The sequence below is a fragment of the Leucopleurus acutus genome (genome assembly GCF_964270905.1).
Source record: "Leucopleurus acutus genome assembly, chromosome: 5".
NCBI classification, from domain to species: Eukaryota; Metazoa; Chordata; class Mammalia; order Artiodactyla; family Delphinidae; genus Leucopleurus; species Leucopleurus acutus.
The window spans coordinates 128,762,240-128,906,418 of NC_139147.1; the positions used below are offsets into that span (position 1 = coordinate 128,762,240).

The 144,179-nt window shown below is 40.6% G+C and overlaps 2 protein-coding genes across 4 annotated transcripts; one reads left to right on the forward strand and one right to left on the reverse strand.

Annotated features, from left to right (window-relative positions):
• Nucleotides 1-11,970: 11,970 nt before the first annotated feature.
• On the reverse strand, nucleotides 11,971-84,923 carry CEP63 (centrosomal protein 63). Of its 2 annotated transcripts, XM_082839037.1 has the most exons (15): nucleotides 84,835-84,923; nucleotides 79,716-79,784; nucleotides 78,592-78,769; nucleotides 61,712-61,807; nucleotides 60,742-60,864; nucleotides 55,240-55,353; nucleotides 26,344-26,577; nucleotides 25,936-26,075; nucleotides 25,004-25,141; nucleotides 22,261-22,375; nucleotides 21,187-21,384; nucleotides 19,413-19,499; nucleotides 15,289-15,494; nucleotides 14,216-14,495; nucleotides 11,971-12,438 (listed from the first exon to the last, which is right to left on the reverse strand). In XM_082839037.1, exons 2-15 carry the CDS (start codon nucleotides 79,757-79,759, stop codon nucleotides 12,280-12,282), a joined length of 2,112 nt encoding a protein of 703 aa, XP_082695163.1. In that variant the 5' UTR covers nucleotides 79,760-79,784; nucleotides 84,835-84,923; the 3' UTR covers nucleotides 11,971-12,279. The 2 variants fall into 2 exon arrangements, with proteins under 2 accessions (XP_082695163.1, XP_082695162.1); XM_082839036.1 differs by lacking the exons at nucleotides 14,216-14,495; nucleotides 15,289-15,494; nucleotides 84,835-84,923 and adding an exon at nucleotides 84,194-84,389 and having other exon boundaries at nucleotides 78,613-78,769.
• Nucleotides 84,924-85,488: 565 nt separating this feature from the next.
• Nucleotides 85,489-91,684, forward strand: ANAPC13 (anaphase promoting complex subunit 13). 2 transcript variants are annotated; one of them, XM_082839504.1, is made up of 3 exons: nucleotides 85,489-85,516; nucleotides 86,837-86,962; nucleotides 90,945-91,684. In XM_082839504.1, the coding sequence occupies exons 2-3, from the start codon at nucleotides 86,864-86,866 to the stop codon at nucleotides 91,068-91,070; spliced, it is 225 nt and encodes a 74-aa protein (XP_082695630.1). In that variant the 5' UTR covers nucleotides 85,489-85,516; nucleotides 86,837-86,863; the 3' UTR covers nucleotides 91,071-91,684. The 2 variants fall into 2 exon arrangements, with proteins under 2 accessions (XP_082695630.1, XP_082695631.1); XM_082839505.1 differs by lacking the exon at nucleotides 85,489-85,516 and adding an exon at nucleotides 85,523-85,561.
• Nucleotides 91,685-144,179: the final 52,495 nt, after the last annotated feature.

The following is a 144,179-nucleotide window of genomic DNA, read 5'->3' on the forward strand; positions in this document are numbered from 1 at the left end:
CACTTGCTTCTGGGGATAGAAGAAAGGGCAAGAAATTAGAAAGGATCACAGAAAAGTTTTCGGTAATCTTTGATGCTAGGTAAGTTTTGAAGCATATATGATGAAATGCCGGCATTTGTTAAATCCAGGGGAAAACAAATCACCCAATGCCACCACCTAAGAAAAAGAATCTTTGCCTAACCCAGGATCATGAAGATCTTCTCCTGTTTTCTTCTAGAGGTTTTATAGTTTTAGCTCTAAATGGAAGTCACTCTCTTCTATGAGCTCCGTTCTCCCTGGAGGATGGAAGGAGCACGTGGCAGACAGCCAGCTGCTGTGGCCTCAGTGTCCCTCGGAGCTCTGCAGACAAGGGAAGGTGGCCTGTCCTCCTGCGGCCCTCCCCAACCCCTGTCCTAGAGGCCTTGGCTGTGGTAATGCAGCCTGGCCCCAGGTCATCCTTATCACCTCCATACTGGTGTGGGTAGAGGTTACAAACCTTACTGTTCAGACTGCAGAGTGTTAACCGCAGCCACCATTTAAAAATCAGGAAAATCACATTAAAATCTGACTGGCAACTTTTCCCAAGAAGCCTGTGAACAGCTCCACAGGGAACAGAGTTGCAGCGCTCGCTTTGGACGGGCTGGCTGCCCAGGTCCTCCTACCCCTCTCCCTCTGACCATCTCCCAGACCCTGAAGCCAGGGTCAGCTACCCGCCCCTGAGTGGATACTTTCCTACAACTGCCCCCTTCAGTGACGGATATTACCTGTGAGGCCCCATCAACAGCTTTTTGATTCTCTTCCTTATTCAGCATCTCACCTGGCCTCAGGACAACCTCACTGAGCGAGTATCAGAGTCCACATTCTGCATATGAAGAAACTGCCCAAGGGCGTACAGCTGGTAAGTGGAGACCCAGCTTTGAGGTTTCCCTCTCTGCTCTCAGACTCATTTCACTCGGCCCATCCCGCTGGGCACTAGGGCCTTCTTTAAGCATTGGTGATGCAAATTGCTAAGGGCGCAGGTGTGTTACTAGACCCGTCACGCACACTTGTCAGAGGTTCTGGGAGCTGGGGTCTGTGTCGCTGGCATCTTCAGGGAATCACAGGAGCTCAGGCTTCTAAGATGAGGAGTTTGCTTGGTTAAATATTTGATGAATGAATTAATAAATGGATGAACTGTCACCTGAGTAGCCCACATAGGTTTAACTATTAATCACAACACATTTTAACTGCAGAAATATTTTAGCTCAGGCATAAAAGAAGAGGAAGAAGGGTAGCCTACAATGCACCCATGCCAAACCCTCCCTCGCCACCGAGGCCCCCTTCTCATTTAAGGGAAGACTTCCCATGAAAAGCATAGACAATAATATTTGCACAACCCTCTGGGGTAAACTGGAGAGGATTTAAGGGTGTCTATATGAGACAAAATTCATTACATTTTCTCTGCAATATGTAATTTTGATGATAAAAATAAAATGCAAGTATTAGGAAAGACATTGAATTTATATAAAACTTCCAATATGATCTTTTCAAAATTTTTAATGAAAACCCTGAGCTTTCTTTCATGACCTTAACTTTTTTTATTGCAATATAGTTGATTCACGATATTGTGTTAGTTTCAGGTGTACAGCAAAGTGATTCAGTTACATATATTTTTTTTCAGATTTTTCTCATTATAAGTTAATACAAAATACTGAATATTGTTCCCTGTGTTACACAATAAATTCTTGTTTCTTATCTATTTTATATGTAGTAGTTTGTTTCTGTTAATCCCATACTCCTAATTTATCCCTCCCCCCTCCCTTTTCCCTTTTGGTAACCATAAGTTTGTTTTATATCTGTGAGTCTGTTTCTGTTTTGTAAATAAATTCATTTGTATTATTTTTTAGATTTCACATATAAGTGATATCATATGATATTTGTCTTTTTCTGTCTGACTTAGTAGGATAATCTCTAGGTCCATCCATGTTACTGCAAATGGCATTATTTCATTCTTTTTTATGGCTGAGTAGTATTCCATTGTATATATGTACCACATCTTCTTTATCCATTCCCCTATTGATGGGCACTTAGGTTGCTTCCATGTCTTGGCTATTGTAGATAGTGCTGGCAATGAACATTGAGGTTCACGTATCTTTTGAAATTAGAATTTTTGTCTTTTCCAGGTATATGCCCAGGGGTAGGATTGCTGGATCATATGGTAGCTCTATTTTTAGTTTTTTAAGAAACCTCCACACTGTTCTCCACAGTGGATGCACCAACTTACATTCCCAACAACAGTGTATGAGGGATCCCTTTTCTGCACACCCTCTCCAGCATTTATTTGTATTCTTTTTGATGATGGCCATTCTGACCAATGTGAGGTGATACCTCATTGTGGTTTTGATTTGCATTTCTCTAATAATTAGCAATGTTGAGTATCTTTTCATGTGCCTGTTGGCCATCTGTATGTCTTTGGAGAAATGTCTGTTTAGGTCTTCTGCCCATTTTTTTACTGGGTTGTTTGTTTTTTTTTGATATTGAGTTGTATGAGCTATCTGTATATTTTGGAAGTTAACCCCTTGTTGGTCATATCATTTGCAAGTATTTTCTCCCTTTCTGTAGGTTGTCTATTCATTTATTTGGTTGATGGTTTCCTTTGCTGTGCAAAAGCTTTTAAGTATGATTAATGACCTTAACTTTTTTTATATCAGGATTTATACTGGAAATTGTTACAAACAATTCTTAATAAAGATATTTTTAGCTAACAGTGTCTTTAAATTCCTTCTAGTCCACCTTGATGAGAAACTTTACAAAGTAGTGATAATTTTCTTTACAACATTAATTTGAAAACTACCGCACTACAAAATGTATTTAAAGACTCATTGCAATTCCTCTTCTTTAACTGACACATTTATTGTTGAAGTTTCTAGTAATTTATGGAGAGATTTTGAATCCAATGAAGCATTTTTAAGTCAACTGTTAAGTTATGAGAAACACTAGTTTAGGGAACTTCTGTTTCTCATTGGAGTAGAGTCATCTTGTAGCTGGCTCGGGGTGAGAGGCGAGGGTACACAACAGAGAGCTATGATTATCTGACCATTGCTGGATAAAACATTTGCTTTGTTTGTAGGATTTAATTTTAGGCCAAGGGTCCAAAATGCATGTCCTGAGATTCAGAGACTACTGGATTGTTTTGTGAAGGCAAAGATTCAGGACTGCCATCTAGAGTTGTACCTACAGGAACTCCGACTGGCCTCCCTGTGTTACCAACCAGGGTTCCTGGCCTCCTTAATCAATAGAAATTGATCAGAGGCCAGACAAGAAATTCAGGTAAGGCTTTACTGGGGCCCCTGCTGCAGCAGGAGGGAGCGAGAACAAACAACAGGTTCCCTTCCTCGATCCCCAAGGGGCGGGGGTTCGGTTAGCTGGTTAATTATATGGGGTGAGCGTAGGGTTTGGTCCAAGGGTTGGGCCAGAGGGGTGGCTTAGGTAGTCTGCCCACTCCCTTGGGGGTGCTGTGTGGGTTTTTGGTGTTTTTGTGTTTTGTTGTTCATAATTTGCTCCGACTGCACATGCATGCAGTTATTTTTAGTCCCTTATCATTCTTTGTATTCCGTTGCTCGAGGATAGGCGTGTCCAGGTGCAAGCACTGCAGCAAAGGCTCCCAGGTCCCAGCCTGTCTCACCTGCACCAGCTACCCTCCTCCGGTCCCTTGCCCCACAGTCCCCGGGTGGCCGCCCTTGGGCTACAGAATTCTGCTTGGGTGCACAGAGCCCCAGCTACCCCCGTGTTTCATAGCTCCTTGTCCACAGTGGACGGTGGCACCCTCTGCAGCTCTGTTGGAGGAGACGTCCGAGCGGTCCAGCTTCTCCCTGATCACATGCAGCAAGCCCAAGATGCCACTTGTCACCCACTGGGTTTGTCACCTACAGGGACTGTGGGATGCTTGGCCAAACCTAGCTTTCCTCTGAGGAGCCCTAGGCCAGGAGCTCTGACCATCCCAGGCTTGACCTGGTTGCCCTAAATGCTGAGAACATCCACAGCCCAGGGTCCCCTGTAACTCAGGGGAATGCTCTGAGCTGTCGAGTGCATAACACTAGTTCTCCAAGATGCCCAAAGTCACTCCACGAATAATAAAAAATAAGGTTCCTCTTGCATAAATTGGTTTGTGATCTCATCCGTTTAAAGACTGAGTTCTTAGAATCACAGGTGACACTAAGCACAATTACTGTCCCCACTACACAAGTGAATGTTCACAGAGAACCAGACTGACCAGGGACAAGGTAAAGCATAAATAAGCTCTAAGCCTCTAAATTCTTAACCTGGAGTCCATGGACCCCCTACCAAGGGGTCCAAGGAGAGAATTTAAGCCTCTATGAACTTGAGTGGGAAAACTCAACATCCTTATTCTCAATAAGCTCTAACTGAAATTTAGTTTCCCTTCTATTAGGAATATTGGCTATAAACTACAGCAACACTAGCAGTACCTGGGGCTTTATTCCAAGAGAAATCACAGGTATTTTCACCTCTCACTACAGTTGTTGCAGACACCTCAAAATAGTATCTTCATGCATCATTGCTTCAAAACATAGTGGGCAATAGACCTGTCACTGGGTCTCATTATTTAATGAATTAATAAAGAGGTTCATGTCATACTTTAATCACAAATTTGTTTTTTCTTAGGTTTTGATAACTGAATGTCAATGTAATTGGTTTTCCTTTTAACATTATATATTTCATTTTGTGGACTTAGTCAGTATTCTGAGGGGTTCATAGGCTTCATCCCTCTGCCAAAGAAGTCCCTGGCACACAAAATGTTAAGAACGTCTAAGTGCCTAAGGCCCCCAGCTCCCAGTGATTTGGAAAGCACAGGGGAGACTATCAGGGAGAGGGATGCAGGGGTCGTGGCCAGTGGGAGGAAGAGAGGCAGCTCTCCCAATTCCATCCCCGCTCTGGGTGGATGACATGCAGCCTTTCCCATTCTGCTTTGGTACATTTCAAAGGAGCTCTTATTAAAATTTTGAAAAATTTCAGGTGTCTGGAACACAGTTTGAGAAATGTGGATTTAAGGAATGACTTAACCTGGGGATATATTGGAATTGAGTGGTGTTGCTAAACCATGTGTTACTGTTAAAACTTTTGAAGCAAATTAAAGAGATCAGGGGATGCCTTCATAGTCCACAAGCGGCAGCTCATGCAGGAGGTAGCAGGTTGGACACATCACCTGTCTAGAACCTTCCCCATCCTTTGCTCACGGTCCAACTCTTATTAATAAGAACAGGCTGCTGCCAGCGGTCCACGCTGGGCTGAGGCGCCTGTCAGCCCAGAGGAGAATCACTAGGGAAGCCACAGGGCTCCTGCCTCAGCCACCACTCTGTCGGGTTACACGGGGACCTGCACATTGTAGCACATGCTCCTGCTGGGAGCAAGGGCTGTGCTCAGCCATGGCTGAAGGGACTAACTGGTAGAAAACACTTGTTGCCTTGTTTGTGGCATTTAATTTTAGGCTGAGGATCTGAAATGCATGTCCTAGGTTGCAGAAAGATTCAGACTGGTGAGTTGTTTTAGTCCATATTACACATTAGGGGCAAGACACATCCAAGAGATGGCCCAGCGAGAGGCCCATGCCGCTTCCCCAAGCCAGTGCTTCGGGCCTCAGGACAGCTCCCAGAGCTAGCAGCCAGCTTATCCACACTGGATGCCTCCCAGAGTGTGGCGGGTCCATAACAGCACCGGGCAAAGGGGTGTTGACCAGTGTCCTAGTTGATCTTCTATCCCCTAGCTGAAGAAATGAGCGGGTGTATGGCGTGTACCTGGCTTTTCTTCCTCTGTTTTGCTGTCACGCTTGTAAAGACACTGGGGACTGGCCAAGCAGTCTTAGGGCACAGTCTCGTATTCCCACACTTCCCAGCAGTGGTCTGGAACTCCATCTAAAATGTTCTGTAAACAGCCCTCCTCTAACCACTGAGAGAGCGCCGAGCATTCCCGTAGCCCCTCCAGACAATATACTTGGCCAAGAAGATCTGCCTGGTTGGTGACCACGGACGTTGCTGCCAGGGCCCTCAGTCATCCTGGAAGCTGCCCCACTAGCGGCAGCAGAAGCCTGTGCTCCACTGCGGGGAGAGCAGGAGATCTCGGTGACCCGGATCCCGGCAAAGCCCTTACCCACGGTGTCTCAGTGTGTAATCTTGTCCCCACACAAGCAGTTATTCAGACAGAGCTTGATCACCACCCTCTAAAGAGGGGTGCCACTGTTACTCCCAAGTGTGAAAGTGGAAAATACAAAATTTTAGAATAGCATGTGCTGTATGTGCTGTAATGTTTTCTGAATATAAACTTGACTTTTTTTAGGTGTTGCTGTGCATCAGAGGCTTTTTTTGGAAAGAGCTTCATTAAAATATAATTCACATGCCATATAAGTCATCCATTTGAAGTGTACAGTTCGATGGTTTTCAGTTGTGCTATATTCAGAGTTGTGCAACCATCACCACAATCAAATATTTGAACCTTTTCATAACCCCCAAAGTAACCCTTACCCTTTAGTCTTCACTCCCAATCCTGCCGTACCTCCCAGCCCAAGGCAATCAGCAACTACTTCCTGTCTCTACAGATTTGCACATCATGGACTTTTCAAATAAATGGAATCACACATATGTGTTCTTTTGTGACTGGCTTCTTTCACTTAGCTTAATGCTTTCAGGTTTCATCCATATTGTAGCATCAGTACTTCATTCCTTTTTATTCCCAAACAATATTCCATTGTATAGATATACCATGTTTTGTTTATCCATTCACCAGTTGGTGGACATTTATGTTTTCTCCATTTGGGGGCTATTATGAATAATGTCGCTATGAGCATTCGTGTGCAACCCTTTGGACATATGTTTTCACTGATCTTGGATATATACCTAGGCTCGGTATTGCTGGGTAATATGGTAAATCTAAATTTAACTTTTTGAGGAACTGCCACATTGTTTTCCAAAGTAACAACCATTTTACATTCTCATCGGCAATGTATGAGTATTCCAATTTCTCCACATCCTTGTCAACATTTGTTATTTTCCATCTTTTTTTATTACACGTGGGTGTGAAGGGTTTTGAGTTGCATTTCCCTGAGAGCATCTTTTCATGTGCTTATTAGCCATTTGTATAACTTCTTTAGAGAAATGTTCATTCAGATCTTTTCCCCTCTTTTAAATTGGGTTATTTGTCTTTTTATTATTGAAAAGCTTGAATTTTTCATGACGATTCAACTGCACTTTAAAACTCAGCCCCAATAGGAATTCGTTGGGCTCCTCCAATTTTGTATCTCTCCCCAGGAAATGGAACACCATTCTGGGAGAATTCCAGCCCCTAAAGTTGTGGTTCTTAATCCATTTTTGTCTCACAGATATCTTTGAGCGTCTGGTGGGAACTATGGATCTTCTCCCTGCATTTAGTATCAGGGAATTCCTGGACTTTCCACCATTCAAGCTTTGCCTTGACTAGGTTCCTTCTTTTCATAAGAGGAGTATAAACCTACTTCTGATTGGATTGTCAAATCATTTGAATGTGGCCTTAATAGGCAACATAAGTTTCCCAAATTCTAAGCTCCCACAGAGAGAAAGAGTGAACCGTGTTGTTACTAAAATCGCACTGTGGAGAAATAGCTTTTGTAGAAGATTGCCGTCCATCATTCCTCTAAATGTTCCCCTTTGATCAAGCCAGGCCATGAGAGCTTCACACCATCATGCTGGGGACTTCTGAGAACCGGTTCTTCTGAATTGCACTTCAGCCTTACGCCAGCAGTCCACACTGAAGCCCCCGGTAAGGAAGCTGTACCGATCCTCTTATTAGTCAGTTACAAAAATGCTATGTCCCGCTCCGACGGCTCATACACACACTGAGAAAGAGAGTGCTTCCCTTGAACCCATGGTGTTTTGATTTTGTAATAATTAGTTAATAAACAATAATTTAATTATGTACTTAAGTAATAATGTTTTCTTCTCTACTCTGGCCCTTAAGAAGCTCAGAGCAGCATTGCTGCCTGCCTCTGGCAACTGGACTGGACTAGCTGTTTGTTTGGGACCAGCGTTTATAGCCCTCACCTGTCCTTTGGCCCAACCCCACTGTTAGTTCCTTTTTAAAGCATTTTTGTATACTATTTCAAGCTGTTTCTAGAACAAGTCAACACATTTCTTTTTCTAACCTTGCCATTCTGCACCTCATGTTGGCACTTCATGAAACGCCATGCATGACAGCTGTTTGCTTAATGTACGTTCTCAATGACAGGTAGAGCTTATCTTGTAGTTATTTTTCTCACATGTAATGTTTAGGTTCTGGACTCAAGGATATTTTGCAAACAGACAACCATCACCTATAGTTTACCAGGTGTTACATGTCTGTGTATGAAAAGGAAGGTAGAATTTTTTGCAGCTAAGCAGACATAATAGAAACACATAGCATTGTATTGTTTCTATTCAACAAGATACTTCCATGTTTACTAGGCCAGGCACTGTTCTAAGTGCTTTACAAATACTTACCTTCACAAATCCTATGAGGTAAGTACAATTTTTATTTCCCCCACATTACCGATGAGAAAATGAAGTCATGGAGAGGTTAATTATTTTGCTCAAGGTCGCAGGGCTAATAAGTGGCAGAGCTAGGATTAGGAACAGGGTTGTGTGCCTGCAGAGTCCACACTCTCTATCCCCAAGCGCTGCTAGAAAGAGCTGGGGCTTTGGGACCCTGGGCAAGCCACTTAAATCCTCCCTGTCACATGGGACAATGACACTCACTGCCTCCTAGACTTGTTGAAATCAAATGAGGCTCCATGGGAAGGTCATGTCCATCCCATAGTGGGAACTCATCTGTATCTTCTTCGGCTAAAATCTGTGTAGAAATCCAAACACAACTTCACTAGAATCCAGGCCAAGGAGAATAACTCACCCAACAAAACATCATCCGAAAACCCAAAAGTAGACAACAGCACCCTTATCCTTTCAGCTAATTTGGGCACCCTGACCACCGAGAGGTTTTGTAAAATGTATTGTATATGAAGAAACTAACTCAAATTGAATTTTGACACATTTTAATATTTGGCATATCTTTTTTTTTTTTTTTTTTTTTTTTTTTTTTTTTTTGCGGTACGCCGGCCTCCCACTGCTGCGGCCTCTCCCGTTGCGGAGCACAGGCTCCGGACACGCAGGCTCAGCGGCCATGGCTCACGGGCCCAGCCGCTCCGCGGCATGTGGGATCTTCCCGGACCGGGGCACGAACCCGCGTCCCCTGCATCGGCAGGCGGACTCTCAACCACTGCGCCACCAGGGAAGCCCCTGGCATATCTTTTTGAAGAATGAAGTTGAGAGATGAAATTACAATCAAATGTTCTGACAAATTCAGACAATCATTAACTACTTCAACTTTAAACAACACAGTATAAATTTAAGGAAATACATAGCACCTCATGATTCCTTAAGTGCTTCCAGTGACTACAGAGTCTGCCATTGTTCCTCCTAGTCAACAAGTACTATGAGCATTCCAGAAGCAGGGGTTGTACCCTATATATTCTAAGTGGAAGCTTGGGACAGTCTTAAACTCAGAATCTCCTCACACCAGTCCACACTGGTATAGTATTTTCAGAGTCTGCAAAGCCCTCCCAGAAATACCTTTTCAGTAAATCCTCTCAACCCCATGAAGTGTTATCCCCGTTTTAGAGGTCAGTACAATGAAAGCTAGAATGGTGGTGATCTTCATCCACCTCGTGTTTGCTTAGTATCTATTATGTGTTAGGCAGCCTGCTGACTGAGGATGGCCCCTGCTTTTGAGGAGTTTTCCGTTCAGCGGGAGAGACAGAAATTGTAAGAGGAAGCACAGGGTGCTCAGCGCTTTGAGAGACGCACACACAGGGCGCTGTGAGAAACGAGGAACTCCTCCTGGGATGTACGAAAGCCTTGCCTGTCGAGGTACTAAGGGCACGGGGGGGTGTGGGGGTGTGGGGGTGGAAGCGTGTGGGAAGAGGGGCTGGCTGAAGGGACGGCATGCACAAAGACTCACAGGGAAAATGTGTTGCCTCTGAGGAAGGACATCTATTCACTGCTCTTTGAACTGAGCACCTCCAAGTGCTGGGCTTGTGTGGAGAGATGAGGGCCCCACCAGACTGCCAAGTCCTTCCCCTCAAGGAGCTTAATTCTAAAGGCAGAATAGACAACAAAAACGTAAATCAAGTAACAAAATGACTGCAGAGTGGCGAGTGCTATGAAGGAAATAACCCAGGGCAGGGAGCGAGAGGAGCTGGGAGAAGTGGGTTTTGGAGACAGCAGTCAGGGAGGCTTTGGAGAAAGCACCTATGGCAGGCACGGTGAGAGAAAGGGACACCAGGTAAACGGCAAGTGCAGCAACCCTCACAGGTTACAGCTGGCAGCACTCGAGAGGCAGAAAGGAGGCCAGCGTGGCTGGAGCAGAGGGAAGGACGATGATGCCGCGGGTGACGGAGGCGGGCATGGGGTGCTGAGGGCCTTGTAGGCGATGACAAGCAATTCAGATTTAAACTGAGAGCAGTAAGGAGCCTTTGAGGGCTTGACGGTGTTTAACTTACATTTCTAAAGGATATCTCCGGAGGCGCCGTGGAGAATGAATTAGTGGGGTCAAGAGTAGGAGTCGTCGTACCAATTAGGAGGCTACTGCCAGAACCTAGGTGAGTGACTGGTCGGCAGCCGTGACAAGGAGAGAGATGGTTGGACCTGAGATAGGCGGCAGCATGGAGAGGACCTCCCGATGGCTTGGATACAGACGTGTGGGTAGGAAGGAATTAAGTATAACTCCTAGCAATCGGCACACATGACGCTGTCCTGACACGGAACCTAAGCAAGAGGGAGAATCGAGAGTTCTCTCTTGGAAATGTTCAACCTGAGATGCTTATCAGACATTCAAGTGAAGCTATTCCATAAGCAGTTCAATATGTAAGGCAGCAGCTCTGGGGAGAGGTCAAGATCAGTTCTGAATGCAGGGGTCACTGATCTACAGATGGTACTAAAAGCTTGAAGTTGAATGGAACAGTCTAGGGAAGAGCATGTTGAGTGAGAAAACCCACATGGAAGTCCTGGGTGTGGGGGGGGCGGGGCTTTAGAAGAGGAAAAGCCACAAGAGTAGAATGAGATGGAGTGGCCAGTGGGCAGGAGTGTCAGGTCAAAGAAGCCAGGAGTGGAAGAGGGAGGGGCCAAGTGTGTGAAATGATGCTCAGGACTAAGGAGGTCACTGGCAACCTCTAGAGCAGGAGAGCAGTTTCAGGGAGGGAAGTGGGGATGGAGAGGGTTAGGAAGATGATGGGAACAGTCACTGCAGACAATTCTCACCAGAGGTGTCTGCGTGAAGGGGAGCAAATGTATGCAGCAGTAGATAGGGAGGATATGGAACCGAGATTTTGTTTTGCTTTAAAGAAAGAATAACAGGATGTTTCCGTGCTGACGGGAAAGATCACAGAAGCCCCATCCTTGGTGGCAAGAGCCCTACACCTCACCTCTGGTCTCTAGTCGCACATTCCAGCTCCTCTGCTGGGTCTAATCGCATGATGCTCTTGTGCCGGTGTCCTTCAGGGCGGCCAAGTTCTAAGCTCTGCTCTTCTCTCTCCTTGCCCTCCTCCTCCTCAGCTCTCTGTGGCTTCCAATGCCCCTGCACCTTGAGAGCTCCGTCTCCCCTTTAAACCTCTCCTCAGAAATGCAGATACCAAGATTTCCACCGTGTGTCCCAGGCACCCACACTAACCCAGCCCCAGGCTCCACCCCCACCTCTCTCCTCCCCCTGTGTTTTGAGCAAGAGAAGGCTTCCTGTCAAAGTCCTTCAGCCCCTTTACACACTTCGGCCCAACCTCACACATTACCAGCCCAGCTGGCTAATGAGAAGCAAAACCAGTACACCAACCTGGATCACTCTGAGTCCGAGATCCATGCTTCCACTACATACAATGCTACTGCTCTCAGAGGAAGTTCCTATAGTTACTTTATTTTCAACACGAATCATAAAATCTTTAGTTAGTCTACAGCTATTCACATTTAAGTCAGCATGAGAACGTATCACTTTACGATAATAAATATTAACATGAGAAAAAGTCTAGCAAAGTGGTTTATTTACAGGTTATTGCTGGAAAAAGTCCTTCGAACAAACCAGTGCAGTGAAAACACCTTAGAGCTAATATCAGTTTCTCAGACTCCTCATGGCAGCTTTATTAGTACATCTCATCTTTATGGTGTCTGTATGTTCGGCCTTTCAAAGAGCCGCTACTTCATGATGACAGTAACTCTTCGGTGTTTATTTTTATTTCCAAGTTTGTGATTTTTTAAGAGGCTACTTTAGGGCTGTGAATTGTTTCACTGTCTTTTCACTCTCTCTTTTTAGTTCTTCAATATGCGCATCCAGGCGCTCTAGAATGTGATGAGACCTCAGTTCCTCCTCTTCCAAAAATCTTGTGGCTATTGAACCAAGAGGAGACAGAGGCAAGGGACGCTAGAAGAGAAACACATTTTGACACACATAAGTTGAATAGTATATTTCTAAGACACATTATTCATGATATTTTCTAACTAGCAATATTAAAAGGTGATGTTTTAAAAAATGCTTTCCTCTGAAAGCATTTGTATATCCTTCTATACCCCAGAAGAGAAATATTTAATGCCTATTATTTCAAACACACTTTTAAAATCTGAATGTTACTTTTGTTTTAAAGCATAGAAAAGCTACCTATAATAAATTAGATATCAGTTAAAATCAATACTTTCCTTCTTCCAAATTTTGAGTCCACAGTGCCTTATCTGAAACCACTGGTTTCAGAATTTAGATTTTAGAAAGGTCACATGTACCAAGTTCAGTCAATCCTCATTTGCAGTAGTTATTTTCTATGGAAGTCATCTCAAACACTGAATTAATGAATATTGAAACACTGTTCTTATGGGAAACACACACACACACACTTCACATAGACTATAATCCTAACTCCTAAAAACAACTCATCCAGTAGATTCTATTTTCTTTATTTTACAAAAGAGAAAACATGGTTGAGAGTGTTTAGTGACCTGCCCGAGGCCACCCCCTAAAGGGTGCCAGAGTTGGGGTTCAAACCCTGTTCAACGCCAGCATCCGAGCTTCTTGCACTGCACTGTGCTGTCCCCCAGGGGCTCCATCCTCTGGGTATCTCAACTCAGCATAAGAGCTGAAACAAGAGGGCAAAGTGCCACCTTGACTGACCTCAGCTGGAAACACGCAAGTCCAGTGACTCAAATTTTGTGCACCTCTGCACACGTTCACGAATGACTGTGGAAGTGCTCATGAGTACTGCTCAGGGGTTACAGTTTAGTGAGTAGACGAATTCGCAAATACAGACTCATGAGGGGTCAGAGGTAACTCCCATCATCAAACACATTGATATTTCTGAAGTAAAATGCTAAATGGGATCAATAAAGTCTATACATACTATCACATCAGCTCAGTTCAGGCCAGGTGAGGTTTCAGTGCCAAATAAGTTTTGCTGACAAACTTAGGAAGAAAGTTAGTTGTCAGGACTTTTTTGGATTTCAGAAATACATATATTACATATATTTTGACAACTAAAAGAAAACCTTCCCATGGACTTGCTGGCACATTAAAAAGTCAAAAATACTGAACTTTCTCAGGTATACGACCACGGGAGGTTGATGGGAATGAATGGCCAGAGGCGAGTGCTTCAGCACAGAAGGTAAAGAAAAGATGGGGGAGTGGAGTCCTCACAGCAGCTGTGAGAACAAGGGGCCAGTCCACATGGAAAGGCAGCCTCTGACACCAGGGCCACCACTGTGTGGCACCCAGTCCATGTTCTAGACACGTCAGATGCGACTCCTTCCCCCGCCTCTACCCACCTCTTTCCCTTTCCAACCGTTCCTTTTCTCCTTCCCCACTGTCTATGCCCCAGGACTATCTTGGCAGGCAGGGATATTCCTTGAACCAATCATCCCAACACAAACTTGACCCTCTCTGAAAAAGGCAGCAATGGAATTTCCCATTCAGGCTAAAAAGAATGAATACCTATAACTTATGTTATATTTCTTAAGATGCATTTTGAAAAGTAGTCGTGGACAAGTGTTTTCACAAGCAAAACCTTAAGACAGAAATAATTGAGGAGAACAAAGGATGCTTAAGAGAGAGAACCAGTAAGGGGGGTGGGAGGGGGAATACTGCTCCACCTTAAAATAAAAAATAAAATCAAACTAAATAAACTTAATACACTAGTAAGCTCAGCAAGTCTCCATACCGAATATATAAAGTCTTCTTGGTCATTTATACTTTCAGAGACAGTGTCAGAAAAATTGGTTTCATTTGTATCTAGCACTGAAGGCAAAGAGTGAGTTTTGCACAGAAAGTTAGAAGGCAGAGAGATGGTGGAGCAGCAAGGGCTGATCTGATGACTCGGCGGGGTGAGGCCCCAGGACACAGCCTCTACGCTATCCAACGCTTGTCCTTGCGTAGAATGAAGACCTGCTTTGTAGTGCTCAGCCTCCATCCCATCATGCTTGCGCTGGCCACTGGCTGGCCTGGATAGCAGATGAGAAAATCAAACAGATAAACATTGTAGCAACTTTCCTCTTTTAAAACATACTTGTTGTTGAAGTTCACTTAAACTCACAGGACCAGGCTAAGAAGGCTGTAATTTACCAATGAGCAGCTGGCTCCGACCAGATGGTCCTTCCCTCACTCCGGTCCTTCCCTCACTCCAGCCCCAATCCCCGATCCCCACCGCCAGGCCCCCGCCCCCCACACACTTACAATACAGCAAGGAAGATAAGCAAGCTGCCAGGGTGACCCCGTGTGGTTGGTGCTTAGGATAGAGGGAAGCACTGTGCAGAGAGAAGGCCCTTACCTTCATCTGGGGAAGAGGTGGGAGTGGGGGTGAGGGTGTCAGCAAAGGCTCCCGGTAGGAAAACGTGTAAACCGTACCGTAGGAGCTGAAGCCAGGTGGTTTTCCACTGAATGCTGACTTCTTAGGTAACAGTCTATCATTAGTTGACCAAAAATACAAAAGAAGCTTTTTACAAAAAGCCAACTTCTACTTCTTATGGGGCAAGTGGGGCTGGAGAGGTAGGAGGCGGCATGAGGAGGCTCAGTGGAATAGGCTGCCATTTACACCTACATCCAGAAGCCTCGATGAAAGTGCTTAGAACCCCTGCACCTCTTAACCTAACAGCTTTACTTGTGCACGGTGTACTTCAGGATTAAACAGAGTCCTTTGACGAAGGTTTAATTTCTGTAAATTGGAAATTATTCTCAAAGAAATGAGAATTATATTATAAAGATATATATTTTAAATAAACTATGAAGAAATTTTACTTGAACTCCATGTTCTTGAACTCAGGTACTCTGCTGTGTGTTGGTTTAAAGATCCTGTCCTGGTTTTTTTTGCAAATCTGAGTAGAAATCTCCAGCTGAGCTTTGGTATCCATCACATCTTTCTGTAGTTGTTGATTTTCAGACACTAATTTATTTAATGCCTCAGTATAATTCTCCTGGAGGTCTGCTAGTGAAACCTCTTTTGCCTAATAAAAAAGAATACTAGAGTCACTTACTTTATACAAGAATAACTTGTAATCTGTGATACTGCTGTTGGAAAATTACTTTCAGCTATGACTAGTTAATCTATGGCTTTACTCAGGAAAAAGTGAAGATTTGGTTTTGGTCCCCTAAAAGAGAAACAACGTTCTGTTTCTTTCAGTGAATAGGGGCAGAAAACGAGGAGCACAATGGGCTTCCCTGATGTGCCAAGGAATATCCAAGGAACTGGAGGAAAGCTGGAACTAGGATGGAAGAAAGCTACGGATGAGAATCAAAAACAGGGAAAAAGAAAGAAAACAGCAGCCATGGATTCTTCCTCAAGAAAGAGAACGTTGAGCTCAGTGAAATAAGTCAGAAAGAGAAATCCAGATACTGTATGTTATCACTTAGATGTGGAATCTAAAAAATAAAACCAACAAATGAATATTACAAAACAGAAACAACTAGTGGTTTACCAATGGGGAGAGGGGAGGGGGGGGACCAGATAGGGGTAGGGGTTTAAGAGGTACAAATGCATGTATATGTATAAATAAATAAGCCACAAGAATATATTGTACAGCACAGGGAATAAAGCCATTATTTTACAATAACTCTAAATGGGCTATAATCTATAAAAATACTGAATCATGTTGTACACTTTAATATAATATTATAAGTATACTATACAATTATACAACTACGCTTTAACTTAAAAACAAAGCTACTGATTAAAAAAAAAAAAAGGAAAGAGAAGGTTGAATAGCCCCAGAACACCTGTGGAAGAAAATCAAAAGACCTATTTCAAAGAAAGAAATCTGGACATAAGGCTCTGAAAAGGAATTCTGGCTGGCAGGGACAACTTTTAAATAAACAACTCTCTGGTCTTAAAGAGTTTTACGTAATGTTGGCACCTATTCTGGTATGTGAAATAAATTTGGACATGATAAGGCAGTATTCAAGGATAAGGTAGGTATGACTACTCTGATCTGGTCTGAATTCTGTGATTATTTATTGTTCTTCAATTCTAGGTGTTTCCTGGTAATACAGTACCTAAAAAGACAGAGGTCTGGACCATTTTCTTCTAATGACAAAATATTTTCATTAGCCTTCTGAAAAATTATGGTTATCTTCTTTGGAATTTAATTCGATGTTTAGCTTGGTCTTTTCTATAAAGAACTTTCCGAAAATAAGCTGGTAAACAGTGGTTTGACAAACAGAATGTACCTAGCAAAAAAATAAATCTTAAAGTAAAACCATTTAACTATCTGTTCTAGCAGTGACAGTAAGTTACAAAATGCTAAAATCTCAAAAAAAAATTTGCAGGACATAGGAGTTAAACTATAAACTACTGTCAATTTTTATTTTTACTGTGGTAAATACTTTATCAGAGCTATTGCTTTTACTATTAAGATAATTAGATACTTTTATTAAAACAGTTATTTAGCTAAAATATTCATTGGTAAAAGTAATATCACCTTCCTCCAAGGTAAAATGCAAAACGGCACTTTCTAATAATTGTTCTTAATACGTACACCATGTTTACACTGTGTGTAACTTCAAAACCAGAGGAAGTATAAACTGCTAACAGGATTCTCCCCCGCCAGAGTCTGATTTCTGATGTCATTTAAATATACTTTTTAAAAGAAGATAATGTTTGCTTTTGCCAGGCAGGCATCTTTTAATTTTTTCTCAAATTTATTATTTTACTATCAACAATTACAGATAAATGAATGTGGAAGGTAATATAAAAAGTGCATAGCAAGCACACACCTTGCTGTGTAAAGAAAGGACATTATCACCACTGTTAGATAGAGGTTTCAGGAGAAATTAAGCTGAACAGATTCTCTGGTCATAGTCTGGCTTACGCACCCCTGAGAGTTCCCAACTATTAAATATGAATAGGTAATCACTGCATAAGATAAGATTCTGTCAATCAGCTATTGCCAAATCCTGAGCCTTCTGAAGATTCTGTGGTGCAAATCAGATTGGTTCTAGGTTTTCTCCACCACTAGCTTAGTACTGGGTTAAATCAGGGCATATAAAGTCATTTTCCTCCCTCCTTCTCTTCTTCCCTTCTTCCCTCCCTCCCTCCCTTCCTTCCTTCCTTCCTTCCATCTTCCCCCTTACAAAATGTTTAGCTGTTGTCTCCTCTCCCACTTTTTCCATCCTTGTAGGTTTTTTGCTTTAAAAAAAAAAAAAAAAAATCCTTTCATTATAGTTTTAGAGGGATTTGGGGAGGGAGCAAGATTAGATGTGCACATTCATCTGCCACCTTAAATGATGGCATAATATTTCCTAGTATAGAAAGTCATGATTAACCATCCCTCTATAGATTAACATTTAGTTTTTTTCAAAATTTTGGATATTGCAAACAACACTGAAATGACCATTTTTATGCCTTTGCTCCTACAGGATGGGTTCTTTGGGAATGCAAACTGATACGACCTTTCTGGAAAACAATGATGATCAAAATCAGAAAAGCACATGACTCAGGACTTTATAGGCTACATGTATTTACATACAGTTTAATGGATATTGCTAAATTGCCCTCTACAATAGCTATGTCAATTCACTTTCTCATTAACAGAGCACTGAAGAGCCTGTTCCTCTATATTCCTGCCAACACTGGCTATACTGGATTTAAAAAATCACTGTCAAGCCAATAAACAAAAGAATATTTATTTCTTTTGTTTTGATTATTAGAGGGGTGTAACTGCTTTTCTTCATTACTGGATTTTTGCATTACTTCTATGAATTATCTATTTATGTCCTTTACCCATTTTTCTACTGGATTCCAATCTTTTTATTATCTTTACAGGAAATCCTTATATATTAATATTTTATATTAACCTTTTATCTGTTAATAGATTGTTTTCCTCTAGTCTATTAGTCTTTTTTAATGGGGTCTTTTGTCATCCAGAAATTTTATATTTTTATGTTGTAAAATTCCTTATGTTGTAAAATTCTTTATGGTTTTGTGGCGCTAAGAGAGTCTCACCCTCTCAAAATATTATAAAAATGGTCCCCCGTATTTTCTTTTAGCTGAAATAACGTATTCATGTAGTTTTTTGCATGTTCTGCCACCACAGCCTCCATAATCCATGAGTGTGGAACTAAAACTACTTAGGAGCAAACAGGGGCATTGTGTCACCATGAATCTTTGGAGGCACACACTCTCTGGAAATACAGAAAAAAATAATTTCTACAATCTCTGGGCATTTGACCTACATCAAGAAAAGATGGGTCAGATCAGATGGGTCATTTTGAAAATTACATAGATTTTATAACAAAATAGTTCAAGGAGCATCCACACAGTTTATAACTCACTGTAGCTGATCATGTTCTCTGGTTTCACAGCAGTTTGTTTACATTTCTTATCCTCCCTACTAGATTACCCTCAACCTTGTAAAGGCAAGAATCTTACCTTAATTCATCTTTGTGTCCATTACATTGTCTAGTAAAATACTCTGAACATAAAAGATTCTAGACTATTTGATGAAATGAACTATATCTTGTAGAAATATAACTAAAACCAAACTATTTAAAAGATCATATACTTTATAATGAAAAGATATTGTGAACACAATAATTTCAGTAATAATAGTAACAGCATCAAACATTTATTGTATATTTACTAAATGCCAGACACTATGCTAAGCCCTTTACATACATTCTCCCTATTAAGAACACATTATGTATTTTATCACATACATAATATTTTTTTAAATCTTCCAATTGCTGGAGTGGAGAGTCATATTTTGCTCACTCCCATCACTGTCTTGACTTCTTTTCATTTGAGAAAGTTTTTGCAGAAGGATTGTTTCATAGTTTGATCTTAACTTTCTCTTTACAATATCAGTATTTACAAAGTGATTTCTTTAAAGGCTTGGATAGTAGAAAAACTTAAGTTTCTATTTATGTACCTCATGTAAACCCAATTCCAATTTCATCACCATTTCAGAAAGACGATGATTTTCTAACTTGAGTGACTCCAACTGAGCCAAAATCTCCTGAGAAGGGAAAAGCAAAAAACAAATAAATGTAACAAATAAATCAAGCGCATCTTATAAAATTTTTCCACATGTAATTTTCATTAGGCGAGGTCACATTCTTCATTCATATATACAAATACTTTCTGAAAGGTTGTTGAAAAGGTGTTTCAACATGAATTCATATGCATGCAATTAGAATACTATTCTAAGAAGATGAATCAGGCACTGGTAACCCCCAGCACTCCTCTTACTGGCCTCCACCTCCAGCATCATGTGGACTGCACTCCTTTCACAAGGCAGTAAAACTTATTTTCAGTCCTCATTCTCCTTAGCTTTTCTGCTTAGCCATTCCTACTTGAAAAGATTCCTTCCTTCCCTGCCTTCCTACTTCCTTTGTGAAAACTACCTGATTTCCTTCTTTATTGCTACTTTTCTTTTTAGCTCCATTCCAACACCTTTTTACCCTAAATGAGTAGATTCCTAAGTTTGGTGCAAGTCTCTCCTCTTCATACTCTATGCCTTCTCGCTATAATATCAAAGTCTCTCAGGGTTTCAAATGCCAACTTCATGCAAAGATTTCCACAACTAAATGTCTTACCTTGATTATAATCTTGAACTCCAGGCCTTCTGTGGAATTGACTACTAGATATTTCCATATGGAAGTCCAGCCTTTATCTCAAACCAGTGTCCCAGCTTGCCCATTTTATGTACCCTTTATACAAACTCATTATCCTCCTCAAACCTGCTCCCTATCTTTTCTGTATTTCACTAAAGAGCATCACTTCCTATTCAGTTGCCCAAGCCAGAATCCTGAGTGACATCTTCTCCTAACTCTGTCTAACTCATTCTCCTGGTCCAATCAAATACAAAGCCCAGTCGATTTTCTCCAGAATGCATCCATTTCCCTCTGCCTCCCTGGCGCAGTGCTCGGGCCACAGTCTCGCTGCTGTGACAGCATCCGAGTCTCTTTGCCTCCTCACTTATTCTCCACACGACAACCACAGAGACCTTTTACTCCTGCACAGGGTGGGCAGGCCCTTCAGGAGCAGGTCACTGCTTTCCAGTCTCATCCCTGACCACTCGCCCTGTCTGAACTCTGGTCTGTCACAGCGAACGTGGCACAGCCTTAATACACACCCTACACACCACAGAGAGGGTCTCTTCACTTGTCTCATCTACTCTCACCTCCCACCAATCTCCACTAGACTGCTTGTTAACCAGCCTACCCTTAGCCTGAAGAAGAGGGCTAATAAAAATTTACTAAATTAACTACTATGGAATATACCTTTAATAAATTGAATCTTCAAAAACAAACTTCAGGGGCTTCCCTGGTGGCACAGTTGTTGGGAATCCACCTGCCAATGCAGGGGACATGGGTTCGAGCCCTGGTCCGGGAAGATCTAACATGCCGCAGAGCAACTAAGCCCATGCGCCACAACTACTCAGCCTGAGCTCTAGAGCCCGCAAGCCACAACTACTGAGCCCGCGTGCCACAACTACTGAAGCCCACACGCCTAGAGCCTGTGCTCTGCAACAAGAGAAGCCACTGCAATGAGAAGCCCGCGCACTGCAATGAAGAGTAGCCCCCGCTCACCACAACTAGAGAAAGCCTGCACACAGCAACAAAGACACAATGCAGCCAAAAATAAATAAATAAATTTAAAAAACAAACTTCAAATAAAGAGAATTTTTGTTCTAGTTTCACCTTGTGCTCTACTGCTTTTTCTTCTGCCTTTTGCATCTCTGCTTTGAGTTGCTTCTCCATGTCAGAGGAAGAACTTTTGGTGGAAGCAATAGTGATATCTCGCTGATGTAACTCTCGAGTTAGCTGGGAGATCTCCATCTTCATTCCCTCTAGTACAGAACTGTAACTCTGTTCAGCCTGCAAAATCTGTTCTTTCAACTACAAAGAAATAGAAGGCATTAAAAATTAAGAGAAGACATGTTCGATAGAAAAATATAATAATAAAGTAATTTTTACCTTACCTCAAGACATGAATTTTTCCCTGATTAAATCTGCAGAAAATTAGCAATTTACCAAGCTGCATATCTGTACTGAAGGTCAGGTGGTTATACCCACAATTACCTATTAGATTTCAAAACAGGGAGAGATGCCTTACTCAAATGCTGAGAACCAGTATCAAAGTCGAAGCCACATTGTTTAGAGGACAGCACCTGTCACCTTCATTCTTTTTCTAGTTGCAAATCTAAAAATTTTGCTTATATAGTTTCCTGGTCCACAGAAGACAACAGAAAGGCAAGAGGAAGAAAGGGGCTAGAAGTAATCTCAAAGAAGTAATAAAAAATATGAGTCAACAAACAGGACAGCCAGGGCCCACTAACATAGAGACAAACTCTGCACACTTCAAATGCCAATGAGGATATAACTACCCACAGCACAGAAGAGAATACACATCCATCACCACCTTTGGTCAGTAAGAAAATATTAAATGCCAGCTCATATAATATGTTCATGTGCTTGTGCAAGCAAGAAGGTGCGTAGCTTCTAGAAAACTTTTCATCAAGGCACATTTAAAATAACGTTGTAGAGTTCAAAGGGGCAGGCTTCAACTCTCTTGAAAATACTTACACGGCATCCCTGGGGATGACACAGAAAGACACTCTCCTAAGCACCTTCCAGGTACTCTCTACTCGTGAGCATCAAATGGCCTCTGGGTTACATTTTTCTCTCATTAAAAATAATTCCTGTAACCTCTCAACCCACAGCTCAGTCCATAAACACAAAGGGCTTTGCGATCCCAGGTATGCGGACCTTTACCTTCTTAATCTCTGCCCTGTACTCATTGTTATGCACTTCCATCTTCTTTAGTTCTTCATATTTTTCCATTAGCTCTTGGCTCAGCTGTTTACATGTCGTACTCACAGATTCCAAGCTGTATGACAAAATTAAGGTCACATATTTAAAATAAAACCCTGAAACCCACAAATTGAGTTATCTAACCTTACCTTCTTGATGTCCAAGAAATACCCTTAAACATCACCTCCCACCCCAAAATAAAACTCATTTCTGATTTCCTTATCACTGGAGGCAGCTAAATCCAATTCACACTTCTGGAGATACTTTTGAGTTCTGTGTTTACCTATATTCTTTCTCTCTGCTTAGAATATTACTGGTTACAAAATTCTCAAGATTATAGCAACTTAGGTAGTTTTTTTCTCTCTAGTTGTACAGGAGCTGCCATCATAATCTCAATCTTCACCAACTTAATTACAATCCCATCCTACACACAGCTGCCAAAAGAATCTTCTTCAAAGAGTTTCCAACTTGTCACCCTTACTTAAGAATCAATCACTCATCAGATACAAGAACCTCAGGGGCACCATACCTCTCTTATCTCACAGCTCATATCTACTAATAAAGTCTTTTTGCCGCTAAATTGCTAGGCTTTACTGTCTGCCATGTGCCATTTGCTAAGCCTGACTTCTTGTCTCTTCACACACCATCCCCTTGACCACACAGCACCTTCCCCTCCTACCAGGCAATGGATAGTCAACACCCTTTCAAGAGTCAGATCAACATTTACCTGGATAGAGCCACACTGACCCTCATTCCTTAATTACCTTAAAAACAGTCTATTTTCAATTGTTAGAGCTTGAATGTAGACATTTTCTAGAATTTTCACTTTAAATTGCTCTTAGGTCCTTTAATGTGCATATTATGTTTCTCGAACCACAAATTCTATGATTAAAATAATGTCTTTTACTTCTTACCTCCCTCTAACCTTGCCCACCATACCCTTATGCCCTGCATCATTTGGTTCCAGACTGTTCAATACAGGCTTAATAACTATCTAGGTTGTTTCACCCACACAGCCAACTTACCAGATAAGCTATCGTTCAAAAATACCATCTCTACAATACAACAACACAGAAACAATCACTTAAATTCCTACAGTTCCTGTTTCAGGGAATATTCTGTTCAAACTGAACAACACAAATAAGCTGTCTAAAAGGGTTCATTTTTCTACTTGCCTTTTGATACAGAAAAATAATTTTGAAAGTTTTGTTTTACTACTGAACACTGGTATTTGTATCCATTTATTCCAACTTTACCTATTTCTAAAAATCCTAGAATGCTTATTTATTTGGTACTTAGAATGTGACTACAGTGTGTCAAACATTGAGGTAGAGCGAGAAGAAAATCAGATAATCTTGTCCTATCTACAGATGGGAAAATCGAGGCCTAAAGAGACTAAAGTGTACCAGGTCACAATGCAAGAGGCAGTGTGTCAGAAACAAGAGGCAAGCCTTCAGGGCCTGCTGAGAGCACAGCAAAACATGTAAAAGATCACTAAAAAGTCTATCAATGGAAAATCAGGATAAAAAATGTAAATATTAGTTCTAATGTCAATAAGAATACTAAGCTTTTACTTTATTCAATCTAAAGTATGCAAATATACCTCAGTAATGACAACTAAGAATATCTTAAGTATTCCAAGGTGAGAAAGAAATAAAGCAAAAACTCTGTGTGTGTATGCATGTATATTTAATATGTAAAGAAAATATTTAGTGGTTTGCAAAAACAGAAATAAAAGATATATTACTTAAAGATAGGACAAAAAACTTATTACTGTACTTAAAAGGGTAAAACAGCAATTTTTTGGTTATCTGTTTGCCTAAAGGCTAACAGTTTATTTATTTTATTTTTATCTTCTACACAGCAGAAAATACTACTTTACAAATGACCATGATTTACGTTTAAACAAAATATCAAACTCTTCCCAATCAGCAAGTTCAGCGGGATGATAAAAAAATTCACAGTATGGTGATACAAGTGAGCTGGGCATGGTATAGCATAAGTCAGGATTCAATCAACACACTAGGAAATATCAACAGCATTTCAGCACAGAAGGAAGGAGCACCATGTGTCCAGGGAGATCTTCCCAAGAGCAGCTCCAGTGATGTGGCTGGTAGAGGGGAAAGGCTGCCTAACTGAAGGCCTTCTGCACAGGAGAAATGTGAAGATGTACAGTCAGTCAATAGAGACACCTCTTTTGAAGAATTTGGTTTTACAGGACAGCAGACAAATACAGAAAGAACTTGACAGGGGTATAGAATTAAAGGAGGATTTTCATTTTTTTCCCAAGATGAGGAATATTAAAACACATTTTATACTAGTGGAAATGATTTAGCAGAGATTAAAAACTTGATGATGTAAAAGAGAAAAGGAGAAGCTGTAGAATCAGTATGTAAGTGGAGTCTTAGGAGCACAGACATCATCCACTGATTCATTCACTCTAACAGATTAAGGACACAGACAGATTGCAGGCTGACTGGTAGGTTTGGTGGTAAGAATATTAGGAAGTTCTCCTTTAACTGAGATTTACAGTTCTCCTTTAATCTCAATGAAATAAGAAGTTAGGCCATTTGTGAATGATAGAGAGGAAAAAATTTTTTCACTTGTTATATTAGCTTACTTTATCAATATCAATCAATCAATATGATGATTGAAAATAGTTTCTAACAATTTGAGTGTTTCTGAAATGTATGTAATTACGTACCTGACTTCCAGACGAGTCACTTCTGCCTGCAGAAGTTCTTCACTAGTGTGGGTAAAATCCAGTTGGGAGAGCACATTCTCTAAGTCTCCCTGCCCTTGAGAGGCATACCTCCTTTCTGCCTGAGACTCCTCCAGTGACCTATGGGAAGACACAGAAGGACTGTTAAACGCCTTGTATCTTTGCAAACAAAAGCAACACACAGCCAGTTCATATTTCCCAACTCTTTTTGGTAATGAAACTCTTCAGAACTCTTCAGTTTGTTTCCTGATTTACGAAAAAACAAAACAAAACAAAAAACTGGGCGAGTAAAGAGGCAGAGATGATGCTTCTAAAAAAGTCAGCAACAGTCTACTCCTTTCTCAACTGGGATTTGGCCTGTTTTTCAAGGGAAAAAGACAAAATGGCAAAATTCACCTTGTTGACACTTGATACCTTGAGTCAAAGAAACTGAAAAGTTATAGACAAAAACAGAAATGTGCACCAGACTTAAATTATAAACTTCAGAGCAACAATTCATACATAGAAGCAAAATTAACTTTAGGAATTTTTTAAAGGGCTATCTCAATAGCTGGCTTATTGATGATAAGCAGCTACTAAACATGACCTGTTCTACCAAGGAAGGGAGGCCTCCCAGGAGACGTAGACTATAATTCCTTTCACGTTTGCAGTTTTGGCAAGGGTATGGATTGACAAAAGGGTTCCTCACTTTCTAAACATCAGAGTCTCTTGGTTAGGGGACTCAAACTGTAGGCAGAAAAAACTAATCATACAATACTTTCTAAAGATATAAAAATTTAACTCAGAAATTAACACTGAATAAGAAAATCCATAATATGATCAAACACAAAATTATGACTATGCAATATTAAAAATGGTGCTTAATGCTAAACCACCCCGTGGCTAAGATTAATAATATTTAAGATTAAATATACCTTATGGTCTCTACTGTGTGTTGAGTGTCAGTTGCCTTTAATTTTGCTTGTAGCTTCTCCTTTTGTATTCTTGTCTCACACGTGAAATTTTCTTGAGTCTGAAGAGCTGCCTTCAATTCTCTCTTTTCTTCTTGCAGAACCTGCAAAAATACTCAGAAAAAAAGTCAGATGTTATTAAATTTCTCTATTTCATGAGAAAACGTAGCCAGGGAATCAAACTGTAAGTTATCTAACAGGCACCATATTAATAAGGCCTGTTATTAATATCTGATCCTGTTATTAAATCAATATATATTGGCTACAGAGTAGGGAAGAAACCATAGATTTTGGAACCTAGTTCCAGGTTCATTAGTCTCTCTTAAAACACACATTTCCTCAGTTACAGTATATTACAATTTAAAAACATACCTCTAACAGTTTTTCAGATTCCCTCAATTTTTCTTCTTTTTGCTGCTGGTCTTGCATAATAGTCATATTGGCTCCAACCAAGTCATTGACCCTCATGGTGAGGCGCTCTATTTCCAACTCATTGGCACAGATGGTGTCATTGGCCCGCTCCAGCTTACTGCTCAGGTGCTGAATTTCCGATTGGCTGGACAGCTCCACAGACTCTAATTTTTGTTTCCGATTGGCAAGCTGAGCCTAGAAACACACAAATTAACAACTGGTAAAAGTGAAAAGGTAAAAGAATAATCAATGAATAAGGAAAACTAAAATGAAACTGAGTTTTACTTCCATAAATACATATAGCATTAGCTCATTAAAAATATATAATCCATTCATGATAAAAAAATTTCCATGATAAAAACTAGGAATAGAGGGGAACTTTCTCAATTTGGTAAAGACGATCTACAGAAACCTTACAGCTAACATTATACTTAAAGGGGGGAAACTTGATACTTTCCCACTAAGATCAGGTACAAGGCAAGGATGTCTCCTCACACCACTCCTTTTCAGTGTCACACTGGATATCCTTGTCAATGCAATAAGGCAAGAAAAGGAAATAAAAGGTATACAGATCAGAAAAGAAGTCATAAAACTGTCTTTGTCCACAGATAACATGATCATCTATGTAGAAAATCTGAAAGAATCAACCAGAAAAAAAAAAAATCTCCTGGAGTTAGTAAGCAATTATAGCAAGGTTGCAGGATATAAGGTTAATATATAAAAGTCAATCACTTTCCTATATGTCAACAATAAACATGTGGAATTTAAATTAAAAACACAATACTATGGGCTTCCCTGGTGGCGCAGTGGTTGAAAGTCCACCTGCCGATGCAGGGGACGCGGGTTCGTGCCCCAGTCTGGGAAGATCCCACATGCCGCAGAGCGGCTGGGCCCATGAGCCATGGCCACTGAGCCTGCGCGTCCAGAGCCTGTGCTCCGCAACGGAGAGGTCACAACAGTGATAGGCCCGCATACTGCCAAAAAAAAAAAAACAAAAAAACCCCACAATACTATTTATAGTAACACCTAAATAAATCACAAGTATAAATCTAACAAAATATGTACAAGATCTATATGAGCAAAACTACCAAACTCTGATGAATGAAATTTAAAAAACTAAATAAATGAGATATTCCATGTTCATGGAAAGAATCAATCCTGTCAAGATGTCAGTTCTTCCCAATATTATCTATGAATTCAACACAATCCCAATCAAAACATCAAGTTATTTTATGGATATCAACAAACTACAGTTTACATGCAGAGGCAAAGACTAAGAATAGTCAATACAATATCAAAAGAGAAGAACAAAGTTGGATGACTGATGTTACCTAACTTCAAGATTTACTATAAAGCTACAGTAATCAAGACAGTGTAGTACTGGCAAAAGAACAGACAAATAGATTACTGTAACAGAATACAGAGCCCAGAAATAGACCTTTATAAATATAGTCAACTGATCTTTGATAAAAGAGTAAAGGTGATACAATGGAGCAAAGATAGTCTCTTCAACAAATGGTGCTGGAATAACTGGACATCCACATGCAAAAAAATGAATCCAGACAAAGGCCTTACACTCTCCACAAAAATTAACTAAAATGGATCATAGACATAAATGTAAAATGAAAACTATAAAACTCTTAGAAGACAGCATAGGAGACAACATAGATGACTTTGGGGACAGTAGGAGATAGAGGACCTACTGAGGTAGGAGATAGATGGACCCCCGGGCTGGACAGCTGGTGTCTGCAAGTGAAGTAAAGTTGAAGCTTTGTTCTCACCCAGCCACTCCAAGGACAAAGCTAGTGGCAAAAGCTGAGCTCTGCTGAAGTAAAAAGATGATCAGTCCTGAGGTCAAGGAAAACTTCCCTGTCTGCATATGTGCAGGAAGGCTCCTTGGGGGTCCAAAAGAGAGGGGGCACCACCCCATAATAAGTGTGGACATATCCCCACAGGCCTCTGCAGTGGGATCCATCTTTGCAAAAAGTTGCGCACGCATCTTGGGGAGGGTCCTAGGACCAGTCAGGTGTGAAAAAAGAAACAAGATAACTGGCCAAAGGTAAACAAAGACCTGGAAGAACTGTCCTACATAAAGGATTTAAATCAACTCTTTACTGCACTCCTCCTCATTAGACAGGACGCACATACTCTTTCTCTCTGGGTGTGTATTTATGCCTAACTTCTGACTTACTGCACTCCTCATTCAGGATGACCGCACTCCTCTCCTGGTGTGTATTTCTGCCTTGCTTCTGTCTTAAATAAACTGCTTCTCTGTGTGCTCTCCCACATGATATGCTGTTTCTCTAATAATAAACTTTGTACCTGTTTTTACAGTTTTTGCCTCCTTGAAACATTCTTGCCTTCAATGGGGGTTACAGCCAGGGCACAATGCTTCTAGCCTCTAGTCCCTGGTGGTCTAGCAGCTAGGATTCCTGGTTTTCATCCAGACTACCTAGGTTCAATTCCTGGCCAGGAAACTAAGATCTCTCTTCAGGACCGCTCACCACTATCTCTCCGAGATCAATATCTTTGTAGACACAACACCAAAGACACAATCCCTGAAAGAAATAACTGATAAGCTGAAATTCATTAAAATTGAAAACTTTTACTCTGTGAAAGACAATGTCAAGAGATTGAGAAGAAAAGCCAGGTCTGGGAGAAAATATTTGCAAAAGACACACCTGATAAAAGGACTGTTATATAACATATAAAAAGAACTCTTAAAATTCAACAAGAAAACAAACAACTCCATTAAAAAATAGGCCAAAGACTTGAATACAGATGGCAAACAAATATTATATATGAAAAGATGATCTATATCATATGTCACCAAGGAAACGCAAATTAAAACAACAATTACATATCTATTAGAATGGCCAAAATCTGGAACACTGATAATAGTAAATTCTGGCGAGGATAAGGAACAACAGGAACTCTCATTCATTGCTGGTGAGAATGCAAAATGTTACAGCCATTTTGGAAGACGGTCTGATGTTTTCTTACAAAACATATTACCATATAATCCAGCAATTGTGTTTCTTCGCATTTACCCAAAGAAGTTTGAAAATATATGTCCACACAAAAACCTGAATATGGATGTTTAAAGCAGTTTTATTCGTAATTGCCAAAACTTGGAAGCAACCAAGTACGTGTGGGGATAAGTAAACTATGCTATAACCAGACAATGGAATATTATTCAATGCTAAAAAGAGATAAGCTATCAAGCCATGAAAACACATGAAGGAGTCTTAAACTCATATTACTAAGTGAAAGAAACCAGTCTGAAAAGGCTACATACTGTATGATTCCAACTATACAACATTCTGGAAAAGGGAAAACAATAGAGAAAATAAAAAGATCAGTGATTATGGGGAGGGTAGGCAGGGGAGTGATGAATAGGCAGAGCACAGAGGAAATTTATGGCAGTGAAAATAATCTGTATGATATTATAATGATGGATATGTTTATGGATGGATGGAGAAGAGACGCTGCCTACCTACTGAAAAGACAGCTGCATTATTCTACCTACTTGTACAGAACTATATCCATGACTCATCATATAGGAAAACTGGATTTATCTCTTATTTAAAACATAGGAAAAAGGAACTATAGTGCCTTATTTTATTTCTTACAGAAGTGCAGAAATTAAAATTTTTTAAAAGTCACTAAATCACTTAAATTTCCAGGTCAAATTTTCCTCTCTCCCCACCGCCAAACATGTTTCATGTAGTTAATTATTGTGTTTTAACATTCTTTTCATGAAAATCACACACATTCCAATGATTCAAATTGACCACAAAAATGTTTACCTGTGTGAGGAAAGGAGTGGGGAGAAGAGAATTGTAGAATTTTGTTCCTTCAGGAAAGAGGTGTGTGGAGGGGAGGAAGGATTTGTTCTGTCATCAACTTTTGGACACTCCCTGAGCTAAAAGACTCAACTAAATATAGTGAATCTCAAAGTTTCCTTCTATGCTTTATCTACTGAGTTACATACCAATAAGACCATTTTAGCAACTGTCTCATGGACCTGCAGTACATAGCTCCTAGAACTTGGATGATTTTTTAGGCTATGTATCCCAGCTATACTGTTTTTTAGCTCCCAACTTTCTAGTTTTCAGAAATTTTAATCCAGCATCCTGAAAAGTACTTCATCTTCACACTGAAGATAGGCATAAATCATTTGTGTAAGTAAAACTTCCCTTATTCTAAATATTTTTAAAAGGTAAAGCAGGGCTCCCCTGGTGGCGCACTGGTTGAGAGTCCGCCTGCCGATGCAGGGGACACCGGTTCGTGCCCCGGTCCGGGAGGATCCCACATGCCGCAGAGCGGCTGGGCCCGTGAGCCATGGCCGCTGAGCCTGCGCGTCCGGAGCCTGTGCTCCGCAACGGGAGAGGCCACAACAGTGAGAGGCCCGCGTACCGCAAAAAAAAAGGTAAAGCACACAATTTTATTTTTAGAAATTTAAGTGGAAATGTCTCTGGGAAATCTATCTGCTGTGGATTTAAGGATTTTATTGTGAATAGTACAGGGCCAAAATCCTATATTGTGGGCACATAAAGTAGACGCTCAACAATGCCCATAAGCCAGAAAAAGGGTGGGAGGAGAAAGGCAAAGAGGCAGATAAATAGTGTTTATATAAATTACAGATCCAAGATTCCAGCACAAAGATTCAAAAAAATTTTATCAGATTCCTGCAACAGTGTGAAAAAAGAACATCAAATAGGTTTAAATGCACAAGAATAACTGCCAGGATGCAACTGTCTCCAAACTTTTAAAATACAATATAAACTACCCACCCCCAACAAGGGGAAATCTTACATAGAATTCTGTACAGAATATATAACTGAAGACATTGGATGAGGATGATAAGAAAGAGCCCAACATGCTGAACCTCCCCAACCCTACTTTAAACTGCACAGCAGCCCTGGGGCTTGACAGAACATAGCTAGAAAACCACTGTTCAACTGGACGCTCCGGATGAAAAACAATACATAACTGCAAAACACTAGCATTGTCTTTTTAACACTGTTAACAGCTATTTAACATTATTCAGTTCAGATCTGTGACCTTAAAGTAAACTGGTATTGACGTTATAGTTTAAGCTATAGTTTAACCAGCTAGCCAAGATTTGATACTTAAAAACTAAACAACTAGTTTTGCGGCATCAAGAACATAGCTTTCTTTTTTTTTTTTTAACATCTTTATTGGAGTATAATTGCTTTACAATGGTGTGTTAGTTTCTGCTGTATAATAAAGTGAATCTGCTATATCCACATATACCCTCCCTCTTGCATCTCCTTCCCAACCTCCCTATCCCACCCTCTAAGTGGTCTCAAAGCACCTAGCTGATCTCCCTGTGCTATGCGGCTGCTTCCCATTAGCCATCTATTTTACATTTGGTAGTGTATAGATGTCAATGCCACTCTCTCACTGCGTCACAGCTTACCATTCCCCCTCCCCATGTCAAGTCCATTCTCTATGTCTGTGTCTTTAATTCTGATCTGCCTCTATGTTCTTCAGAACCTTTTTTTTTTTTTTTAGATTCCATATATATGTGTTAGCATTTCTCTTTCTGACTTACTTCAGTCTGTGTGACAGATTCTAGGTCCAACCACCTCACTACAAATAACTCAATTTTGTTTCTTTTTATGGCTGAGTAATATTGCATTGTGTATATGTGCCACATCTTCTTTATCCATTCATCTGTCGATGGACACTGGGGATGCTTCCATGTCCTGGCTACTGTAAATAGTGCTGCAATGAACATTGTGGTACATGACTCTTTTTGAATTATGGATTTTTCAGGGTATATGCCCAGTAGTGGGATTGCTGGGTCATACAGTAGTTCTATTTTTAGTTTTTTAAGGAACCTCCATACTGTTCTCCATAGTGGCTGTATCAATTTACATTCCCACCAACAGTGCAAGAGGGTTCCCTTTTCTCCACACCCTCTCCAGCATTTATTGTTTGTAGACTTTTTGATGATGGCCATTCTGACTGGTGTGACATGATACCTCGTGGTTTGGATTTGCACTTCTCTAATGATTAGTGATGTTGAGCATCCTTTCATGTGTTTGTGGGCAATCTGTATATCTTCTTTGGAGAAATGTCTATTTAGGTCTTCTGCCCATTTTTGGATTGGGTTGTTTGTTTTTTTGTTATTGAGCTGCATGAGCTGCTTGTATATTTTGGAGATTAATCCTTTGTCAGTTGCTTCGTTTGCAAATATTTTCTCCCATTCTGAGGGTAGCCTTTTCGTCTTGTTTATGGTTTCCTTTGCTGTGCAAAAGCTTTTAAGTTTCATTTGGTCCCATTTGTTTATTTTTGGTTTTATTTCCCTTTCTCTAGGAGGTGGGTCAAAAAGGATCTTGCTGTGATTTATGTCACAGAGTGTTCTGCCTATGTTTTCCTCTAAGAGTTTTATAGTGTCTGGCCTTACATTTAGGTCTCTAATCCATTTTGAGTTTATTTTTGTGTATGGTGTTAGGGAATGTTCTAATTTCATTCTTTTACATGTAGCTGTCCAGTTTTCCCAGCACCACTTATTGAAGAGGCTGTCTTTTCTCCATTGTATATTCTTGCTTCCTTTATCAAAGATAAGGTGACCACACGTGAGTGGGTTTATCTCTGGGCTTTCTATCCTGTTCCATTGATCTATATTTCTGTTTTTGTGCCAGTACCATACTGTCTTGATTACTGTAGCTTTGTAGTATAGTCTGAAGTCTGGGAGCCTGATTCCTCCAGCTATGCTTTTCTTTCTCAAGATTGCTTTGGCTATTCGGGGTCTTTAGTGTTTCCATGCAAATTGTGAAATTTTTTGTTCTAGAAGAACATAACATAGGTTTATTTTTTTCTTTATGTTTTTAAAGTGAAGTATAGTTGACATACAATATTATGTTAGTTTCAGGCTTACAACATAGTGATTCTACACATATACATTACATATTGATCTCCATGATAAGCCTAGTAGCCATATATCACTATACAAAGTTATTACAATATTATAGACTATATTCCCTATGCTGCACATTTCATCCCCATGACTTAATTATTTTATAACTGGAAGTCTGTACCTCTTAATTCCCTTAGCCTATTTTGCCCAACTCCCCAACCCCAAACCCATGGCAACTACAGTTGTTCTCTGTATCTATGAGTCTGTCTCTGTTTTGTTGTTTGTTTCGTCTTTTAGATTCCACATGTAAGTGAGGTCATATGGAATTTGTCTTTGTCTTATTTCACTTAGAGTAGTACTCTCTAGGTTCATCCATGTTGTTGCAAATGGTAAAAATTTCATTCTTTTTCATGACTAATATTCCACTGTATACATATACCACATCTTGTTTATCCATTCATCTATCACTGGGCACTTAAGTTGCTTCTATATCTTGGCTACTGTGAATAATGCTGCAATGAATAGAGGGGTGCATATATCTTTTTGATTTTTTGGGGGGGGGAATGCCCAGAAGTGTAATTGCTAGGTCATATGGTAGTTCTATTTTTAATTTTTGAGGAATCTCCATGCTGCTCTCCGTAGTGGCTGCACCAATTTACATTCCCACCAACAGTGCTTGAGGGTTCCCTTTTCTCCACATCCTCACCAACACTTGTTATTTATTACCTTTTTGATAATAGCCAGTCTGACAGGTGTGAGGTGGTATCTCAGTGTGGTTTTAATTTGCATTTCCTTGATGATTAGTGATGCTGAGCATCTTTTCTCATGTCTGTTGGCCATCTGTATGTCTTCTCTGGAAAAACGTCTATTCAGGTCCTCTGCCAATTTTTTACTCAAGTTGTTTTTTGATGTTGAGCTGTTTAAGTTCTTTGTATATTTTGGATATTAACTTCTTATCAAATAAATCATTTGCAAATATGTTCTCCCATTCAGTAGTCTACCTTTTCATTTTGTTGATAGTTTCCTTTGCTCTTCAAAGACATTTTAGTTTGATATAGTCCCACTTGTTTATCTTTGCTGTTGTTTTCCTTGCCTGAGGACACAGATCCAAAAGACTATTGCTAAGAACGATGTCAAAGAACATATTGCCTTTGTTTTCTTCTAGGAGTTTTATGCTTTCAGGTCTCACATTTAAGTCTTTAATCCATTTTGAGTTTATTTTTGTACAGGGTATAAGAAAGTGATCCAGTTTCATTCTTTTGCCTATAGATGTATAGTTTTCCCAACACCATTTACTGAAGAGACTGTCTTTTCCCCATTGTATATTCTTGGCTCCCTTGTCATAAATTAATTGACCATATAAGCGTGGGTTTATTTCTGGACTCTCTATTCTGGTGCATTGATCTATGTGTCTGTTTTTGTGCCAGTACCATATAGTTTTTGTTTTTGTTTTTGTTTTTTGCAGTACACGGGCCTCTCACTATTGTAGCCTCTCCCGTTGCGGAGCACAGGCTCTGGACATGCAGGCTCAGTGGCCATGGCTCACGGGCCCAGCTGCTCCACGGCATGTGGGATCCTCCCAGACCGGGGCACGAACCCGTGTCCCCTGCATCGGCAGGCGGACTATCAACCACTGCACCACCAGGGAAGCCCCACATAGTTTTGATTACTATAGACTTATAGTATAGTTTGAAATCAGGGAATATGACACCTCCAGCTTTACTCTTCTTTCTTAAGATTGCTTTAACTATTTGGGGTTTGGTTTTGTGTGTGTGTGGTTCTATACAAACTTTAGATTTATCTGTTCCAGTTCTGTGAAAAATGTCATTGGAATTTTGATAGGGACTGCACTGAATGTGTAGATTGCTTTAGGTAGTATGGCCATTCTAACAATATTTATTCTTCTAATCCATGAGTATCGTACATCTTTCCATTTATTTGTGTCATCTTCATCTTCAATTTCTTTCATAAACATCTTAATAGTTTTCAAAGTATATGTGTTTCACCTTTTTGGTTAAACTTACTCCTAGGTATTTTATACTTTTTGATGCACTTGTAAATGGGACTGAAGTCTTAATTTATCTTTCTGATAGTTCATCATTAGTATATAAAAAAGCAACAGATTTCTGTATATTGATTTTGTAGCCTCCAACTTTACTGAATTAATTAGTTTTTTAGTTTTTTTTTTTTTTGCGGTACGTGGGCCTCTCACTGTTGTGGCCTCTCCCGTTGCGGAGCACAGGCTCCAGACGTGCAGGCTCAGCGGCCATGGCTCACGGGCCCAGCCACTCCGCGGCATGTGGGATCTTTCCGGACCGGGGCACAAACCCATGTCTCCTGCATCGGCAGGCGGACTCTCAACCACTACGCCACCAGGGAAGCCCTGAATCAATTAGCTTTAATAGTGTTTTTTGGTGGAGGCTTTAGTTTTCTATATATAATAACATACCATCTGCAAATAGTGACAGTTACTTCTTCCTTTCCAATTTGGATGCCTTTCATCTCTTTTCCTTGTCTGACTGCAATGCCTAGGACTTCTAGTATCATGCTGAATAAAAGTAGTGAGAATGGGCATCCTTGTCTTGTTCCTGATCTTAGAAGAAAAGCTTTCAGCTTTTCACAGTTGAGTATTACGCTAGCTGTGGGTTTGTCAAATATGGCCTTTATTATATTGAGGTATGTTCCCTCTACACCGGCTTTCTTGAGAGTTCTTATCATAAATGAATGTTGAATGTTGTCACATGATTTTCCTTCATCTATTGAGATGAACATATGATCTTTTATCATTTTTAAATGTGGTGTATAATACTAATTGATTTGCAGAAATTGACCCATCCTTTTATCCCTGGAATAAGTTCCACTTAATCATAGTATATGATCCTTTTATTGTATTATTGAATTCGGATTAATAATATTTTGTTGAGGACCTTTGCATGTATGTTTATCACGGATATTGGCCTATAATTTTCTGTTTGTTGCATCTCCATCTGGTTTTGTATCAGTGTAATGCTGGCCTTGCAGAATGAGTTTGGAAGTGTAGGAAGACTTTCTCTTCAATTTTTTGGGAACAGTTTGAGAAGGACAGGTATTAACTCTTCTTTAAATGTTTGGCAGAATTTGTGAAGCTGTGGTCCTGGACTTTTTTTTTTTTTTTGAAGTTTTTTTGATTACTGATTCAGTTTCATTACTAGTGATTAGTCTGTTCAGAATTCCTATTTCTTCCTGATTCACCCTTAGAAAATTGAAATCTTCTAGGAATGTATCCATTTCTCCTAGGTTTTCCAAACTGTTGGCATAAAGTTGTTCATAGCAGTCTCTTATGATCCTTTGTATTTCTGTGGTGTCTGTTGTAACCTCTTTTGTTTCTCATTTTATTTATTTGGGCCCTTTCTTCTTTTCTTGATAAATCTGGCTAAAGGTTTATCAAATTGGTTATCTTCTCACAGAACCTTCTCTTAGTATCATTAATCTTTCTATTGTCCTTTTAGTCTCTATTTCATTTATTTCTGCTCTGATCTTTATCATTCCCTCCTTTCTACTAATTTTGGGCTATATTGGTTCTTCTTTTTCTAGTACTATAGGTGCAAGGTTACACTGTTTATTTGAGATTTTCCTTGTCTCATGAGGTAGGCCTGTATCATGATGAATTTTCCTTTTAGAACTGCTTTTCCTGTGTCCCACAGATTTTGGAATGTTGTGTTTACATTTTCATTTCTCTCAAAGTATTTTTTAAATTTCCTCTTTCATTTCTTCATTGATCTACTGGTTGTCAAATAGCATGTTCTTTAGCCACCACGTTTGTGGTTTTTTCCACTTTTCTTCTTGTGCTTGATTTCTAGTTTCATACCATTGTGGTATTAAAATGATGCTTGATACAACTTCAAATTTCTTAAAGTTATTGAGACTTGTTTTGTGACCTAACATGTGATCTACTCTGGAGAATGTTCCATATGGACTTAAAAAGAATCTGCATTCTGCTGCTCTGGGGTGAAATATTCTTTATATATTTATTAAGTCCATCTGGTCTAATGTATCATTTAAGGCCAATGTTGTGTCATTGATTTTCTGTATGGATGACATACGTATTCATGTAAATGAGGTGTTACATCCCCCTACTATTACTGCATTACTGTCAATATCTCCCTTTATGTCTGCTTTATGTATTTAGGTGTTCCTATGTTTGGTGCATATTTACAGGTATTACGTCCTCTTGATGAATTGGTTCCTTAATCATTATGTAATGACCTTCTTTGTCTCTTGTTACAGTCTTTGTTTTAAAGTCTATTCTGAAATTGATAAACCATTAGCCAGACTCATCAAGAAAAAGAGGGAGAGGACTCAAATCATTAAAATTAGAAATGAAAAAGGAGAAGCTACAACAGATACCACAGAAACACAAAGCATCCTAAGAGACTACTATAAGAAACTCTATGCCAATAAAATGGACAACCTGGAAGAAATGCACAAATTCTTAGAAAGTTATAGCCTTCCAAGACTGAACCAGGAAGAAATATAAAATATGAACAGACGAATCACAAGTATTGAAATTGAAACTGTGATTAAAAATCTTCCAACAAACAAAAGTCCAGGACCAGATGGCTTCACAGGTGAATTCTATGAAACATTTAGAGAAGAGCTAACACCCATCCTTCTCAAACTCTTCGAAAAAATTGTGGAGGAAGGAAAACTCCCAAACTCATTCTATGAGGCCACCATCACCCTGATACCAAAACCAAAGATACTACAAAACAAGAAAATTACAGAGCAATATCACTGATGAATATAGATGCAAAAATCCTCAACAAAATACTAGCAAACAGAATCCAACAACACATTAAAAGGATCATACACCATGATCAAGTGGGACTTATCCCAGGGATGCAAGGATTCTTCAATAAATGCAAATCAATCAATGTGATACACCACATTAACAAACTGAAGAATAAAAACCATATGATCATCTCAGTAGATGCAGAAAAAACTTCTGAGAAAATTCAACACCCATTTATGATAAAAACTCTCCAGAAAGTGGGCACAGAGGGAACCTACCTCAACATAATAAAGGCCATATACTACAAACCCACAGCAAACATCATTCTCAATGGTGAAAAACTGAAAGCATTTCCTCTGAGATCAGGAATGAGACAAGGATGTCCACTCTCACCACTATTATTCAACATAGTTTTGGAAGTCCTAGCCACAGCAATAAGAGAAGAAAAAGAAATACAAGGAATACAAATTGGAAAACAAAAGTAAAACTGTCACTGTTTGCAGATGACATGATACTACACATAGAGAACCCTAAAGATGCCACCAGAAAACTACTAGAACTAATCAATGAATTTGGTAAAGTTGCAGGACACAAAATTAATGCACAGAAATCTCTTGCATTCCTATACACTAATGATGAAAAACCTGAACAAGAAATTAAGGAAACACTCCATTTACCACTGCAACAAAAAGAATAAAATACCTAGGAAGATAAAAGACCTGTATGCAGAAAACTATAAGACACTGATGAAAGAAATTAAAGATGATACCAACAGATGGAGAGATATACCATGTTCTTGGATTGGAAGAATCAATATTGTGAAAATTACTATACTACCCAAAGTAATCTACAGATTCAATGCAATCCCTATCAAATTATCAATGGCATATTTTACGGAACTAGAACAAAATATCTTAAAATTTGTATGGAGTCACAAAAGACCCCGAATAGCCAAAGCAGTCTTGAGGGAAAAGAAATGGAGCTGGAGGAATCAGACTCTCTGACTTCAGACTATACTAGAAAGCTACAGTAATCAAGACAATATGGTATTGGCACAAAAACAGAAACATAGATCAATGGAACAAGATAGAAAGCTCAGAGATAAACCCATGCACCTATGGTCAACTAATCTATGACAATGGAGGCAAGGATATACAATGGAGAAAAGACAGTCTCTTCAATAAGTGGTGCTGTGAAAACTGGATAGCTACATGTAAAAGAATGAAATTAGAAAACTCCTTAACACCATACACAAAAATAAACTCAAAATGGATTAGAGACCTAAATGTAAGACCGGACACTATAAATCTCTTAGACGAAAACATAGGAAGAACACTCTTTGATATAAATCACAGCAAGATCTTTTTTGATCCACCTCCTAGAGTAATGGAAATAAAAACAAAAATAAACAAATGGGACCTAATGAAACTTAAAAGCTTTTGCACAGGAAAGGAAACCATAAACAAGATGAAAAAACAACCCTCAGAATGGGAGAAATATTTGCAAACGAATCATCGGACAAAGGATTAATCTCCAAAATATATAAACAGCTCATGCAGCTCAATATTAAAAAAACAAACAACCCAATCCAAAAATAGACAGAAGACCTAAATAGACATTTCTCCAAAGAAGACATACAGATTGCCAAGAAGCACATGAAAAGCTGCCCCACATCACTAATTATTAGAGAAATGCAAATCAAACTACAATGAGGTATCACCTCACACCAGTTAGAATGGGCATCATCAGAAAATCTAGAAACAACAAATGCTGGACAGGGTGTGGAGAAAAGGGAACCCTCTTGCACTGTTGGTGGGAATGTAAATTGATACAGCCACTATGGAGAACAGTATGGAGGTTCCTTAAAAAACTAAAAGTAGAATTACCATATGATCCAGCAATCCCACTACTGGGCATATACCCAGAGAAAACCATAATTCAAAAAGACACATGCACCTCAATGTTCACTGCAGCAGTATTTACAATAGCCAGGTCATGGTAGCAACCTAAACGCCCATCGACAGATCAATCGATAAAGATGTGGTCCATATATACAATGGAATATTACTCAGCCATAAAAAGGAACGAAATTGGGTCACTTGTTGAGACGTGGATGGATCTAGAGACTCATACAGAGTGAAGTAAGTCAGAAAGAGAAAAACAAATATCGTATATTTACACATATATGTGGAACCTAGAAAAATGGTACAGATGAACCGGTTTGCAGGGCAGAAATTGAGACACAGATGCAGAGAACAAACGTATGGTCACGAAAGGCGGAAAGGCGTGGGGGTGGAGGAGGTGAGGGTGTGATGAATTGGGCTACTGGGATTGACATGTATACACTGATGTGCATAAAACTGATGACTAATAAAATAAATTAATAAAATGTACATGCAAATTTTTTAATGGGATTGAGTTAAATCCACCTCTATTATGCCTAATAAACATTAAATTTTTCATTAATGAATAAATAAACCTATTTTAAAAAGTCTATTTTGTATGATATTAGTATTGCTGCTCCAGTTTTCTTTTTGTTTCCATTTGCGTGGAATATATTTTTACATCCCTTCACTTTCAGTCTGTGCAAGACTTTAGATTTGAAGAGAGATCTTGTAGGTGAATCTCTTCCTTTTTTATCCATTCAGCCACCCTCTGTTTTTTGGAACACTTAGTCCGTTTACATTTAAAGTAACTATTGATAGGTATGGACTAATTGCCACTTTGTTAATTCCTGGTTGTTTTGTACTTCTTCTCCATTCCTTTCTTCTTCTCATGGTCTCTTCCCTTGGAATTTGATGACTTTCTTTAGTGTTATGTTTGGATTCCTCTGTCTTTATTTTTTGTGTATCTGTTACAGGTTTTTGGTTTGTGGTTATCACGAGGTTCATATGTTAACAACTTACCTATTTTAACTTAATGGTTGCTTAAATTTGAGTGCATTTAAAAGCACTAAATTTTTACTCCCTATTTTGTTTTTGATGGCATATTTTACATTTATTTTGTGTATCACTTACCTAATTTTATTATTTTATTACTTTTTCAATTTTTTTTAATGAAGATAGTTAATTTACAATGTTGTCTTAGCTTCTGGTGTACAGCAAAGTGATTCGGTTATACATATATATATAAAATATGTATGTATATATATAGTTTCTCATATTCTTTTCCATTATAATTTATTACACAATATTGAATAGAGTTCACTGTGATGTACAGTAGGTCCTTGCTGTTTATTTTATACACAGTAGCTTCCAGATACCAATCCCAAAACCCTAATTTATCCCTCCCCTCACCCCTGCTTTCCCATTTGGTGACCATAAGTTTGTTTTCTATGTCTGTGAGTATGTTTCTGTTTTGTAAATAAGTTCACTTGTATCATATTTTAGATTCCACATATAAGTGATACCATGTGATATTTGTCTTCTTCTGTCTGACTTCACTTAGTATGCTAATCTCTAGGTCCATCCATGTTGCTGCAAATGGCATGCTGCTGCAAATGGCATTATATCATTCCATTGTATATATATACCATATCTTCTTTAGCCGTTCATCTGCCAATGGACACTTAGGTTGCTTCCATGTTTTGGCTGTTGTAAACAGTGCTGCTATGAACATTTGGGGTATGTGTCTTTTTGAATTAGAGTTATCTCCTGATATATGCCCAGGAGTGGGATAGCTGGGTCATATGGTAACTCTATTTTTAGTATTTAAGGAAACCTCCATACTGCTTTCCATAGTGGCTGCACCAATTTACATTCCTGCCAACAGTGTAGGAAGGTCCCTTTTTCTCCACATCCTCTCCAGGATTTATTATTTGTAGACCTTTTAATGATGGCCATTCTGACCAGTGTGAGGTAATACCTCACTGTAGTTTTTATTTGCATTTCTCTAATAATTAGCGGTGTTGAGCATCTTTTCATGTGCTTATTGGCCTCTGGAGAAATGTCTATTTATGTCATCTGTCCATTTTTGGATTATGTTACCTTTTTGTTACTGAGTTTTATGAGCTGTTTCTATATTTTTAAAACTAAGGCCTTGCTGATTACATTGTTTGCAAATATTTTCTCCCCATCTATAGGTTGTCTTTTCGTTTTGTTTATCGTTTCCTTAGCTGTGCAAAAGCTTCTGAGTTTGATTAGGTCCCATTTGATTATTTTTTTATTTTATCTACTGCCTTGGGAGGCTGACCTAAGCAAACACTGCTACGATTTATGTCAGATAATGTTTTGCCTATGTTCTGTTCTAGGCATTTTATGGCGTCATTTTCTTATATTTAAATCTTTAAGCCACTGTGAGTTTACTTTTGTGTATAGTGTGAGGGGGTATTCTAACTTCATTGATTTACCTGCAGCTGCCCAACTTTCCCAACACCAGCTGCTGAAGAGACTGTCTTTTCTCCACTGTATATTCTTGCCTCCTTTAACAAAGATTAACTGACTGTGGGTGTGTGAGGTTTATTTCTGGGTTCTCTATTCTGTTCCATTGATCCATATGTCCTTTTTTGTGCCAATACCACACTTTTTTTTGTTTGTTTTTTGGCGGTACGCGGGCCTCTCACTGCTGTGGCCTCTCCCGTTGCGGAGCGCTCCGGACGCACAGGCTCAGCGGCCATGGCTCACGGTCCCAGCCGCTCTGCAGCACGTGGGACCCTCCTGGACCGGGGCACGAACCCACATCCCCTGCATCAGCAGGCGGACTCTAAACCAACTGTGCCACCAGGGAAGCCCCACACTGTTTTGATTACTGTAGCTTTGTAGTATTGCCTGAAGTCTGGGAGGGTTATGGCTCCAGCTTTGTTCTTTTCCCTCAACATTGCTTTGGCAATTCTGGGTCTTTTATGGTTCCACATATATTTTAGGACTATTTGTTCTAGTTCTGTGAAAAATGTCATGGGTAATTTGATAGAGATAGCATTAAATCTGTAGACTGCTTTGGGTAGTATGGCCATTTTAACAATATTAATTCTTCCAATCCAAGAGCATGGGATACCTTCCCATTTTTTGGATCACCTTCAATTTCCTTTATCAAAGTTTTATAGTTCTCAGAAAATAAGTCGTTCATTTCCTTGGTCAGGTTTATCTGTAAGTATTTTATTTTTTTGGATACAACTTTTAAAGGGATTTTTTTTTTTTTTTTACTTTCCCTTTCTGATATTTCATTGTTAGTGTAAAGAAACGTAGCAATTTTCTGTATGTTAATCTTGTACCCTGCTACCTTGCTGAATTTGTTTATCAGTTCTAGTAGTTTTTGTGTGGAGTCTTTAGGGCTTTCTATATATAGCATTGTGTCATCTGCATATAATGACAATTTTACCTCTTCCCTCCCAATTTGAATACCTTTTATTTCTTTTTCTTGTCTGACTGCTTTGACTATGACTTCCAGTACTATGTTGAATAGAAGTGGTGACAGTGGGCATCCTTATCTTGTTCCAGATTTTGGCAGGAAGGCTTTCAGCTTTTCACCATTGAGTATTATATTGGCTGTGGGTTTGTCATAAATAGCTTTTATTATATAGAAATATGTTCCTTCTATACCCACTTTGGTAAGAGTCCTTATCATGAATGGGTATTGAATTTTATCAAATGCTTTTTCTGCACCTATTGAGATGATCCTGTGGTTTTTGTCTTCTCTTTTGTTGATGTGGTGTATCACATTGATTCATTTGCATAGCTGAACCATCCTTGTGACCCTGGGATGAATCCAACATGACTGTGGTGTATCACCTTTTTTATGTGTTGGTGGATTCGGCTTGCTAATACTTTATTGAGGATATCTGCATCTATAGTCATCAAAGATATTGGCCTGTAATTTTCTTTTTGGTACTGTCTTTGGTTTTGGTATTGGGGTGATAATGGCTTCACAGAATGACTTTGGGAGTGTTGCCTCCTCTATTTTGGATTAGTTTGAGAAAAATCGATATAAGTTCTTCTTTGTCTGGTAGATTCCCCATTGAAGGCATCCAGTCCTGGACTTTTGTTTGCAGGGTGCTTTTGTTTTTGTTTTTTTGCTTATTACAGATTCTATTTCACTTCTAGTGATCGGGGTTTTCAAATTATCTATTTCTTCTTGATTCAGTTTTGGTAGGCTGTATGTTTCTAGAAACTTGTCCATTTCTTCTAGGTGGTCTAATATGTTAGCATATAATTGTTCACAGTATTACCTTATGGGGTTTTATTTGGTATTTCTGCAGTATTGGTTATTTCTCCTCCTTCATTTCTTACATTATATTATTTATTTGGGTCCTCTCTCTTTTCTTCTTGGTGAGCCTAGCAAGAGGTCTATTGATTTTTTTACCCTTTCAGAAAACCAGCTCTTGGTTTTATTATTTTTCTATTGTTTTTTTTAATCTCTATTTTATTTATTTCCTCTCTAATCTTTATTATTTCCTTCCTTTTGACTTTAGGTTTTGTTTGTTCTTCTTTTTCTAATTCTATTAGGTGGTAGGTTAGGTTGTTTGAGATTTTTCTCGTTTTTTGAGGAAGGCCTGTATCACTATGAACTTCCCTCTAAGAACTGCTTTTGCAGCATCCCAAGGATTTCACATGTTTGTGTATTCATTTTCATTTGTCTCAAAGTATTTTTAAATTTCCTCTTTGATTTCATCACTGACCCAGTGTTTTTTTAGTAGCATGTTGTTTAGTCTCCACATAATCGTTTTTTCTTTTTCTCGTTTCTCTTTCTGTGGTTGATTTCTAGTTTCATGCCATTGTGATCAGAAAAGATGCTTGAAATAACTTCTATTCTCTTAAATTTGCTGAGGCTTGTTTTGCATCCTAGTATGTGGTCTATCCTAGAGAATGTTACATGTGCAGTTGAAAAGTTTGTATTTTAAGTCTTTTTTTTTTTTTTTTCTGGATGAAATGTCCTGAAAATGTCAATTAAGTCTAACTGTTCTATTGTGTCAATTAGGATCTCTGTTGCCTTACTGATTTTCTGTCTGGAAGACTTGTCCATTGATATAAGTGGGGTGTTAAAGTCTCCTACTATTATTACATTCCTCCCTTTATGTCTGTTAGTATTTATGTATTTAGGTGCTCCTATATTGGGTGCATATATGTTAACGAGTGTAATAACTTCTTCTTGTATTTATTTTTTTACTATTATATAGTACCTTATGACCTTTAAATTTTGTCTGAGTATTGTTACCTCTGCTTTCTTGTCATTCTGTTTGCATGAAATATCTTCTTCCATCCTCTCACTTTCAACCTATGTGCGTCCTTCACCCTAAAGTGGGTCTTTTGTAGGCAGCATACTGTAGGCTCTTGTTTTATTATCCAGTCTGACACTCTGTCTTTTGACTGGAATATTTAGTTCACTAACATTTAAAGTAATTATTGATTGATATGTATTTACTGCCATCTTAAAACTTATTTTCCAGTTGATTTTGTATTTCTTCTTTGTTCCTCTCTTTTTGTTTTTCCTTTTGTGGTTTGATGGTTTTCTTTTGTATTATACTTGAGTTCTCTTCTGTTTGGTTTTTATGAGTCTACTGTATGCTTGTTATTTGTTGTTACCCGTTTTTCAAGTATGTTAACCCACTACCATATATACTTGCTTTAGACTGATAATCATATAGGCTTAAACACATTCTTGAAAAAAAAAATCTACATTTTCTTACTCCCCTCCCTGACACCTTATGATTCTGATGTCCTCTCTTATATCTTCATGTTTATCCTTCTGCTGTTCATTGTAGTTATCATCACTTTCACACACACTAAAAATTTTTAATCTATGTACTGGCTTATTTAAGTGATTTGCTTTCCAATTATGATTTTCTCTTCCCTATAGATTCTTGCTTCTTTTCTATTTGGAAAGTTTTCAGCCATAATTTTTTCAAATAAACTTTCGATCCCTTTTTCTCTTTCTTCTCCTTCTGGGATCTGTATTATGCACTTGTCGGGATGCTTTATATTACCCCATTGGTCTCATACATTGTTTTCATTTTTCTTTGTCTTTCTGTCTGCTGTTCTGATTGGGTGATTTCCATTATTCTATCTTTCAGATCACTTATTCATTTTTCTGCATTATTTAGTTTGCTATTTATTGCCTTTAGTTCAGCTCTCATCTTGGCAAATGAGTTTTCTAATTTTAATTGGCTCCTCTTTATAGTTTCTAGTACCTTGTTACAGTGATTTACATTTCTATTGATAGCCTTTCTTAATTCCTTCAGTATTTTTATTACCTCCTTTTTGAACTTTGGGGTCTGGTAGATTGGAGAGATCTGTTTCATTGTTTATTCTTTCAGGGGATTTCTCTTGTTCTTTTAATTGGGAGTGGTTCCTCTGCTTCTCCATTATCCTTATATTTCTCTGACTCTATAAATTTAGGAGAAATAAGTTATCTACTGTGGTCTTGAAGGGCTGTTTTTATGAGAGCATCCCTGTGTGGCCTGTGTGAGTCTAATGTTTTTGGTGCAAGGGCTTTTTTTTAGTATGGGTGCCTGCCATGTCTTTCCTCAGGGTGTGCTGGCTGTTATCCCCTTGATACAGGGTGTGATTGGTGTTGTAGTGACCAGAGCCTGCACTGGATGTTGAGCGGGGCCACCTCCTCTTTGCTCTGTGGTTGTCAAAGCCCTGTCAGGAACAGGGTCTCTCCCCAGTTGTTGGAGTAGAAGCCCCCAGATCTATTTGTGAGCTTCAGTGTGGGGTAGGTGGGACTGGAGAACTTCCACTGGGAGAGGAGTCACAGAGCATTCCTCCACAGGAGCTGTCCATCAGGAAGTATGCTCTGTGGTGTTGTCCATCACCCATTGTGCATGCTCACAAAGTACACTGTTGTTGACACTGCCTGCAGGCCCACCTCAGCTGTGGGAATGTAGGACCAGGTGTCCTCAGGCACTGTGCTCACAAAGTCACCAGCACAGATCCACTGGCACAGATCTACTTATATCAGGCACTGGGACCCACCACAGTCACGAGTAGTTGTGCACCTGGACCCACCATGGGAGCTACAGTATCAGTGCAGACCCTGGCCCTGGCTCCACGAGTGCCTGCCCACAAAGCCCACAGCTGCTAACTCCAGACCCACCCCAACCACAGGAGCACCAGTAATCTGCTCTGATGTCCTGATAACAATGAGCTTACAAAGGCACCTCAGTGTAAATCCACTTAAGTTGCAAAGCCGTCAGACATGGCTCAGATTTCAGCCCTGCTTCCAAAGTCATGTGGCCCCTGGGGATCTGCTCAAATTCCAGCCCCGCTTCCATGTGTGGGCTTCCGTGTGTGGGCAACCCTCCCGCAACTGCACACTCCCAGAGCTCATAGAAGCAGAGCCATACCCACTGCAAGCACGCTGAAAATGAGGCTCCCATCATGGGGCCCCACGTATCCCTTTGCATGCATCTTAACCATGGAGCTTCTAAAGTGGACCTGGGCTCTGTCCTGCATACACTCCCAGTTGTGGCCTGGCCAACGCTCCAGCCCCTTCAGGCTATCTCCATGCAGCCTACCCCAGTCCTCTCCCCAGGTCTGTCCTCTGAAGCCCAAGTTTCAGCACCCAGCCCCCATGTGCACCATCAGATACATGTCTCCAGCTGGGGAGTAGTGAGGTGGCCAGGATTGTCTGTGTTGCTCTCTCTCTGTTCTGCCTGCCACAAGCCAGCTGCTGTACTCTCCTCTGAGCCTTCGAAGCTCTAACCTTGCCAGTTAAGAGTACCCTTGGTTGTTAAGTTTTTTTCTTTCAGCACTTTGAATATATCATGCCAGTCCCTTCTGGTCTGTAAAGTTTCTGCTTAAAAATCAGCTGACAACCTGTGGGGGATTCCTTTTTACGTAACTAGCTCCTGTGTGTGTGTGCACACGTGTCGATGCTTTTAAGATTCTCTTTATTTTTAACTTTTAACATCTAATTATATTGTGTTTTTATGTGAGCCTCTTTGGATTCATCTTGTTTGGAACTCCTGGGCTTCCTGGACTTTCATGCCTGTTTCCTTCACCAGGTTACGGAAGTTTTCAGTCATTATTTCTTCAAATAGGCTTTCTGACCCTTTCTCTCTCTCTTCTCCTTCCAGGACCCCTATAATGCCAATGATAGTATGCTTGATGTTATCTCAGGGATCCCTTAAACTATCCTCATTTTTTAAAATCCTTTGTTCTTTTTGCTGTTTTGATTGGATAATTTCTACTACCCTGTCTTCCAGATTGCTGATCCATTCTTTTACATTCTCTAATCTGCTTTTGATCCCCTCTAGTGCATTTTTCATTTCAGTTATTGTATTCTTCAGTTCTGACTGGATCTTTATATTTTCTATCACTTTGAGCTCTTACTGAGTTCATCTACTCTCGTCCCAAGTTTGGAGACTCTTTATGACTATTACTTTGAACTCTTTATCTGGTAAATTGCTTATCTCTACTTCATATAGTTTTCTTTCCCTGAGATTTGGTCTTAGCTTTCATTTGGAAGATATTCCTTTGTCTCCTCTGTGTTTGCCTAACTCTATGTTTGTTTCTATGTATGAGGTATATCAGCTACATCTTCAGCCAAGTGCTCCAGGGGTATCCCCTGTGTGGGTGTGCCCTCCTGTTACGTTGGACCACAATTACTGCAGGCATACTGGTAGGTGGGATTGGTCCCCAGGCCAGCTGACTGTAAAGCCTGGCCATGACTGCTGTGGGCAGGCATAGCCTATCTTTAATTATTCAATATTTCAATCACATACAAATACACCATTCTTAAGCATAGTGAAAATCACATAATTATTGCAAGAACAAATTCTAAATTTTCATTAACTAGAATGAATACACTAGGCCAATACAGCAGTCACTAGCCACACGTAGCCACTGAGCACCTGCATCGTGGCTAGTCCAAATTGAGATGTACTCAAAGCATGAAGTACACACTGAATATCAAAGACCCAATTTTTTAAAAACGTGAATGTAATAATATTTTTGACAAACTCAGATAAACAGAATATATTAATTTTGTTTCTTTTTACTTTTTTAATGTGACTGCTAGAAAATTTTATACATAGGTGACTCATATTTCTATTGGACAAAGCTACACTACAATATCTCAAGACTACCTCTTTCCAATATGAAGAGAGTCAGAAATAAAAATATAAACATTATAAAATAATGATTATTTCTCTTAAATATCTGGTGTTAGAGGTATCTTAAGGCTAATATATTTTTAAACCTTTTTTTTCCCACTAACCACTGCCACTAATTTTTTGAACCAGAAACCAGCGTTTCCTCTTATTAATATAATATATAGCATCCTAACTATTCTAGTGGAGTGGGTAGAATTATTTCAACAACATAAATCACAACAGAGGTGGTTAAAAGTAAAGAAATAATTAAGAAAGCAATTTATGTCACGGAGATAAAAACAAAAACCGAGGGTGGGCAGTGAAAGTGTGAAAATAGTTTGGAAGGGCTGGGGATTGGGGGTTGAACACAAATCCCCCCCCCTGGCTTTGTGGTATGTAATCCTGGGACTTCAAGAAAATAACTTTTCCATATAGTGAGATTACTGAGAAGAATATGATACAAAGCAACAGGGTTTTTTATTTTCCAAAGGATCTCAACATGACGTTATGGCCACTGCAGGCATCAATTTTTACGAAGCTCCCCATCAGAGTCAACTCCAAATGTGTCAGTGCAGGCCACAGCTCTGCAGTATTTCCACTAAGTAGCAGCTTGAAGAGCCAGCCCATTAACAGTACAGCTCCCAGTAAGACCTTCTTATCACTGTTGTGTCTCTGTCACCATAAACTTTTAAACAGTAGGTCTGAGCCAATTCAATTAACTCTGTGATAATTCTACCAAGACAACAGATTAACATTTGAGTTAGGATCATCTTTTCCTCATAAGGAAAATGGTGCTTTTAAAAATATAACATATATTCAAACCTATAAATATACATATATAATTGAACAGAGGATCTAAAACTAACTCGAACAATATCACATAGCTCATCTAAATATTTCAAAAGGAAAACATATACAATGCAGCCTTTACTTTTCTCACATACTATGAATAAGCTAAATATTTTACACTCTGTATTGGCTTAATACTTTTTTTTTTTTTTCCAAATGTTCTTATGTTCTCTAAGATTTCCCTGAATGTTTCCTTTTCACTCTTATATTATTTGAGCAGGAGGGAAAGGAGCAAGTGATTCTTTGACCTCTAAACAGAAAAGACCTTATGTTTTAGTGACTATACTGATATTTTCCTATGCTTATAATAACCATCATTCTGTCTTTGCATATAATAATTGTCATGTTGTTTAACAACTATACTTTTAAATTTAATACATTTTAATATTTGATAAAAGAAACATCATCTTTACTCTTCTTTTTAAAAATGTTGCCTAGTACCATTCATTTATCCTTCCATATGAATTTTAGAATCATTCTGTAAAGTTCTCAAAATGTAACAGTCAACAAATTATGTGGATAACCATTTGGAAAAAGACAAATATAGATTCCTACCAAATTCCTTATACCAAAATAATTTTCAGATCAAATATATTAAGAAGAAATTATAAAGCATTAGAAGAAATCTTGGCTTAGTAAGGATTTACAGTATGACAACCAAGATAAAAACCTTAAAAAACTAATAGAATTAAGCCATTCTAAACAATTGTTTATAAAACAATTGTATTTCCATAAAAATTACTAAGCAGAATTAAGGTAAACTGGGAAAACACACACAATTGCAATGAAACAGCAAAGAGTTAATATATTTAATGTAGGAAGAGCTCTTTCAAAATAGTAAAATATAAATATCCTTAAAAAAATGAGCAAAGAATTTAAATGAAGTTGTGGCCACCTCTGTTGGAGGACAGGGCTCTAAGTTGATTGTGTAATAGATAATGCACTTTCTCAATGGCTCTACAGTCATTATTAACATGTCTTCCTTCCTCCCCACAAGGACATAAGGTCATTTCTGTCCTTCAAGTTTGAACAGTTAATAAATCAGAGAATCCAAGGGGTATGTTCTATTTCCCAGGAATGATTGACACTTTGGTGCTGGGGTTTTATGGGGGGAGGGGGTAGTTTTTGTTTAGCTTGTGTGGGATTGTGTGGGAGGGGAAGTTTTGATTGTTTTTTTTTTCTTTTCTTCTGTGAGCTGTTGACGCCTGAAGTAGAACAAGTACGTCTTCAGGTAAAGAGAGGGATTTCTCAACCCACTTTCTGTGATGTCAGACTATTGGAGAAACCCTTTCAGCTGCTTTCCAGATGTACCTAAATTCAGTCAGATATTTTGGATTAAGAAACCTGAAGTCCTGACAGATCATATACTCCAAGGAAATACATCAGGGACAGATAATTGGCTGAAAACACTGATGCTTCAATGTGACACATTTTTATAGAACATTTCTACCAAGGGGTACTGACTTGATTTCTCCTACAAGGACCACACTGCCTTTGTGTTTAATGTAATGCAATCTGTGTACCTTCTAATCATATATCTGCAAAATTTTCTCATTTTTATAAAAAATCATGCCAGTAAGCTAGATGTTGAATGTATGTAAGCAGCATTTGGTAACTGTGCTAAGAGGCTACACAAGTGCATTACTGGTTTAAATTTTTTTTTTTTAGTTCTGATTTGGTTGGATAAGGTTTCATTATGACCTCTTCTGGGTCTCAGGCTCTAATGCTTGATTGAAATAGAAGAAAATATATTGGTTTTTGAAAATCAGTGTATTGTGGCTTGAACTGCTATACATTCTTCCACACAATATGTCAGAGTGATTAGTGCTTTGTACATTTAGACATTTTTATTTTACTGTTCTGAAAGAAAAAATATACTGAGTTTATAGAAAGTATTCTCCTAATTAACAAAGTTTAAAATATTATCTCTACTGATTAAAATTACAACAGATTTTGATAAATAAAATAACCAGAAAAAAGAGCAAAGAAAAGAACATAAATAATTTACAAAAGAATGGAAATAGCCATAAGTAGATTAAAAAAATGCTCAATCTCATTCATAATTAAAGAAATACAAATTAAAACAAATAATCAGATACCATTTTTTCCACCTATCAGATTGACAAAGACAAGCCTAAAAGTAGGAGAAATTTTAAAAAATAATAAAATAAATAATAGTGCCCAATACTGAGAGTGGGAGGAAATGGACAATATTGAGAAAGTGTGAGGAAATGGACATTCCCAAACACTGCTGGTGAAAGTGTGTATCAATGCACCTTTGAAGAGTACTTTGACAATATATATTAAAATCTTTAAGAATGTATGACTACTCTGATGCAGCAATCTCACTTCTAGGGTCATTTCCTAAGAAAATAAATGGACATATACTCCTAAATATTTAAATAAGGATGTTCACCCATGCACTATTTATAAGAGTGAAAAAATTAAAAAACTGTATGTTCCACAACAAAAGATTGGTTATATAAACGAAGACATTTAATGGTAGATTGAACTTCTATACAATCATTATGACTCACATTTGTTGACATGTATTTAAAAAGGAAAATTTTTAACTTGTGAAAATTAAATAAAATATTGCATTATAAAGTGCTTATTAGCATACTGCCTGTCACATTGTAAGCATATAATTTACATTTTCACATTATGTTTTATGGAAAATTTCAAATGTATACAATATGGAAAGAGTAAGATGATGAACCCCTATAGATTCATCACCTAGCTTCAACAATTATCAACATTTTGCCATTCTTAGTAATTTTTTAAGTTTGCAACTATTCCTCTCTTCCCATACACACACATACAGTGTTTTTCCTACCAAATGTACATGAATGCAATGTGCACAGCGTACAAGCACAGAAAAAGTCAGAAGAAACTTACATGCAAATGTTAACCATGGTAAATCTCTAAAGGATGGAATTATGAGTGATTTTATTTAATTCTCATTTCATCTACATTTTCTCATTTTTCTAAAATGAACATGTATTATGTCATTTTAATAGCTGACTAAAAGAAAAAAATCAAGCAAATATATGACTCAAACAGTGAGAAGTTATTCTGAACTCCACTTTTTTTTTTTTTTTGGTTATGTGGCTTGAGGGATCTTAGTTGCCCAACCAGGGACTGAACCTGGGCCCACAGCAGTGAAATCACTCAGTCCTAAACACTGGACCGTCAGGGAATTCCCTGAACTCCACTTTTAGATGTTAAAAAATACAGAAGAAAAAACTTTACATCAATTTTTTTTTTAAATTGAGGGGAAGTGTGGATGTTGATATCCATTTATCCAATCTGCAAGACTTTCTACCTTTATTGTTCAATGGTGATTCACATATCAACAAAATGCAATGTTTCAACCTTAACTGGAGTCCAAGACATTATTTCACACAACTCAGGAAATTTGAACAGACTAGATATTAAATTATTTAAGAAGTTAGTCTGTTAATGTGACTCTGGTATGTCTATTTTTTTTAAGTCCTATCTGTTGGGAAATAAGACAATGTCTGTGATTTGCTCTGTAATATTCCAGCCAAAAGTAAAAAGTAGGGAAGGATGAAACAAAATTGGCAAAATGAGTTGTTGCTCAAAGAGTCTTAGTCTTGCAAGCTGAAAAAGTTCTAGAGATTTGTTACACAACAAGGGGCATATAGTTAACACTACTGTACTCTTTAAAATGGTTAAGATGGTAAGTTTTAATGCTTTTTACCACAATTTTTTAAAAGATTGGCAAAATGATAACTATTATTGCTGGGTAATGAGTATACAGAAATTCATTTTTTAAAAAAAATTTAAATGAGGACCACAAGAGAGAAAGAAATATAAGTAACATTTTTTACTTAATCCGAGCAGTTTTAGTTTAAAGAAAACTATCAGAAGAATAATTCAAATACCTTTAAGTAGGGAAAACAAACGTTGGCTTTTTAAAGGCATCTTACTCTAGCCCCAGCTAAATTATGGTAAATAAAAATCTCATTTTTACTAACAATGAAGCTTTAATTATGCTGAGTAATCACAATAGTAATTTGAAAAAAAGGATCTACAATCAACAATAAGCATACTACATAGATGAATAATTGAGAACTTAAAAACCAGGACTCAATTTTCTATTTTGCCAATCTGAGGCCTACAATATCTTACAGCTATTTATGTTTATACAGTGCTTTAGCATTCAGGCCAAAAAACGCTGGTCTAGACATCCAGGATTTTACTGGCCCACTCTGGCTGCATAGCTTGCTGCAGCCTAGTAAATAATTTTGTTCCTTGAGATTGCTGTGGGCCCCTCTTGCCATTCTGAGTAGACTCACTAACAGCAGAGCCATTTGTGGTAGTTTACTAGCCTGCTGATATTTCAGGGGGGATGATTAAAAGCCAATATATTACTGAAACTTAGAGCAGCAAATAATACAGATTGTTTCTTAAAAAAATTTTTTTTAGAGCTTCTCTCTAGCTCTCTTAACTTCTCCAGTAATTCTCTCTTCTATAAAACTGAGATAACTACCAACCTTGACAAATTATCATGGTATTAAACAGATAACATATAACTATATATTCTAGATAACTACATTTAGAAGAAGCACTGAGACAGTGTCTAGCACACAGAAGATTGTCACAAATATTCACTACCCTCTATTTTCATTTCCCTTTTGATCTTGGTTTTTAATTGAAAAAGCAAACAAACTGAATACGTTCTAAGAAGAAAGTTCCTAAATTGGGTAGCTAATTTTTTGTTTTGTTTAAGCCATTATTTTTTCATTAAAAAACAGTTTCTAGTAGTGTTCTAAGAAGTGTTTCTGTTGCCACAAAGATACTGCTTTTAGTTAGTGTGAATCTTTCAATATTTGTGTCCAAACAGGTGGACTGGCCGAAGCTCCCTGGCTGAGGGACCTCAGCCAAGGCACTCCGAACTATCAGAGATGGAACAAGACACAGACAGAAGTGGAACCAAGGCAAGAGCCAGAAACAGCCAGAATAAGTAAGCCAGAGCCAGAAAGAAATGGAAAAGGAGACAGAGAGAGCAGAGGTAGAAAGAGAAAAGGAGAGAGGGAGAGACCAAGATTAGGAGAGTGAAACAAATGTGAGTGTGGAGTGAGCATGAGAATGCAAGACAGTGACAGAGTGAGAGAGCAAGAAAGAGCACGAGTGAGGAGTTAGGAACCGCTGAGAAAAGCAGCAAGCAAGGGAGCAAGAGGGCGTGGGGATGTGGGTGGACATGGTGAGCACATGCGCACAGCATTAAGCCTGCTCAAATTTAATCAAAACCTCTCTGCCTCTCATTATCCCAAAATGTCTTAAACTTACCTGAATTATCTCTGATTGTTCAGCCAGAGCCTTCCTTTGAGCCTCCAGAGAAGATACCTGTTGCTGATAAATCAAGCGCTGCTTCTCCCAGCCCAGTGATTTCTGACGAAATTCCTGAAGAAGCAATTAAGGTACTTAACTTCTAAGTGCTTCCCCTTGCTGTCACTACTTTCCAGATTCACTTTTACTTTAATTGTTCCCCAGGTCCCTGGGTACACATGCACCTTTCTCCACAGCAGGAGCCCCATTACTCACTTAGCTGATAGAACTATAGAGTAATACTAAATTCCTTACATACTGTGCCTCTGGAGATCTGTCTTTCTAAATTTAACACCCTAATGGTGAAGAGTATGAAACACAGATGCTAAATACTGGATTCATGATTTTCAAAGATCTGCTGCCACCTAAGGGTTGCTAATAATTTTTTTAGTGATTTTTCAGAAAACTGATGCTAAGATAATGAAAATTTCAAAATATGATTACAGATACCCCTCACTGCCCAAATTCTTGATATCCAAACCCAGGAACTGAACAGATTCAATTAAATTTTCAGATAAATCCCTGGCTAGCCCAATTCTTATCAGTGTCTAAAACTCAGGAACCAAATAGATTCAGTTAACACAGTATCCTTTGATATCCAAATTTTTATTATCTCAACAGAACTGCAAAGACATGAATAACAAGAAATATCTGTATTAAATTTTAACAGCTATCTGTAACCCAAAGCCAAACAGTTCAAAATCAATGATGGATCAATAGTAACTTCAAGTTGCACGATCAAGAAAATGAGCCCAGTATTTATGAAAATGAGGCAAACCAAAGAGAAAGGAAACTCAGTCTTTCCATCACTGTCCTCCAGGAGCCTCAACTCCAGAAGTCTCATGCTAGCTTAGGGTAATTACTGTTCACCAGCTGATACTCACTTATTCATTATTTCTACCATATACATGCCAGGTACTGTTCTAGGTGCTGGGGATACACTATTTAACAAAACAAAAATTCTAGCCCCACTCAATTGGAGGGAGATAGGCAACACATTCATTGTACAGTACCTTAGATAGTAATACAGTCACCCCTCAGTATCTGTGGGGGACTAGTTCCAGGCCTCTGCAGATTCTAAAATCCACAGATGCTCACGTCCCTTATATAAAATGGTGTATTATTTGCATATAACCAATGCACATCCTCCCATATACTTGAAATCATTTCTAGATTACTTATAATACCTAATACAATGTAAATGCTATGTAAATAGTTGTAAATACAACGTAAATGCTGTGAAAATAGTTGCTTGTGCATGACAGATTCAAGGTTTGCTTTCTGGAACTTTCTGGAATTTTTTTTCCCCAGAATATTTTAGATCCATGGTTGGTTGAATCCATGGATGCGGAACCCACAGATACAGAAAGCCAACTATACCTGTTTTGGGGAAAATAGAGCATGAAGTGCTCAGAGTTGGGGGCTGCAATTTTAAAAAGGAGTGGCCACATTGAGTAACATTTAAGTAAACATCAAGGGAGACAGGGATGAAGTTATACTATTCTGGGAAGAGGGAACAGCAAGTACAAGGCCTTGAAGTGGAAGCATCCTGGTATGTTCAAGGATGAGCAAGGAGGTTGGTGTGGCTGGAATGAGTGAGTAAAAGGAAAAAAAGGAAGAGAAAGGTCAGAGTTAACAGGCGGTGAAACTACATAGGTCATTATGATAACTTTGTCTTTTAAGAGAAGCTACTGGAAGGTTTATGTACAGGAGAGGACATGATTTGACTTACATTAAAACAGAATCATTCTGGCTATTGTGCTGGGAAAAGAGAAATCAAGGGTGACTCCAAGGTTTTTAGGCTTGAGCAATCTGAGGAATGGAGTTGCCATTAACTGAAACAGAAATGGTGCTGGAAGATAGGAGAGAAAAAAATCAGGACCTTTATTTTGGACATGTCAAGTTTGAGACAGCTTTAGACATTGGAGATGTGAAACAGGAGGTTGGAAATTATTCTGTAGCAAAAAGGAGAGGTCAGGACTAGATATACAAATGTGGGAATTATTAACATATACACAATGCTTAAAACTATGAGACTGAATGATATCACCAAGGGAGTGGGCCTAGACAGAAAAAAGAAGAGTACAATGACACAACCGTGAGGTGTTCCAATGCTAAAAGGTTGGGGAACAAAAGAGACTGAGAAAGAGTGGCAAACAAGTTAGGAGAAAACCCAGGAAAGTGCAATCGTTCTCCAAGCCAAATCCAGAAAGAGGTGTAAGGAGGACGGAGACCAGCTGGGTCCAGTGCTGCAGACAGGATGGGGAAGATGAGGGCTGGCCACAGGCTTGAGTAATGGGGAAGTCACTGGTGACCTCCATGCAAATAGCTTCTGCAGAGAGAGGGGGCAAAAGCCTTACTGAGTGGGTGTAAGAAAAATGGAAGGAAAGGAACTGGAGACAAGTATAGGTACATAAAGTAGTTTAGTTATAAAATGAAGGAGAAAAATGGGGCAGTATCCAGAGTATGAAGAGAGAGGTCAAGAAAGGATATTTAAGAGGGGGTAAGTTTGCATGTTGGTGGAAAATATCCAGTAGGGAGGAAAAACCTGATGATGCAGAAGAGAGGAGCATTTCTAGAGTGATGTCATGGGTAGGGAATAGGGAGAGCATGGACAGTCCCTCCAGCAGGAAGGCAGAGTATACGGGTGCAGTTGCAAATAGGCAGATAGACACAAGGCTGGAAGTTTGTGAAAATTATTTTCTATTTTCTCAATGAAATAGAAAGAAAGATCATCATCCAAAAGTGAGGATGTGGGGAAAAGTGTTGAAAATTCAAGAAAAGAGAACGTATGAAACAGTCATTGTGGAAAGTAGGAGAGTGAGGGGAAATATAATATGATTCTGGGCAGCATGAGGACCCATTTGAGGTGAGTGACCATGAATTTAAAATGAGGCCAGTCAGCACGATTATATTTTTCTCCAGCCATGGTCTGCCACACGACAGGTAGAAAGTGGGGAGAAAGCTGGATTTAATGAGAGTTACAGTTTTGCCAAGCAAAGGCGATGAAGTAAGAGAGAGCACAGAATTGAAGGGGAATATAAGGAGTGTAACCATGGGATGGAAGCTGGGTAAGGACTTGTAACTGAGGACACAAGGTAGAGACAGAGCAGTGACAAGTGGCAGGATCCAAGCACTTTAAGGGATGAGGGGGTCAGGTGAGTATCGAGCATCAGGAGCCAGAGGAAGAGAGCTGAAAAGACAGGGATGGTAGTTGGAGAATGTGATGCTTAAAAATGTGATTCTAGGAGGGTTGCAAGTATTGGTAATGATAACACCTAAGGAAGGACAATGGGAAAAGGGAGAAGAGACAGATAGGAGATCAAAATATCCGTGGAGGAAAGAACACCAAGGAACTCAAAGACCACAGTATTATAAGCATCAACTCTGTGGATACTGATATCCTCAAGAATTATGATAAGAACAAGGTTGGAGAGAATGACAGTGAACTGGGAGCTGAAATCTTTGAACAGGGGAGTAACCAGGGATCAGAAGATGACTAACTTTGGCTGTATGTACAGTGGTTGGTGGTATATGCTGATGACATGAAAATCAAAGATGGATTTTCTTGTTGGTGGGAATGTAAATTGATACAGCCACTATGGAGAACAGTATGGAGGTTCCTTAAAAAACTAAAAATAGAACTACTATACGACACAGCAATCCCACTACTGGGCACATACCCTGAGAAAACCATAATTCAAAAAGAGTCACGTACAACAATGTTCACTGCAGCTCTATTTACAATAGCCAGGACATGGAAACAACCTAAGTGTGCATCAACAGATGAACGGATAAAGAAGATGTGGCACATATATACAATGGAATATTACTCAGCTATAAAAAGGAATGAAACTGAGTTATTTGTAGTGAGGTGGATGGACCTAGAAACCGTCATACAGAGTGAAGTAAGTCAGAAAGGGAAAAACAAATACCGTATGCTAACACATATATATGGAACCTAAAAAAAAAAAAATGGTCAGAAGAACCTAGGGGCCAGACAGGAATAAAGGTGCAGACCTACTAGAGAATGAACTTGAGGATACGGGGAGGGGGAGGGTAAGCTGGGACAAAGTGAGAGAGTGGCATGCACATATATACACTAACAAACGTAAAATAGCTAGTGGGAAGCAGCCACATAGCACAGGGAGATCAGCTTGGTGCTTTGTGACCACCTAGAGGGGTGGGATACGGAGGGTGGGAGGGAGGGAGACGCAAGAGGCAAGAGATATGGGGACATATGTATATGTATAACTGATTCACTTTCTTACAAAGCAGAAACTAACACACCATTGTAAAGCAATTATACTCTAATAAAGATGTTAAAAGATGGAGTTTCTGAGGTACAAAGAAAAGACAATGGTCAGGAAGTGGTAATGGGGAACAAGAACATGAGGGGTTTTTCAAAAAAGACCCAGATTTCACTGAAGAGGACTGGAGGGAAAGCAGTATCTGATTCTAAGCTCTTCAAATGTATAAAAATATTGAGATATAAAAAAATATTAAATGCAGAAATTAAAATTCTAGGTAGTAATAATATACTGGCATTTGTGGGTGACGCGTCACTGAGTAGAAAGATTGTAAGTAATCACACAAAGATGTTGAACAATGTTTCTCAAATTAGCATTGGCTAGGGAAGCTAGATAAAATGCAGAGTCCTAGCTCGCATGCCATACAACTGGATCAAAATCTCTGAGAGCCTAAAGAGGGCCCTGGGTGACTCTTAGGTACCGTTGAGAACCAAGAGCATAGACAGAGGGGATCCAAGGGGAAAAAAGTGACAGCCTCGTGCTGCTCTTTCATCTACTCTTGGTGGTTTTAACCCACCACTCCCTTAACTCCTCTAGGGAATCAATATATACAATAATAATGGAGTTATTCAGTCTTAATAAAAACAAAGTCAGCAAAGGGGGAGGTAAGTGACTTACCATATCTAAATGGGAACTGACGATAAACAATCTGATATGCAGAGTACTCTGTACAAAAAAGCTTCAACACTTAGTACCTTCAACACTTACTAAGCCCCTACTCTGTTAGGTGATAAATAAGACAAGGACACTGCCCATGGAGGACAGCTAGTAACTGGTAGTCAATGTTCCTCAATATTGGCATTTTGGGTTCAATACTCCTTCCTGTGTGGAAAAGTCCCAGCCATGTTTAGTGTCCCTGGTCCCTGTGCCCTACACACCAGTTTCACTCCCAGCCATTCTGACAACCGAAACAATGTCTCCATACATTTCCAATGCCCTCAAAGGAGGGTACTGCCCTGTTGAGAGTTACTGATAGCTAGTAACCATCCTGGTGACAGGATGCACAGTGGATCACCCTCCCACCTTTGAAACAGCTCAGTAGTAGTCCTGGAGATGAGAGAAAATTGGTTTCAGGAAATAGCACTATTAGAAACAGCATTTTCCTACATGAAGGCTGACAATCACTATGAGCAAATCAGTACTATGAACATACCTCTATTTTTCCAGTTAATCTCTCAATTTCAGACCGATCTTCCCTGTGATTTCTGGCATTTCCTCTGAAGTCTCTTACATGTTTTCTCTGTAGCTTTTCATAGCTTCTCTTCAGTCTGCCTAACTGTAGACACAGTTATTTCTAGACTTAAAATTTAAGAATGTGTAAACAGTGCTGATACAACAAATTGGCATTATGAAAGCACGCATAGAGCTAACTAGTATCCCTGAAAATAGACAGCATGTCAGATAAAATAACAACTCAAAACTACATATTAAAAAATAAACACCAGAAAAGAAATATATTGAGTCAAAGAAAAATAAAAGGAAAATATTTTATAAACAGAAGTTAATTTTTCTTACAATGTACAATCGCCTTGCACTTAGGGGCCCCTAAACCCACCCCCACAATAAAAGCAGCAAATAAAAACCCTGTCTCTCTTCTCTAGGCCTGTGGTTCTTGAACCATTCTCCTGCGGAACACTGAGTAAGTAAGCAAGAGAGGAGTACTGTGGAATTAAATGAAAATAAAAGCAGTTTTTTCCCAATCTGAAGAATAAAATTGAGTTAACTGATAGAATTTTCTTACTTTTCTTATCTATCCCAAAATGCTTCTGAAACCTTCGGATCCTCCATTATTTAAAATCTAGTAACTGATTCAACTTAAAAATTAAAACATTTAATATAAGCTTTTGGTATCAGTATTTCATGGTATTATACAAAAATAGCTCTATTTCTTTCAGGTCCTCAACCAACAAACACATTTTAGAATCGCTGTTGTAGGTAGTATCAAACATATAAATAGGCAAGATTCTTTACCTGGGTTTAAGAACAGAGAAATAGATTTCCACCCCTGCACCTCCCTTAGTATATATACATCCACTCTATGAAGCAGAAACTGGCTCGTTAACAAAATTCTCATGGGTTGAAGAGACAGAATTATACAACACATAACAGAATTAAAATATTACTTCTTCATGTAGGTTCTTTAACTCCAGCTTATACTCCATGGCCATCTCTTGCTTGACTTTTTCATGTTCTTCAACCTGCTGACGCAACATTCCAACCTAAAAGCAGAGAGGTGGTAGCATTTTTCACTATTAGCATTGAAACAATAACCCTGAAACACAAAAATAGGAAATAACCTTTGTACTTATCTGTGAATACACATTCTCAACTGTACAATTTCTCAGGAAGTCAAATATCTAATTATTTAATAATCCATAACAATGCCAAAAAATGGAAAACGAGCAATTGTTCTACAATTGCTAGGTTTAGAGAGGAACTTCCTCTGTCTCATTTATTCTCCCCAACCCTTTTTATCAAAAAAAACCTCACAAAAAATTAAGAGAGATAAAGTTACAAGAACCTTGGAATCTAAAAATAGGGAACAAAAATCTATAAGACTTCAAGAATAAATTCTATAAATCAAAGTACAGAATAGTAACATCAGACAGAAAGATAGCAGGAGACTTGTACCTGCTTTACCATTTACCCCACTTCAAAGAAAACCAGTTTCACCAGCCAGAGTGGGCATGTTATCCTAACCCATTTTTCAGTGGTTTGATGCCAGCCACAGCTAGCTCATGCCCAGCCCTCACTTCCATCAATATCCATCAGCATTTCTCTACATCTCTCAATAACCAGTTAGCATTTCATCTACTAATAGCTAGAAGGGAAAGGAAGAACTGGGAACAGTAAGTAGTAATCTCAATCACAATACAGAATGGTAATTTAAAAATAAAAAAACTGTAGATCTTAAAAGTTCTCATCACAAGAAAAAAAAATTTTGTGACTATGTATGGTGACAGATGTTACTAGACTTACTGTGGTGATCATTTCACAATATATACAAATATCGAATCATTACATTGTATAACTAAACTAATATAATGTTATATCTCAATTATACCTGAATTTAAAAATGCAAAAATAAAATTCTTATAAGAACAAGGAGTTATTGCAATTAAAAATTCTAGTAGAATTCTTTTTTGGAACGAAAAAGTGATTCTGAAGTTCAAACCAGAGGAATGATTAAGTATAGCCAATAAAATAGAAAAAACTACTTAATTTTTTTTTTATTTAAATGAGTATTTACTGAATTCCTGGATAGGGAAAAATTCCTGGATAGGGAGAAACTCAAACCAGAGGAATGATTAAGTATAGCCAATAAAATAGAAAAAACTACTTAATTTTTTTTTTATTTAAATGAGTATTTACTGAATTCCTGGATAGGGAGAAACTGAGCTTAAAACTAATGAGTCATTTGAGAATGACAGATTTGACTCTGCAAAATATGGAACTTCTATATTTGAAAAAATTCCATTAAAATTAAAAATCAATAAACTGAGAAAAACATTTACAAAAGTATGTCAAAGGGTTTTTAGTATTTAGGTATCTTTTTGTAACTTGTTTCCACTATGTTCAAAGAACATACTCCATTATTTCAAGACTCTAAGTTGTGTCAAGATTTATCATATGGTCAGTTTTGGAAAGAGTTGCTTGTGCTAGAAAAAACCGTACACCACAGTTCTCTTGTGCAATGTTCTGTATATATAAATTAGGTCAAGTTTGTTGATCATGGTGCTCAAATCTACATCCTTACTGATATCTGTCTCTTGTTCCATCAGTTACTAAGAAAATTGGGTTAAAATCCCCAACTACAATTGTGGCTTCATCTATTCCTCCTTGTAGTTCTGCCACTCTTTGCATACAGATAAGAGAAACAGAGAGAAATTTAAAATTAGAAACTTACAAATTCAGATTTTTTTTGGTCTTAGTTTGAGTTCTCCCAAAAGTGTAGATTTTAGGGCAGTTAGGTAATGGAGGTGATCCCAGGAAACACAGTAAGGAAATGAAGAGAGAGATCCAGGAAGGAAGGAAAGCCAATAAAGTGTGTTACTGAGCTGATTTCTGCAGTAAGTGCTGGAACCGCTCCCACAGGGAACTCACCAAGGAAACAAACAGAATGTGTTTCAGAATTGTCCCTCTAAGGGATGGGAAGTTGGAGAGTTTATCCACCGATTCCAGTCCCTCCACTGCTTGAGGCTTGCCCCAGGAGTGTTAACTGCCACCACAATCCCAGGTTTCACCTGAGCAGCTTTTAAGTTTCCAGAAAGAGAAGCACAGTGTAGTGAGATGCTGGCAGTACACAGTGAGCTGTATGTAATATCCAGGTGAAATGAGGGGGCAAGGAGGATGTGATACAGGCCAATAAGAATATCTGCTACAGTTACGTATACGGAGGTTTCATATTTTATCATTATGAAGTGTTTCTCTTCACCTTTGGTAACGTTCACTGCTTCTGCTTCAAGTACAGTTTAGCTACACCATCTCTCTATTCAAAGTGTTTGTATGGTATATATTTTTTACATTTTACTTTTAACTTTGCTGTATCTTTATAAACATCAAATAATTGAGTTCAATTATCTTTACCCAGTTGGACAATTTTTATCTTTTAATTAAGCCATTTAGTACATTTACATTTACGGGACCTCTTTCGATTTATATCTATTGTCTTACTAAGTGCTATTTGTACTTAATAAGCTCTACGTTCCTATGTTCCTTTTTCTCTCCTTTCTTGCCTTCTTTGGGGCTGATAACTTCTTACTTCATTTTTCTCCTTCTGTTAGCTTAGAAGACATATACTCTATTAACATATTACTATATACTTTTAATGGTTCTCTCAAGACTAAAACTTAACTAATTAACACTAGATTTAACTAACGTTAATTAGATTAACATTAGCTAACATTAACATTAGTTTTACCAATTCCCAGGCAACCCAAGGACTACAGAAATACTTTAATTCCATTTACCGCCCCCCCAACTTGACTGAAATGCCATCATAATTCCACATATATGTTCAACTGAAGGCTCTTGTTGTTATATACAGTAAATATTTGTTTAGATTTACCCACATATTTACTGTCACCTTTCGTTTCTTCCTTTATCTCTTGAGCTTCCATCTGGGGTCACTTTCCTTCTGCCTGAAGAACATTCTTTTAGTATTTCCTTGGTGCAGGTCTCCTAGTGACAAATTCTCTCAATCTTTGTTGATCTGAAAATGTCTTGATTTCATCTTTATTCTGGGTATAGAATTTATTTCTGGTTTGCCAGGGAAGAAAGTCATTTCTTTGTGGACATGATTCTATTGTCTTCTGGCTTTCACTGTTTTAGCTGACAAGTCAGCTGTTAGAAGCCGTTCGTAGATCACCTTTTTTTCTTGGTAAATATCTGGTTTTGTTTTATTTTGTTTTCTTTGATAACTTTCAGATGTCCTCTTTGTCTTTAGTTTTCAACCTAGGTATATAATTTTTTCTGTTTATCTTGCTTGAGGTTTTCAGATTTCTTAAGTACACGGCCTTCCTCACTTTTGGCAAAATCTCGGTCAATTTATCTTCAAATATTGCTTTAGCCCATTCTCACTTTGTTTTCTCCTTCAGGGATCCCCAAAACACTCATATTTGACCTTCTCACTGTATCCTCTTTTCTCTTATCCTCTCTTCTATTTTTTCTATCATTCTGTCTGTGCTTTATTCCAAACATTTTCTTCTGTCATATCTTCCAGTTCACCAATTATCTCTTAATCTTAAAGGCCTTAATTTCGTTTATTCTATTTTTCAACATTATGATTTTCACTCATCTTTTAATAGTTTCCAATTTTTTCAAAAGATAAGAAATGCTCAATCTTATCTTTTATCTCCTTGAACACAGTAAACATAGCTATTGCAATTTCCTTTCCTTTTCTTTCTTTTACTTTCTTTCTTCCTGTGAAAACATCCTTCCTGGAGCTTGCCATTCTCAAATATTGGTAAGTTACTCTAGGCTACCTGTATAGCTGTCATCTTGGGAACTCCCTTCACCATTATTCTGGAGGCTTTCTGTGCTTTTCTGCTTTTTGCTTTTTTAAAAAATTCTCTGTCATCTTCTTTGTAAGTTTACTTCTCATTTTGGTAGAACATTCTTTTGAGATTTTACATGTCTGAAAATACCTTTATTCTCTTTTCACATCTGGTTGAAAGTTTGATTGGCTGTAGAATTTAGTAGTAAATTTCACTCAGGATGTTTTTAGTTAAATGTGAATCTTTCAGACTTTAACATTTGGTAATGGCAGGCTAGGTATTCTGGGCCAGTCCATACACTGAGGACAACTATATAAGTAAGATTTCTTAAAAACTGTGCCTGAAGTCAAGCGCTAACATGATAGGGAAGAATTACCAGGTCAGCATCTGGGCTAGGCTAGAGGTGGAGGGAGGTGAGCCCAGAGTTTGGGGCAAGTATTAACTGAAACTAGAGAAGGCAGCTGAAAGGATAAGAGGCCGAATGGGAGTTTTGATAACTTCAAGGGGCTAAGAGAATAAAAGATTTTGTGCCCAAGACAGCTCTGAACCCATCCTTGCTTTGAGTTGGGACCCTGAAAGGCTGTACCCTAGGAGTAAGAATGGGCCAGATGTAGAACAGGACTTCTTGAAATTGCCAATCAACTGCAGATATCTGAATCTCTGAAATCAGTTTAAGATGATCTTAAGAGAGTGCTAACGTCTGTCCCCAGGCATCTCCAAAGTGCTAGGGATTCCAGGAACTTGGAAAAAACAACCTAAACTTTCTCCAAAGGAAAAAAAAAAAAACACTATTCTGTGCCTTAAACTATTTCTTCAAATAATTTTACAAATACAGTGCTTGATAACCCACTCAGAAAGTAACCCTACACATACAAGGAGATAAGACAACAAAAGTGAAAAAAAGTAGAAGCAATAAAAGAAAGAGATCCATGGCAAATCTAGATACTGGCATTATCAATTCTTCCTATCATTGAGAAGGTACTTTTTAAAAAAGCAAATAAAAATGAGACAGTTATTAATTCCCCAGAAAACAAAAACATTGCACAAGAAATAAGCTTGATTATTATTATGCTATCTGACTCAGTTGTAAATAATAATTACCATCTTAATGATATAAACACTAAACACTGACCTAACGAAAAATTAAGATATACAATTCTGGCAGGATGAGGGGATGGAAATTGTATATGAGAGCAAAGCCCTCAATTTTCATAGCAGCAAGTTATTAGATAAATAGTTAAAACTGAAAATTAAGAAGATTGCCATAAAATGTTATATAGAAATATGAAGAGAATAACAACAAAAAGAGTAAAAGACACTGAAATGACTGCCTCAGAGAAGCAAGAATCCTAGGTTCAGAGGACTAGGGCAGATGATCACTGTTTTTTCTTACGAGCTTTGTAGAACCATTTTTCTTTTCATTTACTATGTAAGGCAAGCATAAATATAAAATGTGAAGAAAAGATTGTTTAACTTCATTTATTTACCAGAGTCTGGTTCTTAGTGGGCACGCAACAATATCTAAATTTCTTAAAGAAAAAGAGGAGGAAGAAAGAGCTTAATTGCTGAGAGCAAGAGATGGCATTAGAGAAATGGAAGAGAGGTTTGAAAACTGTCAGTATGGATGATATCGTTTTAACTACAATTTAGAGTTTTCAAAGTGGTTTCTTAAAACAGTAACTCAATCTTCACAACAACATGGGAACACAGGGATTATATCCTAATTTTACACATGATGAAATGGGCTCAGAGAGGTTAAATTATTTGTCCAAGGCCATTCAGCTGAGAAAAGGCACAGCCAGGACTCCAAATTCCTTACTTGTTTCATTAGCTCTACCTGCTCTATAGGGCATTAGAAGGTAACAGCAGCAGAAACGTCCATTAAAACCAATCCAATCCCAACAATGTAATCAGAAAACAGATCATTCACTTATGAAACAAGTTGTTTATACTAGTACTCCTCCAAGTATGATCTGCAGATGGGCTGGAGCTGGTCACAACAGCAATCCAGTGTGAGATAAGAACCTTGAAGCAGAATGTGATCAACTATGTTACAAAACACAGTTTAGTGCAACTGACATTTTTATACAGCAAAACTTTCCGTGAAGGATGCAGTGTACTACCTTACATTCTGGTGCAATCCTTTCATCTCACCATGGACCTGTCATTTCAGTAGCACTGGTTTATACCATAGGATTAACTGCTTCTAGGACTGAAACTTTCAAACAAATAAAACTGACAAAAACTTAAAGCTCTATATTCTAGTTCTTCTATCATGTACTTTTCAAAGTAGATTATAAACATATTATTACCAATAACAGTGAAATTACAATTTCACAGACAAGCTCTATGGAACAGATTCCTATAATTAGTATTTACCTCTAGAAATTTAATCAGCTTCCAGCAACCCAATCAATGAAGCAGCAAATCATTGACAGCTACATTTCTAAACATCTTTTATGTCCCCAGACCAAACCTGTAATCTTCAAATCTTTACCAAGGAACCTATCTACTCAATCTCTTTAATTCCTCTTTAAGGTATTAAGTACAGGCATACTTCAGAGATACTGCAGGTTCCTTCCAGATCACAATAAAGCAAATACTGTGATAAAATGAGTCACAAGAATTTTTTTGGTTTCGCAGTGCATATAAATGTTATGTTTACACTGTACTGTAGTCAACTAAGTGTGCGAGAGTATTATGTCTAAAAAACAATGTATATATCTTAATTTAAAAACACTTTATTGCTAATTCTAACCATCATCAGAGCCTTCAGTGGGTCATAATCTATATGTTGGTAGAGGATTTGAAATATTGCAAGAATCACCAAAATGTGACTCAGAGACATGAAGTGAGCAAATGCTATTAGAAAAAAGGTGCCAACAGACTTGTTCAACACAAGGTTGCCACAAAACTTCAATTTGTAAAAAAATACAATATCGGCAAAGCATTATAGAGTGAAGTGCAATAAAATGAGTAGTTTTATTACTGCATGTAGTGCAGTAATGCCCTTGACATCAAAACTAAGCTGCAGGAATAAGTTTCAACGGCCTCGGCATGAATATTCTCATGATCACACACACAGGAATTTCTTTAATGGGTTTCTAACAAAGCAAACAACTTAGATATCCACATACACAGTTGACGGTTTGAACTGTGCAGGTCCACTTATACATGGATTTTTTCGATAAATATGTACTACTGTACTACACCACCCAAAGTTGGTTGAATCTGCAGATTCAGAACAGATACAGATACAAGGGCCAACTGTAAAGTTATATGTAGATTTTCAACTGCATCGGGGATCAGTGTCCCTAATTCACAGGTTGTTCAAGGGTCAACTGTACAGTGTTTTTTAACTAGGAAAGCACTATCACCTTAACTTTCTAAACAGAACTACTTTTGTTTTGCCCCAGGAGAAATAAAGAAGTAGTAACTAAAGTAACTTACCAAGGAGCACTGACCCTACCTAAATTACGATTTTTAAAAAATCAAATATGATTATCATTCCATGCACTTTTTTACCCACCTTCTATATCTTTTCATGAGGTCTAATTTTACTTTTTTTAATTTTTAAAAATTTATTTATTTATTTTTGGCTGCATTGGGTCTTCACTGCTGCACGTGGGCTTTCTCTAGTTGCAGTGAGCGGGGGCTAACCTTCTTGTGGTGTGTAGGCTTCTCATTGTGGTGGCTTCTCTTGTTGCGGAGCACGGGCTCTAGGCACGCGGGCTACAGCAGTTGTGGCGCACGGGCTTAGTTGCTCCGCGGCATGTGGGATCTTCCCGGACCAGGGCTCAAATCCATGTCCCCTGCATTGGCAGGCATATTCTTAACCACTGCGCCACCAGGGAAGTCCCATGAGGTGTAATTTTAAAATACATTCTCAAAAGTCCACCCAAATTTTAAAATAAATTCCAGTTTAGCAAGTGGCATTCTCAGAACACTGAATCTAAATCTAACACGGCCAATGTTACTATGTATGGTTGACCCTTGAACAACATGGTTGAACTACATGAGTCCACTTATATATGGATTTTTTTTCAATAAATACTATAGTACTACATGAATTCATGGATGTGGAATCTCAGATAAGGAAGATTGACTGTAAAGTTATATGTGGATTTTCGAGTGCATTAGGGGTTGATGCCCCCAACCCCCACGTTGTTCAAGGGTCAACTGTACTGCTTTGACCCAATGTGCACATGGCCAATTGAGAGATTCTCTTGACAAGGAAAAAAACACTTTATGAAGCCTAACTCTTTCCTTGTGACATGAAACATTTCTAAAATATTCTTGATAAGTAAGCATCATCAACAGAATCTACCACTCACAGAAGCACCCCTGAAGAAGCTGAATGACAGCACTGGTGATCCTACTGGTAGGAAAGCCCATCCAAGTGGGGCTTGGGACCAGTGTTTCCCTACAACTCTTCCAATCCTTCTGAGATCAACATTGATGCCAGAAATTTAGGGGCAATTCTTGCACTTATATATGCTTTCTGCTTCCCTTCCAATATTCAATGTTCTTTTCACTGTACCAGCTAAATTAAGAGAAATCATCAGGGCTTCCCTGGTGGCGCAGTGGTTGAGAGCCACCTGCCGATGCAGGGGACGCGGGTTCGTGCCCCGGTCCGGGAAGATCCCACATCTCGCAGAGCGGCTGGGCCCATGAGCCATGGCCGCTGAGCCCACGCATCCGGAGCCTGTGCTCCGCAACGGGAGAGGCCACAACAGTGAGAGGCCCGCATACCACAAAAAAAAAAGAGAGAAATCAATTAGCAAATGTTATTAAACTTTTCCCCCAAATCACCAATAACATTGGGTGATGAGATCGCAAATAATATTTATTTTCCTCTTTTCTTTCTTTTTCCCTAATTGTTAACAAATGCAAATATAAATTTTTTTTTTTTTGCGGTATGCGGGCCTCTCACCTCTCCCGTTGCGGAGCACAGGCTCCGGACGCGCAGGCCCAGCGGCCACGGCCCACGGGCCCAGCCGCTCTGCGGCATGTGGTATCCTCCCGGACCAGGGCACAAACCCGTGTCCCCTGCATCAGCAGGCGGACTCTCAACCACTGTGCCACCAGGGAAGCCCACAAATATAAATTTTTTAAGAAGAGTTTTCTGAATTTTATTTTAAACCTAACCAAAAGAAGCCAATTATTGAATTTGGGGCTTAACTTTTTACACTAGTCATACAATGAGGCCAAAAACAATGTTTGCTAAACTCGGTGATTATTAACATAGGCATGTAATAGAATGAAGGTTTTTACAAAGATCATGTGACACCCTTCACATTTTCTTAAAGAAGTTATTGTATGTATTACATGTGACCAAGGTAACATGATCCTTGAAATAAATATTAATACTCTTATGCATTTTCACCAATGAATTCTTCTTCTGAAAGAAACCATCAGAATTTGACACACAAATGCTTTCTGACACACAAATTTGACACACAAATGCTTTCTTTGCATTATGAAAAAGACAGTATCACCAGTTCAAGACGGCAGTGTAGGAAGATACTGAACTCACCTCCTCCGACAGACTCACTGGATCTACAGCTAAATATGGAACAATTTCTTCTCGAAAAAAGAACCTAAAGGCTGGCTGCGTGACGACTACACATTGGGTAAAAGAGAAGAAAACCATACAAAAGCCTGTAGGGGAGATGGGGACACAATCTCACCATAAACCTCACCCCTGATTTAGCAACCAACAACCAGAAGGGAACTCAAAACTCCCTGAGGAGCAAAGGATTCAGACCCCACATTGGGCACCCCAGCTTTTAAGACATGCACTTGACAGATAAGCCCCCAAAACATCTAATTTTTGAAAACCAATGGGTCTTGTGTCCCAAGACCCACAAAATGATAGTGATGAGAAACACCTCTTAGAGGGCTCATGTGCTTGGAGTCACCCACCCCAGAGTCCAGCTCAGAGGCAGCCAATCATGCCTAGACTTAAAGTGAATAAGGCTCACCTGCTTATATTAAAACCTCCATCAGAGGGGCAGGAATCTAGTTCAACACACATATCTAGAAGCCTGCTGGAACGCTCTGGGAACAAAGACTGGCAGGCACTACCTTTGCTGTGCTCCAGAGCACCAGTATCTCTCAGCAGGGAGCTTTTACACACATCAGGTGTCCTGACTTTTACAGCTGCTACCCAGGATATGATTCTTGGTTACCTGGCTCTGGAGGCCAGGGGAGCTTGTGTTCTGGGTCCCAAGGAACTGTAATAATTGGTGTCACCCAGAAAGGAGCTCATGCCCCTGTCTGGTGCCTGGATTTTTGTGACTGATGCTAGGGAACACCTCTACATCAACTGGCTCTGGTGGTCAGTGGGGCTTATACTCATAGGTGCTACAGGGCTGTAGCCCAAGGAGAAAGAGTTCTTAAACAGTTACAACCCCAAGGGCAGAGCAAAGGCAACAGACCCAGGAGCTCAATCTTTCTGCGAAGGGAGACTATTAACTGATCATCCTGACTGCTAACTGAGGGGCAAGCTTCTGATTAGGCATGCATCTTGGGGTTGACTGTAATCCTTTCCAGAGACCTTGGAGGGCAGGTGCTACCTTTGCTCTCACACTCTGCTGCCTCTAGTGCACCAGTGTCTCCTGGAGGGTAGCTACACACGTGGCTGGTGCCCAGGGGACTCCCCTCAATTACCTAGCTCTAGGTGACTGGAGGGATTTGCATTCCTGGATCCCACAAGACTATGGCAATCAGAGGGATAGTTCTTGGCAGGCTACCAACCCCAAGGCACTGCACAGAAAGCAGAATGAGGCACACTCCCTAGGGTTTCTGTGAAAGAGTCCTCTTTATCTTTACTTGTCTTGGACCTTCGGCCTGAGGAGCAGGCTTCAGGTTTGGCTCACATTCAGTGGCCTACGGAGTTGCTATCAAGAAACACAGGCTGTGGACGCCATCTAGGCACTCTCCCTCTGCCTTGCTCCAACCCATCAGTATCACCCAGAAAATAGTTCATCTGGACCCCACATAGTGGACACCTCCAGATCACCTGGCTCTGAGGACCAATGTGGCCTACCCTCACAGCCCCTCAGAACTGTATATATTTGCATACTTTAAAAGCTGCTGCCTGAGGGTCCAGATTCCAGTCAACCTGAATCTAGGTGCTGAGATCCTCCACTCTGGGACAGTGACAGGTTTTGGCACATCCTCAACTACTGGGAGCTACTAAAAATATAATAGGCTACCTGGACAAGCATAGAGGTTTGAGAGACAACCAGGAGCTGAGGCAGGGTTGAATAACAAGGTTCATCTCCTACACAAGGCCACTCAATCAAGACCGGAAGAAGTGGTTGTTTAATCTACTGTACAGAAACCAACAGAGAGTCGAGCACACTGAAGAAACAGAGGAATATGTTCCAAATGAAAGAACAAGATAAACCTCAGAAAAAATCTTAACGAAATGGAGATCAGTAATTTACCTGATAAAGAGTTCAAAGTAATGGTCATAAAGATGGGGAGAAGAATGGATGAACACAGTGAGAACTTCAACAAAGAGATGAAAACATATAAGAAAGTACCAAATAGAAGTCACAGAGCCAAAGAATGTATTAACTGAACTGAAAAAAATACACTAGAGGGGTTCAACAGCAGACTAGATGAAGCAGAAGAAAATATCAGTCAACTCAAGGACAAGGCAGTGGAACTTACCCAACCAGAGCAGCAGAAAGAAAAAAGAATGAAAAAAGGAATTTATGGAACAACATCAAACAGACTAACATTTACTTCATAAGGCTCCCAGAAGAAGAGAGAAAGGGGCAGAAAACTTATTTGAAAATATAATGGCTGAAAACTTCCCTAACTTGGGGAAGGAAACAGACGTCCAGATCCAGGAAGCCCTGAGAGTCCCAAAAAAGATGCTACCAAAGAGACCCACACCAAGGCACATTATAATTAAAATGTCAAAAGTTAAAGACAAGGAGAGAATCTTAAAAGAAGCAGAAGAAAAACAACTAGTTCTATACAAGGGAACCCTCATAAAACTATCAGCAGATTTTTCAGCACAAACTTTGCAGGCCAGAAAGCACGATACATTCAAAGTGCTGAAAGAAGAAAACTTCCAACCAAGAATACTCTACCGAGCAAAGTTTTCATTCAGAATTGAAGAAGAGATAACAAGTTTTCCAGAGAAGCAAAAGTTAAAGGAGTTCACCACCACTAAACTAAACTGGCCTGACAACAAACTTTAAAGGAACTTCTTTAAGCTGAAAGAAAGGATGCTAATTAGTAACAAGAACACATATGAAAGGATAAATCTCACCAGAAAAATAAATATATAGTGAAGGTAGTGGATTAATCACTAATAAAGCTAGTATAAAGGTTAAAAGACAGAACTATGATTACAATAATTAGCTAAAAGATACACAAGGTAAAAATACATAAAATGTGACATCAAAAACATAAAACATGAGAGTAAGTGTTGAGCTTTAGAATGGGATCAAACTTAAGATGCTATCAACTTAAAACAGACTGTTATAGATATAAGTTGTTAAGTGTAAGACTCACGTCAACCACAAAGCAAAAACCTAGAATAAATACACAAAAGAGAAAAAGAAAGGAACATAAGCATACCACTAAAGAAAGTCATCAAACCACAAAAGAAGAGAGCAAGAGAAGAAAAAAGGAACAGAGAGAAACTGCAAAAACTGCTAGAAAACAATTAACAAAATGGCAATAAGCACATACCCATCAATAATAACTTTAAATGTAAATGGACTAAATTCTCCAACAAAAAGACATAGAGTGGCTGAAGGAATAAAAAGCAAGACACACCTATATATGCTGCCTATAATAGATACAATTTCGATATAAAGACACAGACTGAAAGTGAAGGGATGGTAAAAGAAATTCCACGCAAATGGAAACGGAAAAGAAAGATGGAGTAGCTATACTTATATCACACACACAAAAAAAAGACTTTAATACAAATGCTTTAATAAGAGACAAAGAAGACATTACATAATGATAAAGGGGTTAATCCAATGAGAGGATATAACATTTGTAAATCTTTATGCAGCCAACATAGGAGCACCTAAACATGTAGCACAATTACTAACAGACCTAAAGGGAGACATAGACAGCAATACAATAACAGTAGGGAACTTTAATATCCCACTTATATCAATGATCATCCAGACAGAAAATCAATAAGGAGACATCAGCCTTAAACAACATGTTAAACCAGATGGACTTAACACATATTTATAGACTATTCTATCCAAAAGCAACAGAATACATATTCTTCTCAAGTGTATATGGAACATCTTCCAAGATAGATCATGTTAGGCCACAGATCAAGTCTTAATAAATTTAAGAAGACTGCAATCATATCAAGCATCTTTTCCAACCACAATGGCATGAAATGAGAAATTACACGAAGAAAAATGGGAAATACACAAATATGTGGAGATTAAACAACATGCTACTGAATAACCAATGGGAAAAGAAGAAATCAAGAGAAATAAAAAAATACCTTGAGAAAAACAAAATGGAAAGGTAACATGCCAAAATTTACAGAATGCAGCAAAAACAGTTCTATGAGGGAAGTGCATAGTGATAAACACCTACCTCTAGAAACAAGAAAAGCCTCAGACAAACAACCTAACTACACCTTAAGGAACTAGAAAAAGAACAAAAAAAGCCCAAAGTTAGTAAATTAGGGCAGAAATAAATGAAATAGAGACTAAAAAGACAACAGAAAAGATCAATGAAACTAAGAGTTAGTTCTGTGAAAAGAGAAATAAAATTGACAAAACCTCAGCTAGACTCACCAAGAAAATAAAGAGAAAAGACTCAAGTAAGTCAGAAATGAAAGAGGAGATATTACAAGCGACACCACAGAAATACAAAGGATCATACAGACTACTATGAAAAATTACATGCCAACAAATTGGACAAACTAGAAGAAGTAGATAAACTCTGACAAACATATAAGCTACTAAGACTGAATCATGACGAAATAGAAAATCTGAACAGACCACTTACCAGCAAGCAGATCAATTCATTAAACAAAAACTCTCAACAAACAAAAGTCCAGGACCAAATGGCTTCACTGGTGAATTCCACCAAACATTCAAAAAAGAATTAATACCAAGCTTTTTCAAATTCTTCCAAAAAATATAAGAGGGGGAATCTTTTCAAAACACATTTTATGAGGCCAGTATTAGCCTGATACCAAAACCAGACAAGAGTGCCACCAAACAAAAAAAATTTCTTTTTACAGGCTAATATCCCCGATGAACATAGATGCAAAATTTCTCAACAAAATATTATCAAACTGAATTCAGCAACACATTGAAAGGATCATATACAATCATGAAGTGAAATTTATTCTAAGGATACAGGGATGGTCCAATATCTGTAAATCAGTCAGTGTGATACACCTCATTAACAAAATGAAGACAAAAATCATATGATCATCTCAACAGATGCATAAAAAGCATATGACAAAATTTAAATCCATTTATAATAAAATCTCAAAAAAGCAGGTATAGAGGAAACATACCTCAACATAGTTAAGGTCATATATGACAAGCCTACAGCTAAATCATACTCAATGTTGAAAAGCTCAAAGCTTTTCCTCTAAGGTCAGGAACAGGACAAGGATGTCCACTCTTACCACTTTTATTCAACATAGTATTGGAAATACCAGCCAGAATAGTTAGGCAAGAAAAAGAAATAAAAGGCATCCAAATTGAAAAGGCAGAAGTAAAACTCACTGTTTGCAGATCACATGAAAATAGCTAGGAAACCCTAAAGACTCTATCACAAACTAACAGAATTAATAAATGAATTCAATAAAGTTACTGGATACGATATGAATACACAAAAATCTATTTTTTAAAAATAATAACTAACTATCAAAAAGAGACATTAAGAAAACAATCCCATATACAACTGCATCAAAAAGAATAAAATACCTAGGAATAAATTTAACCAAGGAGGTGAAAGATCTGTAAACTGAAAACTACGAGACATTAATGAAAGAAACTGAAAAAGACACAAATAAGTGGAAAGATATTCTATGCTCATGGATTGAGAGAATCAATATTGTTAAAACTGCCATACTATCCAAAGCAATCTACAGATTCAGTGCAATCCCTATCAAAATTCCAATGGCATTTCTCATACAAATAAAACAAAAAATCCTAAAACTTGCATGGAACTGAATAGCCAAAGCAATCTTGAGAAAGAACAAAGCTGGAGGCACCACACTCCCTAACTTCAAAGTATATTATAAGGCTATTATTACATACAAATGGTACTGTATTGGCATAAAAACAGAGACTTAGATCGATAGAACAGAACAGAGAATAGAGATCACAGAAATAAACCCACACATATATGGTCAATTAATTTAAGAATATACGATGGGGAAAGGACAGTTTCTTCAATAAATGATGTTGGGAAAACTGGACAGCCACATGCAAGTGAATGAAGCTGGACCACTATCTTACACCATTCACAAAAATTAACTCAAAATGGATTAAAGACTTGAACATAAGACCTGAAACCATAAAACTCCTAGAAGAAAACAGGCAGTAAGCTCCTTGATATAGGTCTTAGGGATGATGTTTTGAATCTGCACCAAAAGCAAAAGCAAAAAAAGTAAAAGCAGCAAAAGCAAAACTACATAAGTGGGACTACATCAAGCTAAAAAGCTTCTACACAGCAAAGTAAATCATCAACAACATGAAAAGGCAACTTACTGAATGGGAGAAAATAACTGCACATCATGTATCTGACAAGGGGCTGATATCCAAAATATACAAAGAACTTTTACAATTCAATAGCAAAAAAAAAAACTATCCACTGAAAAAATGGACAGAAGATCCAAACAGACATTTTTCCAAAGAAGACATACAGATGACCAACAGGTACATGAAAAAGAGGGTCAACATCACTAATCATCAGGGAAATGCATATCAAAACCACAGAGATATCAACTCACACCTTGCAGAATGGCTAGTATCAAAAAGACAACAAATAACAAGTGTTGGCAAGGGTGTGAACAAAACGGAACCCTTGTACACTTGGTTGAGAATGTTAAGTTGGTGCAACCATTATGGAAAATAGTATGGAGATGCCTCAAAAAATTAAAAATAGAACTACCATATGATCCAGTAATTCCACTCTGGGTATTTATCTGAAGAAAACAAAAAAAAATTAATTCAAAAAGATATATGCACCCCCCTGTTCACTGCAGCTTCATTTACAATAACAAAGATACTTAGAAACAACCTAAGTATCTATTGATGAATGAATGGATAAAGAAACTGTTGGGGGCTTCCCTGGTGGCGCAGTGGTTGAGCGTCTGCCTGCCAGTGCAGGGAACACGGGTTTGAGCCCTGGTCTGGGAAGATCCCACATGCCATGGAGCAACTGGGCCCGTGAGCCACAACTACTGAGCCTGCGAATCTGGAGCCTGTGCTCCGCAACAAGAGAGGCCGCGACAGTGAGAGGCCCGCGCACCGTGATGAAGAGTGGCTCCTGCTTGCCGCAACTAGAGAAAGCCCTCACACAGAAACAAAGACCCAACACAGCCAAAAATAAAATAAATAAATAAATAAATTTATTTAAAAAAAAAAGAAACTGCGGTACACATACACATATATAAAGAATATTATTCAGCCATAAAAAAAGTTGCCATATGCCACAGCATGGATAGACCTTGAAGGCATTATGCTAACTGAAATAATTCAGACAAAGAAAGACAAATATTGTATGATCTCCCTTACATGTAGAATCTACAGAAACAAACAAAAAATAAGCTCATAGATATAGAGAACAGATTGGTGGCTGCAAGAGACAAGGCTTGGATCAGGGGATGGGAGAAATGGGTGAACTGTGTTTTGTTTTAAATAAATTGAATTCAAAATTTTTTAAATGCTTTCTTCAACAAATATTTAAGAAACATATTTATTATAAAAGGTAAGGTGAAAATATCAAAAAGAGTAGCAAATCATCTGCTTTACCTCTTTGTGTTTCATACCCACCTGACTCCTGAGAGCCTTAAGTTCCCGTTCACGGTTGTCCAAGCAAGTTTCTAGAACATGTGTCTGTCCTTCCCACGCAGATTTTTTATGAGCTACCATTATGTCAATCTGTTTCATGAGCTCCTGTAGTTCTGCTTCACAGGATGTCAAAAATCCCCTATAAATAAGGACAGACCCTTAAGAACATAGAACATATCTCCAAGTGGCTTTTCATCTTTCACATGTAAAAATATAGCAGATGTAAAGCTACCTGAAGTGGAACAGTATCAACAAATAATCAGAAGCAGAGAACAGGATCTCTGAGCTTTTCCTTTTAATGCTCACTTAAGATGATCACTTATTCCACGGAAGTTTGTCTTCCTACAGTAGCCGACCTAAAGCCTAAGTCAACTGGTCAAACGCAAGGTTTATGTTTGAAGCCTAGTTTGTGAGTGAGACTTCCACAACCAACAACTAGCTCTTCTGTAACATTTTAGGGAAGCTTTCAGGAAGAATCCAGGCAAGCATATGTCACATTCTCAGCTAGTCAAACAAAATAAAAAGCTTTGGAAACAAGTAGGCTATTGGGAAAATGACAATACAATTTTAAGAGCTGTTTTAAGAACCTCCATCCTTGAGCCAAATTTATTCCAACTATTTCTTCCCAACTTATTATTAGAAACTTACCACATCCTATCTTATTGTTGTAAACTTACTGATGTCCTTCAATGTTTCTGGAGATGCCAAATGTTACAAAGGTAGAAACAGAAGTGGACACAGATGTACTGGATTCAGAGATTTCCGGGAATGGCCACAGAGAGATAACTCCTAAGGTTTAAATACTTTTAAAAAAAAAAGCATTTGTTCTTAGTGTCACAAAACCTCTATAGCCTTTTGCTTTTTAAAAGCAGAAAATTTAACTGGGATGATAGTAAGCATCCAGCTTCACACTGCTGAGATGAGGGAAACACCCCACGGAGAGAGACTGTCCACAAACACGACATGGATCAGTTTAGATTTTGGTCACACTTCTGCTTCTGTACCCAAAGCACAAAATGGTCAGAGGCATAACTCAGACATGCTTTTTAAACTCAGTGAGAAGCTTAAGGTCAAAGTAAACTTACCCATCACGTCCCCGATTTTGTATTCCTTCCAACAAAGCCTCCATCGCCAAATCCCCTTTGTTTTGGCAACTGGGAAAGCAAAGAACTCTGTCAGGAGAAAATTCATTTTTTATGTTCTAACATTCCAACTTACAAACTTAAGAATGTGAATGAAAGCATACAAATAACAATGAGAAAATGCAGCACTTCTTAAGATGACTGTAGAAGCAGTCAAGGAATATCTCTTCAAGAAATACTAGAACCAAATACATTTCAGACTAAAACAAAACAATTTAAAATGATCTGAATTGCCACTGACACTCCCCCTGCACGATTGAAATCAAATACCTCACTGTCACGTCCCTACTTCCTCATGTAAGAGTGGGCCTGGGTGGAGATGAGGTGCAGCAACAGAGGAACACTGACACTAACAAATTGAGAGGTCAGAGGAAATGTGTAGCTTCTTTTAAAGAGATATTGTAAAAAGGTTAAACGCCCTGCGCTTCAACTTCTTGGCCCATCATGGGAGATCCTACTCACCGGCTAGATAACAGGCCCATGAAGCTCCTAGAACACCTTCCCTCACCTAAGAGGCAGCTTCGTGGGCCCTCCCTCCTCTGCACTTCATTGCTCCCAGTCCTTAACAGGTTCTTTCATAGGAGTTACACCACCCTGGAAATGTCCTTTTGCACACCTTTTCCCCCTACTATTCAACCGTCAAGGGTAGAAAACCAGTTTTTTTCACACCTGCAGCTCCAGGGCTTAGAGTAGCATTTCAGCCTGGCCTGTGCTGAATGCTTTTGGCTGAATGTATCTCAATTCCCCTCCCTTTTCACCTATCCCCCTATGCAAACTGGTCATAGCTGGAGAACTACAGAGAAGAGTCTAGCAGAGAAAGAAGGGAAGGGAGATAAAACAGAGACACAGGAGAATGAGAAGACTGGAAAATACAACCACTACACGTTATTTGCATCTATTTCTAAAGTTACTAACAGGAGTACTAAATAACTGTTCACGCACACATATGGCAGAGAGGATTTCTTTCCAGCTGGTTTATCCTTTGTATTACATCAACATTAAACAAAATAAAAACCTAAAGAAAAATGTTTTCATGGTCTATTCCACTTTCTTTCAAACAATGATACAGTCAATTACAAGAGGACGCAGATTCTGTGTTTTGATCCACTCTAGGGAACTGAGAGGCAGTACACAGTTCACACAGTACCATGTATATGGAAACCCAGGATAGAGTCCTGCTCTGCAACTAAGTAGCTTTGTGTCCTTGGACTTCAGTTTTTGCCTCTATAAAGTAAAAAGCATGATCTATATAATCTCCAAGGTTTCTTCCAGCTTTTTAATGGGATTCTAATAGCCAATTACATATATTCTGCACCATGCATGCTCCTGACAACTCTACATGGATATTTATTAAATACGTTGGAAAGTGCTCTTCCTAAGGACAGAGCTACTACAGCTATTCAAAACCATCATTAGTAAAATTATACTCCTTTAGGTCATGTTATTCTTAAAAAATACATTTAGTAATATATATTAGAAACAGATTTAGTAACATACAATACATTAATATATTTTCTGGATGATATTATTTAGTAATTAGGAATATTTATAATAGAAGCTAAAAGTCATTGAATGCTCAACTGTTCTGCCTGTCTATATTGTCAGATTCAATCTTCATAACAATTTTAAAACATAACTACTATTACTTTGAGGAAACTGAGGCTCAGAAGGTTAAATAACTTGATTATGGTAAACTACAAACCACAGTCCTAAGATTCAAACCTAGGCAATGTGACTCCTAAGTTCCAGCCAATGTGCAAACTTTATATATTTTACAGTATTCCAGATCTTAAAATACATCAGCATATCTTGTTTTTATTTAATAATGTGTTCTTGGCATAAACAAAATCAAACCAAATTGAAAAGTCTGGACACAGGAAAAAATATACAAACTTAACTATGATGTCACCACCATGGCCACCAGGTGGCAGTAGCACAACAGTGAAAATAGTCCACATAGGGGAAAATAGCCATTTCAGAAATTAAAATGATGGTGTAAGACTTAGTTAAGGAGATCTCTGTTTTTTAAATAAAAGGTGGGAGGGGCTTGCCTGGTGGCGCAGTGGTTGAGAGTCCGCCTGCCAATGCAGGGGACACAGGTTCGTGCCCCGTTCCGGGAAGATCCCACATGCCGCGAAGCGGCTGGGCCCATAAGCCATGGCCGCTGAGCCTGCGCGTCCGGAGCCTGTGCTCCACAACGGGAGAGGCCACAACAGTGAGAGGCCCGCGTACCGCAAAAAAAAAAAAAAAAAAAAATATTGGAAACAAAATGAAATAAATCAACTATCAATTAGATATCAAGTTGGCACCCTTACCATATAACAAATTGTTTCATTGGTTTTAAAATGCAACAATTTTACTGTACATATTCCAACTGGGATATATACTAAGGACAAAAACGTACTATAGAGAAACCCTAAACATCACTCAGGAATCATATTATTAATAGCAAAATTGGTATCATTAATTTGAAAGCATTATATATAATACAGAAAAAGTATGTTAATAGGCAAAAGAGAAAAAGATACAAATATAAAATCAAGTGTTTAAAAAAAACTATGAAATTAAATTGGAAATATCACTGTGAATTCTGGATATTTCTCTTTTTAAAAAATGTACGTATTTCCTAACTTTGGCCACTGTAAATCCTAAAACCAGTGACCAGTCTAGTAGCAAGAGTACCTTCAGCACCCAGACTGGTCTCTAAACACCATCTCCCACTGAAAGGAACCAGGGCTTCTTGGTGGCCAGAAATGTTTAAATGAGCCAGGAACATGTTTTACCAGAAAATAAGGAAACTCTCAAAGATTACTGGTCATATCAAAGTGGACAGAAGCCAACTTAAATAGGCTGCCACTCGCCAACAAAAGGACAACTTGAGTACCCCCCCCAAAAAAAAGACTGCAGTAGGTTGAAACAGTTTAAATATATTTAAGTCTATAATTTCATGATGATAAAAAAAAAATGGCAAAACCCTCATGGTTACCTTTGAGGTTGCCAGGCCACCAACTCATTACTGTGCTCTGAAAATAGAGGGAAAGAATTAAGCATTTTTCTTGCCTTTCCTATACAAACTATTTCAAATAGCTGGTGGGGCAGTCAAATAGCTGGTGAAGTAAAGAGTTCTTATTCATAAAAAATTTCCAGCTAATAAATGCTGAGGAATGACAGAATCAGAAAATCACCATATTGCAACCGCCGATGCAATGGTGGATACAGGCAACCTAAATCCATGAAAGGATCTCACCATTAAGTGAAAGGCTCATGGAGAATTTCATGATGGATGGACTGGGCTGACAACACCTGAACCCACTAAGATGCTCAATTTTAAAATCACAGAGAGAAAACTCAAGACATCATGTGCCTCTCTGGAGTGTTTTGCACCACCGATGAAATTTTGCCCTGCCCTCACCCCCACAAAAAAAGTCAAGGTTGAATCTGATCAATCTTCTAGACCAGTGCTGTTCAACAGAACTTTATGCAATTATGGAAATATTTTACATATACACCAAACTATTGGGCCCTTGAAATGTTGCCAATGCAGCTAGGGAACTGAAATTTTTAGCTTTATTTCATTTTAATTCATTTAAATAGCCACCAATGGCTGATAGCTACTATATTGGACAGTGCATTTCTAGACCTTACTACCAGTTTAGAGGGAATAAAGGGAATAGATGTACAAGTTAAAGGATACCATGTGGATGCAATCAACTAAATCTAAAATGTTAAGGGAAAAAAGAGATGCAATGGAACTGCTATATTAAAAAAGACTGAAAAGGTGTTATCAACTCAATGCAACACGTGGATCTCTATGAGATTTTGATCCAAACAAGCTACTTATAAAAATACATGTATGGGACAGGTGGGGAAACCTGAACCCAGACTGAATATTGACATTATGGGATTTTTATTAATTTTCATAGATGTGATGACAATACTGTGGTTTTGTAAAACTGAAAACACAAACTTAGTTCTTGAAGAAAGAAAACCCAAAGTAACATAAAAACCGAAAATTCAATTCCTGAAGCCCAGGTCAATGTTGGCTTTAGCTGAATTTCAAATCAAGTTGACATATGTTTAAAAGTAGGAAGCTCTGATAAAGTGGACCACTGACACTGTCACCATCTGCCACCACTACTACATAAGTGAGAACAGGAAGGAACAAGCAAAGGTGTTCTACCTTTTAATGGGAGACAAGTGGCATCAGTACAATTAACATATACAATAACTACAAATAATTGTTAAAACCTGAATACATTTTAAAGAGCAGTGTAACTGAATGTTTATAAATATCTAACCCACTTTAATTTCAGTCATTCTTACCATACTGATCACTGGTAATGATATAGTCAAAAGGCAAGAAGCTCAGGATAAAAATCAATCTAAAGATGATACTGCATTCCAAATAAGAAAATACATACCCTTTGTTATATCATTAAGCTACAGCTATGATCAATATAAATAAAAATATTTGAAGGTAACATGTAGTTAACGATCCTTATGATTTCCTCTTCGTATCTAGAAAATAAAATTAAATGCAAGCATGTGGGGAACTGTATAAGTACAGGGCACAGATCCTACAATACTTTTATTAAAGGAAGAAAAAAAAATTTAAGACTGGCTTAGGAATCGTCTGTAAGGCTCAAGGAATACTACTCTGCAAGTAAGAGTGCTGTTAACTGTAAACGATGACTAGTCGCTGAGAGCAAGCTCATCTTTACCCTGATGTTGTAAGTCATTAAAAAAACAAAACAACACATTATGAGCCGAGATTTACTGCCTTCAAATACCTTCATGATTAAAGTATTCTAAGAACCCGTTCCTTTTATTCCCTTACTTCATTATCTATTTCCCATCCCTGATTTGAATGGAGCAATCCAAAAGTTCAGGGTTCCCCAACTTCAGTCCTTCATGATTTCTGCCACATTTCAGTACCTAATGTACTAACATTAAGGTTTTTAAATCAACTCACTTTTTACAACTTGCTAAACTTCCCACCCATAAATGAACCGCTATCACCTGCCATCAAAGACCTAAGTCTCAACAATGTTAGGAAGCTAACCAGATGAGGCGGCCCAGGCGGGAGGGCTGGGCCGGGGGTCCCTCCCCTGAAGTGGAAGACTGGCCCGCGGCCGACTCCGCTCGGGGAAGATGAGCAGCTCGCCCAACCCGCAGCCCTCCCGCCGGCCCGGCCTCCGGGGAAGGGCTGACCACGTGGCTGGCCCGAACAGTGCGCTGGGGGAGGCCATATCTGTCTTCGCGGGTCCGCAGAGCGTCCGCTGCGAGGCCGAGGGGGGGGCGCCGGGGCGGACCCGGGCCGGCGGGGGCGAGCCTGGAGGCCAGCGGGCCGCTGAGGAAGCTGGCCCCAGGCCATACGACCGCACTGGCCGCGGCCCCACCGCAGCCAGAGCTGCCTGTGGACACTGCCACGCCTCTCTCGTCCGACGTTCCCACATGCTGTTACGGGGATGCCGCGAGCGCGCCCCCGAAGCTTCCCGCCGTTACCTCCCGCCGGGGGCGCGCACGCGCGTCACCGCCAACCTAACGTCCAGCCACAGTTGTCTGCACGTTCGTTCCGCCCACTGCCCCCTCACTTTTAATTGAAGCAACATCCTCCCTGACTCCCCCTCCGCGCCTGCAAATGGGCTCACCCATATCTGGGGATTGGAGAGAAGACCTTGCCGGTCACGTGACACTGAGGGTGTGGTCCGCTGGAGGCGGGCGCTGCGCTGGGCCGGGTGCTGGTAAGGGTTTCCCGCGCCCCTAGCCTAGGTCTTGGAGAAGCGGGGGTGCGTTCGGACTTATGCTGCTCCTCTTGGCCGAGGCCGTTCTCTTAACCTCATCCTCATAACCACTCCCCTCACCGCACTTCGGGAGAGGTGGAAAGGGACTTGCGCGGCGGTCCTGGGCCTCCCCCGCTGCCGCATTTGGTATATCCTGCCTCGGGCCGGAAGCCGCGGCTGTGGGGCCGCCTCCCACACCTGTACGGATGGCGGTGGCCTGCGAGGGTCATTTTTAGCGCGGGAAAAGGAGTTCTAGCTTTGCTACTGTAACTACACGTTTGCAGAGCTCTAAAACAGAGATGGATAAAACTGCCCTGACCCGGGGAACGTACGCACCGCCTGTCTGGGAAGACCCTGTGACGGGCAATGTAACAAGCTCCCGATGGGGACCATTCACTGCGCCCAGGGAACTATGGGGCCCGCGGAGGGGCGGGGACCGCGTTCTCCTTGGCGCTTAGAGAAAGTTCCTGCAGGAGGCGACCTGGGAGCTAAGTTTTTAGACTGACTGAGGGTTAGCTAGGGAAAAAAGGAACAAGATCGTGCATTCCAAGCATTGGAATAGTCACACGTGTAAAAAAAAATTTTGTTCAGAAAAGTGGTAATGGCTGGTACTGGCAAGTGTGGCAAAGTGCTTGGGATGGTGGCCGTGTCCTGGTCATTGCACACCTTATGCTATCCACCCTTCCAGCTCCTGAAGAGTGAAGGCACCTTAGCGCCTAATTCTGGAAATGGGATATTGACCCCGATGAGCTGACGCCCAACTTTGAGTTTGGAAGGAAGAGTAGGTGTTAGTGATGGGGCAAAAAGACCTTTAAGTGCAAAGGTTGGAAAGTATGACAGGGTTAGAGGTGTTTGGAAGAGAGACAGGTGGGAAAAGATTGAGGCCAGATTGGGGAAGGCTATGCTGAGTCATTGATACAAATTTTACACACAGCAATTGGAAACAGTAATGCCTGAGCAATCAGTCATAAAGCCGACCTAACTTGTTTAGTGGATCATAAGGACAAGAAGAAACCGGTCAAGGGCAGAATGTGTGCTGAAGCTGGAGTGATCTGAGAAAACTTTACAGAAAGGTGGAATTTGTGTGTGACCGGGAAAATCAGCTGGGAGGGACTATGGTCTTATAAATAAACTGCAACCTGACCCAGATGAGATGAGTCTTTCCCAGGGTGATATCATGCCACAATTCACATCCAGGCTAAAAAGCCTGGAGAACCCTACTGCTAGATTACATCATCTCCTCAGTCTTCATGTTTAAGAAATAATCTTTTTGGCTTACAGATCTGGCAAGATCAAAGCTGCAGGAGAATGGACAGTGAGGTACAGAGAGATGGAAGGATCTTGGATTTGATTGACGATGCTTGGCGAGAAGACAAGCTGCCTTATGAGGATGTTGCAATACCACTGGTAGGCTGTAATTTGTGCTGAGGGTGATAGGTTAAAGGTATGATCTGGTAGACCCTAGTAGGGGTAGGATATCAAGACAAATAAACTAGTAAGGCAAAGAAATCAAAGCTGTGGAGTCCTCTAACTCTAGAAGCTTCTGGAGAACATTTAGCTTGACTTTGAAGAGAAATGTGGTTCAGAGGGCTGACGTGACCAGTTCAGTTAGGGGGTCATTCCAGAGCTAGAACCCAGGTCTTCTGAGCCATGTTCTGTCTACCACACCAAAGCTAGTAAACCGGATGATGAAAGTTTAATGCACACAATGAGGAGGAATAAGAAGCAGTGGCATGTGCACTTTATTTCTTCCCTACCTGTGGTTTGTCAGTTGACATTTTTAGAAACTCACATTTTTGGAACACATACCTATTCTAGGTTCCCTGGAAAGTATTTGGAAGAGAACTGGCTTTTCTTCTTTTGCATTTAGACCATCACACTCTTTTCTTTCCTGACCTCTGGAAAATTCTCCTGCAATGAGTTTGTTAAACCTAACATAATAAGTGACCTAAACATTTTGCTTGAATAAATATTTATTAAAAATCCTATTTATGTCACAGAGGACTAGCAAGGAGAACAGAGACTGTTTTTCTTTAGAGCCTGCCAATTGCAAAGAGCCATTAATAAAATAGAGCTTGCAGGCAGACCATGTGCTGCTGCCATTTACATTTTCATCTAAGAATAAGAGGTAATAATGTTCAGTGAATAATAAACATAGCAAATAACAAGTAACAGCTTAGTTCAAGTTTAGAAAAATAATCAAAAGAGCATAATGAGAATTATAGTTCCACTTATTGAATACCTGTTTTGTGTCATAGACCAAGGTTGAAATCTGACATACATTATCGGTATCCTTAAGACACCCTTCAAGGGTGGTTGTGTTCTGCCCACTGTATAGGAAGGAAACAGAATCAAAGAGGGGAACTTGCCCAAAGGTTGGTAGCCAATAAGTTGGACTTCAAACCGAAGTCTGTGAGGCTCCAGATCCTGTCCGGTGGTGGTTCTTTCATTCCGCAAGCAATTCTTGAAGCCTACTATGTGCCTTAAGACTTGGTAAACATAAGTACAGTTTCTGCCCCTCGGAGTCTAGAGAGGCAACATATATCAATAAATAATTGTAATAGTAAGTGTTCTAAGTGAGGGTTGTGAACAGCTATGTAGTGTAAGAAGTGGCTGATTGCCTGGTGGGCATCAGGAAGGACTTCAGAGAGATAAATCACATTTAAGCTGGTTATACGGAGGAAAAGAGGTTTAGTGAGGGTAGACAGGGGCCAACCAGCAGAGGGGACAGATGTGCAAAGGCTCAGAGTTTTAAACTGCTTTCGAGCTGGTGAGGCAATTCAGTGTGGATGGAGGATATACTTCTCATAAAAGGTAGGGAGAAAAGTTGGTCTTGGACCCAATTTTGAGAGGAGCATTTGATGCCATGCTTAGCCCTCATCCTGAGGATATCCAGGAGTGAGTGATCTTCAAAGTAGAGATCTGCCATGCTCAAATATATTAGAAAATCAGTTTAGCAGCATTGTTAGAGAACGTGTGTCAAGGAGAAAGGGGCCAGTGACAGGGCAAAGAGACCAATTAGAAAGCTAATGCAGTGTCTAGACAAGGGAGGAGGACCTAAACAAAAGCAAGAAAGTGGAGGGGAATTGCTAATTCTGGACATACTAATAGTAGGATTTGGGGACCATTTGTGTGGAAGGGGTTGAGGGAGAGGAAGATTTCCATGCTGACTTCCAAGTTGTAGCCTGGCCCTGTTGCTAATCTGTGTTTTTTCCCAGGACGTGTGATTCTAAGGCAATGTTTGTGTCGTTAGCTTTTGTTGCTGCCTAACAAATAACCCCAAAACATAGTGGCTTAAAACAGCCGTTATTTATGTCATGATTTTGTCATTCACCTGAGAGAGTCTTGTGATCTTTGCCAGCTCGGTTGATCTCTGCTGGACTTGGTGGTGTTTTGCAGTCGGCCAGCAGGCTGGCTGGAGGCTGGGATGATGAGCTGACTAGGCCACAGTCTCATGATCCTACAGATTAGCCCAGACTTCACAATCATTTTAGGGTTCTAAGAGCAGCATGAGAAGAAACTGCAAGGCTTCATGGAGCCTAGGCCAAGAAGTCACATGATCAGCCCCAATGCAAGATTGGGGAAATAGACAGTGCCTTTTCATAGGAGTGGCTACAAAGAATTGTGGCCATTTTTGCAGTACCCCACAATAGATGATTGTTATGTTCACAATACTTTATGATACTTTGTGTTTGTTTTCCAGGCATATATGCAATTTTATATGTTGGCATTCATTGCAAGAGACAATAGTGACCAAATGAAAAACGTGTTATTTTAGAACAAGATGAAACTAAATAATATCTGAATTAAATAATTGATTAACCAAGGACTTGTTTATGCTTTGTCAACTGTAAGTAGTTACTGAAACAAAACTTTCTCTTTGCGATATTGCTTTAGAGAAAATGGTAGTTCCTTTCAATTTGTACAAGTATGTTTGAATCTGAGTATTTGTAGAGCAAGATGTGATTCAAACATACTTGTACATATTGTAATTAAATCATTTTATTCATATTGAACATCACTTTGAAGGAAAAAAGTTATTATATTCATATACTTCACATTGGAGTCCAGTGGGAAATCATAAGTCTAGATATTGAATAACAGTTTGCTACACTTAAAAAAAAGTCGGGCTTCCATGGTGGCGCAGTGGTTGAGAGTCCGCCTGCTGATGCAGGGGAAGCGGGTTTGTGCCCCGGTCCAGGAGGATCCCACATGCCGTGGAGCAGCTGGGCCTGTGAGCCATGGCCGCTGAGCCTGCACGTCCGGAGCCTGTGCTCTGCAACGGGAGAGGCCACAACAGTGAGAGGCCCGCGTACAGCAAAAAAAGTCTAAATTCAGATAACTGAAAAGAAATATATTGGTATCAGTGAATTCTAGTACGAAACAGAGTTCCAGTAGTAATAAATTTAAATTTAAAATACAAGGAAACTATCAAAAACTTCTCACCACACGCCAAAAAATGGTGAACTGTGCAAGGTGATGGATGTGTTAACCTTATTGCAGTAATCATTTCACAATATATATGTGTATCAAATCATCACATTGTACATTTTAAACTTACACAATGTTATATGTAAATTAAATCTCAGTAAAGCTCGAAATATATAAAAAAATTCCCCAGATTCTACACTAAGTGTGGCCCATGGCTTACCATTTTAAGAAAGTTGCGGGTAGGCTATGTTGTTTTATGTTGCCCTGCTCCACCACTAGGGGGAAGCCTCATCTATTGTGTTACATTTTCAGTGCTCCTACCTCCATTATAATATAGGCACGTTGGATACAGGATCGTTGTTGAATACCTTTCTTGTGCTTAAGGAACATGCCAGCAAGTGTGGTATTCTATAAAGCAGCCTTCCCAAAAAAAGATTTAGTACTGGCTCTTTTCAGTGTTCCTAGCCGCTAGTAAGGATGACAGTCCTTGCACTGGATACCCCATGCAGTGCTGGGCACCTGACCTGCATTTCCTCATTTAGCCCTCACAGCAGTCCTGTGAGATGGTGACTACTTTTTTCTCTCGTTGCCTAAGAGGAAGCAAAGGCTGCAAGGGTCTGAATACCTTGCCTGAGTAACCCAACAAATGGTGGAGTCATGGCCTTGGATCCCAGTGGCTCCCAGAAGCCTGTGTCCTGAGCCTTCTGCCACGCTGCCTGCCACACAAGTACCAGAGTCATAATGCCATTACTCCCGGCTGGAGACGGATGGGGCACGTTTGAGCGAGACTTGTGATGTTTCCTCACATTTTTTATTTTCTAGCTCTTTCCATAGGATACGCTTCTATGCTGCCTGTTTCTAGGAACTCACAGGTTTTAATTCCAAGTGCTTTTGAGTTTTAAGGGGTTTGTTAACATAGAGTGTGACATCGTCCTGAATGTCCATTGTACCTTTTCAGAATGAGCTTCCTGAACCTGAACAGGACAATGGCGGCACCACAGAATCTGTTAAAGAACAAGAAATGAAGTGGACTGACTTGGCCTTACAGTACCTCCATGAGAACGTTCCCCCCATTGGAAACTGACGCCTGGCTCCTTGTTCATCCACAGATTTTTTTTAAATACACAGATACAAAATGTTTTCTTTCAGCCTCCTAATTTGAGTCTTTTAGTGTTAGATCAATGCTCAAAAATGTACAACTAATTTTGTGGCCACAAAATGCAATGTGAAAATACTCAACCCGAACTGGAAGCTGATTGCGATTTCTTGGGATTGCAGAATATCTGGCCCTTTGAACCTAAAGTTCTTCATTGACTAGCTAGTATTTGAGCATGATTGATTAAACATTTGCCTTTAACTCTGATCTTGCTTTACTGTCAGAGTTTAACACTTCCCAACTACTTATATATGTCCTGTGACACAGGTGATTGAAGATATGAGAGGGAAAGGTGAAGAACAACGAAGCCAGACATGAGAATTAACTTCTCATGTACCCCCATCCTGAGAATCATCTGAGTGGGTGTGTGTGGAGTCTGTAGATATAATGGACGTATAGATGGCCCATTCACTGACTACTGGGATTCCTAAGATTCCCCATGATATTTTCAAACTTTGGATAAATTTACAAATTAAAAGCTATCTTTACGGTTAACCCCTGCTCTCTCTACAGCTTCCTTTGGTGCCGCTGGAAAGGCGAGATAGACCATTAGTTTTATCCAGTAACAGGATTTCTTATTTTCTCAAAGCCCTTTCAGATATAACTGAAGCACCATGGAATCAATATTTGGTTACACATTTGTGAAATAACTTGTATTTTGGAAAACGCATTGATGGACATTATCTCCTAGAATTCTTTGCCTGTTTTATGTGGGATCTCTTTTATTCTCTCCCCAGATTGTAAATTCTGTGGGAAGAGGCCCTGGCTTTTACATCTGTATCCCTCATTGAAAAACTGGAAACACTGAATAATTGAAATCTCTCTTCTCATCATTTTTTTAACTGGGTCATTTTATTTACATACCTTTTAGGAGTAGGAAGTGTACCACAAAACAAATGAACCGATTTTAGGGTTTTGATAGGAAACATGGTTGTAACAACTCACCTGACATCCAGACACACCCAGGCTGATCTCCCTGTGGATCAGTGACTTGCCTAGAAGTCATTTATCTCAGAATAAAGACCCCAAGTCAGCAGTCCCTCAATAACTGAAGACAGACAACCCAGTAGAAAAGAGAATTACGATGTTCAGAAAAAACATTTTATACCAAAAGAGAACAAAGCTTTTCAAAAAATTAAAGTACCTAAAATTCCACAGTTCTTCCATGTTCTAGTTAAATGAGGGCTTTACTACAACTTTATTTGTGGTGTGTAATACCTAAAACACTGACATCTGGACATTAGGAGATGTTCATATGAATCCATCCATGCTTGTGGACCCAGCCTTTCCCAGGGGTATTGGTAGAACAGTGAAATATGAAAGCTGTCTGGATTTCAGCTGAATCAGAATGAGGCTTGTAAGACAGGCAGCTGTTGGTTTATCTGCTTGGCTTGTGACCCTTATCTGAGAACTGCCCCCACGCCAAGTTTGTGACCTGTGATGTGGTGACAGCCATAGCTCATGTGAGGAATTAGGTGACAAATTCTGGGCCAAATTGTCAACTGCAGCTTTGGAATCTGCCCATCTAGGACTGGCTTGAGGATCATGGGCACAAGAGATGCTAGGCTGCCATTGTAGGGTGCCTTTTCAACCTTATGTGCCGGAATACCCAAGGAGGAAAGTGTCTGCAGAGGGAGGCACAGAGGCTGTGTCCCTGTAGCTTTCCAGTTGGTTCCTGCGCCTTGGTTCCTGTAACTTTCAAGTTCAAAGCATGTGTGTTGCTCTCCTCTATGGGAGGCACCTCACTTGGTGCTGAGAATGTGGCAGTGAACAGAATAAGTATGGCTTCTGCCTTCATTCAGTGAGGGAAACAAGCATTAAACCAATAGGCATACAAATCTTTGATTTTAAATTGTGACACATGCTAGGAAGAAAAAATAGAAGATGTCCCTTAGGTTCCTAGAAGCAAAATCTGAAGCAGTTTCTTGTGCAAGGAATTTATTGAGATTGTGCGCTCAGGAGAAATCTGTGAGGGAAGCAGGGTAGGGCAGGGGAAGAACCTGAGCAAAGATGTGGCTTCAGCTGGAGTCTGGCCTCTGCCTGATCCCACAGGAGCTACAGAGCACGATGTTACCAAGCGACTTCCCACCTTGAAGCAAGATCCTAGGCCTTCGTGTTGAGTATGCAGTGGTCAGCCATTGGCTCTGCCCTCCCTCCGTCCCCCGGGAGGGCATAACCAGGCATTGCCAGGGTCCAGGGCTCTCCAGGGAACAGTGTATCTCCTGGCAGCCAACACAGTCAGGGAATGGGTGCACAGACAGACGGGGCAAAGGGGATCTGGGCCCCAGCAGTGACTATTGCAGGGTATAGGGAGTATGACTGGGGACCTGATTTAGATTAGATAATCACAGCAAAACTTTGTGGTAAGTAGCTTTTATAGCACATAATTTCAAATATTTTGTATTTGAATTTTTTCCATTGTCCAAGGAAGTGGCCAGGTCCTTAGTGTTTCCAGTTCACAGCAGAGAGCATGTGCTCAAAACCAACCCTACCCCCTTTTGGGGAGCAGAGGAGGGAGGGAGAGGAGGAGCCTCTTAGGAGTAGTGGAAGTCTGCGCCCCAGTGGCTGGTGGTACCCAGGGAGATGGTGAACTTCAGAAGCTTGTGGTTTGGGGGTGCCCCAAAGGAAACCTGAAGTCAACCTGAGTCTCCCAGCTTGAGCAAAGACACCCTAGCACTGGAACCACCTCCTTCAAGGGCCCCTCAGAGTTGACGGTGAGGATAGCATCAGGGACGCAGATGGACTGGAGAGTAGAGGTCCTTGCCCATTTTCAAGCTCATTTATGAAAATCCTAAATGCTTGTGAGACCCTGAAAGAGGAAAGGATGCCTCAGGGACCACAGATTTAATTTCTGCTGCAGCACAGCAGAATGGAGCCGAAAAGATTTAATTTGCTCTGAAGAAAATAAGAAAACATGATATTTCCTGTACCCTCCTTGAGTTTGTGGGCCAACACCTGACAGATGGGTAGGAGTAGCCAGGGTAAGAATTAGGGGATGAGGATTGATGGCCAAGAGCAAATTGCATAAAGCTCAGAGGTGGAGCTGGCATCCCGAACAAGGTGGGTGGGGAGGCAGGAGGAGGTAGAGGAGTGGCCTAATCAGGTTTTGTTTTTTTTAACCTTTTTTTTTAACCTAAGTCACTCTGAGTTTGCGCAGGTAAGAACAGAAGTGGAAAGACAGAAGAGCTTTGCCTTGGCTCAAGTGAGGGCTGATGATGGCTTGAACCAGCAATATGGGGGTGGCAGTAGAGGGACTTGGAGTACCTTAGAGGTCATTGCCCACAAGTGCCAGGTGAGAGGTGTGTGTCAGGAAGCCAGCACCCCGGATGGTGGTTGTGTGGTTCAAAAGAGACTCGGGTGCCCAGTGTGAGTGCTAACCTGTGACCAAGGGGGAAATTCTCTGAGCCAGACACATGACTCTGGGTGCAGCCTCTGTCCTCTAGCAATGGAGAATCTGGTCCAGGAGCTGCCCATCCTTTGAAGTCCAACTTAAACCCACTTCTTAATAATATAGTAACAATAATACAGTTAACTGAGTGCTTCTTTGTGTTTTAGACACGTGACCTGCAGCCCTCATGTCCACTTTTTAAGGTGGATATTATCGTCCTCATTGATCAAGTGATGGCAGCTTAAAATTGAATAATTCATTCCAAGTTAAAGTCACTCAAATAGTAAATGGGTTCCATCCTAGGCTGTCTGATCCTAAAATCTGTGTCCTCTTCCTGGACCACGTGATGTCCCCTGAAAAACTTTCTGTGACCACTGCATTCTGAAATGGGAAGAAAATCCTATTGGATCATTTAGAACTTGCAAATGTTTACCTTCTTTTACAATTGAGATAAAAAAACTGAAAAATTTTTGCTAGGAACCTAGGAGTCATGAAACATTTAAAAATTCAACCTATTACCAAACCTATATATAATTCATATAACTCATAATTTTACCACCATGAGTCATGTTGTTGTCACTGGTTTGTGTACAAGGTCAAATCCCTAAGATGTGTTTTCAGATTTTGGTGCTTTGACAGTTTGATGTCAATGCTACTTAGTACCCAGCAGGAGGCGCTCAATTCCTTTAAGAAAGTCAGAATTGCTGGCGGAACTTTAAGTAAACTCTAACTCAAGGTCCTGAATAAATGTGGTGTTTTGCTTGGGAGCAATTCTGCATATCTGGATTCCCAGTGTGCTGGGTAAGGGTTTGTGTGAGTCCCCGGAATTTTGGCTGGCCACACATGAACTGGACAGCTCACCTAGTGGGCTTCTCACTCCCGCTCTGTGGGGGGCCAAGAGGGCACATGGAAGGTGTGGGGAGTTCAGAATTTGGGTTACAGAAAAAGGTAGCCAGAATCAGGGGTTTTGCCCACCTGTGACCCCAGCTTATAGACGTAGTCCGGCCTGGGGACTCTTTACTATGCCGTTTCCCAGCTCTTTGTGTTAAGTCGTTTGGAGATGTTAGGTACCATCCTGGAATGATCTATTAGACTCTAGAAAGACTGTTTGTTTCCCAAATCTTCCTCCTGACGTGGCCCTGCCACGGTTAAATTCATCCCCCAGTCCATTGCCATGCTGCACCTCATCCATGGGCTCCTCTGGGAAGTACTGGGGGAGGTTAGGGGCTGGCGGGGAAAAGCAGCTGCGCCTTCTCTTGAGAGGACTTCACGTCTGTGGCCTTCCTGGCCTTGGCCTCTGCACCTGAGCCAACCAGGACTGGCTTCGTGAGCACACAACCTGTGAAGACATACAGGCCCTGCACGCAGAAGGCCCTGCTGTGGCTCTGTTGAAACCAGTAATCATTTTTGAACAAGTGGCCCACATTTTCATTTTGTACTGGGCTCTGTAAATTCTGTAGCTGGTCCTTGGCAGTCATCTGTAGGGGTTCCACCTTGTTAGTGAGAATTCAAGACACCATAAGTATCGGCCTTTGGGGTGACAGAAAAGCAGGCAGGTCCGGGAAAAGGAAGAGAAAAGCTGGTGCAGACCTCCAGGCTTGCTGCGGAGTCCTGAAATGTATTCTGGCTCCTCAGCAAATCCTACAAGTGCAGTTGCTGAAATTGTTTCCTGAGCTCCTCTGTCATTCTTGCTGCCTGATAGCTGACCCTGGGGTGAGGGGTATGTATAGAAATGCTAGAAGTGCAGCAAGACAGATTTTTGTGGATGGCTGAGAGAACCTGAAGAGAGATGATCACCCAATCCCAGGCATGTTCTTGCCCAAGTTTCATCTGGAGCTCAGCCGACTACTATATGGATGTGTACTCTGCCGCCCTGGGTACAGCAATGCAGCTGGCTCACAATATAGCCTCTGACCAAGTAAGAGGAGGAGCACAACTACAGAGCTGGGAAATACCGTCAACACATTCCTTCATGACGAGTTCTACCTAGGTTTTTATTTAGTTTACCCTTCTGTGTTGAGCCGTATGAAAAAGCTGCTTTTATAGGTCAAAGTCATCAGTCACAATTTCCTCTGTCTTTAGCTAATATTCTTACCTAGAGCCAACTGTGCATGAATACACCCAAAGACACATACACACACAGCGCACACAAACCAGATTTGATGGGGGAGGTGAGGAGTTGGCAAAGGGTGGAGAATGTGAAAACAGCCAAATGACTGGAAAGGAAGTGAGGGAGGTTGATGCATAAACCCATCCCAGTGATTCCATGCCTCCCCTAGTGACTCAGCTCCCCTTTATCATTGCGCCACCACCCAAGGCCAAAGAGGTTTTCCTCCACCCTTGCCATGGTGCTGCCTCCATTCTCCTGACACCTCTGCCCATGCAGCTCAGTCTCAAGCACTACCCGTTGCCCCCACCACCGTGCTCACAGATTGGTACTCACTCTAACTGGCAGGCAGTCTAACTGTGAGGTCTTCTTGAGGAAGAGTGAGGTGACAGCTTCCCTGCCTCTTTGCCAGTGGGGACACCCTGACATCTGTCATCCAATAAGACCCTCCGCAGCCTACCCCAGCTCAGCCCAGACAGATGGGAACAGGCCTACCTGGTGAGGCCCTTCTCTTCAGGCCCATCTTCCTGGCTTTCGCCTTCCCAGCCACTTTCCTCCCAACTCAGACTCTCAACTCCCAGGGCTATGCAGATGTTGGGAGATACTCCTTCTGCCCCACTTACAGCTGCTGTTCAGCCAGGACTGCCTTCTAAGAGATTCAGTGCTGACAAATCCAAGCTCTTAGCCAGGGAGTACAGGCAGCAGAGGCTTCAGGAGTACAAGAAAAATGAGCCCCAGGCCAGACTGGAGGGTTCCTGATGGACTGGACTCAAGACAGGAGTGGAAGGGCTGTGGCTCTGGTCCCCCCTCCTCCCATTGACTGCTTCCTGCCTCTTTCATCAGGTTTCAGACTTTCTCTAAAATCAATCAAGGAATCAGTCTTTCTCTGTGTATGTTCCTATTTCTCTTTCTTGCTATTTTTCTCCCTTTCTCTTATTCAAGCATTTATCTAAATATCTTCCTCTATACATTAGACTTATCTTTCTTCTTTCATGTTGCAAATTCCTTTAAAGTAGAACTCACATCACATTTGCATCTTGTTTTATTTTACATAATATTTACTTATATGAAATTACATATAAGTAAAGCATATATAGGCTGCTGCAAAGTATAGTGGCTAAAAGTACAGACTTTGGAGGCAGAAAGACCTAGGTTGCAAACCCAGTGTAGAAAAAAAAAAAAAAAGCCAGCATAGCACATCTGGTGCCCATCCTCAAATAAGTTATTTACCTTTCTGAACCTGAGTTTCCATGTTGGATATTGGGTTGACAATATTGCTTACGTGATGGCTTATTGGAGGACTAAATGAGACAATGCAAGTAAAGTGCTTAGAACAGTTTCTGGCACGTGGGAAGCACTTGACAGACATTAGCTTTTATTTGTTTTCAATATAATAAAATAAGCGTTTCCAAAATAATTCTACACTGATACTCAGAAGTAAAGCAAAGAATAATCCATTTTATTATGTAGATAATTATTCCCCCCAAATCCTCGGGGATTATTTTATATAATAGAACCAGCAGGGAATTAGAAGGCAAAACACCTGGGTTCAAGTTCTAGCTCTATTACTTACCAGCTGTGTGACCAGGAGCCTGCCTGTCAACGTCTCTGAGCCTACATCACAGGGTTAGGGAATAACATGAGTACAATAAATTCAAAACTGTTTTGTAGTTATAAAGAACTGTATACACTTACATTAGACATCTTTATTTACTTCATAAATTCACAATTTATTCTAAAATTCATGTTTCATAGAGCTCTTAACATATATGCTAATTTAAACATAATAAATGTACATGTAGGTATATCTGTATGTGAATGTACATAAACATGTTTTTATAAGTCTGGAAGGAAAGACAGCAAATTATTGGCAGTGGTTGCCTCTTGGAACAAAATTAGACTGGCCAAGAAGGAAATTGTCACATCTTACTCTATCTTCTTCTGGAAAAGGATAGTATTGGGGTTATGGGTAACTTTTGAAAATTATAATGTAGATATTGTGAAAATCAGAATGGCATTGCTTTTAAAAAAAGTATTTCCACTGCCTTTGAATAAAGATTTAGAACGTACGTTAAAACTTGTGTCAGCATTCAGTAACTCATTCTACTGACGTTCAGCAGGAACACCAGCTCTGTGTGAAGCACTCTGGGAGATGCAGAAGTAGATCAGATGTGGAATTTTACTTGAGATTACAACAGATCAGATAAGACACTTAGGCAAAGAGTCATAATCTAAGAAGAAAGTGGTCAGTGTGCTTGGTGTACTATAAGTGCTCAGTAAATACTTTCTGGATAGATAGACACAGGGATGGATGGATGGATGGATGGATGGATGGATGGAGATATAAAGATAATGCCATGAAAGAAGGAAGACAAAAGAGTAATAGATAGAGCTGAGGGAATTTAGAAAAGCTTTGTAGAAAAGATAGCCTTTGAAAGACAGGCTGGTTTTGGACATCTAGAGATGAAAAGGGGAATTGGAAAGTCCCTTAGTGATGATATCCTGTCATTCATGATTCTATCCCAGTTTTTTCTTCCCTCTCTCACTTCCTTCCAACTAAGAGGCAGAGCTGGTATGTTTGGAAACATGTGAGAAATTTTGGTGTTACAGTGACTGGGGTGGTGGGGAAGGGAGGTGTCAAAGGCTATTGCTGTATTTAGTGGTATTTTGGCCAGAGCTGTTAAATATACTGCAGTAAAGAATTATTCTAAAGTATTGATGGTGAACACATTGAGAAATACCAGTTGGTGAGAGAAGCATCATAAACGATTATTACAATGTCATAAAGAAAGTGCTGGGCTTCCCTGGTGGCGCAGTGGTTGAGAGTCCGCCTGCCGATGCAGGGGACATGGGTTCGTGCCCCGGTCCGGGAAGATCCCACATGCCGTGGAGCGGCTTGGCCCGTGAGCCATGGCCGCTGAGCCTGTGCGTCCGGAGCCTGTGTTCCGCAATGGGAGAGGCCACAACAGTGAGACCCGCGTACCGCAAAAAAAAAAAAAAAACACATATAACAAAAGTATATGTTTCTATTTAAACATGCATATGTCTGCAAAAATCAGACAAAGGTCAAGAAGGACACAAACCAAACTACCCTGAAGGGTGAGGAGGGACCAGCACAGGGCTTTTGCTTCTACTCTCTAATCTTCTGTATTATTTGAACATATGAAGATTTTACAATAAGAATGTACTCATATATTACGTAATTATAATACATAAAATATTATAAAACACTACAGGGGCAAGATTCCAACTTCCAAATACCTAGACATTTGACATAGAGATTGATCTATCATCTCTCCATCTATCTAGAAAGACGCAGTGAGAGAGAGAGAGAGAGAAAGCAAATATGACAAAATGTAATACTTGTTGGATCTAGGTGGAGGGATATGGGTATTCATTGTATTATTTTTTCAACTATTTTAAAATTTTTCTCATAAAGTTGGAAATAAAAACACATCAAATACACATCCTTGGATACATACACACTTTTCCTGCGCAAGCAAATTTTTCCAGATGTGTGAGCAAATCCTGTGGCTTGCTCGGCTGCAATTATGGCCAAAAAGCATTGGCAATCCTTCCCTCTGGCTTCTTAAAGCAAGTGTGTCTCACTTCTGTGTCTTGAGTAGGCTGCAGAGGTCTCAGTGTACACTAACTGGGGTGCTCAGCAGCCCCCTCCCCAGTCCCTCTGCAGGCAGAGTCTGGGCCAGGGCCTAGTGGGGAGCAGGGACCTAGCTGTCTCTCTGCCCCTCTTTCTACAGAGACCAAAGCCAAGGGCACCTTTAACATGAAATATGCCCCACCCCAGGTGTGTATTTATGCCAGCCAGCCCCATGAAGGGTAGAGGTGGCCATTGGTAAGAAGAGGACCTGGGGGCTCCTTCATGGCCACAGGACCCTTCATCAGTCTTCCACCTGGTGTTTATTTTTGAGATAGCAGTGTGAGAAGAATGGAGGGAAAAGGAATTGCAAAAAAAGGAATTGGAATTTTAATGAGAACCATCTGGAGTGTTTGCCAAGGGTGTAATGTTTGGCATAAGAAAGTAATTCCTCAGCTTCAAAGAGGAAACGAGAAGTGAAGGAAATTGTTATATCGTGCTTACCCCCCAAAACTGATGCTGAACAGAACCACCTATAACACGCACATCACACATGACCGGGGGGTGAGGCAGGGCTGCGGGGAGAAGGAGAGGGCCCTTCTTCGCTCTGGTTCTCCTCTGTCAAGGAGACTTTGGGGGATGCGTTGTGGTGGGCCCTGGGCCAGCGCCTGGAATCTGGGTAACCATGGAAACGGGCCCGCGGGTGACAACAAACACGGGTTGGAATTTCAGCGTTCGCAGCCAGGCCATGGAGGAATGGGAAAGTTCGGGAAAGTTTTTCTGTTTGTTTTTTACCCGGGGTTGCGGGGGAAGCACAGGAGGGAGCGGAGGTGCTCCGAATAAACGCTCCCTGCCCGGCACCCCAACGGAATCACAGGGAGCCAGATTCTCTCGGAGTCTCTGTCTTCACCTTATTCCTTTTATTATTTATAGCCCCCCGCATTCCACCAAGCATTGCACCGGGTCTAAAGCCGCTCCTGAGGGGTGGCGGTGCACAGTCGATCCTTGCCTCAGCGGGAGACGGGGGCCCCAAAATCGCAGAGCCTGAGGACGGCCCCCTCCGCATCGTCTCAATTCAGCCTCACAACAGCACTGCGGCCAGGGTGGCCAGGTCCCCACTTTACACAGGGGGTCAGGAAATTCAGAGAGCCAAGGTCGGAGGGCGGTCTTCCCAACCCAGTCCATCCTCCTTGCACCAGGCCATCCCACCTATAATCGTTATTCTGAAACAAATGAATAATTACGGTAGTCAACATTTATGAAGAAAAGTCAACTGTTCTACATCCATCGGCACACAAATGCCAGCTATCCCTGTGGCTGAAGATGTGGATCTTGACTGAATGGGAAAAGATCTATATGATGGAAGGAAGAAATTTTTAGAGCTAACAGGCAGAAAAAATTAAAGAACCCATGATATAGATAAACAACAAGGTCCTACTGTATAGCACAGGTAACTATATTCAATATCTTGTAATAACCTACAATGGAAAGAATCTGAAAAAGAATATATATATATATATATATATATATATATATACACACATAAGTATCACTTTGCTGTACACCTGAAACATTGTAAATCAACTATACTTCAATTAAAAATAAAATTAAAAAAAGAACCCATGGACTCTAGAATTTTCTTCTCTGAGACCTTTAGAAAGAGAATGCCTGGCAGAATACCTAGACAGAAGCACGCCTGAGACTGAAGGAACCGTAAAGACACTCACTGCGGGCTCTGTGCTTTGCAGACAGGGAAACCAAGGCAGAATCGGGGGCTGGGCCCCATGTCCTGCTTCCTGGTACAAGGTTGTCTTCTGGACAGCATGTCCCAGGACCCCAGAAACAAGCCCATGGTTGACCCTGGAGTCCAAAAGTGGGTTTTGGTGAAATAGTATGAATCAGCAGGGTTAAAATAGTAGGTAATGCAACTGTTACAGAGCAGAGGACAGTTGCAGAAAAGGGGAAAAAATGCTTAACTTCATATTCTTCGCAACTGAGATCAATATGGTGTAAAATCCTCCCTAGTTTCACCATCGTGACCATCAATAGTTAAGAACGAGTCTCCGTTCTGAAAAGAGAGAGAGACTCAACAGTTAAGAATTTAGCAAAGAAGATAGTTTTAAATGAGCAAAGTTACATAACTTTATAACAGTTTCAAGAAATCATCTTGAAACTTCATTAACAAAAAATGCCCCTGAAGAAGCCAACAGGAAATAAAGAATTGCAAGGAATTTCTGGAAATAGGAGAGTGTTTTTTTTGTTTGTTTTCAAAATGGGAAAAAAAAGTTTTTAAGGAAAAAGGAAGCCCTGACCCACATAAAGATAGGGTTTCAGTGAAACTAATTTGAGACCAAGAAGGAAAGTGTTAGCCTCTCAGCAGTTTGAGAGCCAGGCCCTGATGGCTTTGTGTGGGCTGCAGAGAGCAGCAGCTACCCCCAAAACATGGGCTCAAGAAACAGAGCCAGTTTTACACTAAAGATGAAATTTCATTCACAGGAAAGTGACGAATCTGCCCAACTGTCCACAGCCATGTTGAAATTTATATAGAAACTTAAAAATTGTTTCAGTGAGTAATCCAGGAATAGTTGCTATTTATCCTGAAGTCACTGGTTTTTCCCTAAAGCTCTGCCTTATAACTATCTATCCTGACACCCCTATTTCCCTTATTTAGTTGTGAAAAATGGCAGGGGGGGGGGGAATATCATTCATTTTCTCAGCAAATATTTTTAACAACGTACTCTATGCCAGGCCCTGAATAAAGGGCTGCTACTGTATCAGATTATTGCCTCTTGGGCTTAATACCGTATCTGAGTTAATATTACAATGCAGAGTCTGCTGTGAATCTCTGAGACTCCCATAAAGTGTTGAGAGTACATAATACCGTAAGTGCTATGCAAGCTTAAAGAAGCCACTGCCCGTTCTTAATGAGAATCTTCTGTTTATGATTCATGGATTAAACCCCCATAAATGGTTTCATGTACATGCCCAAAATATGTGGATCCACAAGAGGTCTGAGTGTATTCACATAAGTATGTGTCTGCTCGTGAGAAAGTGTGTGTGGGATGGAGAGAAGGAGTAGAAACTGTTTTAATTTTTAAAAGCTTAGAGGGCAAGCAAAAACTATTTATATACATCATTACAAAAGTGAGTGTATAGGACATAAAGATGGGAGAAGCCAATGCATTTCCAAATTGTCATTCCTTTAGCTCTTGAAATGATGACTCCTTAATGGGAAATCATGGGCTGGTGTTTGTTTTCTCAGTGATAATTACACTGTTACTGTTGTTTTTTAATCCCAGTGATTCTAAAATGGGGGTTTAAATAGGATTTTAAAAATCACTTTTTATCCTTTTATAAAAACTTTTTATCCTTTTATAAAAATCGTATTAAAAAAAACCTTTATCACTCAGCTTTTCATTATCTCACTGATAATTACACTGAAAGGTCCCCACTGCTGTTGGCATGGTGGCCTCCACACCATTACAGCACGCAGTACTAGCCTGACTGATTTGAAAGGGCCTTAGACGAGATCATCTCAGCCCAGGGTGCCCAATTATTTGTCATGAGAAAGTGTTCTCCAGGCAGGGTGTCCCTTTCTGACCGACTCCAGATTGTACCCATTGGATGAGCGGAAGCCTAAGTATTGGGCGTGTTCTGAGTGAGGAACACCCTGCAGACCCTTTCCTGTCCCCTCCCTGGCCTGTCACCAGTGGCTTGCTTCCAGCCTTCATGGGGACAAACCACCAGAAACATTAGCGCTATTACTTAGATGTTCTATGTTATGTAAAATTGAAGAGCATCACTTCTGTTTTTGCCAAAATGCCTATGTGAAGCTGGATTTTTCAACAATAACTCTGATTAAAAAAAAAAAAAAAAAAACTATGGACCAGAATATATTGAACTCAGGTTTGTATTGTGCTGTCAAATGCATGTCCACAGACAAGCCTGTATCAAGGTAATATCCTATATCCAACAAGGAAACCTGCAATATCTGTGTGTTATTTAGGATGCTTTTGGCTGGAAGTAATATGAGACTCAACTAACAGAAGCTAAATCAAGGGGATTTATTATTGCATATAACCAACCCAGATCCAAGGTTGGTTAATTCCACAGCTAAATGACATCATCCAGAACCCAGGTTCCTGTCCATTGTTAAGGTTCTTGTGTCCTCCTCAGCTGTCAGCTTGCTCTGCTCTGGTCACAAGATGGTGGCCACAACTCTGGGCAACACATCCTCACATCTGAAGCAGAAAACCATTTATCTTTTCCCTCTGGTTCGAGGATGGGCTGATGGCAGAATCAGAGCCAATGAGAGCCTAGCTGGGAAAGTGGAACAGAGGTGAGTAACACACATGCATACACTGGATGGATATAGCCATGTGGGCTGCTGGCAGCTGTCTTGTAACTATGTGGTGAGTGCATATCTGAGAATGATCTGACTGTTCAGAGAAGAGAAGAATCAAGCAAAGAGACAGAGCAGAACTGGATACGAATGCCATTCTGAAGCCACGTATGCCTTTTGGCCTTTTAGCTACCTGAGTCAATAAATTCCTTGTTTGACAGGACAGTTCAAGGTTGGTTTTCTGTCACTTGCAACATAGAGACCTCACTCATACACCTCTCTTGTCTAACTTTTCCAGCCCTAAACTGGTCCTCCAATTTTGTTTTGCTTTCTAAAAGCATTACTGGTTGGGACGTCCTACAATATAGCTGACCGGTACTCATTAAAACTGACGAGGTGTGATAAACAAAGACTGAGAAATGGTCTCAGATCAGAGGAGACTAAGGAGACATGAAAACCAAATGCAAAGTGGAATTCTGGATCAGATCCTGGGCGAGAAAAATATATTAGTGAAAAAACTAGGAAAATCCAAATAAAGTCTGTAGATTAGTCCATAATATTGTACCTGTGTTAATTTCTTAAATATGCTGTGGTTAGTAATGCGTTAACATTAGGGGAAGCTGGGTGAAAGGTGTGGGAACTCTCTGTATTATCATTGCAAATTCTCTATGAATCTAAAATGATTCCAAAATAAAAACTTTTAAAAGATATATTACCAGTCCCTAATACTCCAAAGTCTAGTAAACACTGAACTTGTCTGCCTTCTTCAAGTCACAGATAAGCACATTAAGTCCCAGAGAGGTTAAGGGACTTGCCTACCTCACTTGGTGATTCATGTCAGAGCTAAGCCTAGAATCCAGGTCGTATCACCTGGACACACAAATCACCCTGCAGCCAGGGAACCCAGGGACCTTGCTCAAAGGAATTAGTTTCCATGGAAACAGCTCTTCTCTAAGCATACTAAATTCCCTTGCTGCTCCCCATATTAGCTCTGGACTATTACATTTCAAAGTCCATTTTTCACATTGATAAACGACACAATTACAGCAGTCCAGGAAGGAGCTATAACATCGTGGAAAAGGAATCTGTACCAGAAATTTAAACTATCATAAGGTCAAGGGATTAACATCAACCATAAATAGAAACCATCACATTCTGTGGCGCCTGCCAATCACATTCACATGAATTAAGCATTTTCTGAAAAGCAATACACACATAAAATATTAATTCAGGATAAGCCCAAGCCACTACATTTCCAAAGACAGATTTTTAATGGGGCTGTATCTCCAAGAAATTAGGTGGGAGGGAACATGGAATCCTGGAAAAATACATTAGGTGACTCAAAAAGTGGTTCTAGTGATGACAGACACTGATGTCAAAGACTCGTTTGTAAAGCTTGGAATAAATGTGTTTCATACCATGTGAAGGAAGAAGCAGAATAAGGCTCAGCCCTCCTAGAGCAGTCTCCGGTACCATGCTGAGTTCCTCCACGTAGAGCTGAATAATACAGCCTCAAAATGAGACTGAGTAAAAGGGAGCTACCCTGGTCCACCTGCTTCCCCCCAGGCACACCAGTCCCGTCCTCCACGGTCCCCCTCCTGTGATTCTTGTGGCATCCACACCCCGGTACCCAGAGCTGGACAAGGAGTCGGCCACGGATGTTAGTTCCCTCCTCCCCTCTTTTCCCGCCCAATTATTACTCCTCTTCCACCTTGTGAGCATCGGCCCTTAGGCAGAGCTCAGGCATCTGCTGGTGTGTTGATCACAGAAGGTGAGAACCCAGGAGATCCCTGAGAAACATGGACAGAGGTAAGCTCATTAGCACCCTTCCCCATAATTGCTGGTGACTATTGGAATTATCTGATAAAAGTGATGACAATAGTCCCCCTTCGTTGGCACAGAGATGATTCAGGAAGCACATCTTGATAGAGGGAAAAGCCATAATTTCCAATGTTGGCTATGGTGTCCCTCATTACCTAATGGTTATATGACAGAAGATAAAAAATGAGCTTGACAGGCAGGAATAACGGGTCCCAAATGAGAAAATGTAATTTAGAAAGAATGTAGGCAGTGCCCTACAGTTAGGTTCCAGAAAGTGCCTTGCAGAGGCCCAGGAAGCAGCGTGTGGTGACAGCCAGGGAAGAAGGCTGGGCCTAGGAGTGCCAGGTCCCAGCAGAGCCTCTGGCCAGCTGGCTGTGCTTGAACAAGTTACTAGCTTCGGGGAATGCAGTGTTCTCATCTGGAAAATAAGAAAAATGGGATGCTCTTTCCTGTACGTCCCAGATTTGAAGCAATTTTTTGCCAACAATAGGAGTATGACTCAGTGAATTATGGTGCGTCCTCATGATAGAGTATCATGCAGCTGTTACAATCCCTTTGTTTCCCAAGAATATCTAAGGTGAGAAAGTGTTTCTGACATGATGCTAAGTTAAAATTAAAAGTAGGATGAAAAAATCAAATATGGATTATGATTCTAATCGTGCAAAATGGAATAGATGCCTCAGAGAAATAAAAGACTAGAAGAAACCACAAAAAGTATTAACAGTGTTTACCATGGGTTGTTTAGTTTTTATTATTCAGAGTGCTTAGAATTGCATTTATTATTACAAATTGTAAATGCTTGATTAAAAATTCCAATGATACACAAGTATATACAGTAAAATTTAAAGTTTCTCCTTTTTCCTCCCACTGCCACTCCCCAGATGTAAGCTATATTAACATTGTGAAGTAAATTGGACTTTACCAAGTTTGAAGCTGAATTTGCTAGAAGTGTCCTTTGGTACAAGCAGTCTATTTACAATGAGAAAGTTAGAAAGATAGATGGTTTCTATTTTAAAATAAAACCTTTAAAACCATTGTAAACCCTAGGAAGAGAACTTCAATGAGATATTAGAATAAAAGTAAGAATTAGGATAAGAACAAATAATAATAATTAAATCTAGGTACTAGCACTTTTGTAAATGATTTTAATAGAAATCTAATAATCAGTTTTATGATGACTGATATTTGGAGTGTTATTATTTCTTAAAGTATTTAAGAAAGGCTAATATAATGAATTTGTAATTTTAGAATATGATTTAGAATATGATAAATGTTTAGAAAATTAAATAATTTTCCATCAGTGGGAAAAAATGATTGGGAAAATTTAATTTGTAAGTCAATGAGTTTTGACTTATAATTGTGTAAGTGCTGTGTGAATATGTAGAGAAATATGGAACATTTAAAATTAATGGAATGTTAATCATTTGATAAATTTGGAAGATTGATGAATGAACCATTAAACAAAGTGCAGGAGTAGTAATTCTCCATCCTCAAAAGCCCTCAACCATTAAAGAATTGTTTATGTACATGCTTAGAGTTCAGGCCATACTTTGTTGAGGACACCAAAGTATGAGCCTCAGCATGAGGGTGTGGGAAGGGGGAGGAAAGGGAAGTCAGCCTCCATCCCCACCTGCAGACCCTCCGCCTCTGCCAGAGGCTGCACCCAAATACGAGACTCAGTCCCAACTGGCCACTGATTTTCACCTGTGACCAGTGGTGTGACATCCTTCTGTGATGAGGGCCCCAACAGCAGCAGAGGTCTCCAGGGACATCAGAGGCATCGGCTGTGATGCCTGATTTCTGGCTGCTGGGATAGGTCTGATTTCTTCTCCACCGTGAGACAGGATGCAACAAACACAAGTTAACAACTTGGACGCTTCTCAGTTTACCCTGGCAGGGTAGACTCCAGGAAGAGAGAAAACATGAGTTGAGATTGGGGGCACAAGATGTTTAATTGGAATACTGCAAAGAGAGATATGACCTCAATTGTACCCCAAGCAGATGAAGTGGAACATATTTGTTACTTTTTTTTTAATAGATCTTTATTGGAGTATAATTGCTTCACAATGCTGTGTTAGTTTCTGTTGTACACCAGAGTGAATCAGCCATATGCATATATATATCCCCATAACCCCTTCTGGTTACTTTTAAATCTGTGGTTTAGTTGGAGTGCTATTGTTTTGCTCCCAAAGCATCTATTCACTCTTTTTACCAGATAGCTGTACATCACTTCTCTTCTGGGGGACCGCCTCTCCTCCATGGTCAGTGCACCTGTTCCTAGTGCCGTGGATTCCTACCCCTTCTCTACCTGCCGGACTGTGATCAGGACCAGCCAGTCAGAGCATCACTTGTAAACTCTGGAGCCTGGAGCTCCAAAGGCCATCACATGGGGTGCTAGAATGAACCAAACACAAAGGAAGGCTGAACCTGTCAGCTAGACAGGGAGAAACCAACCCCTGGACCATGGCAGTCCTGGAGCATTTCCTGGACTTTTCAGTTAGTTGAGCCAATAATTTCTCTTTAGGGCTTAAATCTATTTGATTTGGATTTTCAGTCATTTGTTACCAAAAGGGTAACAAACTTGTATCCTAACTGATACAAGTGCATCTGAGTGCTTGGAAGGATCTGGAAATTTCACCAAGGAGAGCAGCTGAGGAACTGGTGATGTAATCCGGAGAAGAGAAGATTCTAATACTACACAGTAAGTCTTCAAATACCATGTCGATGGGTGTTAGTGTCCATTCAGCAGGTAGATGAGTTTTCTAATAATTAAAGTTGTGCAACAAAGGAACCAACTTCTTCAGATGGAGGTGACCTCCTTATCAGAGGAACAATCCAGTCAAGGATGGATGGCTTCCTGACAAGGCTGTTGGCACTGAGATCCCTTCACTGGGTGGGAAACATGAATCTCAAATGACTCTTCTGACCCTAGCAGTCAACAGAAAGTCGGAGAAGATACAATCACTAGGGAAAATGAGTGAAGGTACTGCAAAACTCTGCAAGGTCCTGGCTTGATCACTGAGAAGCTTTGGCATCAACTCTCTGAATCAGCTTTGGTCTACAGCCTGATGCTGCATAATAAGAGAGTTAACGTGGACGTCAGAGGCCTCACTGGAAAGCATAGAGGGCTAACCACTTCCCTCTTGTAGAACACCAATTCTTTAAATGGGAATTCTGTAGTTGGTTTGGAATGCTTGTCTGCAAAGTCACTTCTGTTGACTTGGCCAAGATGAGAGTAAAATATGGAAGAGACCAGCCAGAAGCCTGGTGGGAACAAAGGATTCTACATACACCTGCATATATGTGTGACTATGGAAGTGACCAAAGTCAGCTCCCTGCCCCACTGGCACCTAGTGTTAGGGGCCTAGAGATCGAGATGGGCATAGAACAGTTAATGTTTTCCTTAGTGTGGCAGGTTGGCAGTTTTCACCACACGCTCTACATCTCTGACCTCTTCTTCTCCCCCAAGCTCATTGCACTTGAATCACTTGGACTTTCTTTTGATTCCTCACATACATCTGGCTCATTCCCATCTTATAGCCTTGGCCCTCGCTCTTCCATTTACCCAGAAAGCCCAACTTCTAAGTCTTTGTATAGCTGGCTTCTTGAGGTTGTTCAGGTATTAGCTCAAATGGCACCTCCTCGGTGAGTTCTTTCCTGGCCACCAACGCAAATTAGCAACTTTGTCCTCAACATGTGCCTGAAGATCTCCCATTCTCTGTGTCACATTATCCATTTTATTGTCTCCGAAGAACTCATTACTATTGGAAATTGTCTTGCTCATTTATTTTCTGCCTGTTTTAGTCTTTCCTCTCCATGAAAGCATAAGCTCTGTGAGAGCAGGAACACTGTCTGCTTTGTTCACTACCACATCCTCAGCTCTTAGAACAATTCCTAGCACATAGTACACATGTCATGAACGTTTGTTGAATGAATAAATGATTGATTGAACCTACTCTTTCCCACCTTGCTCTTGGAGAAATTTCCTCCTATGTAACATAATGTTTTCTGGAAAACAGAGCAAGTGAGTGACTGAGACTCAGCTATAAAGACCCTTGTGTTGAAAGGACTCGTCCCTGGTATGGCAACTTGCCCTTTAATTGGTTTAGTGTCCTGAGGTGACCAAGGAGGAAGGGAACACAAGACTTTATCCAGAGCCCAGCTCTCTCTGTGAGCACATCTAACGTACTCTGCAAGAACAAACTGACCTTATTTGTTAAAGGATCCACGGCTCAGCAACACACAGCCCATGGTATGCTTACTGCCTTTTCAACCCATTAGCTCTCCTCTGGTCCTCTGTGAAGAGAAGCATAGACAGAGACCTCCCTCCTCCACTGTGAAAGCCCAGAGCCTCGAGCTCAATTCAACTCTCAAGTGTGACTATCGTTTTTCCTCTTTGTATATACAAATAATTGCTTGCTAACATGCCCAGTGCGTGAGATGATTGATAGAGGATGGTTTGTAAAGTATGCATGCACATCAACAAAACCAGGCTTGGATCACCTTCCAAGGACTTTGCCCCATGGGAAACTTCTTTCAGGACCTGGAGAAGAAGAGACCTGTAATTATTTAAATGAAAGAAGATGGGAGGAGTACTCTTTGGAATGTCATCTCACAGGCTTTCCTGAGTTAGGAGTAATCTCCAGGCACTCTAAACACGCTGGTCAATGTGGAGCTGGCTTTAGCTTCTCAGGGAAGTCTGGGTACAGAGGGTGGGGGAAGAGGCTGCCTACAAGGAATTTTTTTTAAACATCTTAAATACAGGAACGGCATCTCTAGGGCAGGGACAGATATTCAGGAGGGAAGGATTGCTCAGTGATGGCGTGAGAGGGTAACCAGACCCTGCACAGGGACCATGCCCATTAGAAAGGTAGCCACGGGAGGGGTGTATTTTTTGGCTAGAGTACTGAACTATTGGGAAGGCTTTTATTTCTTCACTCACTTTTATAGCTGCTGGAAGTATAAGAATATGGTCCATCCTGCATTCACTCACTCATTTATTCATCAGCCAACATTACTGAGTTGCTGTTATGTTTCAGATACCATTTTTGGTTCCAAGGAATCAGCTCTGAACAGTACAGACAGGGCCCCTTTGCACATGGAGATGACATTGTAGAGGTGAAGATGGACATTTAAGAGATATTTGCACTAGGAATTAATACAGATATGACGTTATTTGTAGGTAAGTTGGCCAAATGAAAAGAGGGTCATGAGGCCAGTTTCTTCCCTTTCACACTCCACCTGTTAAAAAACCCTGCAAGGAGTTGGGGGTGGGATGGGGGCCAATAATAGCCAGAGGCAGAAGGTGAGCAGCAGCCCTGGATCCCAGGGTCCCTACACTCCGCCCAGAAAAGGGGAGATCTCCGGAGGCACAGAAACCAGAGGCGCAAAACTTTCCCCATTTCACTTCCTGCTCAAGCCATGCTCTCACGGGCAAGTGGCTCTGGGCAGGCCACTGCTGACCCGCCCCGCCCTCAAACCATTTTTGCCCTCTCTGCTGACAGCTGAAAAGCCACATGTGGTATTTCTCACACAGACTTCCTCACATGTTAAATCAGTTCATGTTCTCCAGGAAGCAGACACCAAGATGGAGTTAGGAGGGCAAGGGATTTCCTGGAGATGACTGAGAAGAAGGCAGGGAGGCAGGGAGAGCCTTCAGACCACAGTGCCATTCTGACCCCATGAAACACAGAAGGAAGGAAGGAGAAATAAGCAGCAAGAGCCTCAGAGCAGTACAAGCCCCAGAAAATCTCAGCCAGCCCCCCCTGGGAGCTCCGGAACAAGGATTGCCCATGAGAGGAGCCCTGCACTGGACAGAGACAGTCATGTACGTGGTCATTGCCTGTTGCTGCCCAGAAGAGTGTGGCCTCGGCTGTAACACAGCAACGGATCCTGGGGGTGGTGCAGCCGGAGCCTATTAGCTCCTCTGGACAGGTTCCCTCTTGAAGGGAGAGCTGCGTGGCTCACTCCAGTGGCTGCCCACAGGGTCAGCCATGCTGCTGGCCTCACTCACGGTTCCAGTCTCCACTGCCGTGATGGACACCAAGGGAGGCTTTCCATAAGCAGAGCCTTTGGCCTCTGGGGAAGACAGTAGGGATGAGATGGGGGCGGTGGGCACAGAGGGCACAGGCCGGCTCCTGGGGTTTGAGGAGATACCAGAAACTTTGCCAAGGCTCAAGAGGTGCCAGCTGTGATGGCTGAATGACAACTGGGGGGGGACTCAGTGGTGGAAAGTCCAGCCAGTGCTGACCAGGGTGACCAGAAGTGGCTGACCGCCAGGAGTCGTCACGTGGACAGGCCAGTGATGACATGACCCTCACAGGCAGGCAGCCCAGCCCGCAAGTTTAGTTACTCTTCCTTCGTTCTCTATATTCTCCTTGGGGCAAATGTAGACACCCGCCTCTATAAACATCCGTCTACACCCAGTGGTGTCAATCCTTCTTATCCTCAGGAGCTTAGTAACTGGTATCAAAGAAAACACCTGAAAATTGTTTTGATAAAAAATTCAAGAATTAAGCTGAATCTATCTTAAACTAAGTTTAAGTCATATTTCTCAAAATAGAATAGAACATCTTAGCAGTACATTTAGTCTAATTTAATAGTTCTTTGAAAAACTCATCCTGAATATTACATCCAATGTTAAGAGGCCCCTGGACACACCAAGGATTATATTGTATCGTGAGATGAGGAGTACACTGAACTGACATTTCTGTAGCTAAGGTCCAAAGAGAAGATAAAATGAAATAAAGCAATGCTAACCCAGCGAGAGGGGCCCCATACTTTTGAGCACCCCACATGTTACAAACAAAAAATCCAAGCATCCACCCTCGTGATGAGCACCACTGAGAGCCTGGGAAAACCTATCCCCAGAGCTTTTGTCCCGAATCCTCAAAACAAAGTGACTATTGATTGCTGTGAAGGGGCGGCCTCAGAGAAGTGCAGTGTGCTTAGGTGGACATGGGGTGCTCAGATCAAGAAAGACAAATTAACCTGCCTGATTCTTCCTCTCAGAAAGTATGAATGCAATAGATTCTTACATAACGGAATATAATTTCCCAGTCGTACTGAGCATCTACTTTCCTGTTCTCTTCCTGTTCCAGTGTGTGCTTCTAGATGTTCTCAATTAGTGCTGCATTCACGGCAGTTGTGTATATATGCAGGCTAAGGAAACTTCTGCAATTTTATTACATCATTCCTGTTGCTATTAAATTTGGTTGTCAGCTGAATCTGTAATGTTTCAGTACATAAGCCTCCCTTTGCACTCTTGGCCTGGGCCCCTCAAATCTGAGGATCAGGCCTAGACCGTGGTATCCCTGTTACCCAGAAAAAGTCAACAAAAGGATTCATAAAATTGGGCCACAGTTCATGAACGTATTCCCATGAGGGATCGTTAGCAATGGTGATAAGCACAGCAGCAGTTCTGTAAACACACCCAAAGGCACTGGGTCTTACACAGTCTGCTCTCGCAATTAGCTCATTGCCCTGTTCTGTGTGGTATCTCTGTGTACTGCTGTAAGGAGCATCCCTCACACTCCAGCTTGTAAAGGAAGGACCACTTCTTGTTCTACCTCAGCCCTCGTCCTCCCAGTCAGGGAATCCGGGCTCTCTGAAATCTGCTCCCTGGTGGGCTCTGGAGACATGCTTCCAGATAGCCTCCTCACTCATCCTCTGCCCCAGCACTTCTGCCCCTCTGCCTAAGGTCCACGTGAAGGCATGTCTCTGTGGGTGGCTGGGCTGAGCCCCACCAGAGCCTTGCTGCGGGGCCCGGCCTAGAGACCTAACTCTCCCATTGGCCCCTCACCCATGAACGGAAATCCCTCCTCCACTGCTGCTCCACGCATCTTCTCAGACAGTGCCTGGCTCCTTCTGCCGAGTCCCTTGTCTGGCTGGCTGGCTTCTCCCAGCTCCCAGACGTCCTCCGAGGACCTCTTGTGGCACCTGCCATATGGCTCTCCACCCTCACCCCACCTAATCCCCAGGTAACTCCATGGCACTCGCTCAGCCCTGAGAGAGCAGGTCTCTCCCTCCCCAGACCATGTGGTAGTACTGCATGGTTCCTTTAAAAATAGACACTTAGGGACTTCCCTGGTGGTCCAGAGGCTAAGACTTCACGCTCCCAATGCCAGGGGCTCGGGTTCGATCCCCTGTCAGGGAACTAGATCCCACATGCCGCAACTAAAGTCTCCGCATGCTGCAACTAAAGATCCCACATGCCACAACGAAGACTGAAGATCTCGCGTACCACAACTAAGACCCGGCGCAGTCAAATAAATAAAGTAAATAAATAAATATTTTTAAAAATAACAATAAAAAAATAAAAATAGACATTTAGTCTGTCCCCAGCATGACCCTTTCAAAGTAGTCATTTTTCTCAGTTTTAATGAAAAAGAAAGAAAAGGCCATGCTACAATCCAGTTCCACTGCATTCTTTGTTACACATCAAATGATCCACCTGACAGCTTCTCAGCTGCCGAAGATTTCCATTTCCAACCTGTTTCTCAGAGCTAGGCACACTCAGGAGGGGAGATCAGAGACAACACCCACCAGACACCACACATCTCAGGAGAAGTTCTGGAGTCTAGTTCTGGAGCCTTCCCAGTGGAACACAAGGCCTCCTTCATGTGTCCAAACTGTCAGAGATGGAAGACCAGGAAAGCCATGCAGCGTGGTCCCCTAATTTTACAGGTGGGGAAACGGAGGGGCACGGAGGGGAAGCAACTGGGCCAGATCACTCTGGAGTCAGCTGTAGGGCAGGAGCTCTGACCCGGGGTGCTTCTCGTCACAGAAAGGCTGTGGATTCTGTTCCCAAGAAACAAGCCCACACTTCTTCGGTAAATAGGAAGGGACTTCCAGGACCCTTTCACCACCCTGAAAGGAGAATTGTGGCCAGGAACTGTGGGCAGAAGTCCTTGGGCAGTCGCCAACCGAGCTGCCCAGCTCCAAACTCATATGGGCCTGGAGCATAAGAAGAAAGTGTGAGAGCAGGAGAAGGAGAAGGGGTAGGGGGACCCCCTCTGTCTCTGCATCCTCTGCTTTCTTCCCCCACCTCCCTCACCGTTCCCGGATCCACACTCCTCCTTCCCACTGCAACGCATCCTGCCTGGCCTTCTCCACTGTCTCATCACCTGTGCTTCCTTCTGAGCAGAACAACAGCAAGGTGAGAAGATGCTCAGGAAAGTAAAGGAAGAGGGTATTAAGTAGGTGAGATACACATCTGATACAGAGAGAGCATTTGATACGGCTCCCCAAGGAGAAAGAACTACAGCCCTCATGCTGACTGTGGAGCTTCTTAGGTCAGTTGCCTCAACATTGGCAACACAATGGAATTACCTAAATAGCTTTGAAAAAATACAGATGCCTGGACCCACCCAGAGACTGACATTTTTTTTTCAATACTTCTGAGCATCAGGATTTGTAAAAACTCCCTTGATTATTCTAATATGTACCCAGGGTTGAGATGCAGTTCTTAGAAGAAAAGTCCCTGGTCCATCTTATATTGGGTTCTCTGCTTCAAGAAGCAGCAAATAATGTTTAGATAGAAAATACTCAAATCCTTTTCCTATCCTGTTCTCAGCCTGCACACCAGGAATTACAATTGTTCTAGATTAAACTGTCAGATTTTCTGCTGAGATCCTTTTCCTGGCATCCTGGGCCTCTGCTACAATTGTCAAATCTCCATACCTCAGATTCTCCAAAGTCCTTTCCAGTTCCCAAAGTCCCTTGGTATGTGGCTCTATAAAAAACGTTTAGAATCACCATTGCTATGAATGTGATCTTTTGAAAAATCCATCTTTCCTTTCTAGGCATAGTTGAGTAACTGGTACCAGGCTTGTCCTCCCACTATTAAAAAAATGATAAAATTGGACAAAAATGTATGAAACGGCTGTTTCCAAGTACAGGACAACAGGCAGTGCAGGACACTGGTCTGCCCTGGCTTTCTGTCAGGAGCCACTTTTCCAGACAGTAGTGCAGAATAGCATTACAGTCTTGTCAAGTTAAGCAGACAGAGATCAGAGTTCAGAGAGGCAGAAATGGCTGGAATTTACGGAGCTGAGTACTAGAGAGGAAAGAACTATGGGAAGAAGGAGTTCCTGGATCTACATAGTGGTCTCCTTGAGATTATTGCTGAAAACCAAGCTGTGAATGCTTAGGGTGAAACTCCAAGAGGCTATGCAAAGAAGGACTGGGAATCTGTGCTGAACAATCCCAGAGCTTACTCAGAGATATGAGATAGTATAGATCCAGCCAAGGAAGAGAGTTCACTGGACACCAAGGGCACTTAGTAGAGACCCTAGAGGGTTATATCTTAATAGTAGAGCTAAAATAGACCTAAAGTAAAGGCTACTCTAGACCTGCCTTAACAAACTTAAAAGCAAACCTTCAAGAAATTTAATTGATTCAGTGTACGCTGAAACAAAATTCAATATTCTTTAAAGAGAAAAACAAAAAAACAAAAAAAAAATCCACTCAAAAAGGCTACTGTGACAATGCCTAACACCCAACAAAAATTTACTAGACATACAAAGAGCAGGAAAATGTGACCCATAACTAGGAAAAAAATCAGCAACAGAAACATACCTAGAAATGACAGAGATTTTGGAATAAGCAAACAATTATATTAAAACAGCTATTATATATATGTTAACATAAATAGGCATAATGAGGGAAGAAATAGAAGGGTTAAGAAAGAACGAATAAAAATTCTGGGGATAAAAAATACAATATCTGAAATGAAAAGTTTAGTGAATGGAATTACCATCAGATAAAATACTGCAGAAGAAAATGCAAGTGAATTTGAAGATGGAACAATAGACATTCTCAAACTGACACATGGAGATGAAAACAAAAAAGCTGAAAAAATTAATAGAAACTGTGAACCATGAAAACAAGTCAAATGGTTGAACATGTGTTCATATAGAAATGATGTCTGAAATATTTCCAAATTTGGTAAATTTTTCTTTGAATCACAGATCTAATTAGCTCTACTAACCTCCAAGAAGGACATACACAAATAAAACAACATGAAGGCATATTGCTAAAACTAAGGAGAAGGAGAAAATCTTAAAGGCAGACAGAGAAAAAAAAAGACATACAACATAAATAAAACAAAATGATAATTCCCATAAATTTATCATCAGAAAAAATGCAAGCCAGAAGACAATGAAATGGCATTTTTTAAATGCTGAAAGAAAAAAAAAAAAATCAATCCAGAATTCTATAAGAAGTGCAAATATGCTTCAAAACTAAAAGTGAAATAAAGATATTTTCAGACAAACAAAAGTTGAGAGAATTCTTTGTCAACAGACCTACTTAACAACATAATATTTTTTATAAATATAAAATTTTTATAAATATAAATAGAACTTTTTCAGGCTGGAGAAAAATGACTCTGATGGAATCTTGTACCTACACAAAGGAATGAAAAGTGTCAGAAATAGTAAATAAGTGGGTAAATATAAAATACCTTTTCCTCGTTTAAAAATTTATTTAGGAGATAACTTGCTGTTCAAAGAAAAATATAATAACAATATATTGTAGGATTTATAACAGAAGTAATATGTATGATAACAATAGGACAAAGGATTAGGGGCTTAAATATATTGTTGTAAATTTCTATATTATACCTGAAGTGATATAATATTATTTAAATGTAGACTGTGGTAAGTTAAAGATATACATTGTAAATCTTACTGCAACCATTAAAAAATAAAACAAGACATATAGCTAAAAACTAAAAGTAGAGATGAAGTGAAATACCAACTGGATTAAAAAAAAAGAAAACAGCCCCAACTATATGCTGTCTATAAGAATCCTACTTTAATCATAAAGACTCATAAAAGTTAAAGGTAAAAATATCTTTTGTAGAAAAGGATATAAAATGCAAATACTAACTATAAGAAAGCTAACAATGCTATATTAATATTAATTAAGTAGGCTTTAGCTCAAAGAATATTATCAAAGGTAAAGATGGACATTTCATAATGATAAAAGTGTCAATTCCCCAAGAGGACATAACAATCCTAGACATTTATGTACCCAAAAGTAAAACTTCACACCACACGAAGCAAAAACTAACAGAACTGAAAAGAGAAATAGACTTTATCCATAATTACAGTTAGATATTTCAACATTTCTTTATTAATTTATAGAACAAGTAGACAGAAAAACTGGCTAGTATATAGGAGATTTGAACAGTAATTAGCCAACTTGATTTCATAACGTTTATGGAACACTCCACCAAAAACAGCAGAACTTACATTCTTTTTAAGTACACATGGAACAATTCACCAGTATAGACCATATTCTGGGCCATAAAAAAAGTCTCAATAAATATAAAAATATTGAAGTATATGTTCTCTGCCCACTCAGAATTAAATTAGAAATTGGTAACAAATATATCTAGGGGAAAAATTCCCCAAATATTTGGAAATTAAAAAACAAGCTTCCTAATAACCTATGGGCCAAAGAAGAAATCATGAAAATACTTTGAAGTGGATGAAAATGAATACACAACATATCAAAATTAGAACAATGTAGCTAGAGCAGTACTTGGATAAAAATTAATAGCTTTATATGTTTATATTTGAAAAGGTCTAAAATCAAGTATATAAGCTTCCACTTTAAGAAGCTAAAAAATGAAGATCAAATTAAACCCAAAGTAGAGAGAGTGAAAATCAATGAAAATGGACAAATGATAAGAACATCAATTTTTAACCTCTAGTTTTTTTTTAAAAAGATTAGTAAAATTGATAAAGTGTTAGGTAGATTGACAAGAAGAAAACAGAGAAGACACAAATTGCTAATATCAGGAATGAAAGAGGGCACATCATTACAGATGCTATAGACGTTAAAACGATGCAAGAGAATATTAGGAACAACTCTATGCCAATAAATTTGACAACTTAAATGAACAAATCATTTGAAAAATACGATAACAAAACTGGAAAAGGAGAAATAAAAAGTCTGGATAATCATACGCTTACTAAAGAAATTGAATTTGTAAATAAATTTCTTTCCATAAGGAAAACTGCAGTCCTAGATGGTATCACTGATGGATTCTTTTGAACATTTCAGAAAGAACTAATACTAGTACTACATAAATTCTTTATAAAAGAGAGGAAGGAACATTTCCCAACTTGGCTTATGAGGGCAACATTACCTTGTTACTAAAATCAAGCAAAGATGTTACAAGAAAAGAAAACTATAGACCAATATCCCTCATCAATACAAACACAAAAATATCTAACAAGATATTAGCACAGAAAGTTTAGCAATATTTAAAAGGGGTAAAGTATTATAAACAAGTAGTGTTTATCCCAGGAATGCAAAGTTGACAACATTTGAAAATCAATCAACATAATCCACCATATTGACAGAATAAAAGAGAAAAACAACATGATTGTCTCAAGAAAAAAAAAAGAAAAGACATTTGATGTAATTCCACATCTATTCATGGTAAAAACTCTCAACCAATCAGAAACAGAGGGGAATTTCCTCAACCTATAAACAGAATCAATGAAAACCCTACAGCTAACTTCATACCTAATAGTAAAAGATGGAATGCTTTCTCCCTGAGATCAGGGAGAAGGAAAGAATGTTTGCTATCATCATTTCTATCCAACACTGTACAGGAGGTCTTAGTCAGTGTAAGAGACAAGCACAGGAAATAAAGGGCATTCAGATTGGAAAGTAAGAAGTAAAACTACACTGTTTACTGTGTACAGAGTTTCAGCTGAAGAAGATGAAAAAGTTCTGGAGATGGATGGTGGTAATTGTTGCACAACATTGTGAATGTACTTAATGTCACAGAATTTTACATTTTAAAATGGTTAAAATGATAAATCTTATGTTATATATATTTTACCACAATACAAATTAATAAACCTTTAAAAAGTAAAATTGTATTTTCAGATAACACAATTGTATACATAGAAAATCTAATGAGGCTACAAAATGCTACTAGAAGTAATAAGTTCTAGATCTCAGAATACAAAGTCAATATACAAAAATCAAACAGAAGTATTTCTATATAGTAGCAATGAACAATTCTAACAGAAATTTTATAATTCCATTTACAATACCATTGAAAAAACATGATATATTTAAGAATACATTTAACAAAAAATGTGCAGACATGTACTCAAAACTACAAAACATCACTAAAGGAAGTTAAAGATGAACTAAATAAATGGAGACAGAGTACATGAACTGGAAGACTCAATATCATTAAGAAATCAAACCCCCCCAAATTGATCTATAGATTCAATGTGATGTTCATGAGTTGAATCTAAAATTTATAAAGGAGTACAAAGGATCTAGAATAGTTAAGAATATTTTTATAAACAACAAATTTGGAGTTCTTACCTACCTGATTTCAAGACTTACTAAGTACTATAACTATCAAGACAATGTGGCAGGGGACCTTCAAGATGGTGGAGAAGTAAGACGTGGAGATCACCTTCCTCCCCACAAATACATCAGAAGTACCTCTACATGTGGAACAACTTCTACAAGACACCTACTGAATGCTTGCAGAAGACCTCAGACTTCCCAAAAGGCAAGAAACTCTCCACGTACCTCGGGTGCATGAGGAGAGGGGATTCAGAGCACCACCTAAAGGAGCTCAAGAGGCGGGTGCGAGCCGCAGCTATCAGCACGGACACCAGAGACAGGAGTGAAACGCTAACGCTGCTGCTGCAGCCACCAAGAAGCCTGTGTGAAAGCACAGGTCACTATGCACACCTCCCCTCCCGGGAGCCTGTGCAGCCCGCCACTGCCAGGTTCCTGTGATCCAGAGACAACTTCCCCGGGAGAATGACAGAGAGCCTCAGGCTGTTGTAACGTCATGCCTCTGCCTCCACAGGCCTGCCACGCATTCTGTACCTCGCCCTCCTCCCGGCCTGAGTGAGCCAGAGCCCCCTAATCAGCTGCTAATTTAACCCCATCCTGTCTAGGCGGGGAATAGATGCCCTCAGGCAACCTACACGCAGAGGCAGGGCCAAATCCAAAGCTGAACCCCAGGAGCTGTGAGAACAAAGAAGAGAAAGGGAAATTCCTCCTAGCAGCCTCAGGAGCAACGGATTAAATCTCCACAATCAACTTGATGTACCCAGCATCTGTGGAATACCTGAATAGACAACAAATCATCCCAAAATTGAGGTGGTGGACTTTCAGAGCAACTGTAGACTTGGGGTTTGCTTTCTGCATCGAATTTGTTTCTGGCTTTATGTTTATCTTAGTTTAGTATTTAGAGTTTATTATCATTGGTAGATTTGTTTATTGATTTGGTTGATCTCTTCCTTCTTTTTTTTTTAAATATATATATACTTTTTTCCTTTTTCTTCTTTTGAGAGTGTGTATGTCCTTTTCTCTTTTTGAGAGTATGTATGTGTATGCTTCTTTGTGTGATTTTGTCTGTATAGCTTTGCTTTTACCATTTGTTCTAGGGTTCTGTCTGTCTGTTTTGTTGTTTTTCTTTTTAGTATAGTTTTTAGTGCTTGTTATCATTGGTGGATTTGTTTTTGATTTGGTTGCTCTCTTCTTTCTTTTTTTTATTACTTTTTAATTTTTAATAATTATTTTTTATTTTATTTTATTTTATTTATTTATTTTCTCCCTTTTCTTCTGACTGTGTGGCTGACAGTGTCTTGGTGCTCCATCCAGGTGTCAGGCCTGTGCCTTGGAGGTGGGAGAGATGAGTTCAGGACATTTGTCCATCAGAGACCTCCTGGCTCCATGTAATATCAAATGGCAAAAGCTCTCCAAGAGATCTCAATCTCAACGCTAAGACCCAGCTCCACTCAATGACCAGCAAGCTACAGTGCTTGACACCCTATGCCAAACAACTAGCAAGACAGGAACACAACCCCACCCATTAGCAGAGAGGCTGCCCAAATCATAATAAGTCTACAGACACCCCAAAACACACCACCTGACATGGACCTGCCCACCAGAAAGACAAGATCCAGCCTCATCCACCAGAACACAGACACTAGTCCCCTCCACCAGGAAGTTTATACAGCCCACTGAACCAACCTTACCCACTGGGGGCACACACCAAAAACAATGGGAACTACGAAACCTGCAGCCTGCAGAAAGGAGACCCCAAACACCGTAAGCTAAGCAAAATGAGAAGACAGAGGAATACACAGCAGATGAAGAAGCAAAGTAAAAACCCACCAAACCAAACAAATGAAGAGGAAATAAGCAGTCTACCTGAAAAAGAATTCAGAGTAAATGATAGTAAATATGATCCAAAATCTTGGAAATAGAATGGAGAAAATGCAAGAAACGTTTAACAAGGACCTAGAAGAACTAAAGAGCAAACAAACCATCATGAACAACACAATAAATGAAATTAAAAATTCTCTAGAAGGAATCAATAGCAGAATAACTGAGGCAGAAGAATGGATAAGTGACCTGGAAGATAAAAGTGTGGAAATAACTACTGCAGAGCAGAATAAAGAAAAAAGAATGAAAAGAATTGAGAACAGTCTCAGAGACTTCTGGGACAACATTAAATGCACCAACATTTGAATTATATGGGTCACAGAAGAATAGAAAAAGGAAGGGACTGAGAAAATATTTGAAGAGATTATAGTTGAAAACTTCCCTAATATGGGAAAGGAAATAGTTAATCAAGTCCAGGAAGTGCAGAGAGTCCTATACAGGATAAATCCAAGGAGGAACATGCCAAGACACATATTAATCAAAATATCAAAAATTAAATACAAAGAAAAAATATTAAAATCAGCAAGGAAAAAACAACAAATAACATACAAGAGAATCACCATAAGGTTAAAAGTTGATCTTTCAGTAGAAACTCTGTTGAAAGCCAGAAGGGACTGGCAGGACATATTTAAAGTGATGAAATGGAAAAACCTACAACCAAGATTACTCTACCCAGTGAGGATCTCATGCACATTCGATAGAGAAATTAAAACCTTTACAGACAAGCAAAAGCTGAGAGAATTCAGCACCACCAAACCAGCTTTACAACAAATGCTAAAGGAACTTCACTAGGCAAGAAACACAAGAGAAGTCAAAGACGTACAATAACAAACCCAAAACAATTAAGAAAATGGTAATAGGAAAATACATATCAATAATTACCTTAAATGTAAATGGATTAAATGCTCCCACCAAAAGATATAGACTGGCTGAATGGATACAAAAACAAGACCCATATATATGCTGTCTACAAGAGATCCACTTCAGACCTATGGACACATACAGACTGAAAGTGAGGGGATGGAAAAAGATATTCCATGCAAATGGAAATCGGAAGAAAGCTGGAGTAGCAATTCTCATATCAGACAAAATAGACTTTAAAATAAACACTATTACAACAGACAAGGAAGGACACTACATAATGATCAAGGGATCAATCCAAGAAGAAGATATAACAATTGTAAATATTTATGCTCCCAACAGAGGAGCACCTCAATACATAAGGCAAACACTAACAGACATAAAAGGGGAAATCAACATAACACAAAAATAGTAGAGGACTTTAACATCCCACTTTCACCAATGGACAGATCATCCAAGATGAAAATAAATAAGGAAACACAAGCTTTAAATGACACATTAAACAAGATGGACTAAATTGATGTTTATAGGACATTCCATCCAAAAAACCAGAATATACTTTCTTCTCAGGTTCTCATGGAATATTCTCCAGGATGGATCATATCTTAGGTCACAAATCAAGCCTCAGTAAATTTAAGAAAATTGAAATCGTATCAAGTATCTTTTTCTACTACAACGCTATGAGACTAGACATCAATTACACGAAAAAATCTGTAAAAAATACAAACACTTGTAGGCTAAACAATACACTACTTAATAATCAAGAGATCACTGCAAAAATCAAAGAGGAAATAAAAAAATACCTAGAAACAAATGACAATGAAAACACAATGACCCAAAACCTATGGGATGCAGCAAAAGCAGTTCTAAGAGGGAAGTTTATGGCAATACAATCCTACCTCTAGAAAAAAGAAACACCTCAAATAAACAACCTAACTTTACACCTAAAGCAATTAGAGAAAGAAGAACAAAAAAAAACCAAAGTTAGCAGAAGGAAAGAAATCATAAAGATAAGATCTGAAATAAATGAATAAGAAATGAAGGAAACAATAGCAAAGATCAATAAAACTAAAAGCTGGTGATTTGAGAAGATAAACAAAATTGATAAAACATTAACCAAACTCATCAAGAAAACAAGGGAGAAGACTCAAATCAATAGAATTAGAAATGAAAAAGGAGATGTAACAACTGACACTGCAGAAATACAAAGGATCATGAGAGATTACTACAAGCAACAACATGCCAATAAAATGGACAACCTAGAAGAAATGGACAAATTCTTAGAAAAGCACAACCTTCTGAGACTGAATCAGGAAGAAATAGAAAATATAAACAGACCAATCACAAGTACTGAAATTGAAACTGTGATTAAAAATCTTCCAACAAGCAAAAGGTCAGGACCAGTTGGCCTTACAGGTGAATTCTATCAAACATTTAGAGAAGAGCTAACACCTATCCTTCTCAAACTCTTCCAAAATATAGCAGAGGGAAGAACACTCCCAAACTCATTCTAAGAGACCACCATCACCCTGATACCAAAACCAGACCAAAGATGTCACAAAGAACACTACAGGCCAATATCACTGACGAACATAGATGCAAAAATCCTCAACAAAATACTAGCAAACAGAATCCAGCAGCACATTAAAAGGATCATACACCAAGATCAGGTGGAGTTTATCCCAGGAATGCAAGCATTCTTCAATATATGCAAATATATGCAAATCAATCAATGTGATAAACCATATTAACAAATTGAAGGAGAAAAACCATATGATCATCTCAATAGACGCAGAAAAAGCTTTTGACAAAATTCAAAACCCATTTATGAAAAACACCCTCCAGAAAGTAGGCATAGAGGGAACTTACCTCAACATAATAAAGACCATATATGGCAAACCCCCAGCCAACATCATTCTCAGTGGTGAAAACTGAAACCATTTCCACTAAGATCAGGAACAAGACAAGGTTGCCCCCTCTCACCACTATTATTCAACATAGTTTTGGAAGTTTTAGCCACAGCAATCAGAGAAGAAAAAGAAATAAAAGGAATCCTAGTCAGAAAAGAAGAAGTAAAGCTGTCATGGTTTGCAGATGACATGATACTACATACATAGAGAATCCTAAAGATGCTACCAGAAAACTACTAGAGCTAATCAATGAACTTGGTAAAGTAGCAGGATACAAAATTAATGCACAGAAATCTCTTGCATCCCTATACACTAATGGTGAAAAATCTGAAAGAGAAATTAAGGAAACACTCCCATTTACCACCGCAACAAAAAGAATAAACCTACCTAAGGAGACAAAAGACCTGTATGCAGAAAACTATAAGACACTGATGAAAGAAATTAAACACGATACAAACAGATGGAAAGATATACCATGTTCTTGGATTGGAAGAATCAACATTGTGAAAATGACTCTACTACCGAAAGCAATCTACAGATTCAATGCAATCCCTATCAAACTACCAATGGCATTTCTCACAGTACTAGAACAAAAAATTTCACAAGTTGTATGGAAACACAAAAGACGCTGAATAGCAAAAGCAATCTTGAGAAAGAAAAATGGAGCTGGAGGAATCAGGTTCCCGGGCTTCAGACTATACTACAAAGCTACAGTAATCAAGGCAGTATGGTACTGGCACAAAAACAGAAATATAGATCAATGGAAGAAGATAGAAAGCCCAGAGATAAACCCACGTGTATATGGTCACCTTGTTTTTGATAAAGGAGTCAAGAATATACAATGGAGGGCTTCCCTGGTGGCACAGTGGTTGGGAATCTGCCTGCCAATGCAGGAGACATGGGTTCGAGCCCTGGTCTGGGAGGATCCCGCATGCCACGAGCAGCTAATCCTGTGCGCCACAGCTGCTGAGCCTGTGCTCTGGAGCCCATGAGCTGCAACTGCTGAGGCCCTCATGCCTAAGCCACAACAGTAGAAGCCACCCAATGAGAAGCCTGCGCACGGCGACTAAAGTGTGGCTCCTTCTTGCCGCAACTAGAGAGAGCCCTCGCACAACAACAAAGATCCAACACAGCCAAAAATAAATAAATAAATAAATTTATTTTTTTTAAAAAAGAATATAAAATGGAGAAAAAACAACCTCTTCAATAAGTGGTGCTGGGAAAACTGGACAGCTACCTGTAAAACAATGAAATTAGAACACAACCTAACACTATACACAAAAATAAACTCAAAATGGATTAAAGACCTAAATGTAAGGCCAGACACTATAAAACTCTTAGAGGAAAGCATAGGCAGAACACTCTATGACATAAATCACAGCAAGATCCTTTCTAACCCACCTCCTAGAGAAAGGGAAATAAAAACAAAAATTAAAAAATGAAACCTAATGAAACTTAAAAGCTTTTGCACAGCAAAGGAAACCATAAACAAGACAAATAGACAACCCTCAGAATGGGAGAAAATATTTGCAAATGAAGCAACTGACAAAAGATTAATCTCCAAAAGTTACAAGCAGCTCATGCAGCTCAATATCAAATAAACAAACAACCTAATCCAAAAATGGGCAGAAGACTTAAATAGACATTTCTCCAAAGAAGATATACAGATTGCCAACAAACACATGAAAGAATGCTCAACATTACTAATCATTAGAGAAATGCAAATTAAAACTACAGTGAGGTATCACCTCACACCAGTCAGAATGGCCATCATCAAAAATCTACAAACAATAAATGCTGGAGAGGGTGTGGAGAAAAGGGAACCCTCTTGTACTGTTGGTGGGAATGTAAATTGATATAGCCCCTATGGAGAACAGTATGGAGGTTCCTTAAAAAACTAAAAATAGAACTACCATACGACCCAGCAATCCCACCACTGGGCATATACCCTGAGAAAACCATAATTCAAAAAGAGTCATGTATCACAATGTTCATTGCAGCTGTATTTACAATAGCCAGGACATGGAAGCAACCTAAGTGTCCATCGACAGATGAATGGATAAAGAAGATGTGGCACATACATACAATGGAATATTACTCAGCCATAAAAAGAAATGAAATTGAGTTATTTGTAGTGAGGTGGATGGACCTAGAGTCTGTCATACAGAGTGAAATAAGTCAGAAAGAGATAAACAAACACCATATGCTAACACATATATATATGGAATCTAAAAAAAAAAAAAAAAGGTTCTGAACCTAGGGGTAGGACAGGAATAAAGACACAGACGTAGAGAATGGACTTGAGGACACAGGGAGGGGGAAGGGTAAGCTGGGACGAAGTGAGAGAGTGGTATGGACTTATATATACTACCAAATGTAAGGTAGAGAGCTAGTGGGAAGCAACAGCATAGCACAGGGAGAGTGGCTCAGTGTTTTGTGACCACCTAGAGGGGTGGAATAGGGAGGGTGGGAGGGAGACGGAAAAGAGAGGAGATATGGGGATATATGTATATGTATAGCTGATTCACTTTGTTATAAAGCAGAAACTAACACACCATTGTAAAGCAATTATACTCCAATAAAGATGATAAAAAAAAGAAGATAATGTGCCATTAGCATAAGGATACACATATCAATCAATGGGACAAAACAGAGAATCCAGAAATGGACCCACACATATGTGGCCATTGTTTTTTGACACAAGTGCAAAGGTAATTTAATGTCGGAAGAGAAGTTTTTGGAAAAGTGGTGCCGGAACAACTGGATGTAGTATGTTTAAAAAAAAAAAGGACAAGAATCTTTTCTCTTATCTCATACCATACACAAAACTGTACTCAAAAGGCATCATAGACCTAAAGATAAAGAATAAACTATAAAACTTCTAAAAGAAAACTTAAGAGCAGATTTTTGTAATCTTAGGGTAGGCAAAATTTCTTAGGATACCAAAAAGCACAAATCATAAAAGATAAGATTATTAAATAGAAAGGACTTCCTCAAAGTTAAAACTACTTCTACTTTTTTCTTTTGGCTGCACCACAGGGCATGGGGCTTCCCTGACCAGGGATTGAAACTGTGTCCCCCGAAGTGGAAGTGCAGTCTTAACCACTGGACCACCAGGCAAGTCCTAAATACTTCTACTTTTAAAAGACACTATTAAGAAAATGACAAAGCAATCCACAAAATGGCAGAAAATATATCTGATAAATACACACACATCTGACAAAGAATGTATATCTAAAATATATAAAGAACTCAATAATCAGAAAACAAACAAACAAATATGGACAAAAGATTTGGACAGGAACCACAAAAGGAGATACACAAATAATCAAAAGCATGTGAAATGATGCTCAACATGATTAATTACCAAGCAGATACAAAGTAAAATCACAATAAGAGATATGACCCATCCATTAGCATGGTTAAAATTTAAAAGATGGACATACAGAGAACTGGCGAAAATGTGGAGCAACTGGAACTCTCACACATTGCTGGTGAGCATACTAAATGCTACAAACACTTTGGCGATTTGACAGTTTAGCAGTTTCTGAAAAGCTAGCCATACACTTAAACTACAAGTCAGCAATCCCATCCCCAGGTTTTTGCCCAGGAGAAATGAAAACCTACGTCCACACAAAGGCTTTATTCATAATATACAAATACTGTAAACAACCTAAATGTTCATTGACAAATGAATGGATAGACTCATTGTGGCATATCCACACAATGGACACTAGTCAACAATAAAAAGGGAAGAAACTACTGATAATCACATAAACAGGATGAATCTCAAGAGCATTGTTTTGAGTAAAAGAAACCAGACACAAAGAAGTGCATATTTATGAGTCCATTTATATGAAACTGAAACTGAGTGGGACCATGGGGCCTTCCCAGGTACACACCTGCATGTCCCATGCCTCTTGTTTATGTAAAAGCTTTAGCCTCCTAGGCCTTCCCTGAGTTCCGAAGAGCAAATTTAATCAGAGAAGTGAGAAAATGCAGAGACACAGAAAAAGAGTCAAGTGAGACAAAATAAAAATAGGTTAGCCATAGAACAAAATCGAGGACATTTAGTTCCTCCTCAAGGGCTAGATAATATCCTGAGCCATATCCTTGAGCTGTTCTGCAGATACTAAAACCCCACCAGGTGGAAGAAGTTAACTGCATGGTGACCATGAGCCCCGAGACAGGCTGGAGCCTGAAGACTGATAATGCTGACCCTGTGACCTTCCCTGTTACCTCACCACCCACCAATCAGAAAATTACATACAAGCTGATTGTGCACCCTGTGACACTCTCTCTCACACTGTCTTTAAAAACCCTTCCTTAAAAGTCACTGGGGAGTTCTGGTCTTTTGAACACGAGCTGCCCATTCTCCTTACCTGGCCCTACAATAAACCCGTATTTTCCTTCACCGCAACCTGGTGTCAGTACATTGCCTTTGCTGCAAACCAGGCGAGCGAACCCAAGTTTGGTTCAGTAGCAAAATTCCAAAAAAAGACCAATTTGACCTATATTGACAAAAGCAGATCAGTGGTTGCTTGAGACTGGGGTTGTCGGAGGGGATAAGCTGTGAAGAGGTACTAACAGTACTGGCTACATAATCTGTGGGGCCCAGTGTAAAATGAGAATGTGGGGCACCCTGTTCAGAAGTTAAGAATTTCAAGGCAGGGACAGCAGAGCATTAAACCAAGCGAGGGGCCCTTCTGAGCCTGACTTCCCGACCCCGTGTGAGGGCACAGGTCGCACACCCATGAAACCGACCCTGGGTACAAGGGGACTTTTAGTGGGGGTGAAATGCTCTATATTTGATTTTGGTGGTGGTGACATGTTTGTGTACATTTGTCAAAATGCAAATGGCAGAAATTACCAAAACCACTGGGAACAAAACTGCAGACAAACCAGCCAACAATCTCCAGTGACTTGCTTTCTACATTAATCTATTAAAAGCAATCCTTTAGCCTTCAGATTTCAGCCATGCTCTCTCCAGGAACCTCCCAGAAAGTCCTCATTTTCATTTATTATCTGTTTATCGCATATTTACTTACTGGCATTATCCAAGGAGTTGGAGACAAAAAGTTTTTTTTTTTTTATTTTTGGCCGTGCTGCACAGCATGCGGGATCTTAGTTCCCCGACCAGGGATCAAACCCGCAGCCCCTGCAGTAGAAGCCCGGAGTCTTAACCACTGGACTACCAGGAAAGTCCCACAAAGATTTTTTAAAAAACAATGTCTGCTCTCAAAGAATAAATACAGTTGTCCCTCAATATCCATGGGGGATTTTTTCCAGGACCCCCTGGGATACCAAAATCCAAGGCTGCTCAAGTCCCTTATATAAAATGGCATACTATTTGCTTGTAACCTATGCGCATCCTCCCGTATACTTTAAATCATCTTAATGCCTAATACAATGTAAATGCTATGTAAATAGTTGTAAATTCAAGTTTTGCTTTTTGAAACTTTCTGGAATTTTTTTTTCTGAATATTTTCGATCTGAGCTTAGTTGAATCCATGGATGCAGAACCCACGAACAAAATAGTCTAGTCCTGTGCCATCTGATATAGTAGACTTAAGCGGCATGTGGCTATTTAAATTGCATCAGTGAAAATTAAATGAAACTAAAAATTTCAGTTCCTCGTTGTCACTAGCCACATTGCAAGTGCTCAGAAGCCACCTGTGGCTAGTGGCTGTCATATTGGATCAGAGGATATTTTCACATCGCGGAGAATTCTATTGGATAGCCCTTGGCCTGGGGATAGGCAGTGGGAGAGAGACATAAATTAGATAGATCCACATTTCTCCTGGTTTTAAATACTTGCTGACACTACAGTCTTTTATGTTCAATCGCCTACAGACCAGAAGCAGCCCCTAGCCAGGCCAGGGAATGCAGTGGGGTTTCGGGGTCCTGCTTACCTGGGGAAGAAGCCAACCCCTGGGAAGTCTGCTTTTTGTCAAACATGAGCTCAGCTTCCCTTCCTGGGCTGAAATACTCCTAGGAAGCTCTTACTCAGTATTGTCCATTAGCTACCCAGGTATTTCTTTCTCCAAGCACCTCAGGCGAGAGCATCAGTCCAGAGGTCCTCAACCTCTCCTCCCCAACAGCTTAAAGGACACGATACCTGCCCACCGGCTTCAGCAATTCATGATGTGAGATTTGGGGAGCAGCAGATCAGTGGCTCCAAAGACAACTGTAAACTCTAACCCCCTCCACCCATGGATTCAGAAACCCTCTCTCCACAGTCTTTCCTGCTAGAATAACTTGTCTATTTTAATCTCCCACCTGATACATGAATCCCCTCTGCAACCCATCTGTCAATGAGTTGCCAGCCTCTGCTTCAACACCTCCAGTGATGAGAAGCTCCTTGCTTCCCCCTACAGCCCATTCCGTCATTTGGGAAGCATTCTTTCGACGGAGTCAGACAGAAGGTGACTATAGAGACTCCTCCCCTTGGTCTTGGTTCCCTGATTTCTCCTTCTTTTGAAAGTCCTTTAATTTGTGAAGAGGACTCTGGGTTCCCACCAAGAGTCTTAGCCTCTCCTGCCTAATAAGCTCTGCCCGAGAGCATCTCTTCCTGCACCCTGTGCAGGGGACCTAGCACAGCCTGCACCACATCCTCTGTAACAGGAGTGCTTGTGCTGAATGCTCGAGGTGGCCCCGGAAGAATCACTGGTCTGGAGCCTCTTTTGAAGTCTTCCATTGTTGGTCACATCAACAAAAAAATCATTAAAAATTTACATTTGCGTCAATGGCAAAACCACTCTTACAGATGCAGGTCACTCAAGGTTCTCTGCAGAAACACCACACAGGATATTTCTTCTTGAATTACGCTCTAGGTTTTAAAAATTGTCCAAGAAATTGGTAAGTTTCCTCCTTTATTATGAGAGCTCTCTGGGTGTTTATTTGTTTACTTGTTGAGCCTTTCTCATCAGCTGCTCTGGAGCTCCCAGCCAGCAGGACCCCTCTTACCTGATGCTGTGTCCTGGGTGATACCAACACTCCTGTGGCCACGGCTGCAGATGCTGCAGCTGTTTGGGGAAGCTCAGGAGGCCTCAGTGAGAAGAACGGGGAAGGCGAAATCTATTTATGATCCCCTGGCCCCGATCCCTCCCACCTCCGCCTTCCTCCTCACTGCCAAGGAAGGGACACTGAGGGGCCAAGAACAGGGACCCACCTGATGGAGACAAAAAGGCAAGTCAGGGGACAGCAAAATCACACCCCAGACTTCTGAAATGTGTTGTAAAAGGAGTGGGAGTGGCTTGGCAGGTGGACTTAACCAAACGAGTCTGTTAAAAAGAAAACTGCCATGAAAAATATTTTAATCGTTAGCACTATGTCAAAGTGAATTATCATTTCATCCGGGAGGGTGGCTTCCTAAGGGCTTCTTCTTTCTCTTTATTTCACAACCTGGAGTCAGTAGAACCAGCCTGGGCATGTACCATATCCCTGGTCCTCCTAACCCAAGTGTACCCCTGATCCCCTCTCCCCAAGGGTACCTCCATCCCCTCCCCAAGTGTACCCCACCCCCTCCCCAAATGTACCCATACAAAGAGCTGCAGCCTTTCCTTGGAGCCTCTTCCACTCTCTTTCACCTGAGCATCCCACACTGAGACCCACCACCAGGCAGCCCACCCAGCATTCATTCTCAGCTGTCCCTGAAGGTGGGCGGGGCCTGTCCACAAACCCCAGGGGCCAAATGTGTTTCAGAACTTTTGGGATTTTGGAAAGTTACTATAGTGCATATTACTTGGATTATGTAAAACCCCAGTGGGGCCTGGGGCAGGACTCAATAGTCAAATGCATCAGTATTTCTGCACCAAACGTCTGCACTCTGTGGGATAAAGATGACAAAGAGCTGCAGGTCAGTTCAGGTCAGGTCGTGCTGCCAAATGAGTTTTTTTACAACTTGCAGTTTTCAGAGCTGTCTTGACCTGTTGGAATTGCAGGTAAGGGATGCTAGGCCTGCCTGTCTTCTCCTTTCTCTTCTTTTTATTGCTTGAGTTATTTCCCAAATTAATTTGCCATAAAGAGATTCCTCCTGTGTTTGTGGGCAAAGTTTGAAAGGCAGTTAATAAATAGTGATGAAATCTTTGTGCTCATCCCAAATTTAAATAGAAAAAAATCTTTGTTTCACCTGGGCAAAACCCTTTCACAACACCTGCCTGTCTGTCATCTTCCGTGTTCCCTAATTTGTCTTCAGAAAACCAAACCATCTGCCACCTTCCAGCCCAGCCCTTGCACCTGAACTTTCCAGATGGCCACCTTTTCTTCAAAAGCACCTCACCCCCTCCTTTAATCCCCGGTGACATCCAGAGCCGGTGTGTGTTAATCACAGATTTGGTGGGAGTGGGGGGGTGGGGGGTGGGGGGAGGCTTCATCCTTGAAAGAAAGACGATAGGGACTAATTATCCGAGGGCCACTCACAGACTCATCTTAAATCTACGCAGTGTGGGAGCAGGGGACATCTCTTAGTGAATGGAGAGAAAGTTCCTGGAGGAGCCCCTCACCATCTAACGCGCACTGCTTTCAGGTCAACCGCAATGTAGTGTCTCCTCGGTTCCACACTCACCTTTCACAGAGCTTCCTCTTCCGAAACCCACACAATTCCCACACCCTCCCTCCAGCCTCCCTTAGCAGGTGGGGATATTGTTTTAGTGAGAGCTGGACAGATGTGCTCATATTTCAGCTCTGTTTATAATTCAGAATTTGGCCACCCAGATGGCCGTCCAGCCATACAAATGGCTCCAATCCCTGTCTTCGAGTGGCCTCAGGCCCCTTCCCTTTGTCCTGGTCAGCAGACTCAAATTTCCTGCTCCCACTGAATCCATCATCTCTTAGGTATTGCCTCTAAGTGTGGCCAGTGCTGCAGTAACTCAGATGGGGACACAACCCCCTTTCTTGTGTCATCTCCAAACACCTGTTATGTCAGGTGCTGCTAGCAATACACCTTCCACTGAAGAGGCAGGGGCTGGGGAGGGGGCAACTCTACAGGCCCAGCCACTAGACAGCTAAAAACAGACTATCTGAACTCTGGAGAGAAGCTCTGACTCTCAGGCCCAGCCCCCCTACTCTCCTCACACCCTCCTTCTCTCCCTGGTCTCCCTCCACACTCCTCAAAATTCTGCTCATTAGAATTTGCCAGGCAATTTCTTTTTTCATTCTTTTTTTTTTCTGTAGTCTGGCTGAAACAGACCAGGCCTAATTGGGCCAAGGCCAAACCATGTGGGCCCTACCACACTGGCCACCAGCAGGCTTCTCTCAGATGGGCCCCTGCACCTGCATCTGTGGTCAGACCTGGGGTATGTGTGCCTGTGATCTGATCCTGAGGGCCTGGTGTACTGGTGTTCCCATGTCTGCCTGTGTCCTATGAAGGTTTCCAACTGTAATGAATCACAGCTAATGAAAACTGAGCGTCCACTCTGGGCTCTGCAGTGTTCCACGTACCTTCTGTGTAACCTTAACCACATTACCCTCTTATTATCCTCCCTATTCACAGACAGGAGACCTGAGGTCTGGAAAAGTTAAATAACATTTTAATGGACTGAAGTGTCCGGGGGTCTCTAGGTTTTGGGTCCCCTGACACGTCTCTCCTTGTGTGTGTTACATAATTATGTGTTCCCATGTGTGTCCTTGTATGTGTATGTATGTGTGTGTTTGCAGCCCCAGAACCCTGTATCCTCATCCTGGCCCCCTGCTCACTTCAGGGTGGGCCTCTCCTGCTTTGGTCCTGGGAAGGTTTAGTGCTGCAGTGATAGGTGTTGGTGTGTGGCTCAAAGACAGTGATGGGGAGGGGGTGTCTGTGCCTGCGTTGGGTTTAAGCCAGGCAGCCTTCCTGCTATTTCAGCGGGACCAGTGTTCCCTGCATCTGTAAGCTCTGAGGTGGGAACTAGGGGAGGAGTCCTGTAAGTGGCCAGGGGTCCAGGCACCTCTCACTGGTGTTGGTGCCCAGACGCTGCCAGTCTCGACTTGGGACAGATCAAGGAAGATGGGCTCCAGCTGCCGCGCAGAGAGACGTAGGGCAGGACTTCCTGGCAGTGATGGTTGATGGATAAAGGACTGTCACAGGACCCTAATGGCAGAGGAAGTTTCTCCTTTCTCAGAACACAGGTGAAAAGCCACCTCTCTCAGATGGTGTGAACATTTCCCTGCCTCCACTACTTACAAACACCATCTGTAATCCTTGAAACAGCTGGATAAGGGTAGCTTGTTGCAACTGTTCCTGAGTCACAGATGAGGACATGCGGCTCAGAGAGGTTAAGTGAACTGCTCAAGGCCACACATCTAGTGGCAGATCCAGAATGCAAGTCCAAGTCTTTCTGGCTCCAAAGCCTGGACTCCTTCTACTATATCAAAGTATCTGTGAACTACTTGGTTCTTCCTTGGGATTTCTCCAATTCCTAGAGTAAGGTACCACCTCACGATGAAGAGACTGCTATGGTCCATGACCCCAGGGTTTGCTGGCTTGGAGCGGGGCAATCAGCAGCCTCTATCTAGGTCTAGACTGTCCATTAGAAGAGCACAGTTCTCCCCTCCAGCCACTGCAATCATTTCCCCTTAGAAATTTGACATGCTGATCCAAGTCTTACTCAACTCATTTTACAGTAAGGGGGACTGAAGCACCTGCCCAGTCAGCCACTGTGGGTCTGGGCACATGACACCTGGAAGCCAGCCTCCTGGGGCAGAGCATCTGGTCCGGAGCCTCTCTCCCCCTGGCCGTGGGCTTGCACCCTTACACAGGTGTGACTGATGATGGGGGATCAGAACACTTCACCAGCAGGATTCACAACTGCAGCGCCACCGGAGACCCTGTCCTCCACCCTCCCCTGCCTGAGAATTGCTCTTGAGATAAATCCCAGCATCCTCAGCGCAGCCCCCGCAAGGCCCTGCCTGGCCTGACTCCTGTCCCTCCCTGTCACTCCCCTCTCTCAGGCCACACTGACCACACTGTTTCTCAAAGCCTGCGCTTCCTCTGTCTCCTCTGCTTGGAACACTCTTCCCTGTGAACTTTCCGCCCTGCCTGTCTCATCCTAAGTGTACTGCCCTTGAGGAAGCCCTCCCTGGCCCTCCAGGTCCTGCCAAGTCCACTTAGAGGCATTCAGAGCCCCCAGGACCAGGTTCAAATTGCACTTGATTATTTGTGGTTGTTTAGTGTCCTTCTCCTGCAGTAGACCACAGGGCGTGTGGGAGCAGAGACCATCCATGTCTCGCTCATCTCTGTCCCCAGCCACACTGCCTGCACTCAGTAGTTGTTTAGTAAATATATTTGAAAGATGCATATAGACATGATAGAAGTAAGGAGGGAGGGAGGGAGGGAGGGAGGGAAGAAGAGAAGAGTTATCAGCCTTCGAATCCCCACAGTTTCCAACCTTTGGAGCGCTGATGCACACTGGTTCATTTTGCTGTAGAAATGTCATTTGTGAGGCTCTCATTCCTTTGAGGTCACTCAGGGGAGAAAACACATGAGAAAAAAGCAGTAGAGGAAGCCGTTCCCAGGATTGCCGAGACCTCTGTTCTGTGGGTCCCTGACTCACCTTCCAGACACGTCCGTGACGTTGACCTCCCTCAAGGCGCTCATCACTCACAGGGGTGACTACCCTGGACTCCGCCGTCCCGGGATGCCTCAGTCTACACTCAAGCCAGACCTCCTGCTGGCTCCTGCAGCTGTACCAGCTGGGCTCCTGGCCGATCTCACAGAAGCTGAGGTCACCATCTCCCTCTCACTGATCTTTGCCACCATGGTCTCAGTAACCGGGGGCTTTGTGCACCATCCATCCTTCCCTTCACCAAGGGTGGTTCATTTGTCACCTCCTTCTGGAATCAAACTAACTCGGCTGCTCTGATGGTGCTGCCCCTCTTCCACTTCTAGAAGCTGGGCAATGTCCCTGCTCGTGACTCTGACAGGGGTCCCCGCCAGGCAAGGCCGACCTGCCCCTCCACGGTATATTCCGAGCTTCAGCTTGAGTCTCTCTTGCCCCAGGGAATCTCTGAAAAGATGGAGGGGTTTGGGGGAGGGTGTGAGGAGGGGCAGGATGAGGCAGGCTGTCTGGGGCTGCAGGCAGCGAAGCCCCGATTGCTCACGGCTGCTGCTGTGCACCTGGCTGGGTCCTGCCCCCTTAACCACCAGCCTGAAGAGCATCAGGCCCCACTGCAGCTGGAGCAGCTCCACGGAGGCGGGATGTGACCACAGGCCATAGGTCATAGAGGGTTCCCAGAGCCTCACAGCCCTGTGCTCTGACTAGGAAAGGCCTCCAGAAACCCACAGCGGGCTCTTCCCAGAAAGCTGCCTGCAGGCACCCGGCAGGAAAGGGCTGTGTGTTCCACCAGGGTGGGCGGCTGGGGTGGGTGCAATGCAGCAGCTGACCTTTCACCTGCAGCCCTTCCCAGGTGCTCCTGGAGGAGGGAGTGGCTCACAGCTTACTGTCCAAAGTGTCACTTTCCCCAGAGCATCTCATGGGACTGCTGTACGTGGATAACTGATCTATGCCTGCCCGCTCGTTTTACACGTGGGGAAACAGGCCTGGATGGTGAAAGGTTGAGTTGGAACTGAAAGTAACTTCTCTCTGAGAGGGGGCCTCTGTGTCCTCACCCCTGAGTGCCCCCCAGGACCAGCATCCAGCCTCGCTCAGAGATGAACTGTAGGTGCCTGCTCCAGAGAGGGAGCTTGAGATGGGGGCCCTAGAAGAAAGAAAAGAGCAAAAGGGAGGCTTTGCAATGGAAGGAAGGTTGTTTTAGACTCTTTCTCTCCCGAATAGAGGTAAGCTGTCCCTCTGACACCCCAAACAGAACTAATCAAGGGTATTCCTGACCTTGAACTCTGAGCAGAATAGGCAAGCACTTCACACCTGGAGTCATTCATAACTAAGGGAGAGAGTACAAGGGGACAGGGTATGTATTTACAAATGGAAAAAAAGTATGATGGACTTCTTAAATTTCCTTTCCTTGCCTTTTTTCATTAAAAATTTTTTTCCTTGTTTTTGCTCTATATTTTGGAATTGCTTTTTATACTCTTTGGTGAATAAGATAAATCAATGATGTTAAACTTCATTAATACGAATAAGTTTGGGAGAGAGAGGCTTGATCCTTGATAATCAGTGTGATATTTTCAGAAAAATCTCTCTTCATTACTAAATTGAAAGTTCTGGCCAGGATGAGCTCCCAGTCCTAAAAGGGCAAGGCCCCAGTGCATAAGCAGCTGCACAGCACCAAGGGGAATGTTCCCGGCTATATTATGTGCCTCTGTTTCTTTGCCTTTCCACTGCTTTGCGCAAAACTTCCTACTGTCATTGATGCCCTGCTATCACTGAACGCCCAGTGCCTGGCCCAGGGGCTGCAAGAGATGGGGTGTGGGAAGGAACACATCATGACTGGGTGGATGGTGGATGGAAATGGTGAGGATGCTCAAAGTCGCATTATGGGCATCCGGAGAATAGCAGTGGGCATGGAATTGCCTGAGGAAAGTGCAAATAAGAAATGTAGACAAGAAGGAAATTAGCATTTGTTGAGCACCTACTAAATGCCAATGGCATTTATTTAGTGCTCTGTAATTTACCAAGTGCCTTCCTACAATCAATCTCTCTTCTTTCTCTCTCTCTCTCCCTCTCTCTTTCTCTCTCTTTTCCCTCTTTCTCTGCCTCTCTCTCTCTCTCTCTCTCATTTTTCATAGTCCTTTTCACTTCAGAATATTAGATTGTATGTGCATCTATTCATTTGCTTATTAATTGTCTCTCCCAATAGAATATAAATTCCATGATGACAGATTCTGTAGGTCTTATTCACTGCTGCTTTCCTAACATCTAGAATGGAGCCTGGCACATAGTAGTTTATAGTTTAATAAATATTTTTTCAATGAATGGATGAATAAAATCATCATCATAACAACCGTTTTTGAGAGGGATTGTTATCCCCATTTTTCAGATCAGTATGCTGAGGTCAGGGGAGCTACAACTTTGCCCAAGTTCAGACAACTAGCAAGTCAGGAAACTGAACCCAATTTTTCTGATTTCTTTCCATGATGCCATAGCTGCCTTATGTGTAAACATTATTTCATCTAGTCTGTACCACACCTTTAAAAAAATAGATCCTCATTCTCAGAGAGAGGAGGTTTGGTCTCAGAGAAGTGAAATGATGCGCAAAGGTGCTCAGCAAGTAACTGTCAGAGTCCAGATTTGAACCCAGGACTTGTTCCCATCCTTTTCCTCAAGGAGAGAGAACACAGTACAAGGACACACTGAAAGAAGCAAGGACAGATGACATCCAGTGGTAAAACTGCTCTAGACAGGGCCTGGTACTAGAGGCCTGGCCAGCCCAGATTAGGTGGGAGAGCTCTGCAATGGTGGGCAAGACCATGCCAGAGGAACCTGAAGACCTGTGGGTGTCCCTGAGCCCCTGAGCCCAGCCTTCTTCTCTGTGAAATGAAGTCTTCAATTAAGTGGTGATTAAAATCGCTTCTAGCTCTGAGGTGCTAAACAATGTCCCCTTTGTGACCCTTGGACCTTATCCAGAGTCTTGGGTACCAAATTCTCTCTTCCTCCATTATCCACAGATAGTGGCCAAAGTCCAGGTCCTGGGAACATCATGGTGGGTAGGCTGAGATTCCCCATAGGCAAGATATGGAAACAACCTAAATATCAACTGACAGATGAATGGATAGAGAAAATGTGGTATATCCATACAATGGAATATTATTTAGCCTTAAAAATGAAGGAAACCCTGCCATTCACAACAACATAGGTGGATGTGATGGTTAATTTTATGTGTCAACTTGACTAGGCTAAGGGATGTCCAGGTATCTAGTAAAACATTATTTCTGGATGTATCTGTGAGGGTGTTTCCAGAAGGAATCAGCATTTGATTGAGTAGACTGAGTAAAGAGATCCACCCTCAGCAATGTGGGCATCCAATCCATTGAAGGTCCAATTGGAACAAAAAGGTGAAGGAAGGGCTAATATGCTCTCTTCTTGAGCTGAGACATCATTCAGCTTTTCCTGCCCTCGCACATCAGAGCTCCTGGCTCTTGGGCCTTTGGACTCTAGAACTTACACCAGTGGCCCCTGGGTTCTAAGTCTTTCAGACTTGGACTGAATTATGCCACCGGCTTTCCTAGATCTCTACCTTCCAGATGGCAAATTGTGGGACTTCTCAGCCTCCATAACTACATGAGCCAATTCCCGTAATAAATGTCCTCTTATATGTATCTATATATTTCCTGTTGGTTCTGTTTCTCTGGAGAACCCTGAGTAATACAATGGACCTTGAAGTCATCAAGTTAAGTGAAATAAGCTGAATACAGAAAGATAAATACTATATGATCTCACTTATAGGTAGGATCTAAATAGTCAAATTTATAGAAGCAGAGAGTAAAATGGTAGTTGCCAGGGGTTGTGGGGGAGGGAGTAATGGGGAGGTGATGGTCAAAGGGTATAAAGTTTCAAGTATGCAAGATAAATAAGTTCTGGAGATCTACTAGACAGCATAGTGTCCATAGCTAACAATACTGCATTGTATACTTAGAATTTTGTAAGTATACAATGTAGTATATGCTAAGTGTTCTCACCACACACATAACAGTAACAATAATAATAACAATAGCAATAATAATAAAGGTGTCAGGAGGAAATTTTGGGAGGTGATGGATATGTCTATTGCCTGATGGTGGTGATGGTTTCATGGGTGTATACTTACCACTCATTGAGGTGTATACATGAAATATGTACAGCCTTTTCCATGTCAATCATACCTCAATAGAGTGGTTTAAAAATAAATCAGGGGCTGAGAAGTGGGAGCACAGAAAGGGCAAGGATGAGCCCTGAGGTGAGGGCAGGTAGGGATTGTAGCAGGAAGGAAGAGGCCACAGACGGGGCCCTGGGTGGCCGAGCGTGGCCTCCTGCCCTCTCTCAGGCCCTCTCTATGTCCCTGCAGGGAGCTCTCCCCTTCCTCTTTTTCTGTCACTCTCTCTTTATCACTCCACTGCACTGGACAGAATGTGGAATACAGGACAAGGGAAATGGATGCAAACAGGAAGCTCATGAGACCTGTTGTGCTGTGAGAAATAAACTATCTAAATCCACTTGTCTAAATCTCATTGTCCCTTTACCAGGCAAATCTATGGATGTGCAGCAAATCAGCCAGATTAGGAACCACTTAACTGCTTGACTTTACCTCTGAGTTACCTCATGATGCCTTTTTGTTTTGTCAGCCCTTCAACAGCTGTGTTAGCAATTCCCTATATTAATTCCCCTCTGTTGAAATACCAATGTGGTTTCCCTTTTTCCAACTGCACCCTGACTGGCATACCAGGCATACTGGCATACCAGGCCTGAGCTCTACATTGACACAAAACACTCAGCCTATCCACCTATCCCATAAAGTCAACTGAGTGCCAGCTACCTGGCCAGTGAGGATGGGACCCATCATGGGCCCAAGCTCAGAAGCACACAGTGCAGCTCCTGCTTAGGTACCTTCAGGGAGGTGAGTGAGCCCTGAGCAATGACCCACAAGGCGGATGCCCTGCTGAGCACTGTCAGGAATGGGTCCAGCAAAAGTCAAGAGTGGTGTTTTCATATTGTGGGTCAACATCCATCGGGTAAATCAACTGAATGCAGAATGTTCAAGCATTTTTGAAAATGAAATCAAGGAGAACAAAATAGCATAGAATAGAAAATAGCGAAGTGCACTGCACATAGTAAATGTAAGTTTTATTTTACCAAACTTTTGTATCAAGTGTGAGTGTGTGTGAGAGAGAGAGAGGTTATACTACACTGGGTTGTAGTATAGAATGCTTAAATTTTTTTTTGTTTTAGATAGTGATCAAAGAGTTTGAACAAACCACTGGTCTAGAGGTCTTCACTTATTATCTTTTCTTCTGGAGACGTGGGTAAAGTCCTAGCTGAATGTAAGTATATTTTATTCTGTTAGTCAAATAAGCATGCACTAAGCAGCTGTTACTGTTTGCTATTCAGAAGAAGTGGTGCCTGCCCCTGAGGAGTTTATGCTGGGGCGGGGACACAAACCAACAGAGGAGGCTCTATGAGAAAGGGGGTGCCCTGTAGAAAGGCAAGAGTGAGGCTGGATGAGAAGCAAGATGTTTTGATGTGGCCATTCTGATGCTACTTTCTTGACACTTTGATAGGTTATGTACAAGTGTAAAACACTTTCTTAAAATCATTAATCAATGTGTAAAACAGACTCTTATAACTCTTACTCCATTCCTGACTCACCCCACCCAAGGGGTGAGGCTCAAGAGCTGGATAGGGATGTCTGTGTACTTGGCCTATTTTTTTTAAGCCTAAAGATTAATGGTTGGGTTTTAGGCTGAGTCAAAACAGCCCCTCATCAAAACAACGTGTGTTTAACAGCTGCTGCAGTTGCAGTCAAAATGGCTGCAGGAAAATTCCATGGACCTTCCCTGTGGGATCCCCTCACACAAACTCTTATTTTTCCACCCTGCCAATTTAAGGTCAGTATGGCTTAAAAGGATGGCATTTGTGTCAGCCAGGCCTGGCCTCCCAGGCAAGAGCTGGGTAAACAGAAGTCCTGGGGAAGACCATTTCTTCACCAGGGCCCGTGGTGGACTTTTCCAAGGGAATGAAAGGTTGCCATTGTACAGAGGAGAAGGGAACAAGAATCTGCTATTTCATGGCCGCCTGTTCTCCATGACCTCATCAGTGTTGGCTTTCTCACCATTTCATCTCTCTTGGAGCTAAGGAGAAGGCCGGGAGGAGACTGGTGAAGGGCACCACCCTACTATGGAGATTGGTCAGGGAAGGGAGCAGGGTGTCAGTGACAGCGCCCCTTCAACCCCCCAGACAAGGGGCGGAAGGAAGGGAGGGGGCAGTAGTGAGCCCCTGACACAAAACTGTCTTGCCTTGGACCCAGATGTGCCCAGGTTTCAAATGCCTACCAGCCAGACCTGATTTTTCTGGCCTGTATTATTCTTCTCAGGAGGAAGCAGCATGGACCTGACACTTGCCCTGTAATTTAGGCACTTCCTGGAAAGCCGTAATTACCTATCACATTGTAATTACCCAGCCGCTGGTAATTACCTATCACATTGTAATTACCCTGCCTGCTCTCTTCCGTTTGGAACCCTTGCTTCCGTGAGTTCTATTCCTAAATCCCTCCTCCGCCCTGAGAAACAAGACAAAGCACTTTAAATGGTTTCTTGATGAACATTTTTCTCCTCTGAGAACCTTTACATATTCCATGCTATCCTTTGAACGTCTGTTTTTATTTTTATTGGCAATAAGATTATTTTTCTAAATGACTGAAAGGAAAGGAGTAAGGAGTTATTTTCCACAACCAGCAAAGAATAGAACTGAATGCATCTCTTTTTTTGCTTCTTCAGGAAGAGCCAGCCTGGTAGGCAGAAGGACATGCTACCGTCCAGGTGTTTGACCTTGCATGAGACACCCATCTTTCCTGGGGTTGATTTTCCAGTTGGAGAAATGAAGATTAGACTAAATCAGCATTTGCCCAAGTGCTGGAACTGTGACACGAGGGAATTTAGGTGGCACAAGAGCAGAGCATCAGATGAGACTTAAGCAGGCACTGAAAGAATTCTTTGCAGTTATCTTTCGGTTCTTTAATACCGGAACATAGAAAGTCTCAGTTTGGTGCTGGTGGGCCTTTAACACCTCTCTAATGACTTTAATCTTCCTTTATTACAGGTTGAGCTTGAGTCTTGGGTCCAAGCCATCTGCTGGCAGTAGCAGCTGGAGTTATATAACTTCATTCTGATTTTACTATTTTAATTTTTTATGCTACCTTCTATTTATTTTAACTGTATCT

Excerpts from the sequence above, each read along its gene's own strand:
- ANAPC13 (XM_082839504.1), top strand. The coding sequence starts at position 86,864 with ATGGACAGTGAGGTACAGAGAGATGGAAGGATCTTGGATTTGATTGAC. Across the intron at positions 86,963-90,944 it reads AGGATGTTGCAATACCACTG|AATGAGCTTCCTGAACCTGA; the intron begins GTAGGCTGTAAT and ends GTACCTTTTCAG.
- CEP63 (XM_082839037.1), bottom strand. The coding sequence starts at position 79,759 with ATGGAGGCTTTGTTGGAAGGAATACAAAATCGGGGACGTGATGG. Across the intron at positions 26,578-55,239 it reads AACAATCAGAGATAATTCAG|GCTCAGCTTGCCAATCGGAA; the intron begins GTAAGTTTAAGA and ends GTGTGTTTCTAG. Across the intron at positions 22,376-25,003 it reads GTGACTCGTCTGGAAGTCAG|CTTGGAATCTGTGAGTACGA; the intron begins GTACGTAATTAC and ends TTTGTCATACAG.